The sequence below is a fragment of the Mytilus edulis genome, chromosome 9, assembly GCF_963676685.1.
Source record: "Mytilus edulis chromosome 9, xbMytEdul2.2, whole genome shotgun sequence".
NCBI classification, from domain to species: Eukaryota; Metazoa; Mollusca; class Bivalvia; order Mytilida; family Mytilidae; genus Mytilus; species Mytilus edulis.
In genome coordinates, this window is record NC_092352.1 from 33,433,734 (window position 1) to 33,577,912 (window position 144,179).

The 144,179-nt window shown below is 31.4% G+C and overlaps 8 protein-coding genes and 1 long non-coding RNA gene across 12 annotated transcripts in view; 4 read left to right on the forward strand and 5 right to left on the reverse strand.

Annotated features, from left to right (window-relative positions):
• LOC139488156 (solute carrier family 15 member 4-like) overlaps positions 1-19,209 on the forward strand; it is a 20,030-nt gene extending 821 nt beyond the window's left edge. Inside the window, exons 2-10 of one of the 2 annotated variants that reach the window (XM_071273575.1) lie at positions 2,098-2,196; positions 6,696-6,739; positions 7,574-7,713; positions 8,065-8,234; positions 9,898-10,079; positions 12,077-12,263; positions 14,165-14,353; positions 16,467-16,652; positions 17,969-19,209. In XM_071273575.1, coding sequence (XP_071129676.1) covers positions 2,098-2,196; positions 6,696-6,739; positions 7,574-7,713; positions 8,065-8,234; positions 9,898-10,079; positions 12,077-12,263; positions 14,165-14,353; positions 16,467-16,652; positions 17,969-18,069 — 1,298 coding nt within the window. In that variant the 3' untranslated portion in view covers positions 18,070-19,209. The remainder of the gene's footprint in view (positions 1-2,097; positions 2,197-6,695; positions 6,740-7,573; positions 7,714-8,064; positions 8,235-9,897; positions 10,080-12,076; positions 12,264-14,164; positions 14,354-16,466; positions 16,653-17,968) is intronic. The other variant, XM_071273576.1, reaches the window with a different exon arrangement.
• Positions 19,210-29,184: 9,975 nt separating this feature from the next.
• On the forward strand, positions 29,185-35,794 carry LOC139490298 (uncharacterized). The gene is made up of 3 exons (XR_011656271.1): positions 29,185-29,298; positions 34,040-34,171; positions 35,573-35,794. It is a non-coding gene; the product is annotated as an uncharacterized lncRNA (long non-coding RNA).
• A 3,181-nt stretch (positions 35,795-38,975) lies between these two features.
• Positions 38,976-55,768, reverse strand: LOC139488157 (solute carrier family 15 member 4-like). Of its 3 annotated transcripts, none has more exons than XM_071273579.1 (12): positions 55,672-55,768; positions 53,509-53,611; positions 51,838-52,110; positions 49,655-49,753; positions 48,742-48,827; positions 48,003-48,142; positions 46,956-47,125; positions 45,835-46,001; positions 45,195-45,381; positions 43,888-44,088; positions 42,438-42,581; positions 38,976-40,492 (listed from the first exon to the last, which is right to left on the reverse strand). In XM_071273579.1, the coding sequence occupies exons 2-12, from the start codon at positions 53,513-53,515 to the stop codon at positions 40,245-40,247; spliced, it is 1,722 nt and encodes a 573-aa protein (XP_071129680.1). In that variant the 5' UTR covers positions 53,516-53,611; positions 55,672-55,768; the 3' UTR covers positions 38,976-40,244. The 3 variants fall into 3 exon arrangements, with proteins under 3 accessions (XP_071129680.1, XP_071129679.1, XP_071129678.1); XM_071273578.1 differs by having other exon boundaries at positions 55,527-55,725; XM_071273577.1 differs by lacking the exon at positions 55,672-55,768 and adding an exon at positions 54,893-54,911.
• Positions 55,769-57,681: 1,913 nt separating this feature from the next.
• Positions 57,682-59,620, reverse strand: LOC139488158 (potassium voltage-gated channel protein Shaw-like). The gene is made up of 2 exons (XM_071273580.1): positions 58,979-59,620; positions 57,682-58,659 (listed from the first exon to the last, which is right to left on the reverse strand). Exons 1-2 carry the CDS (start codon positions 59,438-59,440, stop codon positions 57,799-57,801), a joined length of 1,323 nt encoding a protein of 440 aa, XP_071129681.1. The 5' UTR covers positions 59,441-59,620; the 3' UTR covers positions 57,682-57,798.
• A 3,838-nt stretch (positions 59,621-63,458) lies between these two features.
• Positions 63,459-68,915, reverse strand: LOC139488159 (NADH dehydrogenase [ubiquinone] iron-sulfur protein 6, mitochondrial-like). Its single transcript, XM_071273581.1, has 4 exons — positions 68,752-68,915; positions 66,385-66,438; positions 64,632-64,751; positions 63,459-63,687 (listed from the first exon to the last, which is right to left on the reverse strand). Exons 1-4 carry the CDS (start codon positions 68,887-68,889, stop codon positions 63,562-63,564), a joined length of 438 nt encoding a protein of 145 aa, XP_071129682.1. The 5' UTR covers positions 68,890-68,915; the 3' UTR covers positions 63,459-63,561.
• A 743-nt stretch (positions 68,916-69,658) lies between these two features.
• On the forward strand, positions 69,659-70,297 carry LOC139489931 (ATP-dependent DNA helicase RecQ-like). Its single transcript, XM_071276776.1, has one exon. The coding sequence runs from the start codon at positions 69,659-69,661 to the stop codon at positions 70,295-70,297; it is 639 nt and encodes a 212-aa protein (XP_071132877.1).
• A 1,282-nt stretch (positions 70,298-71,579) lies between these two features.
• On the forward strand, positions 71,580-79,887 carry LOC139488160 (recQ-like DNA helicase BLM). Its single transcript, XM_071273582.1, has 4 exons — positions 71,580-71,850; positions 73,034-73,175; positions 77,679-77,793; positions 79,038-79,887. The coding sequence occupies exons 1-4, from the start codon at positions 71,596-71,598 to the stop codon at positions 79,480-79,482; spliced, it is 957 nt and encodes a 318-aa protein (XP_071129683.1). The 5' UTR covers positions 71,580-71,595; the 3' UTR covers positions 79,483-79,887.
• A 527-nt stretch (positions 79,888-80,414) lies between these two features.
• Positions 80,415-89,834, reverse strand: LOC139489932 (uncharacterized). The gene is made up of 5 exons (XM_071276778.1): positions 88,121-89,834; positions 86,673-86,942; positions 84,721-85,552; positions 81,116-81,167; positions 80,415-80,697 (listed from the first exon to the last, which is right to left on the reverse strand). The coding sequence occupies exons 1-5, from the start codon at positions 89,333-89,335 to the stop codon at positions 80,415-80,417; spliced, it is 2,652 nt and encodes an 883-aa protein (XP_071132879.1). The 5' UTR covers positions 89,336-89,834.
• Positions 89,835-97,776: 7,942 nt separating this feature from the next.
• On the reverse strand, positions 97,777-108,734 carry LOC139490299 (uncharacterized). The gene is made up of 8 exons (XM_071277135.1): positions 107,961-108,734; positions 106,700-106,768; positions 105,867-106,045; positions 103,732-103,797; positions 99,980-100,099; positions 99,376-99,463; positions 98,933-99,045; positions 97,777-98,392 (listed from the first exon to the last, which is right to left on the reverse strand). The coding sequence occupies exons 1-8, from the start codon at positions 108,664-108,666 to the stop codon at positions 97,907-97,909; spliced, it is 1,827 nt and encodes a 608-aa protein (XP_071133236.1). The 5' UTR covers positions 108,667-108,734; the 3' UTR covers positions 97,777-97,906.
• Between the last annotated feature and the right edge of the window lie 35,445 nt (positions 108,735-144,179).

Consider the following 144,179-nt stretch of genomic DNA (forward strand, 5'->3'; position numbering starts at 1 on the left):
ACGTTCTCTCACTTAAAAAAAATATTATTAAGTTACTGACAGAACTACTCATTCATATTTGTTAAAATAAATACGAACCTTTTTGTTAAATATATACACAAAAAGAAGAAATTAACTAAATGACTACATGTTTTCTTAAAGAAGATGGTATAGGTGTATGCGAAGAGTATATAAAATTTGAAGATGAGAAAATGCGGTTAAAAGAAAAATGATCTTGCAATAGTCGATGGTGTTTCCTTCTATGAGTTGTTGTTTTTATAGTTTTTTGCGCATGTTTTAAATAATTCTTATTAAAATGATGGCAGTGAGAATTTTTTGTATACCAAATAGTCTAATTTAATACAAAAAAGCCATGAAGAATTTAATCCTGGTTTTGCTACTGCAGAACATACAGAATGATTTTTTTAGAAATCAAATGCTTCCAAGTTATATTTTTTGATTTCTATAGGTATTCACAGTGATCAAATTTGATAAAACAACAATAATAAGACAAACAAAAATCAATTAAATTACTATCTGATAAGCTAACTCAACAAACAGGTTGTGTGTGCAAATACAAATCCCGGTTTTAGCCTTCGCCCTAAATAATTAACGCAAAAAAATACTCATACCAGCGTGATTTTTCAAATTTGTTACATAAACGAAATATTGAAAGGATGGGTTCAGTGTGAACGAAGGCTCCGTGCAGAAGGCCGAACTTTGACCTATAATGGTTTTTATAAGTTTCAACTTGGATAGAGAGTTGTCTCATTAGTACTCATATATCTAATAAAATCATGGAAATAATTTAGAGGTTACTCATGACCGCATTTTGCGAGTAAAAATTCCCAATATATATTATCATCTTCTGTTGACAAAATTTAGACTCGTCTTTCAAAATATTCCTTACTTTGTATACATTTAATGCATCCAAGACATATTTATTAAATGACGTCTCACACACAACGAAGAAATCAACATTATCTTGTTTACTTTGTGTATTAATATCTTTGTATAAATATGATGACATCGCATTAAAGAACAGCCCATCAAAGGCATGCGACCTACCTGAAAACATTCGTTAAACCCGAAAGACTGATATAATAAAACATTTAAATTGAGAAAGGAAATGGGGAATGTGTCAAAGCGACAACAACCCGACCATAGAGCAGACATTAGAATATAATTGGAAATTGTGCATTAATATAATCTGTTTATTGTTTTCATTTTGCAATCTTTCAAACACACATTGCTTTAACAAGTCTTAGTTAAAAAGGTTGAAAACAAGAAAATGATTAAAGCAGTGTAAACGGTTGGCATATTGATGTTGACAAAGAAGTTATAGTAACAGTATTTTCTAACGCCAAATTTCTATAATCAGATACGAAAGGTCTTTCCGAAGGAAAACTAATGCATGCATGTTTTGGAATTATAAACTAATTTCTGTAACTATGTATGTTTATCAGAATAAAACATTCGTATTCGTATTCGACATAACTTAGCGAAATATGTTATAGTTCGAAAGAATTATATATTTGTCTACAAACAAGACAATTTTAACATTTGATACTATTTCTATGTTTCTTAAATTACTAGATTGTTTGTATAATTTCGTTCGACTCATACATTCAAGACTGAAATAAAAGGTACACGTGCCTTGCGACACTTCGAGGTGTTGTTTTATACAGAAGTGAACCTCGTGTACTCTTATAATTATTACGTTGATTTATATCAATTAATGTCAATTATAATAATTCGAATTCGCATGTTTAATATAATATCTTAGCAATCATAGCTTTACATTACTGGTAATCAAAACTAGCCAGTGCTAGATCTATGCAGGAGGTTAAGTTGATGATACGTGTTTAATGTTTCATTTACAAAATGTAGATTGACAATTAAAAACAACCATATTCTATAGTTATAAAAACATGTCTCTAAGAAATCCTCTTTGAAATTAGGGTTAAAAATGTATATATTTTCAATTGCTTTGGAATTTTCTATTCATCTGGAGATGTAGGGCGTTATTCAAATATGATATGATAAGACATCTCTTAAATTGTGTCATGCTGTTATATAGTATTCGTTTTTTGTTGAACATTTTTGTATGTTAAATAGGTTCTGTATTTCTTGTACCTGCATTTGGAGGATATATTGCGGATGTCTATACAGGGAAGTACAAAACAATTCTAGGATCTGGATTCATATATATTTTAGGCAAGTTACTTCAAAACTTTATCATATAACACATATACAATTGTCATATTGATGAAAAGTGCAAAAAAGAAATATTTATATTACATTACAGAAATATACCCTTGTTTCTTGGTATTTTATATTTTATGTGTTTGGTTAGGTCATCAAGTTAAAGCTTGTTGCCAGTGACTATAGTATAATCATATGATTAATCAATATTTGTAATCTATATGTACTTGTGTCTTTATTATATCATTGCTTAGGTTAAGAAGCGCTTTTCGTGTGCTGATAATGAATTTTTGCTCTCTTATGCAACTTGTATGTGTTAATTGATTGAGATTAAGTTTGAAGTGTTTGATTTTTTTTTAATTATTTATTCAGCGATTTGATAAACGATTTTTCATTCGAATTTTCCATGGATTTTGGTATTTTTTTTATTTTACTCTTAAAGGGGAAGATCGGTATCTAATTGAAATAATTCTTCAACATATTCATGTTCCCCTGTCTTGAGTCATACATTAGTGTTAATGATGATGATCGATAATAATAATGAAACACTTATATAATAACATTTACGGTACCAATTTTCCTGCACAAGATGCCCATTTCGGCAATACATGTCTCTTCAGGGATGCTCGTGGCCAAAATATTTGAAATCCAAAGCTTATATAAAAGATGAAGAGCTATAATCCAGAAGGTCTAAAAAGTATAGCTAAATTCGGTAAAGGAATCAGATCTTTGCATGGGGGAGCTTATTTGATCAAGGGACAATTAAAAAAATTGGCATATTTTTTTGGCGCCTCTCATGCGGGGAATAGTTTTGAAGATTGTCTATCAGAAAATTTTGCGAGAAAGAAATAAATACATGTGCAGATTTACAGTTTAATATTTAGATTTTTCGGACTTATTTTTTAGCTCACCTGACCTGAAAGGTCAAGTGAGCTTTTCTCATCACTTGGCGTCCGTCGTCCGTCGTCCTGCGTCCGTCGTCCTGCGTCCGTCGTCCGTCGTCCGTCGTCTGTCGTCCGTCGTCCGTAAACTTTTACAAAAATCTTCTCCTCTGAAACTACTGTGCCAAATTCTACCAAACTTGGCCACAATCATCCTTGGGGTATCTAGTTTAAAAAATGTGTGGCGTGACCCGTCAAACCAACCAAGATGGCCGCCATGGCTAAAAATAGAACATAGGGGTAAAATGCAGTTTTTGGCTAATAACTCAAAAACCAAAGCATTTAGAGCAAATCTGACGTGGGTAAAATGGTTGATCAGGTCAAGATCTATTTGCCTTGAAATTTTCAGACGAATAGGACAACCTGTTGTTGGGTTGCTGCCTGTGAAATGGTTATTTTAAGGAAATTTTGCAGTTTTTGGTTATTATCTTGAATACTATTATAGATAGAGATAAACTGTAAACAGCAATAATGTTCAGCAAAGTAAGACCTACAAATAAGTCAACATGACCAAAATTGTCAGTTGACCCCTTAAGGAGTTATTGCCCTTTATAGTCAATTTTTAACAACTTTTCGTCATTTTTTGTAACTTTTCTAAAAATCTTCTTCTCCAAAACTACTTTGCCAAATTTAACCAAACTTGGCCACAATTATCATTGTGGTTTATAGTTTAAAAAATGTGTCCGATGACCCAGCCTGCCAAACAAAATGGCCGACATGGCTAAAATTAGAACATAGTGGTAAAATGCAGTTTTTGCTTTATATCTTTGAAACTAAGACATTTAGGGCAAATCTTTCAAGATTTAAATGTCCATCAGAATAAGATATATCCCCTCACAAATTTTGAGTTGAATCGGACAACCTGTTGTTGGGTTGCTGCCCTAAAATTGGTGATTTTAAGGAAATTTTGCAGTTTTTGGTTATTATCTTGAATACTATTATAGATAGAGATAAACTGTAAACAGCAATAATGTTCAGCAAAGTAAGATCTACAAATAAGTCAGCATGATCAAAATTGTCAGAGGACCCCTTAAGGAGTTATTGCCCTTTATAGTCAATATTGAACAACTTTTCGTCATTTTTGTAACTTGTATAAAAATCTTTTCTAAAACGACTTGGCCAAATATAACCAAACTTGGCCACAATCAATACTAGGGTATCTATTTTAAAAAAAAGTGTCTAATGACCCCGCCTACCAACGAAGATGGCCGACATCAGTAAACACATTAACAGGTGAGCGACACAGGCTCTTGAGAGCCTCTAGTTTTCATTTGTTGAAAAATGTAGATCATAATGTGAACATTGTTAAATTTGAAAAAAAAAAACTGAAATAAAGACCGACATTGTTCAGAGGGTTAATCCTTTGTGAACTTTTAGACATACTTCATACTCGAAAAAATAAAGACAAACATCAGAAAGCATTTATTTTTAGCTCACCTGGCCCGAAGGGCCAAGTGAGCTTTTCTCATCACTTTGCGTCTGGCGTCCGGCGTCATCCGTCGTCGTCCTGCGTTAACCTTTACAAAAATCTTCTCCTCTGAAACTACTGGGCTAAATTTAACCAACCGTGGCCACAATCATCATTGGAGTATCTTGTTTAAAAAATGTGTCCGGTGACCTGGCCAACCAACCAAGATGGCTGCAATGGCTAAAAATAGAACAAAGGGGTAAATGCAGTTTTTGGCATATAACTCAAAAAGCAAAGCATTTAGAGCAAAATTTGACTGGGTAAAATTGTTTATCAGGTCAAGATCTATCTGCCCTGAAATTTTCAGATGAATCAGATAACCGGTTGTTAGATTCCTGCCCCTGAATTGGTAATTTTAAGGAAATTTTGCTGTTTTTGGTCATTATCTTGAATATTATTATAGATAGAAATGAACTGTAAACAGCAATAATGTTCAGCAAAGTAAGATCTACAAATAAGTTAAATGACCAAAATGGTCAATTGACCTCTTTAGGAGTTATTGCCCTTTATAGTCAATTTTTAACCATTTTTCGTAAATCTTAGTAATCTTGTACAAAAATCTTCTCCTCTGAAACTACTGGGCTAAATTAATTTAAACTTGGCCACAATCATCTTTGGGGTATGTAGTTTGAAAAATGTGTGCGGTGACCCGTCCATCCAACCAAATGGCTGCCATGGCCAAAAATAGAACATAGGGGTAAAATGCAGATTTTGGCTTTTAACTGAAAAACCAAAGCATTTAGAGCAAATCTGACAAGGGGAAAAATTGTTTATCAGGTCAATATCTATCTGCCCTGAAATTTTCAGATGAATCGGATTACCGGTTGTTGGGTTGCTGCCCCTGAATTGGTAATTTTAAGGAAATTTTGCTGTTTTTGGTTATTATCTTGAATATTTTTATAGATAGAGATAAACTGTAAATAGCAATAATGTCCAGCAAAGTAAGATCTACAAATAAGTCAAATGACCAAAATGGTCAGTTGACCTCTTTAGGAGTTATTGCCCTTTATAGTCAATTTTTAACAATTTTCATAAAATTTGTAAATTTTTACTAACATTTTCCACAGAAACTACTGGGCCAAGTTTATTATAGAAAGAGATAATTGTAAGCAGCAAGAATGTTCAGTAAAGTAAGATATACAAACACATCACCATCACCAAAACACAATTTTGTCATGAATCCATCTGCTTCCTTTGTTTAATACTCACATAGACCAAGGTGAGCGACACAGGCTCTTTAGAGCCTCTAGTTTAAATTCGCGTTCCGCTATATAGATGATACTCTTTCACTAAATTATTCATAATTGGGTGGCTATATTTGTTGTTAAACGCAATTTTCGTCTATCCCATTCGACTTGAAGTTTATTATAAGTCTTCCGGATATCTTAACTTGCATCTAGAAATTGAAAATTATCATCGGGTAAAAATATTTTTTTACGACAAAAAAAGGGGATGGCAGCTGTCCTATTGCAAACTGTTCTTTCCTATATAGCAACATTTCAGCAGCGCCTGCATATGATGTATATATTTTTCCACTGCAAGCTATTTTTCAACTAAGAAATCATGTTGTAAAGTTGAACTCGTCCCTTTGAATGTTCATGAACTAACTGACAGTTATGATGGATGACACAAGTTGAGCAGGATATACTTACACTTCCAGAGCGCTTAGGTTTTGATTTGGTTGGTGTTGTCAGTCTTTACTTTTCTTTAAAGTTTTTCATGGATTGCAGTTTATTTTTTTGTCGTTTTTTCGAGTTTTGCCTTGGTATTGTCAGTTTTCTTCCACTATATATATATTAAAATGATTTGTATCATGCTTAATTACCTGTTGCTTTGATGCAAAATATTTATTGATCTTTAATTTTGAAATGAATAATACAAAATTGTTATTTTTACAAATACTACTAAATGATCAATGTAGTGTGACGATTATCTATTAACCAAACTATAAGATAACAAACTACAGCAACCGACTAGTATTTTATAGTTTGTGTAATTGAAAACAAATACGTTCAATTATAAAATATCATTTTTTTTTTGCTTTCCACTTTAATTGTGTTTGAAGAGATGGAAATTATAACACTTAATGTTTGTATTTACAGGTCTTACATTGCTGTATTATTCAGCCATAAATGGAATTTCTCATGTGAGTTACACACTTTATGAGTTTTCATACTTTAAACTTAAGACTCCTTAAAGCTGAAATACATCGAAATTGATTTACATCTTGTTTGATGGACATGTAGACATGAAAAAGAGGTCATGATTTAAATATAGTTAACCTATTACTTAAAATAAATGAGTATTTCACATGTCTTAGATAATTTGTTTTGAAGTAGTCGCTGTAACTTGAATATGAGGTCAAGGACAAAGGCCATATGAAAGACTGCACTTCGTTACATAAAGCATCTGAAAAAAAAGTATGAAGCGATCCGGTTTTCTTATTGTCGCTGCCACCAGATAGTCAATCCTATTTCACAGGGAGACAAAACCATCAAAAAGTACAAAAGCTGCTATTAAAGGACAATATAATGGATAGGCGCATGTATCCACATATTTGTGTGACAGTAGTAAAAAGACATCAATATCCCAAAGACATATCTTAATTCAAAGTGTACATGAACAAACTGACAACACAGAAATTTGGAGCTCGCAACTATACTTGTAAAAACTAACTTATGATACTCTTAATACAGTTCAGTATGATAGATTTGCTTTTTTTAATTTTTACCAATGAAGAAAAAATCAAAATACTAATAGTAGTTAAAAGGCCAAACCCATTTGAAAAAGGAAAGTATTGCGAATTAAACGTCAAAAAAAGTTGTACCAAAATTTACTACGGCAATCTATGCTATCAATGAATGGGATAGATAATCAGTAGTGCTTTAAAATATTTTCATTACCGCTAAGATTCATTAAGTATATATTATATTGTTATCTTGATAGCTCACATGTTGTTTAAAATTTAATTTACTTTCAGAACTTAAGAGAAGCACTCTTTTTCAGCTCACTTGTTTTCATAACGATAGGATCTGGAGGTATCAAATCTAACATTGGGCCATTAGGCGCACAACAAGTAGAATGTTTAGGTACACCTGCGGTACAATCGTTCTTTAACTGGCAAGTTAATCATATGAACAATATTGATATATCTAACGAAAGGAAAATAACATTTCATCAATGCAATTTTGTATATACATGTAATACAAATATACCAGTGAATCATTAAAAAAATATTCTCCTACGCACGTTGTATTGTGCAATAAATTCAGTTCTCGTTACGATGATGTTAAGAAAAACTTAAGGAGAATTATGAAAATGTTATTGCACTGAGATTTTTCTTCCTTATAATTTTTAAAAATAGTAAAAATTCAAACATAAAATGTACATAGTTAAAGCCTTGCATATACGAAGTTAAGCTTCAAAACTATTAATAAAACGTCATTAACAACCCATATCTAATTTATTTAGGTTTTTCTGGTCAATTAACTTTGGTGCAGTAATAGCTCATACAGCAGTAGCATATGTTCAGCAGAAAATAAGATTTGATTACGGTTACCTCATACCATTGGTTGTGATGATAATAGGACAGTTTATATTTTGGATCGGTAGGAATAGGTACATAACGGCTTCGGACGAAGGTATTCTTTTTTTTTAAAACAAATGTTTAATGCATGTGCATTGTAAAATATTGAGACTGTATTATTAAAACTTGGTAATTAAGTAACAGTTGATGGAAGTTGTGGTAAAAACCATCAGTGAAGTATTACCATGAAATCCAGTAAGAGGCTCATCAATTTAAGATCAAATTCTATCATGCCACATTTGTTTTTGTCCCTCCCATAAAATTGTGGGTGTGACTGCTGTTAAACCATAAATATCATCATTATAGGTTAAGTTTTACGGTCACCATAAAGAATGGTTGATCCATAAAATGTGTCAGCGCCTAAGCTAACTGTCGACTTTTTTTTACTGTCACACATTTAAGTATTAAATGTATATAAATATCAAAAAACAATCAAAGTGTGAAGTAAACCTAAGTGTTTCCATTAATTTTTTTTCTGGTTTTCTGTGATATGAGATTTAAGCATTTACTGGAAAGGTGTTGCAGAACATGATCAATATATCTGAGCCTGAAATAAAGAATTGAACAAACTGTTGTTTTTTGTTTTGCTTTGGGTAACATTTATATATTAACTCATTACAGATACTAGAATTAATTGTTATATACTAGAGAAGCGTTTCTTCTACAAAAAGATAGTAACTCTTGAATAGAAAAAGGTTTGAAAGGCAAAATACAGCTACAGTAACCTTTTTGTGGGGTACAATATCCACATTTGTTTTGAAAAATTAAAAGTTTTATAAAGTGATGATTTATACTTATGAACATATCAATGATAATTCTCTATACTGGATACCTTAAAATCATATGAAACCTCAAATTAACATTTTACATTATTTTTAGTTTACTATTTGAAATATTTTGATGATTTATTTCTTTGAGTTAATTTTTATACTTCAAAAATATATTTTGTGCATTAAAAACAATATTGGCTGAGTCTTTGTCTACTTGAGGAACGACACATTTGTTGAGAAGAAATGATACAGAATGTATACTGTATAAGCTTTTCCCTATAACTGCACCATTACCATGTACATCAAGGGGATCTCGGTGGCCGAGTGGTCTAAGTAGCTACTACTGTAATCACTAGCCAGTCAACACTGAGGTTGTGAGTTCAAACCCCGTTCTTGTGGGTGCACTCGCCTCCAATCTTAATTGACTAGGACTGTCGGTTTTCATATCGAAGGTCGGTGGTTTTCTCCGGTCACTCCGGCATCCTCCACCAATAAAAACTGTCCGCCACGAAAAATCTGAATGCAGTGCTTAAAAGTGGCGTTAAAACACAAAAAACAAACAAACCCAACAACAAATAAAAGTAATATCAAGTCAAAATATTCCTTCAATTCAAGCGATCTTCAGATATATTAATTTCATTAATATCATAAGGTTCTTTCTTTCCAACAATCAAGTTGTTGCCCATTTTCAGTTGGACTAATTTGATGGATAGATGTGAAAAATGAGTGATACATAAAAATGACATTTCATCAGAAAAAAAACCACCGGGAATTTGGGATAAAAATGAAATATGTTTAAACGACCAAAAGAAGTGCTTTTCATTACTTGAGCCTGTCCAGCTGAAAGTGTTTGTAAGGATGTTGTCATAAAGAACAACAATGGAAGAATATGGAATCTTTGAAAAATTTCCTAATAAACAAAAACATTCTAATTCTTTTTTCCTATAGGAAGCCCTTTCAGAGAAATATTTGGTATTTGTTGGGCTAGTAGATGCAAAGGCTTTGATCAAGCTGAAAGAAGGAATCATGGGAGAATTTATACCAAAGAGACTGTGAAGCGTGTTAGAGCTTTTTGTAAAATTTTACCAGTGTTTGGACTCGCTATTGTATACTTTGGAACCTATGCACAGGTATCAAAGATATTCATATTTAATCATTTCAGTTTAATAATCAACACAAATGGCCATTCAAAAGAAAATTAAAATCACTGTACCGAGTGAGACATTTCCAAATTGTTCTTATGTTTACAGAGTGTAACCACTGAGGAAGGAAAGCATAATACTAGTATTTGATTTCCTAATTATCGTTTTTATATAAAAAAAAAAGGGATACGTATCAACTTATTTATATGTTTTTTTTTCTTCTTATATTGTTCCATAAAACTAGTGACCCGGGTAAGGGAAAGGAATTCGAGCCCACATTTTGCATGTGCCTGTCTCAAGCCAAGAAAGTGTAAATCATTGGTTTGAATTGTTTTCCCATTGTTATGTCGTGGCTTTTTATAGCTACTATGCGGTATGAGTTTTGTTCATTGTTGAACCAGAACAGGAATCTGCAGATGTTAATTTCTTTGACATTTGGTCTCAAGTGAAGAGTTGTGTCATTTGCAATCACTTCTCATCTTTCCAATAAGGAAGCCATGAATTTTCATGTATACTTATTTTGTGGTCTGTCAGAGGGTGTTTACAGTAAAAATTGTTTGGCACAATCTTTTATTTATGAAATATTTTTTTGTAAAGGTTCGAAATTAAGCTGAGATGATTTCTCAATATGTGTTAATCAGACGGAATGGAAATAAACGCGCTAAACATATTATATATAAAAAAGAAGATGTGGTATGATTACCAATGAGACAACCGTCCACAAGAGACCAAAATGACACAGAAATTAACAACTATAGGTCACCGTACGGCCTTCAACAATGAGCAAAGCCCATACTGCAAAGTCAGCTGTAAGGCCCCGAAATATTTTCTAAAGATGGTACATTATCAGGCGAATGATTAAATGGAGGAGTAAAACAATATGAACCCGAAGTCATATATTATAATTGTAACGTTTGTGGCTGTGGTGTTGTTGTGTTTCCCTTGTGTCGTTTGTTTTCTCTTATATTTAAGTGTGAATACACATTACTGTAAGACGTGTCACGGTACTTTTCTATCCCAAATTCATGTATTTGGTTTTGATGTTATATTTGTTATTCTCATCGGATTTTGTCTAATGCTTAGTCCGTTTCTGTGTGTGTTACATTTTAATGGTGTGTCGTTGTTCTTCTCTCATATTTAATGCGTTTTCCTCAGTTTTGATTTGTTACCCCGATTTTGTTTTTGTCCATTGATTTACGAGTGAACAGCGGTATACTACTTTTGCCTTTATTTACTATAAAAAAGAAGCTGTTTCTGAAAAATACTGAAAAAGACCTTGAGAAGACAGAATGATTCTTCGTCTCATCATGGTTTGTAATTTAATAAAGAGGCATTGAGTTGCATTCTATTGTTACTGTATATCATATTTCTTTTATAGACATAGGAAGATGTGGTGTGAGTGCCAATGCGACAACTCTCCATCCAAATAACAATTTAAAGAAAGTATACCATTATAGGTCAATGTACGGCCTTCAACACGGAGCCTTGGCTCACACCGAACAACAAGCTATAAAGGGCCCCAAAATTACTAGTGTGAAACCATTCAAACGGGAAAACCAACGGTCTAATCTATATAAAATAAAAAAACGAGAAACGAGAAACACGTATAAAGTACATAAACAAACGACAACTACTGTAGATCAGATTCCTGACTTAGGACAGCGGGATTAAACATACATAAATAAAGCCTTTTTTTATTTTAATTGTTTTAAGTTTGTCTATTTAAGGCCTTTAATAGATTATAATGCGGCACGAGTTTTACTCATTGTTTTAACCGTATTTTGACCTATAGTTACGCACTTTAACGTCATTTGGTTGCATTGGTAATCATACATGTACCACATTATTTAATTCTCATATTAATTTTTTTAAATCGCAAAAAAAACTCACATTTTTTGCGCAGTATATCGTAAATACTAAATTTGATCCTGGTATCTGTGATGAGTTTATTAGACATTTTTTTATCAATATCTTAACTATTACAGACACATTCAACGTTTTTTCTACAAAGTGAGAGACTGGATATCAGTAAATTGTCGGATATTGTTCCTGATGCAGCGCTTGGAAGTTTTGACAACATTGCCATTTTAATATTGATACCTTTAATGGAAATATTTATTTATCCTTTTCTGAAAAGAATAAATCAAACACCATCACTTCTACAGAGAATGGGTAATAACTTTATTCCTTTAAATTGAATTTAAAAAAAAGAAACGTATTGTGTTTTGTGGGAGAAAGAAATATAAACATACTAAATTGTCTTTTCTCAGTACTAAGATTGATTTTGAGTTGGCAGTGCTTGAAATTTGAGAATAAATTGCCATTTTAATACTGATACCTTTCATGAAAATATTTATATATCCTTTATTCTTTAGTTTCTATATTGTGGCATGTGTACTATTGTTTGTCTGTTTGTCTTTTTCAGTTTTAACCATGGCGATGTCAGTTTATTTTCGATTTATGAGTTTGACTGTCCCTTTGGTATCTTTCGTCCCTCTTTTGGAAAAGATAAATCGATGACCATCACTTCTACAGTGAATGTGGATATCTATCCCTTTATACCATATTTCAAAGGACAGATCATATGCTTTGATGAAAAAAACATATAAACCTACAATATAATCTTTTTTCAGTGCTAAAATTGGTTTTGCTTTTGATTAAGTAAAACATAACTTAATATGTATTGCTAAACATTTATGAAAATATTATGGTCCTAGATCATATCGATATTATTTAGTTATATTCTGGCATTATACAATGTCATTCTTTTCTCAGGCTGTTTATAATTTCTTTAAATAAATCCGGTGATTCTCAAGTTAAGGAGAACATGATTTGTTTATCAAGAATAATTTAGAACTAATTTTCAGTATCTGTGAGTACTTTTGGATCGATACTGTATGCCTTTTGTCTTTGTGTTAGCTGTTTGTTGTGTTGATTTATACTATTGTTTTTTATGTTGTGCTGGTACATCAAAGGTTAGGGGGGAATTCGGTCGCTCTCAGATATTTTCAAACCCTCTCCTATCGATATGTCCTTGTCCGAAGTCAGGAGCTGTTAATTTAGTGGTTGTCGTTGGCTGCTTTTTAAAACAATATTATATATAAATCAGGTCGTTTTTTTCTTTTCTTTTGCCTTTATTTGATTATATTCTGTTTTGTCGGGGACTTTTAGACTTGAAAAAAATAGTTGTAGTTTTGCTAAATGTTGAACACGTTCAGGGCAACAGGTTCTACCCAATGTTCTTAAGTGGTTGAATTCGCTTCATTTGGACTATCTTTGATATTCATACCACATCTCTTATTGTATATACTTTGAGTATTTTTTTAACAAGTTTTTATAAACAATATCAATCATATATTGTAAGTATATAATTTGATATCTATCAAATTAAAGTTTCATGTATTCTTTCCTAATTTTTTATAGAACGCTTAATGCTAAACAGTAATTATTTGTTCTTCAGTTAACTTTTTTATCTGGCTTTTGTATGTTCCATAAAGATCTGTAGTTTGATAGTTAGTCTTATAATGGGTATTTGACCGTAAAAATGTTTTGCAATAATGAATTTTTATAGAAAAGTACAAATGTGTGACAAATTCCCTATAATTTGCTTCATCCGATGCAATTTCATGTCTTTCAATCTACACTTATTATACCCTCGCTAAAAAAAAAACAACCTCTGTGTCTCAATCCACCCGTCCCATGAATATTCTTCTTCGCATCTTTTTGGGGATATAAGGATATAAGGATTTCTGAAATTTGGTTTCAGGACTTATAGAAGTCAGCTATATCGTTTGCTGCGTTTTCAGATAAATCACTCAACATCTTCCTGTTTACGGAACTGATGTTATACACGAGAACAGATAGTCCACCAGCAGCGGTATCGACCAACTCCTGTAAAAAGTGAAAACAACAATTTATAAATGTTATGCGTTTGAAGCTGTTATAGTATTTGAAATAACAATTGAAGAAACAATTGTTCTTGCTGAAGGTGACCTATTTTCACTCATTTTGATAGAACGAATGCACATTTTTGATGGATTTGTAGGGAACAACCTATTTGAACTACATTTCAGGTCTAGGAATGATATTTGCAGTTTTGTCGGTAGTTGCAGCAGGAGTTCTGGAAATATATAGAAAACACGATATTTCGCTCAATCAAACAATATTTGACAAAGACTACAATGCGTCGTCAATATCTATATTTACTCAAATACCACAGTTTACGTTGATGGGCACAAGTGAAGTATTCACAAGTGTATCAGGTAATAGCTATATTTTGGCATTTATGGATTCAAAGAATTTATCAACAAATTAATTCCTTAAAAATTAATTAGATTCTTATCATTCTTACAAATTTGAGACAAAGATCTAATTTCCCCACTCGTAAACTCTATCACAGTTAAACTGTATATCTGTGTCATTGAACTGGAATGGCGTATAGATATTTTTGGTTAACGCCACACAAACAAAATGTTCCAGGAAATTTGCAATCTGATAAAAATTAAACTACAAAAACAATTCAATTTCATGAGGAAAGCGAAGTGAAAATCAATATGAGTGCATCTTTTTTAACACATACGATGCAAACGACTATGCGCGCACATGTTTTGTTCATTTGTTTCTAACATTCGCTTGCAAAGTTTACATAAACTTTGACCAAACTATGCACTTGCTAAAAATGCGTCTACAGTTTGTCGTTTATCGTTTGTTAGTACAAACGCTACATTTGTTTCTAACTTCAACCTGATTCAACGATGTATTTGTTTCTACTTTTGTCAAAGGTCTGTTTACCAACAACCTCTGCATGCATTATTAAAAGTTCAAACAATGTCAGTAAACATAGATTAAAACGATGTATTTGTTTCTACTTTTGTAGCATTTAGAAAATAACAACAAACGCCACGCAACGTTTACAAAATTTTGTCGCCGCCATCTTGTTTACACTGGTTACAAAAAGTAGCTCCGTCAACTTCGTCTTTCTTAAAATAAATAACTCGAAGACCCACTTTTATTTATAAAATAAAATCTAAAATATTTAAGAAATATATACATGGGGATATATAGTTTCTTAGCTGGTTGCATAAAAAACTTCGCATGCAAGAATCCTGTTAAGTTATATAAAATATGATATTATATATGTAATCATCGACTCTCAGGACCGATAGCACAACCCTGCCATATAGATGTAGAGACAAATTTGTCAAATAATGTTAGTTCTCTTAGAAAAAAGTTTTGTACCCAGGCAGGAATATGACAGTTGTTATCCATTCGTTTGATGTGCTTGAGGTTTTAATTTTGCTATTTGATTGAGGTTTTCCCTTTTGGATTTTCCTCTGAGTTCAGTATTTTTGTGATTTTACTTTTTTCTTTTAAATAACACAGACGTTTAGCTTTTTGTCAAACCTTCGACTTTAGTTAAAAAAAAGCGAAACATAGCGATCCTACATTACATCGGCGTTGTCGTCGGCGTCAGCGGCGTTCATAAATATTAACTCTGTTGTTAAAGTTTTTGAAATTTTAATAACTTTCTAAAACTATCTTGGATTTCTACCAAACTTGAACAGAAGCTTGTTTATGATCATAAGATAGTATACAGAAGTATTTTTTTGTAAAAATAAAATCCATTTTTTCCGTTTTTTGCTTTTAAATGGACTTAGATTTTCTGCGAAACAACACATTCACTCTAAGGTTAATGTTTATGAAATTTTAATAACTTTACTATTTGGGAAACAACACATTCACTCTCAGGTTAATGTTTATAAAATTTTAATAACTTTACTATTTTGGGTTTGTTCCAAACTTGAACAGAAGCTTGTTTATGATCCAAAGCTAGTATCTTGATGGAAATTTTGTTAAAAGTTTGTACCTATGTATCTGTGTTTTACTAATTAATGGACTTAGTATCTCTTCCAGTTAACATTACATACAGTCTGCAGTTAAAGTTAATAACATTTATTAGATTCATAAACTATCCTGGATTTTTACCAAACTTGGACAGAGGCTTCTTACTGTCAAATATAGTATCAAGAGGAATAATATTATTGATTTTTTTCCTAGTTTTAGTTGAACCTGCGATTAACAGCAAACGAAGGCGAGACACTGGGGTCAACGGAACCCTTACAATTTTTTTGATATGCAATGTGCAGACTCAATCTTTTCATATTCTTTCTATAGCATCTAAATGAGATATATACATATAGACACACGAATATTTTATCCAAATGTCTAATCGTTACCATTATAATTTTCCTAATGGTAATAAATGCTTAACAAGTTTAGTAGCGCAGACAAAATAGTCAACTATTTAGGCAGAATTTAAAAAATGTGTTCTGTCGCATTTCATGTACCTACTCTTATGCCCATAATTTATTGTAGGCATGGAATTTACATATTCCGAAGCACCAGACATGATGAAAGGAGTATGCATGGGCTTATATTTAGATACAATAGGAATAGGCGCTTTTTTTGCATTAATGATTATTAAAATAGTGAACGGAATATTTAAAGGTACAGTTTATTGTAATGTGAATTACATAATTTGCGAACCTAAAAGCAGTCATAGTATAATTGCAAAGCAGATTATACGAATTTCTTTCAGAAACAAGTTTACAGATACGCAAAAAAAATGATTTAAAGGATTAACTTTTCCAACACAAATATGTTATTTCCTTTACAAGCAACAAAAGCGAAATTTGAACCTGACCATTCTAGAATGTTCTTCACTTTATAAGCAAATCTGAAATCTTACAAAAAATAAAAATAAAAATATGGCTTTCTTAAACCTTAAAAACCTTGTCATATTCTCTTCCTTGTACGGTTAAAAAGATTTAACAGCACTAATCTTTCTTCGTGTATGATTCTGAAAATAATCCAGTAGTTGTTGATAACTGCAAAATCAATTTACACATTCTGAAGACAATTAACTACAAACATAGAACATAGAAAAGGAGTAATCAAAATTAAGCTGAAATAATTAATGGATAAAAAAAAATAAAAAAAATAAGTGACGTTTTTTTTCTTTTAATCAACCATTTATAGTTGGCTTATTTTTTTTCATTTATTAAACAACATAATGTCTCGTATAATATGATATTAACGCTGGTGCGTCCGACGCGTTTTTTCAGGAAATACCTTCATTAGGAACTCTTAGAAACAAACTTGAAAGCCATGGATGTATTTATATAGAAGGTACTTGATTACTAAAAAAGGACATTCAAAAAAGAATTTCCACCATCTCAGCTCAACTTTGCATATGAGAGTTGGAACATTAGTTTCATAATGATTTAGAATTTTATAAACAAAAAATTAAGAACTGTATGTTATAAATATATAACACCTACTGTTGCTGTTTGATGGTCCGAGTACACAGTTATCGTCCCTTGAATTTCGTTGTCCACAAATATAGTCCCTAGTGTGGACAGTGTGTTACTTGCCAATTTTTTAATACTCTTTCCAATTTTTGTCTTCATATTTTATGCCTAAAACAGCAAGAAGAGGGATAAAATTACACTGTGAAAAAAATTGATTCATGAATTTTAAATTTAAGTAGTGATTTGGTTCAGCTGAAAAAGGTTAAAAATTAGCATTTCGGAAGCTGTCAAAAGATTTCAAAACCCCCTTTACATAGAATTGTTCCTATTTTGAGTTTGAGCCGATAAAGTTTTCTATATTTTTGATAAAATTTGTCCCAAAAGTAGTACAACACACTGTAAAAATATTATTGAGAAAATGCTGGTTGGATTTTTGTTATTTCCATTTATTGTTTAACAGAAATGCACTACGAAATAACTGTGCACTCGGACCTGATGACGTGTTTTATTCATTCAGTCATTAGGCAAAAACGTCTTTATATTGATACTAAAACTCTTTTTAACTAGATTTATGTTCTTATTTATTCCAGATCCGTGGCTTCCAGATGATATCAACAATGGAAAGGCAGAAAACTTATTCTTTCTATTTGCAGTACTTACTTTTTTAAATTTCATACTGTTTATTTTTGTTGCAAAAAGATAGGTCTCACAACGCCGGTAACGACCCGGGCGATTAAAAAAAGAACAAAACAATGAAAGGTCTCACAACGCCGGTAACGACCCGGGCGATTAAAAAATTTACTAAATATCAAGACCTTTACTACAATTAAAGTATAAAACAAAGTATATCCATGTACATTATATGTTAATTAAAAAATAATTTAATGTAATCTATACTTTATTGTAGTTTTAACATGGGTTGGCATTGTATTATTTTTGCCCGAGCGATAGTGGGGGCTAAAATAACACAAATATAATGCCTACCCATGTTAAAACTACAATAAAGTATAGCTTGCATCAATTATTTCGATTCTAATTAGGACAATTAAGGAAGTTTCTATGTCCGATGTGTATAAGCGTAGAGCCATTGTGCATAATCTTCCATGAACCTCTTTTTGTTTGTTTGTAAAGAAGCAAACGAATGGCACTGTGATTTTTCAGCGGGAGGTCGGTTGTCGTATCTAGGTCAAATATGTCAATTTCCAAATGCAACACATTACACAATACACATTAAATGAATTAGTAACAACATGTGCATCATTTAAGAGTTTGGAAGTGTTTTAAGTTAATTAAATACGGGTATATTTAATGCTTGCCAATTTGATAGAATTCATTATTCTGCAGTAGTCAATATACGCATGTGCAAAAAACAAATTGGATATAGATCATTGGTTTATTCTCAAAGCAAAAAAAGCACGTCATATTAAGATAATTATTGTTATATTGTTATATAATTTATGAATAATCCATAAATAGAATGTCAGAAATTTGAGAGTTGGAATATGCACTGGTGAATTTGAAAGATTGAAAATAAATCGTTCTCTATAATCGATTCCGTACACAACATTCAATATGGAATATTGTCTTTGTTTTTCAAGTTGAATATTTATGGGGCCGGGATTATTGTTATTAAATAAATCAAATGTTTTATAGCAGTACAAGATTAAAAAAAGAAGTAATTAATGTTAAAAACTACGATCGTTATCAAATGTCGTTCAATTTAAATGTTGCTGTATTACAGTTTACCATGTGCACATTTTTCAAATTTCACAAAACATGTTAAACATGTTGCATATATCCTGAAGAGATTGTAGTGTTGGATGTAATTTTAATTATGTATGTATATACATGCGCATGAAGGTAACTAGAAAAAAACACACAATGTATATCAGCTGTTCAATATATGAATCCAACAAGGTCTCGTCAACTGTCTGATTTTGCCCCATGGGAATGAAACAAATACGCAGGATACTGATATCTTATTACTCTATTGTGGACATATTTCTTGCAGAGGTACATAAAAACATTAGTGATAACGCGCAAGTGTTTTCATTCATAACTTTAAATGATGATTATTGTGTTCAATTTGTAAAAATAAATTATGTTTTATGAGATTTAACTTATTTGTTAGTTTTCGGATATCAAGTAAAATAGAAAACTTACCGAACGGATTATTTATGATACATACATGCATTGGTTCAAGAATTGGATAAACATTATTTTTCACCAGTCACTCGTTTCATATGACTTTAATCTTTTTTCCCAATTCGTTCTTTTAAAATTATACTTATTTCGACTTATTTGGATTTGAATGTCCTTTTTGTATCTTTGTTTTTTTCTGTTCCATGTGAGTTGTTAAGCGTCCTCTTTGGTGTTTTTTTTAATCCTTCTTTAAACTTTATCTATCGATAAATTGGTTTTCATCACATCTTCACAGAAATCTTCATAACTTCATATGGCAAGCATGTAATACATTCACGTATTCATTTAAAGGAAAGTAAAGTAACAAAAAAGAATAAAATGTTAACTATCTTATTGAAATATACACAATGGGAAAGAATAATTTATAAAATGTATGTGCGTATGTGTTTATAAATATACTGAGTGCCAATGAAAACGCAACACTTTTGTTTTTCAAAAAAATCTTATAATTTTTATTTTATTTATATTTGAACTTTGTATAATTGGTTGAAAATGACTTTTAAGACAATTGTCGACAACTTTACGGTTGAGTGATTTTTGGAACAAATGCGAAGTAAGGGTTATTTTGAACGGACATAAACCGAGTTCACCGCTTTTCAACATACGCAACATTTTCACGATTTTGTCATTTAAAGCTTGGCTAATGTCATGAATTTTCCCGCCCTTATTGTTATGAAACTGCAAAAAACATCTGAGTAAATGCCAGGACTTTCTGACAAACAGCGACATGCAGTTTTGGACATGATCCAATAAAGCCTTTCACAGCATACAATTACGAGAAGACTGAAGTTGTGGCCTCTACAATAACCCAAATCATCCACAAATTCAACCAAAATGGACCATTTAATATTAAGTCCCATCCCGGGGTACAAAAAGCAAGAAACCATCAGCAAGACCGATACATTTGGTCTTTAACATATCCGATATCGACTCTGATGGCTGTCCAAAGGTCAAAAGAGTTCACTGGTGGTCACGGTAGAAACTTTGGAGCAATTTCAGTAAAGCACCATTTGCGCAGAAATTGTTATAGAGCACCACAGTCTTTCCTTAGTGACATCTAAACGGCCATCTGGCGTAAATATCGAATTCTGTAGACCAAACATATTTCATTATGTACCAAAAACCGTCAGTGGTGGTTACATAGACATTTGGCCCCCGCCTTGGCCAAAAGTCATGCTTTTCGCCGGATTTTGGTCCGATCGAGCAAATTTTGCATCAGATTTGACATGGTTTAGACGATGAAAAACACCACCAATATCATAAAGTCAGCTTGAGTTTTCTTTGCGGGACAAGTGGAATAACATTCCTCGGGATCACATTAAACGTCCGGGATGATTAATTCCACGGTGCTGTCGAGATTGCGCTGCACCATGGGGTTGTAACATTTGTTAGGACTATAAGTTGATGATTCGACATTGGATGTTTCGTTCACATATTGCGCCCGAAAGATGACAATGAAACATTTTTGTTTGATATCAATCTATTGTTAAAATTGTTAATTTTCAAGAACAATTTATTTTGAAAGATTATCATTTCTATAATAGATTTTATTTTTGAAAAACCAAGTGTTGCGTTTTCATTGGCACTCAGTTTATATGACAAAACAAAATTTCACCAGCCCTTTTTGTATAAAAAAAAAGGCAATAAGGTAGGATATAATATAAAAATGCAATTAATGTGATTATGAATATTAGCATTATTAAAGTGTAATATGTTCAGCAATTGCTCAAGGGCAAACATTAAATCTTTCAAAAAAAACGACACAAAATCATTTTAAAATTGTTGCTAATGGAAGAATAAAAAGTGAGTATTTTTATGTTTTGTACCTTGGTGTTTTATCCCATCTATACTTCTGCTTCTTCAGATTCATACAATAACAGGGATTTGCCGATTTGACAGTTACCTGTGTAAGATATTCGAATACCATATAAGCGGCAAATTAGGGTTTCAAATTGAATTAAATCATAAAGATACTATAAGATTTTTTAGTATTCGTGACTTCATAATGTGTTGAAGGCTGAATGATTTGGTTCATTTATAACGAACAACAAAGAAAGCCCAAGTCTAGTATCGATGGATATTATAATATCAAAAGTTTTTTCTTCTTTAAACCTTTGCACGGCATAAAGTTAGTTTAAACTTTAGACAATGTATACATTATATGCATTTACTTTCTCCTAGCTGACAGTAAACGAAGTCAATTATGAATTTATACAAACAAAAATAATGTATCATATAAATGTCATTGATTACTGGTGTAAGAGAAAAATTATGCGTTGCTATTGATGGTTTTATCTTATCCTACCAGATGTTGTATTTCAAAAGAGAACTATTGTATATACCACATTCTTTTCAATAAATTAATAAACGTTTGAGTAATGAAATACTACTGTGGATTCATTATTATTCGTTGGATACTACTTTTCATGGATGTCGTGGGTACAGTGGAACCACAAGTTTAAACGAAATACGTATTTTCTAAAGAAATGTATGCAGAATGTGCCAAACATACGAATTGAAATGTCCACTAATACGAAAGTTGATATCAATCTACGGAAATTTGTACCCACGAAAATAAATTAATCTACAGTAATGGTAAAATTTGATACTAAAAAAAACATTAAAAGATAACAACCTCTATCTTGCTCTCGCTATACTACAACATACAACGATTTTATATTAGGTTTATGAGTTTTATAAGGACTTCGGGAAATGTCCTCTGATGATTATTATCGATAAAATTCACAGATAAATGTGTTATCTTAACAAAAATAAAAAAAACAAACAAAAACTGGAACTGTGTCCAGTTGATATTGTCTTAATGTATGATTCATCTAGGAATATTCCTCTTTTGAAAATATTAGCCTTTGTAGATCGAGCTACTAATAGATATAATATCTGTTAATTATGAATCGTTATGAAGTTATGTAGTGTTTAAAAGACTACTGGTAGTCGTCTTTTAGACGTGCATGCATGATGTTAAAATTTAAAAAAAAACCCACGAAGTTCTGACTACTGAGCTAATGAAACCCTCGGGGACTGATATTCTACCAGCAGTACAATCAATTGAATATTTCATAATGGTTGAAATTCCAATACCAGTATCAGAATAATATAATTTGACTTACTCCTAGGTGTCAGTAAACTCAGGCTAATTTAGACTGGTCTTAGATCTTTAGATGCCAGAATAATTGGCTGGTCTGTATATCCAGATCCTATAATTATATACCGGTATTGACATATATACAAAGAAGAAGATGTGGTATGATTGCCAATGAGACAACTCTCCACATGAGACCGAAATTAACAACTATAGGTCACCTTATGGCCTTCAACAATGAGCAAAGCCACTGAATGAGTTTGGATTTGCGTGGTGGATAAAGCACATACTGTAGCAGACGCACCCGGTCTCGTTTTTTGTTGGAGTTCATTTGATTACCTCATGATTATTATTTGTTTACCTTGGTTATGTATTCTTAAGAAATTCATGAGAATTAAATATTATTTGATATACTGTTGCTTTAGTATCGTTACGAAAGCCAAATTAATGTAATTATATATGAAATGGAAGTTAACTATTTGAATTGCACATGAAGAAACATCTGCTGATGTGTTGTAAGAGTTCGTTCGGTCAACGTGTAAATCCTCAGACTGGGCACCAAAAGTAGCCATAATCTTTAGAAGTTGTTGACACAGAAGATCGAGTTACTGTGATTTCTTATATGAACTGTAAAAACGGAACGCAACAAGTTTTTAAGATATCATCACATATGCAATTACTTTACTAAAACAGGATAAAAATGTTCTTGTCATTGTAGAACTAATTACTTTTTTGACCACCAGACAGTAAAATGATTACAAATATCGATTTAGCAGCCAATAAAACTAGTTTTTACAAGTTTTATGTCATCTAACGAAATTTTGAAAATACAAACGTTTTATATCATCTAACAAAATTAAAAAAAATACCTAAGGTTATATCATCTAACAAAATTTTGAAAATTTTGAAAAAAATCGAGTACAAAATATCACATGACTTTGTAGCGTGTTCGTTATATTCAAAACATTTATTTAAGGCTGAAATGCAAAGTAAATTTGCTCTTAGATAACTTCTATTTGCAGTTGTTTTTAAAAAGCACTTATATATATGTAAAACAGATATTCAACAAACAGTTACGAACATGATATTGTTAAGATAGCATGTCTTTGAACAGACTTAAAATGTGGACGGGTTTTAAAGAAGGGTTACGTACGAACGGCGAATAAATTAATTATACTCGATACCACAGGAAATTGTTGGACTGAAATTTAAACATTCAATTTGTTCCATTCTGTTGTTTCTATGCTTTCCTATAGAGACTCTTCTATAGAATAAAGAGTAACAAGTTTTAAAAACTGCTCATGGAAATGTATAGACCAGTCTTTTTCATTCTTAGAAATTAAATGAATTATTTTTGTTTGTTATTCAGGTTCTGTATTTCTTGTCCCTACATTTGGAGGATATATTGCAGATGTTCATTCAGGGAAGTATAAAACAATTCTAGGATCTGGATTTATCTATATTTTAGGCAAGTTTAATGTATCTTAAGCATTTCGTACTAATGAAAAGATAAAAATGTTAAATCTGTACACAATTGAAAATACCTTAGTTTCATAAAATACTTTACTTATACAAAAAAATAAAAAGATGTAGTGAGATTGGCAATGAGGTGATTATAAACCAGAGACTAATTTACGTACTTGTTAACAACTATACAGTTCAAGGCTTCAAAAATGAGCAAATAAAGGCAACAGTAGTATACCGCTGTTCGAAACTCATAAATCAACTGAGAAAAAAATCCGAGTTACAAACTAAAACTGAGGGAACCGCATAAATAATAAGAGGAGAACAACGACACAACAGAAAAACAACATTAACATGTATTGCATATCAAGTTATATAGTTCCCGACCTGACATTAATATAAAAGTCCCCTCACCTTTTATTTTACAAATCACAATGTTGATATCAATAAATTAGCAGCTATCATAAATAACTAATAAAGTAGCAAATCATTTGAAAACAAAAGTTTTAAACAACATCAAAAATGTAAATAAGATTTTTTTTAAACAAAAACGCTGTGGTATTTGTACAGATTGAGATTACCCCTTTTTAAAAAGGTTACCTGTAGTCTCAGGTATAATGTAAGCGTCGGTTTCGAATAGTATTAGAAAATGTCTTATAAGAACCTGATGCATCTATGATCAACATTGCTTGTGGTTTTAAGGTGTATGATATATCAATCTAAAAATCGCAAGATGTGTATACCAGTTGTGAATGACTTTCAAGGATCTGTCAATATTTCAAACAATCCCTAATCAAATAAACACAGTGTGATGAATAACTACAGCAAATGACGAATGTGTATTATACAGTATACTTTTCTTAACGTGTGCCAATAAAAAGAAGAAATTTTAAAATGTAAGGCTTTAAGAGGAGGCAAAGTTATGCCAATTTCATATCTATTTACATCTTGTTTTCAATAAATAAAATTCCTGAAATAAAAACTTTTTTTCAACTAGGTGAAAAATTGGGATTTAAGGGCGAGAAGTTTTGTTGGTTTCATATTCTTGATAATTTTATTCATGTTATCATTGGAAGTATATTGCAAGTCTATATTATATTCTTTTTTAACATAATATGTAAAAGTATTAAAAAGTTAAGACATCGCAACTTCCTACCATCCATATACTATTCATGATTTCAGTCATATTGTGAGTTAAGCACAAAATTTACAGACTAGGAGTATGGACCCCTATTTTTCAAATTTTTTTTTTTATGTTTTATTTATTTTTGTAAATTTTCTGTATGTATATAGCTTATTTTTAATTTTCTAAGTGTGTTCTCAATACGATATTTCAATAACAGTAGTTATTTCACACGGAATATTTCATTTAAAAATTCACGATATGTGAGGTGTTTTTGGTAATATTATGTAAATATCTCGCCGTTACACTAGTAACCATGCCTATATAACACTAATCAGTATTTCTATTAAATCAAGTTACAAAGTTGCAAGGCAATCACCCCTCTCAACAAGAATCCTTAAGGCTAACTATGCCTTGGGGTAGAACAAATAAATGATATGTCATGTCAGTATCATTGTAATTAATGTTTATTTTTTTACTGATTTTTAGGATTTCAAACGAGTGCTTTTTTACAGCTCACTTGTTCTCATAACGATAGGATCCGGAGGTATAAAATCTAACATTGGGCCATTAGGCGCTCAGCAGGTAGAATGTTTGGGGACACTAGCAGTACAGTCTTTTTTTTAGCTGGTAAGTACTAATATTAATATTGAAACTTCATAATATATCTTATTTAGTGATTAAGTTTTGAAAAGAAACCAAAATACTTACGAAAGCGGTTATGAGTAATAAATTTCCCAGTGAATTATGAAATTTCCGTTCTTATAGATATTTAGTTATACAGAATATTATCTTGGCCATAAAGTTTGCACCGATGACATTTTACATTTTATTTTGATTGTTAGCCACATTATTGTAGAAAACATTCAGATAATGTTAATAGTACATTGAATTGTGTGCTAATTCCAGCTTAAAACTAATCAGTATTTGTCTCTAGATTTTCCTTAGCATAAACACTAGGGTATTGTAATTTCCGCAAACTCCTGAATAACCGATTAATGTTAATCGTTGAATCATATTCAGAGAGTCATGATTATTCCATTGCAATGCAATCAACTCTAGAACTTTAAAAGTGTATTGAATAAAACATACGGACAAAGTTTTTAAAAGAAAAATACTATGTATTAAAATATAAAGCTTAAAAGCTATCACTAGAAATTTCTTAAAAACATATTTTCATTTTGATTTAGGTTTTATTGGTTTATTAACTTTGGTGCAGTAATAGCTAATACAGTAGTAGCATACGTTCAACAGAACGTAGGCCATTTTGATTATGGTTACCTTTTAGCAGTGGTAGTTATGATAGTGGGACAGATAATCTTTCGGATTGGTAAAAATAGATATACAACGTCTCAAAAAGAAGGTAAATGCAGTTTTTTCCTATATCCATATTTTTAAAGCATCCCCTTAAAACTTTGATGACAATTTTAAGAAAACAAATGATGGTTATACCCATATATTGGCGCCTAACGTCCAATTGCAAATCACATACTATCGGGAGGATACAAATTATTGTGATATGAATATAGACGCTGCTTTGTAAAAGGTCGAGAAGCGATCTCAATCCGGTCTCTTTTCGGTTCGATGCGATGACCTACAAAAGATACATGAAAGGTCATTAAAAAATTGGAGAATTAAATCGCTTGTATGGGTCACAAAATGCTCAGAATACTTAAAACAAACCACGCTAACACCTCTTATATTGATGTGTTTAGAAAAGTCGATCTTGTAAAATGTCCAGAATAAACATGTGCAGAAATTTTATTTTAGTATTGTTTCGAATGTGAATATAAATTAATGATGTTCCAAATAACATACTGAAGCATACGTTTAATTACTCTTTCCTAGTTGTTTTAAAAGCTAGGTATAAAATATACAAAGAATCTGGCATTAACCATACGTTTCGCTATAAAGATTTTGTCGTGTAACTGAATTATTTGAAGTTTTGAATAAAAATACCGTTATGATCTCAACTAGATTTCAGCATTAATATTAGTTGAAAAGTGAGGAATTTCATTCCGATTTTGAACCTCTTCTTGCATAATGACATTACAATACGTTATTTCAATTGGCTAACAGCAATCTCGCGTCATTCTGAAATCAACCTTCATTCCCAAATGAAATGTAACATTTATGATGAAACGAGCTTCCACAATAAAATTAACAGATACATAAAAGAAAAACTTGATAAAGATCGTGTTTTCATGGTCCTCTAAAAATATCATTATAAGTATTGAATACTTCTTTTGGTAATTCTATAGGGTTGTAAAAGCGTTGACCGTGCGTATATTTTTAGAAAGAATCGCTTCTGCGCTTCATACAAAATGTACTTCGGTTAACGCTATTACACTCCAATAAGTTTACTGATGTCCAAAATCTAGATAATCGATTACACAGAAACAAACATAGCAGTCGTGATAAATTATATTTCTAATATGGTTGAAAATATTAATTGCATCAAGATATTGAAAATAATCGAATTAGGGATTGGCGTTGTTCATTATTTTTTTTGTTTTATTTTTATAGTACAATGTATAGGATGCAATTAAACATAAACAAATCACTATTGAAAGCGGATCTCTTGTAATCCTATACTTAGTTTATTGATTGTTGTCTGGTACTCAGGTTCAATCCACTATTTTCTACATTTGAAAATGCCTGTACCAAGTCAGGAATATGACAGTTGTTGTCCATTCGTTTGATGTATTTTGTCATTTGATTTTGCCATGTGATTAGGGACTTTTCGATTGAATTTTCCTCAGAGTTCAGTATTTTTGTGATTTTACTTTTTTCCAGATTTCTACCCCGAAGCTGTCATCAATAATTTCCATCTATCTTTCACTTTTGTGTTCCTCTTGATCAGCAAGATAATTCTTTACTGACTGTAAATTAACAATGACAGACCTCCACTTTTTAAAATTTTAAGAAAAAACGAAAAAGTTTCTAATAGTATACTTTAATTATAAAAAAGAAGACGTGGCATGATTGCCAATTTTGACAACTCTTCCCACGAGAACAATGACACAGAAATTAATAAGTTTAGGTCACCGTACGGCCTTTAGCAATGAGCAAAGCCCATACCGCATTGTCAGCTATAAAAGGCCTCAAATGTTTTCATCATGTTTTTAATATGTTCACAGATATATTCAACTTTTTTTCTACAAAGTGAAAGACTTGATATCCGTATATTGTCGAAAAAAGTTCCTGTTGCAGTTCTTAGACGTTTTGATAACATCACCATTTTAATATTGATACCTTTAATGGAAATCTTCATATATCCTCTTCTGAAAAGGATAAATCGACCACCATCACTTTTACAGAGAATGGGTAATAAATTTTGTCGTAATCGCATTTAATTTTTCATTATAATTTCAAATTAAGTGTGTAGAATAAAAAAAAATATTTACAACAATACGACCTTCAAGGTAAATCGAAAATTGGAATTTCACAAAAACGCCTGAATGTTTGACCAAAAGGGCTGCAAAACAACTGTCTTGACTATGTACAGGCTTTTTTTTTTAAGTAAATGGATTTAATCAATTAGATCAAGCTTAAACAGGCAGTGTTTGCTGCGATTGATAAACCAAAACTGTAAGTCATTGCAAGGAACTCTCCATACAAACTTTTGAAAGATAGTATTGACATACAATGGATGGAAATCATCACAAAGGGGCAAAAACAAAGCATACCATCTGCCATTTAGGTTAATAATTTATGTTAAATGGAGTTAATCGTTCTTTATGAGGGAATATGACACATTTGTAGCCACTAAAAACATAAATAAATCTAACATTTGCATAAATTTATAGTTGACGAACTATTTCATTTCAGGTTTAGGAATGACATTTGCAGTATTATCGGTAGTAGCAGCAGGTATTATTGAAAGATATCTTTCTGTTCACCAAACAATTTTGAACCCTACCTACACTGCGTCGTCAGTTTCCGTATTTGCTCAAATTCCCCAGTTTACATTGATAGGTGCTAGTGAAGTATTCACAATTGTTTCAGGTAATACATTTGTTTTTTTACGTGAATCGATACAGATCATTGTTTGGTACAACACAACGGATGGAACATAAAAAAATTCTTTTATTACCAAAATCTACTTTTAGAGCAATTTCAAATATTGATTGATTGGCTGATTGGTGTTTGCTTTAGACTGCATGAGCACAAAAAAGCTATATCGCGGCAAGAGCTTATTCAAATATATTTACAATTTACAGTATATTTTTAAATTCAGACAAAAGGTCCTTTAATAAACTATAATTGAAGAATCTTAATCTTCCGTTAACACCGATATATCACAACCACTGATAATAATCGCATACTAATAAATAACAAAATAGAGTAAAGTGCTATACCACACGACAGAGCCGAGGGCTGGTTTAATAAACAACCATTTATTAAATTTATCATATAAAAATTACGATTAAAATCGAAATGTCATCATATATATATTTCAATAAGGACAATGATTTGTACATCAATCAATCTTTTAATGCATGATACAAAATATCAAATAGCATGGATGTACAAATTAACGTGACCTATGGAGTAGACCCTGTTGTGCCGAATGATTTACCCACCAAATCACACAAAAGGCTTAACCTAAACGCCATCTATGGGCAGACAATTCAGAAGAAAACCATTTCATTCTAATTCACATAAATCAACGATAAATCAACCGATTGAAATATATTTGTTTATTTACAAATAAAATTCAACACTATAAAGATAAAAAAATTAAAATCATTTTAAACTTATACAACATTTTCATATTTTATACTGTATCCCTTCCTTCAAGAATGAACCAATATTTGTAATAGGAACGCTATTAAATAAATCATTCATATTATTGACATTGAAATGCTTCCTAAAAATATAAGCAAAGTCAATACCATTAATATGTTTTTCACATATTGAAAGAATTACTGCGGTATGTTCGAAAACGTGTGCATTTAAACTTAGTAATACATACTCCTGGTGGCCCGATGTGATTTCTGCGATTATGAAACTTATTCACATCAAGAAAATATTGTCAACCTTTTTTGATCGACTAGAAAGATCGTTTTCAAGTTGTAAGCCATTGCGTTTTCTATCTTCCTTCTAGAAGGCAGACAACAGAAAAAGTCATGAATAAGCTTTTTTTCAAATATATGGAAATTTCATAGTAACTGTTTACAAAACATTTCTTCTGAAAGCATATAAGTTCGCTCTAAAACTCATTAATGGTACCACTACAAGCGTGTTTTTAACAACGACAAGGATAGCAATGTTGGCATTCTTAAGTAAATGGTGAATATGCGAATGTTAATTTTGGTTCTACTGATTAGCTTTCTTGAACTATTCTGGAACCAGCTTTCGAATTTGATTTTTTTTTATTCAGATCCTTTAGGAGCACCTGATATCATTAACAGTTTTGGTGGTGTTCGTGTTGCTCATTTTTTTTTAACTCTTCCATGTATTGTTTTAATTGAATTGTTTGTCTTTTTATAGACTATTGTTTTTTGCAATTGAGTTGTCGGTTTTTTTTCGAATAGCAAGGTTTAAATGTCACAGCGTTTTATTTTATATTAATTATTGAAGTATTTTTTTGGAAACGGTAAATATTGTTTTAGGACTCGTAAAGGAGCAACAATCAATTTAAGATAACTTGTCTTCGTTTTAAAGAAAAAAGGTACTGCAATGCCATATGGTTGCAATGAGGACGTCTAAGAATTTAGAAATTAGTCCAGCCTGCAGTGATGTAAATGTAGTGAGCTTATCTAAAACCAGCTGAAGACCCCATTGTTATCATTGGCAAAAAATTACCATTGATCAAATGCAAAAAAGTCTTCCAAATCTAGATCGCCCTGTGGTTAGGTTTGATGACAACAGTAGTTAACGTTGCTAATTAATCATAAATCGATTAAGCGAAAACAATTAAGCGAGAACAAATTTGGGTCACAAACCAAAACCAAGGAAAACAATGGAACAACAAAAATACTGAACTGCTTCTTAAAAAACTCCAACATACATTCATGTAGAAACAGACTTTTTGTTAACAACTGCCATACCCCTGACATGGTACAGGACATTTTAAGAAAAATATCGCTTTAATTACGGTTTTGACGTGGTTTTGGTTTTATACATCTCGCCATTTTGTTATTGTGCTATGGTCATTTCTTTGTTTTCTTGTCTCTTATTTTTGCTTATGTGCGGTATCTAAAGAGTGTCTTTATATCATTTTGTTTTTCTTAGTTGATGTATTTGCTTGTTTTTATAGTGAGTAAGACCCTAATAAAATGTTAACTGCTGTACCCTTTTTCGACATTTTTACCTATTATGTCTGTTTGTATTGCTAACACATTGTTGTCAAAATAATGGAATTCTACGCTGTTGTCATTGTAAGTGAGAGGTTTAGCTAGCTATGAAACCAAGTTTAATCCAACCTGTTTTACATGAGGAAATTCCTGTATCAAGTCAGAAATATGACATCATTCTGTTTTCCATTCGTTTGATGTATTTGAGCTTTAATTTAATTTTGCCAATTTATAAATTGAAGTCAGGGATTTTGTAACTTCAAATTTCCCTAAAACTTTATTAACTGTTTTATATTTGTTCTGATTAACCAAATTGTAACATTAGTTGATATATTTTACCCCTATCTAATTTTCCTTGAGGCAGAACAGGTTGTTTATAATATGCTAGTCTGTGGAACACTGTATGCACACTATTTTTATATATAAATCATACACATTAGAACTTATATTAAATATAAAAAGATCCTTTTGTAGTTTAGTGGTTGGTATTTACAATTAACAAGCTATCCTGAAATTTCAAATACACCGTTTTGTATCCTTATTCTTGACAAGTACATTAGTTATGACGGAATTATGTTTTGAATTCACGCCCCATAAACTTCAAATGTAATTCATAAAATCATGTTCTACAATAAGTTTGGTAGTTTCTCATATATATATATCAATGGCGCGCGGAAAAAAAATCTCTCTCCCCCTTTCCCCCCATAAATAATGATAAAACTTCTTTCCTATCGGTATTTTATGCAACAAATGTATTCATATTTATAGTTTGAAACGCGTGAAAAATTTCTCCTTACATTTTTTCTACATTGGATTCTAAAGATATTCAATGTATCGTTTATTATCCCTTTGATAGAGATTTACAAAGTGTAAGTTCTTCATTTCAATTTGGTGAAACTCCGCCATATATTTTAAGTTTTTGGCCTTAATCATATCGTTATGATGTTTACTATAAGGTATTGATTTTCGCTAGTGTATTTTTCAGTTATCCACAATGGTTCTAGACTTTAATTTTTCATTTTATTAATACCGTATTTTGACCTTCAGTTATATTTTGCGTTTTTATGACGTTTGTGTGTATTCACTTTGACAGTCACCTCAGATTTTTTTTATTCAAAGGGTACACTCTTTTTTTTATATTATGGTGAAACAATAAAACAACAAAACAAAATACATTGACTTTAAAATGTAAATGCTAATGAAAGTATGCTTACCAACATATTCTTTTGGTCTGTCCGGCTTAAGAAATCAATTCCAAAATAATAAAATATATTTGGAATATACTGTATATCTTTGCAACCTTTCTTCTCACAATAAAATGGATCAGGGATTTGCTTTAAGTGGTTTTACAACTAGCTAACAGAAATATTGCATGAAAAAAATCGATAATTGGAGATGATGGTGTTACAATAAACAGTTTGCATAATTACATAATGTAGGTATATATATATAGATATTTACCCCAGAACAATGAAAGCAGACATCTGTGTTTTTTGTCCAATACTTGGACCGTAACAGGCGGTTTCTAACTTACAAATTTAGTTAGATATTCAATATAAATAACTTTTTTTTTAAATCAGAAGTAAAGTTTAATTAGCATATTCCGTTTAGTGCAACCACGAAAGTTATAAACAAAACTATTCCTTAATGATCACAACCATGCTCCATCTGTTGCAATTATTTTTATTCGGAACCTTTAACATTTGAAGTACAGGTTGAAAACATTTTGTTTGCTAAATTGTACATTGGCAAGATTTAAAACAATGTTAAATGTAGTCTAAAATACTATATACTTATAAAAATCGAAATATTCAATTATCTGTCGGTGTGCTGTTTGAGCAATATTTGCTTGCTGGTTGTTCGAAGTTTTTCATGTTTCATGACGCGTTTTACTGTGCGTACTGCTATGTGTTTCTTTATTCTACATTGGGTAGAGTTACAGGAGAAGGTTGAGGTCTTACAAAACATTTCATTTATGTGTTTTGGTGTCTAGTGCGACGTCCATTTTCACTGAACTAGTACACATCTTTATTGAGGGGACAGCTGAGAACTACCTCCAGGTGCCTGATTTTCTTGCTTCATTGAAGACCCATTTGTGGACTTCGGCTGTTGTCTGCTCTTTGGTCGGGTTGTTACCTTTTGGCATATACCTCATTTCCAATTTCAATTTTATAAGTTATGTAATATTATAATTTCTATAATTATCATTACATCAATATCATTTTTGATTGATGATAGTTTGAACATCGGTACTACTGTTGTCTTGATTTAGAAGTATTTATGTAAAATATAAGAATCGGTTTAAGAGAATGCAATTCCTTTTTGGTCTGAGAAATAGTTAAAAGCTTGTAGTAATATCTCATTTTAAGGCTTGTAATATTGTTACTTTCCGTCGCATACATGATTTTGAAAATGAATCTTGTAACTTTTTGTTCAATTCAATGCAGGTATGGAATTTACTTTTTCGGAAGCGCCAGATCTTATGAAAGGGCTTTGCATGGGTTTGTATATGGAAACTGCAGGATTAGGGACTTATTTTGCTGTAATGATTATTTCCATCGTGAAAAATGTAACAAAAGGTCAGTATCTTAGTAAATATTTCCTTATAATTATGTGTACTTAAATTTATTTTGTATTATATATTAGGATCCTGAATTTAATTATTTAAATTTTATGAAATACATATGAAAGAAATTGTGTTTTCAAAACTATTCAAAAGAGGTAAATAGAATTAAAAGATATAATTTTTTAGGCACAATTAAGAAATTAATATCAAACAACAAAGGAAATAAACTCAACAGATACAAAGTTTCAAATAAGATTGGAGTCGAGCACACCTGCAATGTGCATGGTGTGACTACACAACCTCAGTGTTGACAATCTATTGATATATTAGTTAGACTCATTCGACCAATCTTCCCCCGAGGCCCATAAGAGTCCAACGGTTTCATATGTCAATGAAGGCAAAACAAGACTACGGCTGACAGGGGAAGAAAACCATCAACCATTCACCTTGAAAAAAGCTTGGATTTATTTTGGCTCACTGGTGATAACAGGGAAACCCTATGCACTACTTATTTCAATATATGATATGATATGTATACTCATATCATACTAAATGAAGTCATAAAAGTACCTGGATTGAAATGTTGTACACAAGATGGACATTTCGTCTACAATTGACTCATCAGTGAAGCTCGAATCTAGAAAATTTATAAACGCCGTATAAAGTTCGAAGTTGAAGAGCACTCAGGATTCATTTTCCGTAAGGTTTTGCCAAATACAGCTTAGGTGATATAGGAAAAGCAAAATGAGAATGTTGAATTTGATGTATGCCTTTTTGTGCTACTTTGTTACATTTGTTGTTTATGTAGTGATATTAAGATGATAACACAACATTGACTGTTGTACCCCTATTTTTGACATTTTTACTCTTTGAGTATGTTTGTTTTGTTCATGCATCGTTGACAATGTAATGGAATTTGATGCGACTGTCATACAAGTGAGAGGTTTAGCTAGCTATAAAACCAGGTTCAATCCACCATTTTCTACATTAGAAAATGCCTGTACCAAGTCAGGAATATGACAGTTGTTATCCATTCGTTTGATGTGCTTGGACTTTTGATTTTGCCTTTTGATTTTTGATTTTCCTTTTTGAATTTTCCTCGGAGTTCAGTATTTTTGTGTTTTTACTTTTTATTCATGGGTGAAAACAATACGTTTATGAAAAGTTTATTCATGATTATGACCATATTAATGATAATTCATATCAACACAAAAGTGCTGACTATTGGACTGGTGAAACCTCGGATAGAAAACTTAGTGATGTTCTCTTCATTAAGCATTACTTTGATAATTCTTGAGTTATAATTGTCTTTCGTTATTCTATTTTGTAAATTTTCAAACTTATATACATGTATTTGTTTATATTAATCATTTACAATAAAAGATATTTTAACAAGTGAACGTGTTTTTTCTAGGTGTGTGGTTTTCTGATGAAATCAACAACAAAAAGACAGAATATTTATTCTTTGTATTTGCCGGGATTATGTATGTTCATTCTATACTGGACAAAGCATTTACCACTCTCGCGATGAGAGTAATGATCAGACTGATGATTAAAGCAGACAACCTTATCTTTTAAAACCTAGAAAACATATCATCCAAATGTTCCATTTAGACGATGGATATATTAAAAACTTGGAAAGAAAAATAATGTAACGTTTAATTCTAATACTCTTTTCACTGATTATAATTTTCTTGTCTATTTTTCATCTTAATTCATTCTGATGTTCTGTCAATGGAATATGCTTATGGTCAATTTCCTCAAAAAGAATGGAATGATGCCAAAGGAGCATTCAAAAATCATCATTCCAATACACATAGACAATACCATGGCTAAATAAAAAAACGACGAAAGGAAAAATAAAACAAGAAAAAGACAACACATAGAAAACTACAGACAATGCAACACAAACCCACTTAAAAAAACCGTTTTGAATTTGAAAACTCTGGAAGGGTAAAAAATTACTGTTCTACACATGCGGCACCCGTCATGTTGTATTAACATGTAAAAATTCCGGTAATAAAAAAAAATCCGGGCTTTGAAATTTTTATGCCAGACTCGCGTGTCGTCTACAAAAGGTTCCTCATTGCGCTCGAAATTATATTTGTTGCAAAGCAAAATTGAAAACGAAGCTTAAAAGCATTAAAAACCGTAGATTCTTAAAACACGTGGCTTATACTGCTTTAGCAATCTATACATGGGGGTAAAGGGAGTGGGGTTGGGAGAGCAGTGACATTGATCCTTTATTTAGTAAAGGAATCAAGAATATCAGGCATATGATATTTACCCCAGACACAAGTTTCGTCTACATACAAATCCCTACTGGTGCTCGAATCTAAACTGTTATATGGCTATATCATAAACGAACTTGAGAGACAGCTGATATTTGATTTTAAGGTAGAATGTCAGGAATGGCGCGAATCGACATCGGCTTAAAGAATTGAAACAATAATTTAACTATTTAACGATGATATATGATATCTTCATTATCAGTCAGTTTCATTGATCTTCATGAATATACCATACATATTTCAGATGAAATGCATGCTGGAGTATCACAATAAAAACTGACTACATATACGCAATTTTCCAATTCATATTTTTTAAAGCAGACCCCGTTATAACTGATGAACATAATTTAGGCAAATATTGACATTAAAACTTTTGGTTTCCAACAAATAATTGAACTAAACAAGGGACAAAACGTGAAAAAAACATAGAAACTCGAAAAAATTACGATGGCAAAAAAGCTAATATGACAAAAGTAAATTACACAAAGAACGGCGAACGAGTTGCACAGTCATGCGAATGAGTTTCAAATTAGTGTGCACGATTTTTCAAACTGATGCGCACGAGATTAAATATTCGACAAACGAAAATATTTATATTTAGCTGACACTTAAGGGGATCTTTGTTTTATAGATATGACTGTGCATAAAAATAGATGGAAATTAGATGAGACAATATCAACTTTTGAAAAGACATAAAACTTATATGCAGGACGAACAGACGGACTTATATTATTAAAACTTGTCAGTGTGGTATTAGAAAGAATCAGATGAAAGGACAGTGAACAATCATAGCCCTATCACAAACAAAAGTGAAGTAGAATAAGTCATGTAAATCCATTGTTGTTATTCAATATACTAGTAGATTATCATTTGTATAATGAAAGATTTGATCGTTTTCGTGGATTTCTTTCAATATCGAATAAGCCGAACAGATGTTTCACGACCAATTTCATGATAATTAAAAAGCGGTACGCGATTTTCCTCTGATATATCGTATGTTCTTAAATAAATAAAATAACTTTAAAAACTATTTCAAACAGATATATTGAAAGATTTTTTAAGAGAAAGTAGTTTATGCATTAAAAATATGAAGCATTCAATCTGAAATTGGGATTAGCTCCTAGTATCTGCCATTTGTAGTTTAGTAAAAACTGTGTACTATTTGAAGTAAGTCTTTTTCCCGGATACTGATCATAATGTTGGACCATTTTCATAATACACAGTTGTATTATTCCTATATTTGTCATTATATTTGATTGAATCAGATTATTACATGTGTCTTTTCAATAAGATTTCCTTTACAATCCATACCAGATCTTTCACGATCCAAGGGCAATACTTGACCTTCGTTACTTCTTCTTTCACGATAATTCTTCTCAAAAATAATGAATTACACTCGTGAATTTGAGTTTACATGCTAAGAAATAGGAAGAATAAAATCTAACTAGAGGCTCTTAAGAGCCTGTGTCGCTCACTTTCGTCTATGTGCATATTAAACAAAGGACACAGATATCGATGGATTCATGACAAAATTGTGTTTTGGTGATGGTGATGTGTTAGTAGATCTTACTTTACTGAACATTCTTGCTTCTTACAATTATCTTAATTTATAATGAACTTGGCCTATTAGTTACAGAGGAAAATATTTCATTAAAATTTACAAAAATTTACAAAATTTACAAAATTATTAAAAATTGACTATAAAGGGCAATAACTCCTTAAGGGGTCAACTGACCTTTTTGGTCATGTTGACTTATTTGTAAATCTTACTTTGCTTAACATTATTGCTGTTTACAGTTTATCACTATCTATAATAATATTCAAGATAATAACCAAACACAGTAAAATTTCCTTAAAATTACAAATTTAGGGGCAGTAACCCAACAACGGGTTGTCCGATTTGTCTTTTGAGTTATAAGCCAAAAACTACATTTTACCCCTATGTTCTATTTTTAGCCATAGCGGCCATCTTGGTTGGTTGACCGGGTCACCGGACACTTTTTTTTTTTAAACTAGATACCCCAATGATCATTGTGGACAAATTTGGTTAAATTTGGCCAGGTAGTTTCAGAGGAGAAGATTTTTGTAAAAGTTAACGACGACGGACGACGGACGCAAAGTGATGGGAAAAGCTCACTTGGCCCTTTGGGCCAGGTGAGCTTAAAATGTGAACAAGCAAGAAAGATGTCTGTAACTAGTCAGGAATATGACAGTTGTTGTCCATTCGTTTGATGTGTTTTATCCTATGACTTAGCCATTTGATTAGGGACTTTCACTTTTGAATCTCCTCGGAGTTGAGTATTTTTGTGATTTTACTTTTTACATACACTGTTTTGCATGTCTAGCATTATTTTCAATTTTTCAATTTTATATTTTATTGACACATTGGATTAAGAGACCACATCAAATGTTCAATACAGTACATAACAATCTTAGTTCACATAGATGTGTTTTTCTTCAACTCCCTGTTTGTAACTTAATTTGGTAAATATTTAAATATAGTTAGTAAAGTAACCAAAATACATATATGTATAAATATAAACAATTTTATTGGAATGTACACAATTTTATGAGGACAATTAACAAACGTATATGTGCGTATGTATTCATAAATATATAACATAAATTTTACCAGTCTTTCTAGAATATAAATGTACAAATTTGATTAAACATGCAACATATTTTATAAAGTAAACTAATATAATTAAGTGAAGTATATTTCCGTTAAGCGAATATATTTTAAGGAACTAGCCACTGCTAATTGGCAAACTCTTGAAATGTACAGACGCAAAATCATTGTACATAATTGCTTAATAAAAGAAGACTATATTCATGTGCTGTACCTTCATTTTTTTTGTGCTTTGTAGAATTACAAATGCTATGGTTAAAAATTACAAGAGCTACTGTTATAGTTATGATATTCCAATAACTCACAATGGGGAGGATAAGTATGTACATAAACAACTGCAAATGATGAAAATAAAATCCGTAATGAGACCTAAATTTGAAAATCGATAGGAAACCTCATTCAACAGAGGATTAAATATCTCCTACCCTGGCATTACCATGTGTAAATTTAAAAGACGGCTTCGCGAATCTTTGTTAAAATACACTGTTCAACAGTCAAAGTGCTGATTCCTCTTAATAATTATGCATGAGTTGATTACATTAACAAAACAAACTTAAATAAAATCCCTCCAGTATTGTGCACTATAATAAGTATTAATGGTGAATAAGGCATTTTATTCCACCAGGCAGATAGTTCTATTTTATTGAGACAGAAGCCCAATATTTGTGATAAATATACAACTATTTTAAGAGAGAATATAAAGATATAGATCTTTTAATGTATTTAAAGAAAAAAAAAGAACATTTGGAGTCATGGGACTAGTTTTCTTGCTACACCACAAAATAGTTAATTTCATAACACTATACTTTATAAATGTTACTTCATTAGATGTGTCCCCCTCTACTGCAACAAAGTTGAAAGAAATTGTATCAATCATGAAATATTTTGTAAAAACAGTCATAAAAATACAATCAAGCAAATATATTCTTTGTTTAGATGAAAAGCCTAACAAAGGAATGACATACTTTTTAAATAAATTTGCATTTAATAAAAGATCTAGACCGATTGTGTTCTGCTATTTCACAATTCAAGATTGCGAAATACACTCGGTCAACCTCAACAACTATATGTTTGGTAATGTGTTTTACTTTTCCCTATAAACAGCAATACATATTCTTTGTTTGTATCACCATATTAAACATATGTTAACAAACTAGTTTCTTTTGTTAAAACTTTGTTGAATAATTTTCATCAGCATATACAAAATTGTCATATCCTGGTGGTGTCTGATTTTCTGGTATTCCTTGTTTTTCTGGAACAATTGCTGCTTCGTAAGTTTCAGCCTGAGTTTTTCTGTATTTATAACATTTTGCGACAAACACAAAAATAACGAAATCAACAAACATCAAAATTCCAAGAAGAAAGAATAAATACTCTGTTTTACCCTCGTTTATTTCATCAGGAAACCATGAATCTGAAAAACAAAGCTCAATCATTTTGATATAATTTCATCTAAAATATAAGATCTTGTCATTAACTTAAACCAAATAACTTTTAAATGTTTTTTATGGTATTATAAAAGCATAAAATCTACATGAATTCCATAATTTCTGAATAGGTGCTCAGCGGGCTGATATGAATAACCTTCCGTAACATTATCGCATGGCATTCCGGTGTTACTCAGCAAATTCTGCAAAATACACCTTTATGGTACGTTTCAGTGAAAACTGAACAAAGTAGGGTACAAAGTAAAATCACAAAAATCCATAAAGTACAAAACATTTATGCCACATGTGGAGCAGGATCAGTTAACCCTTCCGAGCACCTGAGATCACCCCTAGTTTTTGGTGGGGTTCGAGTTGCTTATTTAGTTTTCTATGTTGTGTCATGTGTACTATTGTTTGTCTGTTTATCTTCTTTTAATTGTTAACCATGGTGTTGTCAGTTTATTTTCGATTTACTAGTTCGTCCCTCTTTTATTAGGAAACAGGAAAATGCAAAAAATATGATGCAATAAATGCTTCTTTTTTTAAAAGTTTCCAGCATAATTTAAAAAATCGTTTTGCAAACTATGTGAAAACTTTTAAGGGTGCCTTCGTGGCCAGGTGGTGTCAGAAGTCTTATCACTGTTCCACTGGCTTGCAGTCAACACTAAGTTTGTATTCAAATCCCGCACTAGTTGCGATCCATTTTATCTAACATCAATAATATTAATAATAATATTATTTTTTAATTTGAAGAGGACAATTCAATAGGAACTAGTCAGATTTTCATTGAGGTCTTCAAACAAAAAAACATTTATACAGATAACATGCATACATCAAAATACAATATATTATTCCAACATTTTAAGGTCAACAATAAAGGTTTTCATATTCTAACCATGAAAGAAAAATTATTAGAATTGCATAGTTTTCTATAAATTGACAGTTCATTATCAGTTTTTCTGACGAAGGTCGATGGTTCTCCCCGTCAACCTATACCAGTAAAATATAGTCGCTACGAAATAGCCAATGATGCTGCAAGTGACATTTGAACATAAAAAATCAATAAAATAATCTTGAAACCGGGTTTTAGAATACTAACTGCTCAACTAGTGGTACATTGTGTTACTCATGGCAAGAAAAAGGGCAGTTATAAATCGCATTAGGTTATATCACAATCGAGGAAAAGAGAATGAGACGGTGACTAAGACTAGTCAAAATTAATTTTCGAAGTCGTTGTGATTCACATATTTGTCAAGGTCCAACCAATTTCTGAAAGCATGTTTCACATTTATAACGGAACGGGAAATTAAAGGGTAAAGCTAGGTTATAAGGTTTCAACTACCTCAGGCAAAATTGATCTTACATGGATTGGCTATTTTTTCATAGTTCTTCAAGTTCATGAGCGCTTAACCCTCCGATTATGATGAAGCCGTGGGGCACTAAAAACACGGCATAAGAATGAATTGTCAAAACAGCTGAAGAGGGGTGGGTTCATCAGTTTGGTACTAAGTAAAAACAAAGATCAAATATTAAAAAATAAGCAAAGGTAACAGTAGTATACTGCTGTTCAAAAGGCATTAATCGATTGAGGATAACAAATCAGGGTCACAAATTAAAACCAAGGGAAACACACCAACTATAAGAGGAAAACAACGTAACAACAGAAACACTTAAAAGCAACAAAAATAACTAAACAACAATGGAACACACACAGAAACGAACTAAAGATAACAACTGCCATTTTCTTGACTTGGTTCAGGACATTTTAAGGAAAACTGGTGGGTTGAACCTGGTTTTCTAAGAGTACTAGCAATATTTTTTTATGTAACCTTTTGATAAAAGTGCATGAAGATTCAAATGTTTCTTTTTAGATTAAATACGGTTATTTTTTACTTGTGTTCAACCGTTTAAAATCAATTGTTTCTATTTTACCTGGAGGTTCGGATCCAGTTGCTGCCCTGACAATTTTCAGTATAGCTTCTGATACATAGTTTCCCAATCCTGACATCATTAGAAACAAACCCATACATACACCTTGCATAAAGTCTGGAGCCTGGGAATATGCAAATTCCAGTCCTGCAAGACGAAATCTACATATAAATAAAATTGCATATACACGGAATGTAAAGTCTATAATTTAATATGCAATTACAATGCAAACAAGTATAAAAATATTCAAATAGCTTCACATCTTTAAATGCGTACAAGAGATAGAACTACTTTGGATGATTTGTGTCATTGGGGAAGCTATATCATTAACAAATATCAATATGTATTCACCTCTGAGGAGCCAAAAATTTCTAGAATTAAACTTTTTTTCTTTACCTGATTTTTGGGTTTATAAGACTGTAACAAAATAATTGGTGAAGAAAAAATTATGGTGGTGCACTTCTTTTTTTGCTACGGTCCTTTGAAAATGCCCAATTTTGATGATTTCCCATTTTTCATCGATTTTTACCTATTTTTGGGCTATAATCGTGCAAAAAATCACAGTTCCACAATTAAACTTTTTTTCATACTTTCTATAAAGATGAAGTGGACCAATCTGAATAAATTTTACTTAAAAAAACTATAGGTAGGTGTTAATATAAGAAAGTTTAAAACTTTTATCATATGTTGAGGCTTTTTTGTGTGAAATATACTATGCTGTCAATTTTGTATTTTTGTGATTTTTCTCAATTTTAAGAACAAAATGCATTTTATTTAAGATTTTTTGTTATAAATGATTGAAAAAATACATATATAAGAAATTTGAAAAGACAAACATGATATGGGATGTACATGGTTCTTGTAAAATCATTTTTTGTACCCTTCACCCATTTTCTTAAAATTTTGGCTAAAAATACAGACTTGATTGGTGGTAAAATTTCAAAACTGGATTACTCAAAAACCATTCATTGTAAATACACAATTGTTTCACAGAGTTATGCTTGACTATAATATTTTTAAAATTCATTGATATTTTCCACTTGAATGACATGTTTTGAAAATAATTCAAGAACGAAATTTCAACGAGACTGAACGAGACTGAAAAGTCAGAAGAATACATCCTTAACGCACCTGAATGTAATTTTTAACGAATGATAAATACAATAAATATCTTCTTTTTTTTGGGGGTGGGGGGGGGGGTGACTTAATTAATTTGTAACTATCAAATGAAGTTTCTTAACGACATTTTCGTCAATAATGTATGGAAATAAGCTGAATTTCAAATAATAAAATAACATGTTCTCCCAGACAAAATGACAATCAGTACACCACTGAGGATTGACGTCAAATAAAGCAAAAAGCCAAAAGTATGACAATCATTATGTAGAAAATGGTGGAAATAAAGATTGTACCACATCTGTTTCCCTATTGTATTTTTCTTTTATCTACGAACCTGAAATGCTGGTGAAAACTTCACTTGCTCCAACAAGCGCGAATTCTGGAACTTGAGCGAAGAATGATATAGTAGATGCATTGAAAGTATCGCCTGCTAGATCTTGTGATACTCCACCAGTAGATGCTAAATTCTTTTTACGATAAATCTCTAAAATACCAGCCACAACAACTGATAACGTTGCAAGAATAAATCCAACGCCTAGAAATAATTATAAAAAGCAATATATCACAAGATGAATTCTAAAAGTTATAATTGTCATTTAAAAACGAACTTAAAACGGGCCAAATTCATGGATTTTCATTTCTGTGTCAAAGTAAAATAACTTAGATAAATAGATATTCCAGGTATGAAACTATAAGTTTACGATCAGGTGTCGTTTTTTTCGGAGAGTATAATTATCTTTGATTGAACAGCGTTTAAAAGATGCATCAAGCTGCGAAAAGATAAAGTTTTCAAATGCTCCCACTAACTGTAAATTATAATGGGTACAATGTATAATGTATATTAGTTACCAATCCTCTGACACACACTGACAAAATCACTTGATAAATTTTGATAGAAACAGTTGATAAAGTTTGTGAATTTTTATTGACAGCAAGATTCAGCTGTCTTCACTCCTTAACGATGACCTTGTATGCCTCTTTTTGTTTTATACTGCTTTCTTCACACTAGCAGTTGACGTGTTTAACGGATCATAAAAAAAACGCGTCTTCTGATTTGTATTAACATAAGCAACACAACGGGTGCCGTATGTTGAGCAGGATATGCCTACTCTTCCGGAGCACCTGATATCATCCCCAGTTTTCGGTGGGGTTCGTTATGCTTCGTCTTTAGTTTCAATGCTGTGTCTTGTGTACTATTATTTGTCTGTTTATCTTTTTATTTTTTAGCCAAGACGTTGTCGGTTTGTTTTTCAATCTATGAGTTTGACTCCCTCTGGTATCTTTCGTGACTCTTTTCTTAGTACGTATCAAGTAAAAGCACAAAAATACTGAACTCCGAGGAAAATTCAAATCGAAAGTCCCTAATCAAATGGCAAAATCAAATGCTTAAATACATCAAATGAATTGACAACTGTTATATTCCTGATTTTGTACAGAAATTTTTTTAAGAACAAAATAGTGGGTTAAACCTGGTTTTATAGCTAGCTAAACCTATCACTTGTATGACAGTTGCATAACATTCCACTATCTTGACAACGATGTGTGCACAAAACAAACAGACATAATCAAATAGGTTAACATATATTTGTACTAAATCAAATTAAAAAATACATGATAGTTTTTATTACAATTTATACATACCGATTCTCTGAAGATGTGATGGGCTTCTGTTAATTTTTGCTAAGAATGGATATACTATTCTGTCCATTATTGGTATGAGAATCAAGATTATAATTGTATTAAATATATTAAGAAGAGCTGCAGGCATCTTAGCATCACCAATATAAATATTCATTCGCTCACTCTGTAGGAAAAACGAAGATTGCATCTGAAAGAAACGTCAAAGAAATTAGTTCTGTATCCTTTCAAATACACATCGGGATCGTTTCATAATTCTTTTATTCACTTTTACTTAGAGGTTTAACTCTGCCATAAGTATATTGATAAGTGCCTTTAGTGGTTTAGTCTCAAATCTATAATTTGTATACTGTATACTTTTTTGTTAATATATCTTTTTTAAAAGTATCTTTAAGCATAATCGTCAGGTAAAAGATAACAATAAGAACCACTTACTTCGAAACGCAATATCCCTTAGTCTTAATTATATACATTTAAATTGAGATAATGAAATCGTTATTCGAGTACACTATTCAGACAAATTGATTTTAAAATGTGATATTTCCTACGTCAAGTTAGCTTGATACCTAATATGAATATATCCTATACTGGAGTTACTGGATGATTAATCTGGATTACTCCAGATAATAGAGACAATAATTACCTGAGAGTAAATAGCCCAGTATATGATAATAAGAAGAAAGACCGGTAGAATTCTCAGCACTGCAATCACGCCATCAACCATATCATTACTGTATGGACCTCTAGCTTTGTCAAACCCTCGACATTTTGTAGCCATACATACTCCTACAGAGTCTTGTAATATGCTGCCTGTTAAGAAATCACTTTTACAGAATTCAAAACTTCGTTGCATGTTATGCATATTGTAAAGGAAGTGTAACCTCAAAAGGTCTTTGCAATGTTGATGGAAATTCGTTTTCAAACTATTTATTCCGTTTCAAAATCTCATTTTTTGTTCATTTCACAAAGAAAAATCAGTTGATTTTTTTTAATTTCTTTTCGTTGAACGCATACATTTAGGTAGGGGAACACGTGTCCATTTTTTCTACTTTGAATAATATTACAAAGATATCTTATTGAGTAAAAGCGTCAGGTATTAGCTGGATTCAATCAACATTTTTGACTAATTATTTCATTTACTAATTATGCAATTGTAGTTGTCCATATATAAGTTAGATCACATATGTATATCATGACAATGTCACAATTTCGATTTAGTGGCAATATGTGTTAGTGTTCGTACACATGCATATGTAAATGTTAGCCATGTTATTCATTCTGAAAGTGTTAAATATTTCATGCTTTCCATATATGTAACAGGATTATTTCAGGAAACGAATTATTATTTTTTTCATCAATTTCGTTTATAGCATTAGTATTGTTGCTACATTGAGGTGGTCGAACTTTAAAAAAGAATCTTAAAACTAAATTTCCTTCTTAGTCTGCATTGCGAGCTAGTATGATCATTTAATGAGATCTGTGGCTTAAAGACATTTAAAGTATACAGTACACATAATGCAGTATTTGTAACAGTAAACATTAATAGATAAAAACAGAACTTTGAATCAAATAGTCTTAAACCTGAAGCTGCCCATTTTAATCAAGTATCGAAGTAACAAGTATTAGACGTGTGATTCTAAAAACTTTTATTCCCTTTTAATTCATATGTCCAAATAATTTCCTTCGATTTTATTTTTTCACTTATTTCTAACGGTTTAAATGTTCAAAGACTTCTTGTTGTTTATACACAGTATTTAAACTTACCGCCTGGTTGAGTGATAACATATTGACTTTTGGCAACAACAAACAATATAAGAGCAATAACCATGCTAACTAATGGGATCAGAAAACCAATCTCGAAGCTGATGTTCTGTTGAATATATGCAACACCAGAGTATGCAACCAAAGCACCAGCGTTAATAAACCAGTAAAACCTATATAAAACGTGCATAATAGTTAAACAATTCTGTTAAACACGTTCTTTATGGATGGATTGTAATTGCATGCTAATTCTTAAAGGTTGCATGCTAATTATTAAAGGTGACATGCTAATTTAAAAGGTGGCATGCTAATTCTGAAAGGTGACATGCTAGTTTAAAAGGTGGCATGCTAATTCTGAAAGGTCGCATGCCAATTCTTAAAGGTTACATGCAACTGCAGTAATATATTGATGCTGAAAAAGACGATATAGTTAATTATCAGTATCTTGCAATCAATTATAATGGTCTTTAATCCCTCCTAATATTTTGTCAAGAATTTAGTTAAGTGTACCCAAGTAGAAGAGATATAATGTTTCAAATTTTTTATTTTGCCGAGTTGTTATTTAGATTTATGCTGTAGTGGAATTGCACTGGACATGTCGTCAAAATTTCTAAATATCATCGAATGATTTTCTGGCTAAATATCAGGAATCTAATAAAAAAGGGAACCACTTTTTGCAAAATTTAAAGGTTTCCTTTTCGTATATCGTTCATTTATGCTCATTGAACGCCCATTCATTAAAATATATGAACAAATATGCAATACCAAAACCTTACTAAACTGCGCCAGAAAGTTTGTTTTACAAACTGTCTGCCCAATTTAGGCCTAATTTGCTCGTACTTTGGGTTTTACAGATATTTGATTTAAGATTTGAAGCAATATAATACATCGACAGACTACTATAATTCATAAACTTATCAAAATCAATAAAAAAAAAAAGCGTAAAAAGGCAATGTACGGCTGAGCTAGTACCGAAATTATAATGAAAAAAAAACATGGACGCAATCGAAAAGCAAAGAAATAATACTTGACCAGCGTTTCATCATTTACCAATTAAAAAATGACTGCACTGCTTCGGGTCCCATGTCGTCCACCTGCTGTGCTCCGAACGGTCCAACGTTTGCTTTTATCCCTCCGGTCCCAAGAGCAATAAATACCAAACCAGAAAAAAAGAAATTTTTCCTGGTTTCCTAAATATGATAATCAAAATTATTAATAAATGTTTTGCAACACTGCAATAAATAGGATGTGATTTCGGTAACAATTGACAGATTTTCAAATCAGAAAACGTTCGAAATTTTTTTGTGATTTTTTTAAAATATAAAAATTAAGACAGATAGGCTAATTGATAACAAATTAATTTTTAACAGACTCTTTCATTTTGCTCACTTTTAGTGACGTATTTTTAGAATTACTGATTTACAGATATATGTTGTGATCATAGTTCAGACTTTTTTGCCTCGTTCATTATTTCACCATATGAATTTTATCATCGGAACTTTACTTGTCATAAGTAAAATGACGGTGTCACCAATGATACAGAAACTCGGTACCATTCTAGAGCACGTGAGTTTTCCGCTATTCATTCCGTTGCTTTGTTTTATGTTTAGTTTTAATTCTGTAGTGAGTATTGTACTCTGTTGTTTTCATCTTTTTATTCAACCATAGTGTTGTCTGTCTTATGACTTTTCTGACTTATGGTTTCTAATCGGCTTAATTTTTCTGTTTTCTATTTATATAGGTCTTGTCCAATTTTATTTTAACGAAACGAATCAAATTGACAACATACCACAGTCATGTCATAACTAGCCCCCTCATCATCTTGTCCAAACCATTTACTGTAATCCACTGCTGAAGCTGGTAGCAAAAACAACCCTGAAGCAAAAATATTTTTATTTTCGTCAGTTTTCTTTTTAAAATGTTTAATGCAGAGTAGGATAACTGTTTTAATCGATGTAACATTTTTGTGAGACTAATGAGACAAAATATAGATTGCAAATTGTTTTGTCTCGATAAGTTTCATGTGTCCAAAAAAATTAAAATGATAGAGTTTTTTCCACGGGTGATTTGATGCTTAGTTTCTAATGTTTTCATTTCGTTTGCGACTTGACCTTTGTTTTTTAAGAGTATGATATTGGTATTGTATGGGTTCGATGTAGATATTGTACATGTGCATAGTCAGTAGTATAGATTACCAAAGTTGGGAGTTTCACTGTTATATTGTTGGAGGTTTAGTGCTGCTGAACCAGGTTTCTTTATACATATACCAACCAGGAGCATGATCACGTTCATACTGTTAACCACTTGGTGGTGTTTATTCTTATGTTTTATATATGCTGCGATCTGTACCTAATTTATACTAGTACCGATTTTATTGTTTATAAACGTGGATAGAGATAAATCTGGTTTCTAAGTACTTGTATAGTCAGGAATATGGCTGTTGCGTTATTTGCTATATTTGTTTTATATAGTTTCTCGATATTCATGCTTTAAAATAATCTATGAGTAAAGTATTTTTATGCACCAAGTTAAGTCAAATAAGTGATGTTATAAGTGAACCGAATCAAAATCGTGTTTATATTCGTATTCAGAGTTACTTCAATGCAAGCTTTGGAAATGAGAAAACGCAGCTACACTTAAATGTAAAGGAAACGTTATTTGTAAGAAACTAAGCTGTAAATCTTAGTTCGGTCATTGCTTACCCAACAAGTAAATGAGTCCAGCACCAAGAATAGTATTGTATTTTCCTGCTATGGTGTCTGCTATATATCCTCCAAACACTGGTATGATAAACACCGTTCCTGTAAAACATATCAATGTTCTTATACTTTATTTCCCGTGTTACTCTTCAAAAACTAAATGAAATTGCTAGCACAAACGATATTGAATGAATGAATGAATCTTTATTGCAGAAGCATAGACATGCTATGGCAAAATTAACAACATATATTACATAATATAAAACATGAATAGACAGCAAAGAAAAATAGTATAATACAATGACATGACTCCACCAGACCGCACACGTAAACGCACAGATGAATAAATAGAATTTACCATTGATACGAATTTTCTGCTAACTCCACATTTGAGAAGTTTGTATATCAAAATTCTTCTGTCTACCTTATCAAACGCCCTTCGGAAGTCTTCGAAGCCACAGTATAATTTTAATTTATGCCGAAGAGTATGCGAAATAATTCCATGTAGTGTAAATATAGCGTCAACAGTAGACCGTCCTGGCTGGAATCCAAATCGGTTGTCTATTATATGATTTTCGTCCTGAGACCACGCTAACAAACGGTCAGTTAGAATACTAGTGAACAACTTTGACAGGATGCTTACTATGTTATGGGTCTATAATTAATCGGACTCGTAAGATCACCACTTTTAGGAACAGGAATAACTAAACATTCAGTCCAATTTTCTGGATATACTCCGATAGCAAATATCGAGTTGAACAAAGTTTTTAAAATAGGTGCGAAAAATGAAGGACATGACGAAAACATCTCACCTACAATTTCATCGTTACCTGCACTTTTCCCGGATTTAAGTCTCTTTAGTGCTTTAATAATTTCGTCTTCAGAGATGTCTGTATCTAATAAGTCTATATTTACACCATCAAAATAAGTGTTGCTTAAAAGATCTAACACTGCATCAGATAGCTCGGGTGGGTTCATACCAAGAACATTTTCAAAATATCTAAACATTGCTTCGTTGTCCGCTACACACTTTGATTTGTTTTTCTGTTTTAAGGTTGACCAAAATTTCTTTGGATTCGTTTTTGCAATACTACAAAGTTCCAGACATTTTTCCCTCTTAAAATTGTACTGGGCTTTTCGTTTCTCTTTATTGTAAGAATTTCTAGCAATTACGTATTCACTCCTGTTTGCATCCGTTTGGTGACGTAGAAAAAAGTTTCTTGTGACATGAAATGTTTTTTCGGGCGTTATTGCAATATTCATCGAACCATTCATTATTCGGACGATTTTGACGATCTATGTTTTTATTAATAGAAACTAAGTGTCCAAACACTTTGAAAGCGCTATCATAAATAAGACGAATTATCTTGTATATTATATGGTAAATACCAAGGTTGCTTCAACTTCTACGTCAGCTTCAGACCAAGTTGACCATCGAAGGTTTTGCCTTACTTGTTTAGGCACCTTCGGTCTTTTTAATATAGGTTGTCAAAAGGTAAGAATTTTTGACCTTCTTTACTTTTGGTCATTATAAATGCATAACACGCGTTGTATGCATAGAAATCATATGTGAATAACTCTCCTTCTTGGTAGTCTTGTTTTGTTTATTAATAAGAGTAATTTTACGAGTTGGCGCTATTGTAAAAATTTATAAAGAAAAGAAAATTAAGAAGCGCCGTTAGTATTCAGTTTTGATGTGATAAATTCATTAATGTAGGGATAAACATTATGTAGCTGCTTCGTTTTTATCAATCGCCATCGAAAGCAAACACCAAAACAAAACAAAAGCTTAACAGAAACAACAATAAAATAGGCATGCATTAAAGGTATGCCATTTTCCTCCTTATATTTTTTCAAAAGACGTTTAAACCTATGATATCAAGTGTAAACAATTTACACTTAAATATTTCCATATCTAACTTGTATTCAGAAAGACATTTTTCAGTTGCTAACTTTTACGTGCATGTAAATAAACTATTGATAGACAAGATAACACGTAACATCCTTCTAGACATAATAAGAAAAGAGGGCTTTAACCTAATAAAGGTCAAATGCGTAAATGAAAAGTAAGTTAATTAGTATATCTACTGGTAATGTTTTATTCTAAAAAAAGTATTTTCCTTCTTTCTTCAAAAAGTGATTGAAAAAAAAGAAAAATCCTTAAATTTCATAATGCCCATTCTTACCTGAAAAGATGAGACTGACCGTTGTAGCAGTACTGGTTGGTAGCTCCAATTTGGATGTACAGTACAAAACAAGATTAGCAACACAACTGTAGTAAGTTAGTCTCTCACACAATTCACACATGAGAATGCATACTACCACCAGCAGCTTATTTTTTGTCATTCCTTTTTTCTCAGGAATTTCCTGATGTTCCAACCCGTTCATGTCTGATTTCTCCATACTGTCAACACCAAGTAATGGAGTTTTTTCGTCTGAGGTCTCAGGTGGATGGTTACCTGATAAAAGATATCGTCAGTGTATTGCTACCCGAAGACGAGGTACGTAAGGGTGTCAACAAAACTGATAACAGTTAAAAGTACTAAACTGTCGTCTTATCATCTATAGTAGTTATTTCATTTGATTTGTTACCTTTATCATGAAATTCTTTCTTCTATAAATAATTATCAGTGTCGGCAAGATAAAAAAAAACTCGCACAGTTTTACTATGATGTGTAGACCAATTTTCATATTCAAAGTATGCCTTTAAATTCTGTTTGCATTAAGCTTTCTAGTTACAGTTTATGTTAGCAGCAATTGTTGAAGTGTATTGTTTTACAAATGTAAATTTGCTAAATTTGCATTCTGAACGATGAAGTTTGCCAAACAACGCCTCTACAGAGGTGGCCTGTTTGACTGCGCGGGATGTATAAATACGCAGGTCCATTCTGATTGAATTTTAAGCGATAAAGACCCTCCCCTTTCCCCAAAAAATGTATTGAGGAAAAACACAAATCCATGAATGAAAGTTAAATGATTCAGTTCATGAACATCTGCACCAAGACCAATTTTATTCATATATTGAAAACATAAGAGATGAAGTGTTTGAATTTACAGAAGGACAGTGAAATGGACATCTCTGTACGCATTATGGGTCGATCTGTTATTAATGTTTAATCATACGTATACTCTCAATTTAGGATCAACAGTTAAGGTCACTGTTCTTTTATTTGGCTCTTTGTTGGATGCTCCAAACATAGATAGGGTAGGTTCATGATTAGCATCGATGGTATCAGAAAACCATTAGACAGTACTTTGATAACAGTATATTGTTTTGGGATTTCTGTGTTACCCTTATACGTCTGTATGTTCGTCCATACGTCCCACAATTAGTTCCAGTTCTCTCGCTTTTGCCTCAGCCAAAGGTTGTGAACTTATACACAATACTTATAACAAAAAATACAGATCAAGTGTTCCGAATTGGGATTGCGTCACTTTTACCGATAGTGGGTTATGTTATTTTATTATAATGTTATATGAAAGCAGGGCATCGTTTGTGTACCATGGACACATTGTCCGTGTATTTAAATTCATTATGTTTTCCTATTTGAATGGTTTTACACTTCACTTTGGGGGTCTTTAGTAGCTCGTTGTTTGGTGTGAGTCAAGGCTCCGTGTTGAAGACTGTACTTTGACCTAAGTTATATTGGTTTACTTTTTACAAAGTGTGACTTGGATGGAGAGTTTTCTCATTGGCACTCATACCACATCTTCCTATACCTAGTATATTTTGTTAATCTCACTAAAAGCAATAAAACGATGAACACTAGATACACTATACATTTGTAATGTGAATCAATCGGTATACATATGAATCAATCGATCGGTATACATGTAATACTGTCACACAAACTTACCAGACATCTTGGTTTCTTTTTGATGTTTCTGGAGATGTTTTTAATCAACTGGTTACTATTATGTATTGCATTTATCTTTCCATATCATACTGTATTGAATAAACTAAATAAAAAAAAAACAATGCAAAATTGTCAACTAAAGCAAAACAAATCCTGGCGGATACAAGATAACTGAAATATCGATTGTGACATGTATATATGCTATCCAAGAACATGTTGTTGAGTGGTTCTCGTTTGTTGATGTGGTTCATTAGTGATTCTCGTTTCTCGTTTTTATGCCCCATTTATGGGCATTATGTTTTCTGGTCTGTGCGTCCGTTCGTCCGTTCGTTCGTCCGTCCGTTCGTCTGTTCCGCTTCAGGTTGAAGTTTTTGGCCAAGGTAGTTTTTGATGAAGTTGAAGTCCAATCAACTTGAAACTTAGTACTCATCTTCCATAGTGTACATGTTCCCTATGATATGATATTTCTAATTTTAATGCCAAATAAGAGATTTGTCTCCATTTTCACGGTCAACTGAACATAGAAAATGATAGTGCGGGTGGGGCATCCGTGTACTGGGGACACATTTTTGTTTAAATATAAATTAGACCGTTGGTTTTCCTGTTTGAACGTTTTTTTCACTATCCACTTTGGGGGCCTTTGGAAGCTCGCTGTTTTGTGTGAGTCAAGGCTCCGTGTTGAAGGTTGTACTTTGACCTATATTGGTTTACTTTTTACAAAATGTGACTTAGATGGAGAGTTTTCTCATTGGTACTCATACCACATCTTCTTATATCTAAGAAAACGTAAAAGGATTATTTGTGCTAATAACTGATTCCTTATATTCTAAATGGTTTATATTGCGAAACGTTATTTGCAAGGAAATCATCCCCTGTAACTGTATTTTATTTATAAATTGTGGAAATTTTAAACCACTTGACACTGAATGTAAAACAACCCTCGTTTCTTTGATGGCTGTATCTGTCATGTCTGTCCTCTCAAGTATAATTTTTATCAAGTTTGACAGCCGGGATGTATATAAACAGGTTATATTATGAAGCTGCGGCTAACACCCCCAGATTCAATTAAATAAGTACTCGTCAAGAAGAGATAGACACTTTACCTTGGCTTCTTTTTTTCTGGTCCTTACCTAATCATCCTTTACAAGTTCTGATGAAGTTTTATTTTATCAATATTTGAATTTACATAATTTATATGAAATTGACAGAAAAAAAATACTAAACATTCACTACTCTATCGATTTTTGTATATCTTCATAAATGATCATAAATATAACGTACCAAATGCATATCTACATGAGTACAACTACTTATAATTTTGTAAAGCTTTGCATACTATGTGATGTAAAGACATACATCATTAATCTACAAATTTTATACTTACTTCATTGTAACAAGTTTTGAAGAACATGTTCTAAAAGAGAGATAAATAAAAACCTTTTTGTAATATAGTTAATTTAATTAATTTGAAATTTGTATCTTAATATTTCTTCTAAACTTTGGATATACGTTTTATTATTTTCAAAATCAAATATAAGAATTTTAGTTAAATTGGTGAACATGAACTTGACAGCTAATGCCCCTTTAAATAATGTAGGATTTTTTTCATCGATTACGTCATGGAACATATTAATTGAAACAAAATCGAAGTGCCACAACGTAAGATATGTGTAAGAGACATAGCTTTACAAGAAAGGGCATAATACAATGTAATAGATTCTGAATAGCATATAAAGTAAGATGTTTATTCAATGATAATCTGACCATTGTAGATTCTAAAAATAGTTTTTTTTAATTTGTTTTTTTTATTAATCTAAAACCCTTGTACTGCTATAAATCATTTCAATTTTAAATATAACCGCCATAATTTGACCACTTTCACGTCCAGTGTCTATATTTTACTTTTGTTCAACGGTTAGTTTATTAAAATGATATTTATTTCTTATGCATATTTGTTTAGAAAATTTCATAAAAAAATAAAACAATTGTGAGAACACTTAAATTCGATTATTCTGTACCTTGAATTTTTCATCTTTGTTTTCCTTGACTTCTATACAAACTTAACGTGCAGAATAACGTCTCGAATTAAACATGTTAAATGTTAGTATCCCCTTTTATGTTTTAAATTCGAATCAACAATAATTGTTTATGATTTGACATTACCTTTTTACATTTTTTGCGGGGGTAGATAGTATTGAATAAAGTCTGTATCGTATTAAGTCACAATTATCGACACATGACTTATGAAAACATTGAAGTCACATGACTTCGTAAACAAACTGTTTCCTATCGTACTTTGCACAAAAAGTAAACTGAAAACCAGTAGGAGTTTTAATCTCAGTATATTTGATTATTATTCAATTTCCCAAATTAGAATTACACAGAATTCAATCTATAGTTTGTCAATAAATAAAATAAGTATTTCGGTCTGGTTAAACATATAACAATATATTATATAAAGATTAATATTATAATAATAGGGTTAGGAGTCTAGGGGATCTTATTAATTTCTGTATTCATTGAAAAAAAAATTAAAATCATTTTCTTTTATTATCCTTTGACAACTGAGTTTAATCTCTTTTCTTTATATCTTTTCATTCCATGAATCTTTGTTCTTCATACTTTTGATCCATTTCAAATATTTTTTTGTGTTGGACTGGTCATTTTCTGATATTAGGAGAATTGGAGGAAATATCAGAATTTCTATTTTCCTTCAAGTACGTAGATAGTAGATGTTTTTGTGTTCTGTTAACTTGATTCATTTTGTTCCTTTTAAAATTGTTAAACGATGATGACTGATGTACCCATATTTTGACTATTATATTTATTGTGTCTGTTTATTTAACGCATCAATGTAAAAATATCGGAAATTGATGAGACTGTCATTAAAGTGAGAGGGTTAGCGCTATAGAACCAGGTTTAATCCACCATTTTCTACATTTGAAAATGCCTGTACCAAGTCAGGAATATGACAGTTTTTGTCCATTCGTTTTTGATGCGTTTTGTTATTTGATTTTGCATTGTGATTATGGACTTTCCCAATTGATCTTCCTCTAAGTTCAGTATTTTTGTGATTTTACTTTTTCCACCTTGAAAAAAGGAAAATAAATTCAAGACCGCCCCTTTTCAAAATGTATAAAATTTCACCCCAACACATTTCAATACTTTTATTTAGTAATCCATTACAAAAGAAGTACATTCGTATACCATTTCCTTTCTATTTTTATTTTTCAATGAAAAGGTGCATCAGTATTGGAAATAAAGCTTTCAGTGAGGAAGTTGTTTTCGATTACAAGGGACTTTGTTAAATATGCCTGGCATGGACACATTGACATTTACCAAACCATGATAATTCAATTTCGTTCATTGTTCCTATCCCTTATAAAAGAATTTGTTGAATTTACTTAAACTAAAAAATACTATCCTGGAAGAACACTTTGACCTTTAGTTTTTTTGAAAAGAACTGAGCCGAGCTGAGCGAGGCTAACATAAAAATAAATCCAGACAAAACATATATTTTCCTTTTTAGGGGAAGCGTTGGGTGAGGGTCGCCTGACTTTATATCTCTATGTTATAAAGGAAAATTATTCACGTTTAGCCGTTTACAAAATGCTACATTAGACTCCTAGATATCATAATTCTTAAACCATTGATATAGATATACTCAATCACGAGTTTTGCGATTAATCATGGAAGGAAACAACTACATTGTATTGTTATCATCATCAGTGTTTTATTTCATGGAAAGGACTCCTTCCAAAAATGGCAAGCTATATTGATTTTACTATTAACACAACTGAAAGTTCCTTTGCTATCAATTTCTATTTTGTCTTGTTTATTTTTTAAGCAGAGTGAAACATGGACGCAATTTTAATTAGGTGGTAAACCCAGAATCAAATACATCAGTGGCTCCTGATTTGAGTAAATAAAGGCGCATACAACTGTTTTTAAATAAAAGAGTTACTTACCGGTCACCCTTTTTTGAAATCTCAGTGGAATGACAAATGGTAAACACCAGTGAAAAAGACGTACCATTACAGATGTACATCAACTCTTTAATATCGATGATATCATAAACAACAAAAGATATGAGTCAGATAGATAAAAAAGAAAAAGAAATCAAGAACTATAAACGCGTAAAAGAATGTATTAAAGTAATAAACTGAAAGCAATATAAAATGTCCTGTAAGTTATTTTCATACAGTAACTCATAAATATGTATTGGTGGACAGTGTACAATGTCCTAGGTTAATTTTATATTGAGTTTTCCTGCAAACCAAAGTTATTTTCCTAGAGACGTGATCTTATGTTTGCGCTTTTGTTCACACTGAATTTCTGTTTGAATTTAACAATATCTTTCATTTTGCGATAGTTATCATTGAATTTAGAAGCAACAATTGTAATTGGCATTGCTATTATTAGAAGACCACAAACAGCACATGCACCTCCTATTACTTTTCCAGGTGTTGATTTTGGAACAGTATCACCATATCCAACCGTTGTCATGGTAATAACGGACCACCATAGACCGGAAAACGTTGATGGAAATGCTGTTGGGTCTTCGAACTCCGAAAGAAATATGAAATTTGCAAACACTGTAGCCAAAAGTATGAAGCTGACAAATAATAGCAAAAGCTCTTTTATACTCTGTTTCAAGGTCAGCAGGAGGACACGTAGCTCAAAGTATTGACTATTAACACGCAAGAATCGAAGAATTCTCAACGAAACCATGCTATAGGATAAAATCCAAACCAAAATTATCACATTAGATGCCGTTAAAAAATGGTCATACTTAAGTTCTATACCAAACCTAATCCAGATGGATATATTTAAAATAGCATCTAAAATATTTGACCAACATTTGGCGAATGTCTGTTTTGATGGGCAGGATATGAATCGCACAATGAATTCTATTGTAAAATATCCCATAAAGGCACGATCTAACTGATACCACCAATTTGGCATTCTCGTTGTTATAAATAAAACTTCCTTGGAACTGTTCACGTTGAAAGTTACTTCTCCAATTGCCAATTTTGATTCGTTGATTAGTGTGTCAAGGTCAAAAGCCTTCTCCCGAAACTCATGAACGGTAAACAAAAATGTCATGACAACCGAAAGAAGAACTATTAACAAGTACACTATACTGTAAGCCTGAAATAAGAAATATTTATCAAAACAATGCAAACCAATATTCAATATTGACCAACATTTTAAAAGTTGAGTAATAGTCTTATATATTTCTATTCATCTTCATAATTATTAAAAACGATGATTTTTGTGTGTGTGTTAAATTCACAGCCGTGATAATGGCAGTATTCCGGTATACGGAAGAAGACGTTGTGTAAAGAATGGCAGATTTTTTTTGGTTAACATCTTAAAAGAATTGGACTCTCAGGAAAACTGTCGAATTTATATATGTACGAAAAGAATAATTCCTAGACTCTGAATGTATTATACTGTTTTTAGTTACCTTGGCAGCTCTAGATGAAAACGGTTCATTAAACAGCAACCACACCTGTTGTAGTCCACACTGTGTGTTACTGTTCGTATCGTCCTCTTTCAGATGGTTATTGGTAGTTCCGAATGCAAAGTGTATCTTTCGATACGCCTCTTGTTCATTATCGGAGTTCAGAAACCTGGATCTGCAACATTCAGCTACATGGAGGCATGGAATCCTCCAGAATTCTAGCTCCGCTTGAACAAGGGCACTGCAAACACTAGAGGATAGGTGAACGGTGTCATTTCGATAAAAATCTAGTATTATATTGAAGAGTTCCGGATTTCTATTAAAATAAAAAAATCCTCTTTCCACAAAGTACTCTTCAGATTGAAAGTTGATTAATCCAAGCCGGGTTTCTGGATATTTTTTAAGAATGGACTTTTCTATCAAAAATGACGTACCTCCAATGTTTATTTCTAATAAATTATCCATACTGAATGATAGATGTTATGTGTTTTTTTTTTAATTTCTTTTCGCACTAGCTACCAATGGAAGTAGAAACACCAATTGCTAAGATTTCCCTGTGCACGTATATCTAGAATACCTGCATTTCTGCATAAGTATCAAATACCATTAAAAATAAACATCACTTTAGTTCAACTTGTTTTTTTCCTCCAGCGGGTATTAATTGATACTAGAAATGCAAATGAAACATACTTAAAATCCGATAAAACCACTTAATGACTATCATATTTTGTGACAATATTATTATAAAGCTTTTACTTTGAATGCTCCTGTGTGAAATGTTCATCATAATTTAACAATACATATTGTTTTGATATAATAACTTTTTGAGATGAACGATACAGTTTATTTGCCTAAGGTATTGAAAAAATTCATAAGCAAATAATCGATGTTGAAACAATATAATAAATTGTTACCTTATATAATCGTTTATTCGTGTGTATCAGAATTTGCCCTATTTTCTGAAATATGTCATTAGTCAAACACTAATACGCAAGACCGGATTTTGTAATTTTAAAACTATCTTGAGTAAATAATTTAAGTACTACATATTAAACAAGAATGTGTCCCCAGTACACCGATGCCCCATCCGCACTATCATTTTCTATGTTCAGCGGACCGTGAAAATAGTAGAAAATCTCTAATTTGACATTAAATTTAGAAAGATCATATCATAGGGAACATGTACACTAAGTTTGAAGTTGATTAGACTTCAACTTCATCAAACACTAACTCAACCAAAATCTTCAACCTGAAGCGGGACCGACGGACGAACGAGCGAACGAACGGTACGACCAGAAAACATAATGCCCAAAAATGGGGCATAAAAAAGATATATTTGCTTCGAATAATCTGGAACCATCTGTGGAAAGTCAAAGTCATTCGATATTTACTAGATGTGTCTATGCTTAGTTACTATGACATTGAATTTAAACTGTGCATTTTAAACGGCGATTTATTATCTGGAAACCATTTTCTGCATATTTTTTCTTTTTGTGTGACCTTGACCTTAGTTATTCCACTCATTATACTTCATTATAAATTTAAAGTAAGTTTGCAACCTCAAGGTTTTGAGAATTACTGTTCATGTGGACCCTTTAGTTGAAATTGCTGCATTTTTATCTCAAAATTTACTGTGTACAGACAACCCTGCGCATCTGGAAAAGTTTTAAGACATAGCATGCCCTAGATATATAAATTTCTTATGCATTGTATGTTTTAGCTTATTTAAAACTTTACTGGATTTGAGGTGCACTTTTTTAAAGTCCCATCAGAAAATTAACAAACAGTTGAGTTTTACTTGATATGGACCACAGTTTAAATCACCAATTATTGTCAGGTATCTATTGTCCTTTTATTGTTCAGATCAATCAAGCCAGAGTTCACTTCAATTATTACCTGTGAAGGTCTCAAACCTCCTTCACAATTAAGTTTATTTGTGCATCTTTTGGGGAATAAAATAAGTACACTGTAAAATCCAGTAACGTTTTTAATTTTCTAAAACACAATATATTTCAATTTTATTTATCTATATATAGCTAGGGCATGCTATGCCTTTAATCTTTTCCAGATGAACAAGTTTGTCTGTACTGTAATTTTGAGGTGAACATGCAGCCATTTAAGATCGCAACCTTGACCTTGTACAAAGTAATTTCAAAATAAACTAAGCATTCTATGAGTATTGCATGGCAATACATAGTCCACTACCGGTTAAAAAGTCTTTGTATTGGAACAAAATTCTGCCTTGAACTATAACTTGTCATGGTGTAAAGTATATAACAAATATCAAGTCAATATCTAACAAATATCAAGTCAATATCTTCAAGCATGACCAACAAATGTGTTGAAAACTGTTTATGTAAGTGCATTTTCTAAGTCCAAGTAACACAACTCTGCACAAAATCATCAGACCGGAACAAAATTTGAAATTGAGCCGCAACTTGTCATGATAAAACTACATACAAATTTTCAAATCATTATCTTCATGAAGAACAAAAATGCGGAAAACTGATTATTTGAGTGAATTTTCGAAGTCCAAGGACCATAGCTCTGCACAAAATCATCAAACCGGAACAAAATTCACCCTTGATCTGTAACTAGTCATGATAAAACTATATACCAATTATCAAATCAGTATCTTCAAGAATGACAAACTAGAGGCTCCAAGGAGCATGTGTCGCTCACCTGATATTACAAATGATGCATGAAATAATGCAACTGTTATATTTTTGCTTTAGTTTCAGAGATATAAGTCAACAACTGCATTTTTTTCCTTTGTTCTATTTAAAGCCATGTCTGTCATGTTGGTTGGCAGGCAGGGTCATCAGACACATTTTAAAGCAAGATACCCTAATGCTTAAATTGTAAAATTTGACCCTAAAGGGCAATAACTCCTTAAGTGGTCAATACCATTTTGATTATGTTGACTTATTTGTAGATCTTACTTTACTGAACATTATTGCTGTTTACAATTTATCTCCATCTTTTACTCAAGATAATAACCAAACACTGGTTCAATGTCAACAACCCAACAACAGGTTGTCTGATTTGTCTGAAAATTTCAGAGCAGAAAGAAGAAAGATCGTGACCTGATAATCAATTAAACCCTGTGTCAGATTTGCTTTAAATGCTTTGGTTTCAGAGGTAAAAGCCAAAATCTACATTTTACTCCTATGTTCTATTTTTAGCCATGGTGGCAATCTTGGTTAGTGGGCCAGATCATAGGACACATTTTTTAAACAAGATACCCCAATGATGATTGTGGCCAAGTTTGGTTTAATTTGGCCCAGTAGGTGCAGAGAAGATTTTTGTAAAATTTAACGATGACGTATAACATATGCCAAGTGATGAGAAAAGCTCACTTGGCCCTTTGCGCAAGGTGAGCTAAAAAAATGTGGAACACTGACTATTTCATTGAATTTTTTAAGTCAAAGAACCATAACTGTGCCCAAAATCATCAGACCAGAACAAAAATCTGAACTTGATCAGTATTTAAAATTGTCATGATATAACAATACACCAAATATCAAATCATTATCTTTAAGCATGAAAAAAAGAGTGTTGAAAACTGATTTGCCAGACTTACAGATGGACAGACAAGACGGACAGAGTTCAAACATATAGTCCCCTTTGACTTGACTTGAGGGGACTAATAAGGAAACTTCAGCTCATATGATTAAGATTAATTTCAATCAAATTATGGATTTATAAAACCTTTTTTTCTTCACTAAAATTGGCAAAATTTTAGCAACTATGACCTTGACCTTAGATGTACATGCATGTATGTAGAAACAACAAGATTAATTGCGGTCTTTTCCTTATAATGTGATATGGATGTAAGCAATTAAGTAAGGTGGCAATGTCATGTAACTATAAGGTTCGATGTTATCTGAAAGCCCATTGTTAAGTGTTTTTTTATTTACTTGCTTTTGAAAATAGGGGTCTTTCAATCCTTTCACTTGACCATATATCTATATAAATATATATATTATATAAAGCTGTATGCAATCCAATTTCAATTTCTGAGTTATTCTAAGGAAACCATCTGTCTTTATTCCAGTTTATTTTCAGTATTTATGAAATTTACCTTAGACACATTAGACCTCAAAATAATAAAGAATTACCTCTCTTTACTTTTGACCATGCCATATATTAAATTAAAATGAAATAAAGTTCAATTAAATATTAAGTTTTTGATATTAGATTTATCACCTGAAAATCAGGATGACTGAGGGATTGACAGACAGACAAACACTTTAAAACTAAACAGACATTTGAAATTCTTCTTAAAATGTATGCTGTTTATACATCAATGGTTTGTAAGAACTTGTACTCAAAATATTTCACCTTGATTTGATAAACTGGGAATATTGTTTATATAATGTAATTATATATGCTATAGAAAAGTGGGTCTGTTTTTTTTAAGAGAAAATGTCTATTCTTTAAATTTTGCTTGTGCTTAAATAATGAACAATTTCACTACAAGTAACATTTTTCATATTTTTATTTAAAATGCTTAACTTATTTTTTATGTTAACAGTATGTATAACTATATTATCACTTCACACATCAGTTATTATATATAGTATCTATGTCTTCATGTCTTCTAAATATTCCTCATATGTTATACTGGGACCATGCTGAGCCTCATTATAATATTTCTTTTGGATAAATTTTCTGCCAGAATAACCACATACTCCAACTTCTGGTTTATCCTAAAATATAATATATTTATTATTAATCAAAGCATGTGAATGTCAAAAACAACTAATCAAAATGTTTGTTTCATTCAGGATAAAAGCTGCTAATATACAATGTATTACAGTGGATATATAAGTTTGCAGCTGTTTGCTTAACTTTGCTGGATTTTAGTGTAGACTTGACATAAAGTGTTATTTGTAGATTGCCTGCTCAATTTTGTATTGATGTGTGATTTCAATTGATTTTTACAGTGTTGTTGTGCTGTTACACCACTGGTACAGGTTAGAGCGAGGTTGAACCCTAACCAACAAAAAAAACCCAGCCAAATTCAAGTCACTGTACAAACTTCAACAAAGAACAAAACAAAAATCATATATAAAGCTTCCAAGGTCCCTAACATGACAAAATATCAAACAATGAAAAAACAAAAACAGCCTGATTTATGACAAAACAATTTCCAAATAACAATGTGTCCATACTACACGGATGCCCCATTATCACTACCTTTTTCTATTTTCAGTTAACAGTGGTATAGGGGTCAAAACTCTAATTTGATATTTCTGTTAGAAAGATCATATCATCTATACATGTGTACTAAATTTCAAGTGAAGTTGATCGTACTTCAACTTCATCAAAACCTACCTACTCAAAACTTTAACCTGAAGCAGGACAGTATTGTTTTCTATGTTCAGTGGACCATGGAATTGGAGTCAAAACTTTGAAACTACCTTGACCTTAAACTTTAACCTGAAGCAGGACAAACAGAAGAACTAACAGATACACACTGGAAAACATAATGTCCCTATGAAGGGCATATAAACAGACTTTTTTTTATTCAATAGATATCCTTACACACAGCGCTGTAGCAGCTTTGTGTCATAAAATGGATTACTCTTTTAATTTTGATTCAAACTTTGGTCATATGCTAATTCCTTCTAAACTTATACTTAGTACTTACAATGTTTATATATACTTTAGGATGGCCCAGTGCTCCCTTACTGCTAGACCAAACATTTGAGGCCTCACAGACAACAACAGGATCTTCTGCTATTAGGTCTATGGCAAATCTGGTGTTGACCTGGTAGAAAATAAAGAAAAACCATTTACTCAACAGTACAAAAATGTATATATGTGTACTTTGATAGTTAAATTGAATGATTACTGTTTTCTTAATGTCTAAAGGTCAAGTCATGCAAGTGTCAACCTACACCAATGTTATTGTAATATTGGAAAGGGACAGATAGTTGGTGTTGCAGGGAAAAACCAGATGTTCCGCAGGGCACAGCTTTATACGACCGCAGAGGTCGAACACTGAACAGTTGGGGCAAGTATGGACACAACATTAAAGCTTGATACAGCTCTGAATTTGCTTTGTGATCAAATTTTTGACATAATATAGGTTTCTGACACAAAACAAATGTCAAGATCTTACAAATCTAATAGGCAATACTGTGCAATAAAAGATTTCTTCTTGAAACTTTTCAAAAATTTGAATTGAGAAATTTTGGAGAAAAAAATTGGAACCCCCCCAAACTTTTTGAATCCCCCCTTGGAGCAATTACCCCCAAACTCGATCCCAGCCTTTCCATTGCAGTATATCCTTGTTGTACCATTTCAGAGAGATCCATACACTTAAACACAATTTATTGTCTGGAAACTATGAAAATGCTTGTTTTTAGCCCTTTTTTTACCCCTAATTCCTGCATGAATGGGGCAATAACCCCCAAACTTAATCCCAGCCTTCCTTATATAAATGTGATTTGGAATTTTGTCAGAGAAATTCATACACTTACATACAAATTAGTGTCTAGAAACTACAAAAAATGTTTGTTTTTATACCCCTTTTTGGCCCTTAATTCCCACACTGATGGCACCATAATCCCCAAGATGATTTCAAACCTTCTACATGTACTTGTAGTATTAAACATTGTGGTACAATTTCAGAGCAATTGAAATACTTATACACAAGTTATTAGCGTGAAAGTAGAAAAATGCTTGTTTTAGGCCCTTTTTTGGCCCCTAATTCCTAAACTGTTGGGACCATCATCCACAAAATCAATCCTAACCTTCCTTTTGTGGTATTGAACCTTCTTATTAAATTTCAAAGAGATCCATTCTCGTAAACTAAAGTTATTTTCTGGACACCAAATGTGTCTTCGGACGACGCAGACGATGACATCATACATGTACCATTATACGATCCCAAAATTTTTTTTTGCAGTCGTATAAAAACAATCTAAGAAAACATGTTAAGAGTTATGTGAGTGAACTTAAATGTGTAGGGAGCCAGGTATTCTACTCACACAAGAATTTTTGAACTAGATGTGCAAGTTTTTGCAATGATGATTAGTTAATTATGCCACTCCCACACAGTCAGACAGTGTACGCTGAGACAGAGAAATACAAATGTATGAACTTATTTCTTTACAAAAATGTACATCCCATTTTGACAATAAGACCTAAAGTTTTTACTGCTTAACTCTATGATATGCATGTTCACAAATATACATGAATATATATAAGCAGGGATTCTGCTGAAAAATTAAAAATGGCAGAAAATAGATTGTTTTGGCGACAAAAAGAAAATTGATCCAGGGGAAACCTTGTATAACATTATAAGTATAAAATATTTCTTAAATACAAGCACCAATACTTTTTTATCATGTTTATAGACAAATTATTACTATCATAACTACAAACTACTTCCTTACCAACTTAACTTTGTCTACAAATCTTCCCCTCCTCCAGTCACCTGGTTCCATTTTCTAAAATATTTAAAAATTAAATTTCTATAATTTTACTGATCTACAAACATGACAGATATAATATCAATAATCAAGATAAAAATAGATGAAAAGGTTTTTCTATCTTCCATATACAATCAATCAATCTGGCTTTTGACCATAAAAGTACATTTTGTAGTAAGCAAATTGAAGTTTTATATCCTTCCTTAGGGCTTCCTAATGACTACCCATTTTTTTTTCCATGAAAAATTATGAATATAATTTTTGGATGTCTTTACTGTCATGACCTTACATATAGGTGTTAGATTTTATCCCTACAACTACTGCTTGTATCTTGAATGACTCAATAATTGTCATATAAGCATATTGTATATAATTTGATGTGAAGCAATTGTTTTAAGTATTATACCAAAAATAGAATTACTGACTATACATGTAAATATATATGATACTGCCAATTGGTTTTTTTTTCTGATCACTTTAAGTTTTGGAATTATTTCACACTTGACTATCATGACTATGCAGAAATGTTATCGTTGTGCATTGTCAAAATTTTTCTAGTTTAATAGTTCAATTTTTGTTTGTCTAAAAAGTGATAAAGGGGCCTTAACTTGTAAACCAGCACTTAGTTAACTAATTAGTCATTCACATTTTACCACATGCATATGTAAAACAGTATATGAACTAACTTAAGCTTCCAATCAGGATCTGAAGTTTTCTGTCTTGTATGATGAAACAAATTGATTTTTCAGTTCTTCTTATATCACGATAATCAATTTTTTTTTCAGATTCCAGATAGCTTACAATTGTCTGTATTCCTGTATTCCAGCACATACATTGTATATGTACATAACCATATAGAGACTTATTGTATTTACTGTTTTACAAATGTCATTTTTATTAAAATTAATAATTCGACTTTGCTCCATTGCTAGAAATGGGATCATATTCCTGACAAATGTAGCCACACATCTTGCGTTATTACATTGTATTGGTAAATAGCCAATGGGTACAAGTCAAATGGGCACCTGTACACAAAATGTACTTCAGCACCTATAGAAAAAGTCAAATAGCCATCTGGTCAAATTTCTATCTTGTCATTTCATCATTTGGTTATTCAACTGGAACCTAATACCACTTTTACCATTTTCTTTCCTTTTAATTTAAGAATATTTTTTTTTTTTATTACAATGTATTAACATATTTTTTTTTAAAAACTTAAAAATTTTGGAGGATTTTTGTACATCTGTACATTGTTAAATAGCTCAGCACACATACTTATGCAGTCAGAACTACACGATAAATTTATTCAGTGTTTGCTTTTTGTGCGAAGTCTTTTCTTAATACTCTATTACAATGTACATATTATATATTATGTACTTATATCAATTACAAACAATATTGAACTTGTTGAATAACCATTAAACCAAGGATTTGTATCATGTGTATACATTTGTAGTAAAATAAATATTATACAAATCCTTGGTTAAACTTTGTTGTTTTAATAATAATTAGGTAATTGATCTAGTATATCTTTTATACAAAAAAATAATGAATAAACATTAAACAAAGAAGCCATTATGCAAACTGTTGTGTAAAATCCTCAGAAGGTGAAAACTTATTTTAATATTTTTTTTCTGCATTTCTAATCTACTTCAGTCTTAAAAGATTTAAAATAAATAACATTGGATCCAATCTTGTTTACTAGTAAGGCTATCAGTGCTGTGCAGACATTTTTGTCTTGAAATGTACCTTATCGCTATTTGTCCGCCATTACTGGACATCACAAAAGTTACCGTAAAATTTTGACATCACAATGGAAAATAGTCCGAGACTACTCTGACGTCCAACGGCTGTTTTGCCAGACAAGCTGGGGCCGTGGGACGTCAGAGCTCGTCCCATATCAAAAAGTGGATATTTTCCCACCCAAAATAGATGCGCTGCTTCATCAATTCAGGTGCCGATTGAGGGCCTTGGAATTATATAAATCGGGCATCAATCTGTTCATTTTTCATTTATGTAATTTGCACCTACCTGCCAACCTTTATTTTTCCATATTTTAACAGTTTTCACAGAGACCCATCGATATCATGTTTTAAAAAATTGGGAGAGAAAAAGGAGTCTTCAATAGTTCACTTGTAAAACATGATGTTAATTATGGTTGTCGAAATAACTACCTATGAAGAGTTAACCAAATTTTATGAGGGGGCAAATTTGACTATAGCGAGTGCCGATTTAACCAGTTGCCGAAGTGATTAGAAATTATACCAAAAATTATTGTACGAGTGTGCCTTTATTTTTAGAGAAATTAAATACGTTTGCTATGTGATATACCTCTCCAGTATGTGTTACAGTATCAACATTCTTTCCCTCAAAGTCCTTGCTGCCTACAGATGTTAAGCTAGACCCATATGGACGAGTTATTGCCTGTTTTGGTAAAAATCTGACCAACGTCCTCCCAAGGGCAGCCATACTTGTTTTGAAAAATATTAATTTCCGGACCGTCTTCGTTACGAACAAGTAAAATTTCCGAAACATCAAAGTTTTATATACCGCAAGACTATAAACGGTTACTAGGACTATTATAGTAATAATACTAGTTAGTATAATTGTCCCAGCTATAAATCATCAATGTTTTAGTCAAAAGCGATGCTTGTACAACCGACAATTAAAACAGGTGCGTTGAAGTTTCTAAGGAGACTTTTCTTGGAAACAATTTCAAACTATATATATATACAGTTGTATTATATGGGTCATTTTCAAAAATCGAATTTTCAGTACACCCATGCTAATTTTTTTGTTTCTAATTGAAATTTCAGTTGTAATGGTTTAAATGAAAGCTTGTCGGATTTATGATTTATTGATAATAAACCGTGACGATTACGTCTATTTTGATAAGATTAAAATGTATTTAGTCCGATTTGGGGGTATTTGTATGCGTACAGTATCCGAAAAACACATTTCAAATGATTTTTTTGCCGCTTTTCTGATCGCCTTGATATCTGCAAAAGGGACTTTTTAAGACCGTTAATAATTACTATAATGAACGACAGTGTAGGGAAAAGAAATTTTACGGACATTTAGTGAAAACAATAAGCTGGTTCTCGACTGACTACTACACCTTGTTTATAGACAGCCGGTGATATCCGATGAACTGTTGGTTTTGATTAGTGAAAAAAAACATGTTTCCAATCAGCCAATCAAATTGCGCGTACTATATATTGCACTTCCCGCTGTAAACATGGAAAAATTCAATTTTATGCTACAATCCAAGAAAGTCTTATCGCAAATCAACATCTACAGATTGAAAGAGTATTCTTTTTTTAAACCATCTCAGCTTAAATGTCTGAAAAGTGCTTTAGTTGGAGATACTGTGTGTGTGTTGCCGACTGGATATGGTAAATCGTTGATTTTTGAAGCTTTGCCTTTCTTCAGTAACGGAGTTGTAATTGTAGTGTCGCCCCTGAATTCGATTCTGTATGAACAGTTAGACCGGTATGGAGACTTTGCTATTCATTTTAATGAACTTTTGTATAAGACCAGTGGAGCTAAGATACCTTTGAACGTCAAATATGTGATCGGACATCCAGAACAATTTATTAACAAAGAAGCTTTTCAACTTCTTAAATGTGAATTAAGAGATAGAATCACTCATATTGTGGTTGATGAAGCACATTGTGTGGTACAATGGGGAAATGGTTTCCGTGAACAGTTTTATGAACTAATCAAGCTTCGGTCATTGTTTCCTTCTGCCAAAATTTTGGCATTGACTGCTACAGCAACCAAAGAAATGCAAGCTGAAATAGTGAAAAGGTTAGGAATGAAAGGAGTAGGAAGGAAGCAAGTTAACTCGTACCAACGGAAACTCGTACCATCTTAACTCGTACCAACGTTAAGTCGTACCACTGGGAAGTCGTACCATTAAAAATATATTAAAACATACGATTGTTTTGTGGTGTTTTTTCTTTCTTAAATTAATAGAAAAAAAAGTTGAATTGGGCCATTTAAAAAAAATGAGGATTTTTACTTTTTGTGGTATATTTTTATATTAGTTAAGTTTAAAATTATAACACAGGTGTTATAAAATGCAGGATAGTCAGGGCTAGTGCTTCTTGAATGTTTATTTTTCTATATGTAACAATAGTGCCAATTATTATGTAACAATAGTGCCAGTTATCTTTGAAAACATTATTGTATTAATGTAATACCATGTGAAATCTTAAATGTAGAAGGATGATATATATCGATATAGATGTGAATAAAACATAAGGTGTATGTGTATCTCTTGAGAGTAAAAAATAATATAAAAGTACCCAAATCTATTCAATGTAATCGATTTGGAATGATAATTTGCACAGATAATGAATGAAAAATCTTGTAAATTAAAAAATAGGCACTATTATTAAAAGCTTTCCTTGCTTATTCACAAGGACATATCATATCCTCCATGCTATTCCGATCTGAGTTTTTATTCATACATGTACATACATGTAGTCTGGTGCTGTTCCAAGTAGTCTTCTTTTTTCTGTTTCTTGAGAAGTATTTGTTTTACCTGTTCAGTCACTGTAAAGTGTTACAATTCATATTTAAACGCAACACATAAATAGTGACCAAAAAGGTATGGCTATCACATGAGAGAAGCTAGAAAAAAGTCAAATGTATAAATTTTAAACATTTTTGTGGGACCATGAAAATGTGGTATATAGATAGATATGCATAGATAGACCATAGAACAAATAAGCAAACAAATTCAAAGGAGATGTACATGTAAGATGAATTATGAAAAAAAAGAGCCATGGCCAGGGGCCCTAAACTTGACAGCATTTGGTGTTGAACAGGTAAAATGTTTGCAGTGACAATAAATATAGCCTTTGTTAGAGGTGACCCAGGTCGCCTTTCTCTAAATCAGCTATATTAAACATATTTCTGGGCCAGGTTGAAAAATAAATGAAAATGACTTTAAAAAAAGCTAATAGAAATACACCAAATTTGGGAGACATCTATTTAAATGTTTGAAATAATAAGAAAGTTGACAAGAACTTTAAATAAGTTGGTACGAGTTAGCAGTGGTACGAGTTTACATTGGTACGAGTTTTTTTTAGTGGTACGAGTTGACGTTGGTACGAGTTTACATTGGTACGGGTTAACTATAATTCAGTAGGAACTATTGTTGGAAACATGGATAGACCAAATATTAAGTTGGTGGTTTCAACAAGACCAGCAGGGTGTGGTGGAAAAACTCGTGTTGAGGACTCTTATGACTATATTTACAGTCCATTGTGTGCTGAACTTGGCAATATGAAGGAGTTATTCCCTAAGACAGTGGTGTACACAAAACTCAAGTGGTGTGGATATGGCCAGGAATTATTTATCCGATTGGATCCCGAGCTGAAGGACTATGTAGCTCAGTACCACAGCCCTTGTACTCCACAGGTTTGTGCAATTGTTTATTATAGTATATAGAATATTGTAAGTTTGAATTTACAACATGTACTATGCCAATATAAAACTCTCCACAAGACCAAATGATAAAGAATTTTAAATAACAAATATAGGTCTGAAACTGTATGACCTTTAACAATAAGCAAAGCCCATACTTAAATAGTATTGTGAAGCACTCAAAAAGAGTCCATCTACATTAACACTTCTTATTTGAAGTCAATTATGCATGTCACATTCTGTAACCACATATTATGAAAAACACTGTTAAACCATAACCTTGTGTTGAAAGTCATATGAACAATGTAACTACCAGTGGCGGATCCAGAAATTTTCATAAGTGGGGGCACACTGAGCAGGGGGCCGCTCCATTCAGGCTTCAGTGATTCCCTATATAAGCAACCAATTCCCCCCCCCCCCCCCCTAAATCTGATTCTGACGACTGGTGAAAAATAATGTTTATTCTATTCGTTAACCAATGCATGTACTTAACATAAACCTAAGTCTTCTGTGCACGATTTTCTACATTTCTGTATTTTACACAAACTGATCGTATAATTGTCATTTTGTTTTTTCTCTGTTTATTACGTGTATAACTAGTACACTCAGATAACAGTTTATTTCAATGACAGATGAAAGGTCTGCGAATTGCTTCCTAAAAGCAAGCAAATAAAAAAAGTAAACTTTATCTAACTGTGAACAAATCAAAGAATTTTCTTCAGCAAAAAGTATGTACATCTGTTTTGTAATGATAACTAATCCGTTTAGTTTTAAAAAAACATAATGCAACAGGCTATTATTTGAACTTGGAAGTATTTTTAATTATGGAATTTGAATAATTTCTTCAGCATAACACTATCTATACAAAATACATTGTATGGAAAGTGTTATGATCCACTCAAAACATTATAATAGATTTTTTTACCAAATAAACATGGAATTTATGAAAAAAATTCCAGCACAAGAAATTATGCAAATTCCATAATTAAAAATAATTCCAAGTTCAAATAAAAGCCTGTTATGCATATTTTTTTTTAAATTTGAGGTTTCATATGACTTTAAAGATAACTTTAATCTTTAAAGTCATATGAAACAATGTACATGTATAACTTTTTAAAAATAATCTTAGATATCTGATTTTTTTTTATTGAAATGGAAATATATTTGTATCTTTAAGATGAAATCCAAGGTACTGAGCAGCATGGCACAGATGGACAGCAGTATTCGTTTGTTGTTTGCAACAGAGGCCTACAGCATGGGTACAGATGCACCAGACATTAGACGTGTTATTCATGCTGGGGTACCATCAACAATGGAAAGTATGTTATTGTTAATTTAAATTGTACAATTGTGTGTAGATCTACAATGTATATACTACATATAAAAAAGAAAGTATTATTGCCAATGAGACAACTATCCACAAAAGACCAAAATGACAAAAAACTTTAACAAATATAGTTAACTGTATGGCCTTCAACAATGAGCAAAAGCCCATACCACATAGTCGGCTATAAAAGGCCCATTTTTAAGGCCAAACTAATTAGTTCTTGTGTTTCTTGCATTAAAATAAGGAATAGCACATACATGTGAAACAGTTGAAAATATAATTTATTGTAATTTTTTAACAAAAAACATTAATAACGAATCCATGACAAGTCGCCCCACTGGCAAGTCGACCCACACCTAATCGGCCCACTTTAAAAAAAACCGCCCCAACCTGGATTACCAAATCGCCCCACTTTTTAGCTCACCTGGCCTAAAAGGCCATGTGAGCTTTTCTCATCACTTGGCGTCCGTCGTCGTCGTCGTCGTCGTTAACAATTTTTCAAACATCTTCTCCTCTGAAACTACTGAATGGATTTGAATGAAACTTAGCATGATTGTTCCTTAGAGTATCCTGCACAAAGTGTGTGCTTCGATTTTTGATCCGTCAAAAAACATGGCCGCCGTTACTTAAAATAGAACATAGGGGTCAAATGCAGTTTTTGGCTTATATCTCAAAAACTAAAGCATTTAGAGCAAATCTGACATGGGGTAAAAATGTTCATTAGGTCAAGATCTATCAGCCCTGAAATTTACAGATGAATCAAACAAACCATTGATGGGTTGCTGCCACTTAATTTTAAGGAAATTTTGCAGTTTTTGGTCATTATCTTGAATATTATTATAGATATAGATAAACTGTTAATAGCAAAAATGTTAAGCAAAGTAAGATCTACAAATAAGTCAATTTGACCAAAATTGTCAATTGACCTCTTAAGGAGTTATTGCCCTTTAAAGACTTTTTCACAATTTGTTCATCATGTTGACTTACTTTAAAAAATCTTCTCCTTTGAAACTGCTGTATCAATTTCAGCCAAACTTAGGCTAAATGAGACGTTTTAGAGTTTCAGAGTATCTAGTATAAATTTTATATTTCATTTCCTTGTATGTCAAGAAACATAGCTCCTATGGCTAAAATAGAACATAGGAGAAAATGATTTTTTTTTTTGCTTTTGAAGAAAATAGGACGATTCAAAGAACATTTAAATAAATTGAAAAGCCAAAATAATCATTGATATGAGATTAAACCAAAAAAATTCAGGTGAGCGATTCAGGCTCTTGAGAGCCTCTTGTTAAAAAATCGTCCCACTTGTGAAAAGTGTTAAATCCCGTTAATATTACTCCTGAAAACTCGCCCCACTGAATGGAAAACGATAAAATCTAGATTAACATATTATTAATCAGGATGAATTTAGTAAAGCCAACTCGCCCCACTCATGGAAAAAGATGTTATCCCGTTGTATATAATTTAAATTCCGTGAATATTACTCCTGCCAACACGCCCCACTTATGGAAAACGATAATATCTAGATTAATATATTATTAACCAGGATGAATGTAGTAATGCCAACTCGCCCCACTTATGGAAAAAGATGTTATCCCGTTGTATATAAGTTAAATTCCGTGAATATTACTCCTGCCAACTCGCCCCACTTATGGAAAGTAACACGGCTGGTTAGCTCTCTAAATGTCATTTTTGTTTGATTTCAAACCATAGACAAAACTTACCAATCAATTTGTCAACAACAACAAAACCTGTTTTGACTACTTTTACTAACAAAAACACGACACACGCTTATGGTAAATGAATGAATAGGCATTCTCTTTGATATTTACTTGAAAGAAACATTTGCCTTTCTCTGATTGCTCGTTAGTGTTGAATTGGGGCGATTAAGATTAAGGGCGACTTGCCAGTGGGGCGACTTGTCCTGCTTCCTTAATAACATAGCCATGCCAAATGCATGATAACAGTACATGTTTAACAACATGTAAAAATGTTATACAGGTATTTCCTACTATAAATCACTTTTACATCAAAATTTGAAATTCAATGAAATATCAAATAACAGCAATTCTCGTCTATGACGTACATGTATATATTATTTAACAATGACGAATCAAAAACACCTGACTAACTATTTTTATATATCATGTATACTGGTACATGTACATGGATAAACCTATTTCTTCAGTTAAAGTTATACATGTAGTAAATGGGGTATGTCACAGATAATTGTAAAATTTTGCATACAACTTTGGCTCTTAGAGCTTCAACTCAAAATCGAAAAAAATAATGCATAATTTATCTCATTTCGTTGTATCATTTGAAATGTAACTGGTTGAATTCTTGCAAAATCTTTGACATAGCCCATTTACTACTATTTGAATTCCTTGACCTTAATCAGATAAACATCTTTGTGCATGTTCCTCAGTTTCTTGAACAACAGTGTCAATATCTATATCAAGTTTAAAAGATACTACATGGCTTAATACTTTTATCATATCAATGAGATAATAATGCATCACATGCTTTTATTAAATAAAAAAAATTTGTGGCTTTATAACAGTAAATTAAATCTCATATTTTGACTATCACAGGTACAATTATTCATGAATGCCAATATTATTACAGTAATTATGGTTAAATAATACATTGTAACAGTCAATACACATAATACAATACATAAATACATTGACATGTATTGTACATGTCAAAACGTATCTTCTTCAAAAGAATATTGCAGTGTTTGATTGAGTTAATACATGTATAAATATACAAAGAACTTGTCACAGAAAACAAAAAGATTCGGGTAAAATGTGTATTAAGCTGAGGTCTTTAATATTAATAGTCATTACCTCCCTTGGACTGTTCATGAGTGGAAAGATAATTGATATCACATGGCCATAATTAAGTTTAAAATAGATAACTTTTACTTATACTTCACTTGTTTTTAAGGTTTGTTTGAGTTGAAACATCTTGTTATATTCATTTAAGAATGATATAGATGCACTAATTTTTTAAATGTTCAAATCATATTTCTTATATAAATTTTAATATTTCTTGTCAGATAGCAACGATACAGCTTAGAAAAGAATGGGACCAGAGATAATATAATTACACAAATCAAATATTCATTGTTATACTGCAATCAGCTATTTTACTATACAGATAAAGCTATACGTATAAACGTTAGCTTTATACGTCAATGACCTCAACTCACCTATAAGCCCCGCCTACTTACAACGTCACGTCACAACCATGACAACGTGTAGTAACAATGGTCAAACTTTTATGAATTTAAACCTGTTATGTCTTCAAATTGGTAATTTATATACCGTGTTTATCAAATGCTATTAATTAAATTCATTTTCCCTTTCTAATTCCGTAAATTGTCAATGCTTACCGCCTAGACTACGCTCATAGGGAAATACCCCAAAATGGTACCCCAAGGGGGAAATTCCAAACACTTTTTTTTTTAATAATATTTGTTTCATATTTTTATTATTTTTTTTTATTATTTTATCGATTTCAGTATAAAAACAATATACGTATAGTGTCTTGAAATATGAAATTTATTTGTATTCGGCACGAAACGGGAAAATGCTCGGTAGAACCTCGCATTTTCCCGTTTCTAAGCCTCATACAAATAAATTTCATATTTCAAGACACTATACGTATATTGTCTAACTGTGTAAACTTTTTAAATATTAAGTTTGTGACATTCTGTCATTAAGGGATACTTCTTGTACAACAACTTTTTATTTTTTTTGAAAAAGTAAAAAATGTATACACATATAAGTAAAAAATAATATTTGAGTAATCTCCCCTTAATTTTCTTTAAAATTTACTCAAATAAGTAAATCTTTCTTACAATCCTACAAAAACTCTCAAGTTTATCTTAACCACTATCTTAACATGTGAATTTACATGTAAGACAAGAGACCTATCAAAATGAGCAAGTCCTCAATACTGTTAGCATTAACAAACTACTTCCATTGATCCTACAAAAACAGATACCAACAGTAACAACTTGCAATTGTTAGGTTTAAATGTGTTATATGAATTTATTTACATCTTTTAATTATCAACTTTGTCAGTTGAAACCTTTAAGATTTTTTCTCAGTACTGTTTTTTTTTTATAAAGACCACTACTATCTGTGTATGAAATAAGCCCAGCCTCCCTTCTTATACATTGTACTTCATATAATATCTAATATTTAAATAAGGAATATAAAGGGACTTAACACCACTACTAACTGTTTATGAAATAAGCCCTGTCTCCCTACTAACCTAATATGAAATACACAGTCTACAGACACTTTTACTCAATCATATTCCTAGAAATGTGTAGGTGGTAAGATAAAACTGATTATTGATTTTGTGTGGCATGAATAATTAATACTAAATGTATATGCATATAATATACATTGTATATATATATATATACACACAATTGGGAATTTTACAGCAAAAACACATCTCCATATTTTCATTGCAGCATACATACAGGAAATTGGAAGAGCAGGTCGTGATGGAAACCCAGCAATTGCCAAATTGTTCTTTAACAAAATGGACATTTCTTCAGCTGCTAAGGGTATGACTGATGGCATGCAGTGTTCTCCCCAGGCCCTTAAAGGACCACGGACCCGCGATGTATAATTTTCTGCCGCGGTGGTATCGTTCTTGCCGCGATGTATAATTTTTTTCCGTGGTGCTAAAGTTTTCGGTAAAAAAATCGTATTAAAATCGGTAAAGTTTCAGATGACTTCAACTTTACATCAAAATTGACCAGTTCTAACCAGTTTAATCCAGTATTGACAAGATGATTGTTTACACCACGTGATCGATTTACCTGTTGAGGTTAACCTTGATGATTGGATTTAATCGATGTACATGATTCTTTTGTGTTTTAGTTAATTAAGAGATCATAATTTAAATAACAGACTTGTGAGGGACAAGCAGACATTTGTTAATGAACCCTATTGCGCCAGTCTCAAGTCAAAATAATTTGCCTTTTAGGAATTAATTGTGGAGTTACTTCCCCTGATTTTGCTAATTACAAATAAATGCTCCTCACATATAATTTCTCATTGCAAATAAAAATAAAGTACAAATTGAATGCAAAATTATATTAGAATGTTACATTAAGGATGAAAACATTCTTAGAACATACCAACAAAAATATTTTGCAAATTATTTTTGAGAATCATACCATTATTGATGCACAGACATATTATAATAAATGGGTAATTTATACGATGTGAAAAATATCTGACTGTAACAGGTCTAAAAAGCCTACTGCCACAACTCTAATACATTCCCATGCAGGTCTAAAGCTAGGGATGAACCTTGTGAGTAGAAAACTCTTTTAAAGTACTCTCCATGTCTGTAACAAAGTATTAATCATAAAAACAAATTTGTTGTTGTCTAAAAGAATCAGATCTAAAACTATGGAAAATAGTTTTTAATTTACTGAAGGTTCTGTATCAAAAATCTTGTTCAAAGTTCATTGTTATGGGGAATGTGTAGTGTAACTACAAGTATCGGGACAAAATGGCTTGATCAAAATATAAGAAGTGTCTTTAGCTTAAAGACTAATTGTGCTTTCTTTTATTTATTCTTCAAAGATATTAAAGTATACAAACTGTTTATTAATTTACTTTTTCTACCAATAATTTTCTGACCCTAAGTCCTACAACACAGTTCCACAGTAAACAAAACAAAGGCAAACAGGTAATGACAAAAAGTAACAAGAAAAAAATAAGCGACGCAAAGCAACACAAAATATTGTAAAATTCATTTCGTCACGCGTTACCCTGGTGCTATCCAAAAATCCTGGGGAGAACACTGGCATGAGAAACTATTGCCAAAGTAAAGAATGCCGAAGAGACTACATTTGCACTCACTTCGGATTCAACAATTGTTTTGATAAAGAGAAACATGATTGTTGTGACATATGTGAACTTAAATGTACATGTGATAGTTGTTTTGCTCAACTTACAGAGAACATAGAGGAACATCCAGTATGTGAAACCAAAAAAGTAACAGTTAAAAGGAAAACTGTCACAGAAATAAATCAGTTACTTTGTGAATATTTTGAAGCTGAAAACACTTCAGTGGAAATGCCGTCAGCAAGTTTATATACAGGACTTGATTCTTTGTTAGCTGCCAAAATAGCAAAGAATTACAACATTTATGACAACACTGATGTCATTAAATCAGATTTTCCTTTCATTGCTGAAGAAGTTTCACTTAACATTTCTCTTATTGTAAAAGCTATTGTGGAAAATGAAAAGAAATAGCTATATTTTGCAGCCGTGTATATTGAACTCTTAGAACTTCAGTATTCAGTGATATTGTTGGCTTTTTTCAAATCTACCTCTACCCTTTTTTATGATAGATAATAAAATTATGCCTTCCCAAATCACATACATACTAACTTAGGAATTCTGTTTTTAAATTTTCAATTTGGCTTTATCAAATATGTGTATTAAATTATAGCAGAACATGATATGCAGAACAGGATGCAACCCTCTGGCGCACCTTGAAAAGTCGTAAGGTTGTAAGTCCCTGGCGTAGATGGAATATGCTCGTAAACTTGACCTGCTGCAAATCAGAGTGTGGGGGAGAATGGGGGATTTTATTTTAAATTATGCTGGTTGATAAGTATGTATGTTGTTTGGGTGTTTGGTGATATATCATTAGTATATCAGTTGTGTTTTTTTTTAAATTTTCTCTTTAAACACAAACACTGTTTAAAGGATTAAATATATAGTGTGCTTCTCATTTTTTCCTGTTTCAGTTATTAAGAAAAGTCCATGAAAAAATTGATTGATATCTTATATTATACTTTGCAGTTTAATCAGAATTCCCCAAAACTAAATATATTGGGTCGCAACTACTAAAAGGCATTTTTAGACACTGTGTATGCTGTTATTGCACCCTGCTTGAACGGTGCTTTCAAGTTTATACCTGTATGGACAAAACCATAGCTTCTTAAAAAATAAAGACTGTCAAAGTGGAGCACGGTTTGCACCTGTGTACTATGATCACATTCTTGTTACTTGATGAATTTGTGTTTTAATGGTATAAATGATCATGTCAAGGGCAACTACTTAACCTTAAGCAATAACATATTACTATATACATGTAGTCTTATGAAAGTCAAAACCACAGGAATTGAACATGTATTCTATCTTTAAGACAGAAATTATAGCAATAAAATAAAGTTTACTTATTTTCCAAGTTCAGTAGCAAATTTTATTTTCTGCTGCATGATCCAGTTTCTAAATAGGTTCATGTCAAGCTGATTTTCCATTTTTCTTGAAATACCTGGGAAAGTGTCATGTTGGCGCCCTGGGTCAGTTTCAAAAGGTCGTAACTGTCGAAGATCGCTGATCATGTCTAGTTCATCATGAATTGAGCTCAAGTCAGAATGCCTTTTACTCCTGATGACAACATTGGAAACCCTATCAAACTGTTCGGAAATATCAGATATTGCTGAAATTGCACTTGTCCTTTTGGATATGAAATCATCTGTTTTGTTGGAAAACATGTGTTTTAAATGTTTTTTTACACATTTGACAATATATTCCATTTGAAGGTCACAAGGTATGTGACTGTCTGTTTTCCCTTTTGTATTTACAAAGAGTGCATAAAATTCCTCTGATGCTTCTTGTTCTGACAAAATACAATACTGGTGTACAAGCAACCTCATTATTTCATATGCATATTTTGACATCCAATTGTTGGCTTTAAAATGCAGCATGGTCACTTTTAAAAGACGCAAACCTCGTTCTCTATCTGGTGTTTTACATAGGCTTAACAGCGCTTTAAAATGAACTCCTAGTTCAAGAACTAGATGTCCATAGGATTGGACTTTGTCCTCCTTTGGTGGTGTTTTCTTTTTTTTTATAACAAAGGATTTGAAGTTACCGTTTGCCAATTTCACCGTTTGCCAATTTCAGACGTAGAACTTCGCCATCTTCTGTAAAACAAGAATTTTTATGTATGAAAAAAGAATGCAAGTCACATATTAAAACAAATCGGTATAATATGCATAAACTATCGAGGTTAAAGGGTAAAGAGCCTGTAGTTCAGTGGTTGTTAGTTAATGTCTTTTATATTTGGTGCTTATCTGCTTATGTTATGAAATTTCCACATATCACATGTACATAGTACTTGACCACATTTATACAGTCCAGTGACTACATGAAAAGAAGAAGAAAGATATTTTGTAATGTTAATTTCTCCATATTATAAGTAATAAGATGACCATATTTTCATGGATCAGTGAACAAGGTTAAGTTTCTTTGGTTAAGTCCATATCTCAGATGCTACATGTAATAGAAATAAAGGGCTACTATATATATTTGGTGTATAGAATGTTTTTAAGGTGTAAATGTCCAAAGTTGAGTTTTGGTATTTTTTTTCCCTACCGCTTGTAATACAATGTATTATTAATATTTCCCTAGAATTGTTTTACAATGTACATGTCAGTCTGATTCTGGTTTTATTTGACCCTGACCTCATTTCCATTGTTCATTGCTAAATGTAAAGTTTTTGTGTTTGTTCAGTCATAAACAATTATAAGCATTACATGTAAGTCAACTAAATTTGGTGTATGGAATGATTGTACAGTGTACATGTACATGTACAATGTATTTCTGGTTTGGTTTACCAGACCTTGACATAATTTTCTTGGATCATGTTAAGATAAGTTGAAGCTTGCAATCAAGGTTTTTATTCAGGACTATCAACATAAAGTCAATTGTTAGTTAAGTAGATGAGACATTTTATGATTAGGTTCAGACTGAAAAAGACTTTTATACGACTGCAAAAATTAAACAAGTTTTGGTCGTACATGTATATTGGTATCACATTGTCAGCGTCGTCCAAAGACAGATGATTCCCAGATAACAACTTTAATTTAGTATAAATAAATAGAAATTAATAAAATTTTAGGTTTATTACCACTAAAAGAAGGTTGGGATGGATTTTAGAGGTTATGGTCCCAGCTGTTCATGATTTTTATTATACGACCGCAAATTTTGAAAAAATTTTCGTCGTATATTGCTATCACGTTGGCGTCTGCGTCGTCGTCGTCCGGCGTCCGAATACTTTTAGTTTTCGCACTCTAACTTTAGTAAAAGTGAATAGAAATCTATGAAATTTTATCATAAGGTTTATGACCATAAAAGGAAGGTTGGTATTGATTTTGGGAGTTTTGGTCCCAACATTTTAGGAATAAGGGGCCAAAAAGGGCCCAAATAAGCATTTTCTTGGTTTTCGCACCATAACTTTAGTTTAAGTTAATAGAAATCTATGAAATTTTGACACAAGGTTTATGACCACAAAAGAAAGATTGGGATTGATTTTGGGAGTTTTGGTTTCAATAGTTTAGGAATAAGGGGCCAATAAAGGGCCCAAATAAGCATTTTTCTTGGTTTTTGCACAATAACCTTAGGTTATGTAAATGGAAATCTATGAAATTTAAACACAATGTTTATGACCACAAAAGGAAGGTTGGTATTTATTTTGGGAGTTTAGGACCCAACAGATTAGGAATTAGGGGCCAAAAAGGGACCCAAATAAGCATTTTTCTTGGTTTTCGCACTATAATGTTAGTATAAGTAAATACAAATCTATGAAATTTAAACACAAGGCTTATGACCATAAAAGGAAGTTTGGTAATGATTTTGGGAGTTTTGGTCCCAACAGTTTAGGAAAAAGGGGCCCAAAGGGTCCAAAATTAAACTTTGTTTGATTTCATCAAAATTGAATAATTGGGGTTCTTTGATATGCCGAATCTAACTGTATATGTAGATTCTCAACTTTTGGTCCAGTTTTCAAATTGGTCTACATTAAGGTCCAAAGGGTCGAAAATTAAACTTAGTTTGATTTTGACAAAAAATGAATCGGTTGGGTTCTTTGATATGTTGAATCTAAAAATGTACTTAGATTCTTGATTATTGAAGTTTTTTTGGTCCAGTTTTCAAATTGGTCTACATTAAGGTCCAAAGGGTCCAAAATTAAACTTTGTTTGATTTCATCAAAAATTGAATCCTTGGGGTTCTTTGATATGCCAAATCTAACTGTGTATGTAGATTCTTCATTTTTGGTCCTGTTTTAAAATATCAAATTCTACATTAAAGTCCAAAGGGTCCAAAATTAAACTAAGTTTGATTTTAACAAAAATTGAATTCTTGGGCCTCTTTGATATGCTGAATCTAAACATGTACTTAGATTTTTGATTATGGGCCCAGCTTTCAAGTTGGTCCAAATCAGGATCTAAAATTATTATATTAAGTATTGTGCAATAGCAAGTCTTTTCAATTGCACAGTATTGTGCAATGGCAAGAAATATCTAATTGCACAATATTGTGAAATAGCAATTTTTTTTTTAATTAGAGTTATCTTTCTTTGTCCAGAATAGTAAGCAAGAAATATCCTATTTGTGCAATAGCAAGAATTTTTTTTAATTGGAGTTATCTTTCTTTGTCCAGAATCAACTTAAATCTTTGTTATATACAATATACAATGTATATACACTTTTTACTACCAACTGATAAATTTAAATAATCTTTACCATTCAGTGATAACAAGCAGTTTTTTTACATCTTAATATTTTATGATGTATTTAAATGAGTAGTTATTGTTGCAAACTCCATTAGAAATTTGAATTGATATCAGTTTTGAAAAAGGGAAACGGGGATGTGAAAAAAAAGGGGGGGGTTAAATTTTTCTCATTTCAGATTTCATAAATAAAAAGAAAATTTCTTCAAACATTTTTTTGAGAGGATTAATATTCAACAGCATAGTGATTTGCTCAAAGGCAAAAAAAACCTTTTAAGTTCATTAGACCACATTCATTCTGTGTCAGAAACCTATGCTGTGTCAACTATTTAATTTTAGATTTAAAAAGTTTGAAGAAGAAATCTTTAATTGATTTGTAAAATCTTGGCATTTGTTTTGTGTAAAAAAAAACCATGTAATGTCAAAAATTTGATCACAATCCAAATTCAGAGCTGTATCATGCTTGAATGTTTTGTCCATACTTGCCCCAACTGTTCAGGTTTCGACCTCTGCGGTCGTATAAAGCTGCGCCCTGCGGAGCACCTGTTTTTTTTTATTTTTGTTGTTGGGGATTGTTTGGAAAAGGGGGTGTGGGGGAGAACTTTTTTTTGATGGAGTGGGAGAGTGTCAATTCCCAACAGCAAAGTGAATTGCACAAAGTATTTTTAAACTGTTCATATTCTTTTTTCATTATTTTTCAAATTTAAAATTTTTGAAAAGTTTCAATAAGAAATCTTCAATTGCACAATATTGCTCATTAATTTGGTAAAATTTTTGACCACATTTAAATATTTTGGTGTCAGTAACCTATATTATGGCAAAAAATTTATCACAATCCAAATTCAGGTAGTATCAAGCTTGACTATTGTGTCCAAATTTGCCTTAAATGTTCAGGGTTCATCCACTGCGGTAGTATTAGGCTACACTCAGTGAAGCATTTTATTATTTAATATTGTTAGACCTACCATGAACTTCTTCCTCAGAGTAAGACCTGCAATTATCACTTTCATTGCACCATACCATTTTATCAACTAGATCACCAAATATTGATAAAATCCATTCCTTCTTCTCATTATCATTTGTAAACTGACTAGGTGGTTCATGTCTATTTATTGTTGGGGCAGAAGTAGGGTTTTCCATTTCAAAGAAAGTCATAACAGCTTCTGTTATGTATGCATCTGTGAATGATATTATGAAGTCTTTGTCAGCATCATAATGTTCATTTACATTGACATTCACAGTGGTTCTTAGTAAACGATTTGCCTCACATTTCATAGTGCCCATTTCATTTACACTTTGATCTTTGAAAAGTTGTTTCATGATCAATTTAACATAGTTCATGCAGAGATGAAATAATTCGAATGTAATCGGAGACAAGTGATCAAAACGTTCCTCTGCTGTTATACCACCAGCTCTTAAGCATTTGCTCCCAGAAAATCTTTCTCTTGTCAACTGATCACCACCTATCAAAACTTTAACTGTGTCATTATAGTCTATGTTAGCTTTACCAAAGCTCTCCCTTAAAAATGACTCATAAAAATCTAAAATTTTAACAACCTCATCATATTTTTGTTCATTATAATGAAGAACAGGTAATGGAATGACCTTGTTTTTTGTTTTCAATTCCTCAGTCAAGGTTCCATGAAAAAAGTTTTCAAATGGCTTACAAAATTCCTTGAAGAATGGTATGTGTTTAGAAGCCACTTTTAAAATGTGGACACTATAGTCTTCTCTTAGTAGATGCCAATCATTTCTGGATGGTAAGAAAGTTTCCACTGATGCATATCTGTAGTCCAGCTGAAATAAATTGATAATCCAAAATGAAGGTAAAAATATGGTAACACTTTTATTTTTATTGTCAGTCTTATAATTATACTAGTATTGACCATGCCTGTGGTAAATACCAGAAAATAATGGTCAATTGAAATTTTTGATAGGTCATTAGAGCAAATTTCCTAATGCATGTAGAGCAAGACTTTGGTTAACTTGCTTGCTTTGTTTGTATATTGTACAGTTGTCGTTAGAATAATGTCCAATACAATTTAAATATAATTTATATAGGTTCAACTATGCCTTTATATATAGTTTGGATATATGTTAATCTTAAACACAAAGCATATGTAAACGTTTATACAAACAAAGCAAACAAGTCAACCAAAGTTTTATACTACAAGCATTAGGAAATTAGCTATACGATACAAACCACTACCTGTTCAATAACTGTCAGTAATGAAATAATGAAAGTGTTCCAGTCTTATTTTATGCATAAATTTATATTTTTATTTTAAATTTTAAATTAAGAATTGAAATTGGGAGTGTGTCAAAGAGACAATAACCCAACCAAAGAGTAGACCAAAGGCCACCAATGGGTTTTCAATGTAGGGAGAAACTCCCTCACCCAAAGGCTTGCTTCAGCTGGTCCCCAAACAAAAATGTATACTAGTTCAGTGATAATGGATGCAAACTGAACTCTGAAATGTACACAAGAAACTCAAATTAAAAATCATATAAGACTATATATAACAAAAAGAAGATTGCAAATTTATCAGAAGGAGATATCAGGAATTTATATTGACTTTTACTAAGTCAATACGTTATAGGACCTGTTATATGATACTGACACTCGTCAAAAGTCCATAATTGATAAATAATATTCAAGTGCAAGATAAAAACTGTTTCGTCCCTGCCAAGGGAACTCATCAGGTGGCTTTTAAATGGCTACCACGACAGTTATTTAATTTTAATTTACTTTCTTTTTTTTTCTCTTTTTTTTTTATACAAATATCTAAATATTTGTATATCCATATTTTCATAGTGTTACTAAAGCTGAAGAGCAACATTTATGGTAAATTTTTCTTACAGCATAAACACTTTAAAATATGTTGAAAAACTCAATTAAAGGTAATTTGTAACATACTTGAGGTTTAATACTGGAAAGCAAATCAAATGATGTGTTCTGAATGATGCATGCAGATCCAAATGCATGATGCATATGTGCATGGTTGTCTTTTCTTTCATCGTGCACATTTGTCATCCAGTTAATATTATCCCCTACAAGTCTAATTCTTTTTCCTGATTTTAAGGCATCTATGACTGCAGAATTAAAGTGACCTCCATACTTGTCTAATATGGTAAGGCTATGTCCATAACTCATGCATGCCCCAATTGAATGTAGACGATCAAATACCTGTAAAAATTGAAATTTCAATAATTTTAGTCTCTTTAAGAAAGTGTTTGATGAATAAATTGCTTAAAAGTAACTCTTCAATTCACAAGATGTATGCTTATACAACTAGGTCCATTGTCATTTTTCGGATAGTCTCATTGGGAAATGTACCTTTTCTTAATATTTTAACATCAAGAATTGGTATAGTTAGACAATAAGGTTGATAGTAAACCTGAAGTTGCGTCACTGTAATTACATGTGTGTGTTTGATTACATTTAAAGATGCTAAGAATCATATGTGGCTTTATTATGGAAGTTGGTTGTTGTCTATCATATTTTTTTTCAACATAAATCATGCTATAATGGTATTCTTAAAGTTATTTAGATTCTTTTGCAATTGTTATTTGGTTTTTATGTCTATGCCTTATGGTATGAATTTGCTCATAGTTGTAGACTGAATTGAAGGGTGACTTATGGATGCTTATATCCACATTTGTATGGTGAATAGTATGTTTGATTGGTTATCATACCACTATTATTTTAGTAATCAATGATTCATTAAATGGGGGGAAAAATAGGTAGTGATTTTTTTATCTTTTTTTTTTATATTGAATGGGAGATAACTCTTATACAAATTTGAGTAAAATAAGAATTTGTAAAGTTAAAAATACTACGAGTTTCTCCAATTTAATGAACAGCAAAGATAAATTTGTTCTTGTTGGCTTAGCCAAGTTCTGTAAAATTGTAATGTCAATTTACAAATGATATTTACCTTCCCATTTATTCATGCATTTGTAAATATGTTTGTTCATGCATTATATCTTATTTGTTATATTGTTGTACTATCATGCCTCATGAGAGGCCTTTAGTGAAATGAAATGTTTCATTTTTCATGTTTCAAGAAAACAAATTAGTTGATTTAAAACTCAAAGCAGGTACATTTAACCCAAATTTGATTTGATTTGTCATATGCTTTTTGGGGAATAAAGTTATATTTTCCCTATTGTAATTTTATTATAATTTTATATATATTTTATTTTAAGTCTAAATTTATGGACTAAGTAATTAAGTAATTGTGTTGGAATTTGTATCATAACTTATTTAGAAATTTGAAATAAAAATCGCAGTAAATTCATAGTAACCCCCCCCCTTGCCACCCCCTTTAGGGCCTTAGTGTATATATATTAACTTTAATTTACCTTTTGATCACACAAGTTGTCAAACAATATTGTATTAATCATGTGCTGAACCTTGCTCAATTCTTGGTTGCGACTCTGTGCAAGCAAAGAGTAAATAAACCCTATCCTCGGGACCATTGATGTAATTCGATCAGACTTTGTTTTTTCTGTCAAGTTATCTGGTAGCATAAAACTCAATATTGTGCGACATAAAACTGGGAATTCATCACAAAGTTCTTCTACAATTTGACTCCAATTAAAATTTATCATATCCTCAAATGATTTCCCATTCAATACACTAAGTTTGCCTCTTTTTCTGTTTTTTAAAATATCATGCTGGTTGGATAATATTTTCATCAGTTCATCAGTTATAAGATGTTTGAAGGAATCATACTTTAAAAGAGTTTGAATAAGTGCAGATCTGGATCCCAGCGGCAGAACTGACACGATTTCAGCTAATTCTACTGGTGATAAATTATCATATTGTTGTTGTTTGACTATTATTTTTTTCAAACTTTTCACTGCTAATGTCTCTTCTTCTTTGGGTAAAGTTTCTTTTGTAGTCTTAATTTTTGATCTCTTCCTGGGTGTACTAACAGCACTATAGATGTGATCATGACATTCAACATTTATAGGTGTATCCTTAAATAATTCTTTACTACATGTAACTGTACTATTTGATTTGTTTTTCCTATTAAGAGTAAGACTATTTGTTTCAATTTCAATTTCAGGTGTAGACAGTGATATCCCAGAATCGTTAAGTGTATCATGATGCTTGGGTCTGATTGGCGTGCATGTAATATTTGATATGTCCCCGAGCTGTTTTCTCACAGTGTTACAATTTTGTGGTGTTGAAATATTACTGGAAGTTGACATGTGTGTTGATTTCGGTGATGAAGGTGTAGGATTTTCAACATTTTCTCCATTGTTACTAAGTTTTTTGGCAGGGTTTGTATTTTCATCTGTAAGACAACGTTTGGGTGATATCAAATGAAAATTTTGATAACATTTAAATTTGAATTCTCTGACACTATTGTCAAGACTTGACAACTTTCGCTCACATGGTCTGCATATGGCACCGTCAACCACATCAATTTCTCCATATTTTAATAAAAGTTGAGCAATTCTTTTCTTTTGTCCATGACTTGAGTCTATCAATCTCCATTCAATTTTTTTCTCTTTTTGTATTTTACAAACCACGCATATGTTCAGGTTTGTTTTTCGTGGTGACGGCATTTATTGAAGACAAAGTACGATTATGATATTTCATGACATAAGAGTTATACATAGTATGCATCAGTAATTTCTACTGTTTCAGTGTCAGTTCATTATTTTTCTGTGATCTGAATTTCTTTATTAGCAATACTAGCAGTATTTATCTAAAAAATCGTGTCGTCTGTTTGTTTACATTTTCTCCATTACTAAATGTTGCGTGTATATATATTAAAGTTGATTTATAAGGTTTACATGTAATAATGTCTTCTGCTTCTATCTTTACAATGTATATTACTGATTTTTTCTTCTTGTCTGATTCTAAATTTCTTACAATTCTTGTTAATTCTTAAAAAATACTATCGTCTGTTGTTTACATTTTCGTTAATATTCCGGATGTTGTACAGTGACGTTGCTATGTAACATAGTAACGTGAAATCTCGTTAAAATCTCCAGGGCAAAATTTTGCCCTAAAATCGGGCCGTACCGGTTGTTTAAGTGAAGCGTAATACAAGCGGATTCCAGTTTATGAAAACAATAGAGGGTTCTTTTTTTCATGTCTATGCTGGTCAGTACCAACCATTTTGATTAATTACACCAACAGTATACTTGTATAAAAAAAGTGCAATAACGTGTTGGAAACCAAATTCACAACAGAAAACCATAATCACTTCACCAAAGGGAGCAGTTATTTCACAACAGCATTCAAAAATGAAGAAATTTATCTATCCTGTTATAGATAAGATTTATAAGATAAGATAACTTTATTAGCACTAACACATTGACAATAAATGGTTATGGCAACAAATTAAAGACTAACTACAATAACATATATACAATGAAGGAGTGACAGTGGATAATTATGAGAGAAATATATAAAAAATAAATGAGAAGCATATACATTATTACAGAAATCAAGTACCTTTTAATAATGAGTTTCTCACCAACAAGCATTCATTCAAATAGTTGACAACAATTTTTAATATTGTTTGGGAATTACTATTTAGAATTGATAGAAGCAAGTTATATGATAAGGAAGGAAATTTGTTGTTCAATAGAACATTATTTAATTTTTTAATAAGGTTATCTCTCACATATTTATAGGAGGAACATTTTAAAAGAAAGTGAAGTTCATCTTCAATGTCTCCATTGTTGCAGCAAAGACATACCCTACTCTGCTTTGGTATTTTTAGATATCGCCCTCTTTCAATAGATAAAGTATGAGCACTTAACCTCAATTTACATAATGTTGATCTATCACTTTTGGATTTGCATTGATCAACATACGAGGGTCTTTTATTTGGTTTATAAAGTATATTAAAAAAGTTCAATTTTTTATTTTGATTGATGTCAGTCTCTTGCTTTTGGAAGGCTATATCATTGATTCTCTCTTGAATGGGTTTTAAATACATCTTAATATCAATAGGATTTAGATAAATAAAATGAAATCCAAGTCTTGAAATGAGATTTTTCATATTTATTATCCAAGAGTTATTTTTTTTCAGTTGCTTTATATATTTTTAGGGCAAGTGAATTATTTGATTCAAGTATATGAAGCCAATATTTTATTGCTGAAAATTCTATTCTGGTATATAAAGGCAATCTATTTAGCTCGGCTAAACATGCAGCATTTGATGCTTTACAATGTATTCCTAGAATTTCGTTAATAAATTTATACTGCAAGTATTCAAAGGGATCTGAATCCCTGTGTTGTTTGCCTATTCCCCATACTTCACTACCGTATAGAGCAATAGGCACAACTAGGGAGTCAAATAATTTTTCTAATAGCTTGCATTGGTTATTTAGTCCAATTGTTTTTTTTATTTTAAAAAGTGCTTTTCTACCCTTTTCAACAAGCAATGAGCTGCACAGATTTAGATTTCCTGTGTGCTGCAGTGTCATGCCAAGGTAGCAGTATGATTTGACAGTTTCCAGGAATTCGTTATTACATTTAAAAAAATTATTATGGGTTTTTCCATTTGAGTTAAATATAATGACTTTTGATTTGTTTATGTTGACTTCTAGTTTCCAGCATTTACAAAACTCACTAAGAACATTTAAAGCTGTTTGTAGTCCCTTTTCAGAATTTGATAATAAAATTATATCATCTGCAAATAAAAGGGAATTTATTGTTGTATCTCCAATTACAATGGGATCTGTATTAGCATCTTGGAGACTTTTTACCAAATTATTTATGTACTGATTAAATAATAAAGGACTGAGAACATCTCCCTGTTTAACGCCACGGTTGGAGATAAATTCTTCACTGAGACCATTTTGGAATTTAATTCTACATGTAGTATCGTCATACATAGAATGAATTATATTAAAAAGTTTACAGGGTAATTTAAGTTCTAAAAGGATATAAAATAATCCATTTCTCCAAACTGTGTCAAAGGCCTTTCTGAGATCAACAAAGGCAGCAAACACCTTCTGTTTCTTATTTTTCTTTTGTTCTATAATACATTTCAAGGTGAATATGTGATCTGAGGTACGGGATCCAATTTGGTTTTCACTAATAATGTTGTGTTCATTCATGAATTTTGTAATTCTCATATATATAATTTTATTGAATAATTTTCCAAGATTGGAGGTTATAGAAATACCTCTGTAATTTGAAGGGTCTAGCTTATTGCCCTTTTTGTGTATTAATGAAATAAAACTTTCATTCCATACCTTAGGAAATGTTCCTTCTTTGAAGATTAGGTTAAATAATTTAGTTAAAGGGTCAACTAGTACAGGTATACCATATTTAATCATTTCATTTGAAATCAAGTCCTTTGCACTGGATTTGCCATTTTTTAAGGTTTTAGAGGCTTTGATTATTTCATCTGATGTTATTGGTTGGTTATAGGACATATTTATATTATTGTTTTTTAGTGCATTTATTAGCTCATCTAATTTTTTAAGGATAGTTTTGTGAAATTTATTGTCCTTTGGTTGAGCTTCACAAGAATTTAAATTTTTGAAGAAGTTATAGAATGTTTGCTCGTCCAGTTTTTCGGTAGTATTATTTTCTGATGCTCGTTTCAATTTATTAAGTAAGTCCCAGAAGGATTTAGGGTCACTTTTGATATTATTGGACAGATCAGATCTATCCTGTTACTATGGTTGCTATGGTTACAGTAACAGGATTTGAATGTAAGTTTTGATCCACGACCGGAAAAGTTTCGCAGTGTTATTGGATACAATGACTATTTTAGAAATATTTGTTTGAACCATACAAACATTGGTTCATTTCCTATATCACACCTTTTTCAACCAGTTAAATCCGTATGCTATTGCAGTAGATCATGATTATTTCAAGCTTTCACCTGAGGATCACTGGCTAAAAGACAACAAATTATTTCAAACAGATGAAGACATAACTTCAATAGTAAATCAATCCAAGAGCAAACAATGGCTTTATGAGAGATGCAAGCGTTTGACATCTTCAAATTTTGGCAGAATATGTAAGGCAACAGACAGGACAGACTTTCACAATCTTGCTTTATCATATACAAGGAGTTCTGCATTGTATACAGCAGCTATCAAGCATGGTAGACAGTATGAACCAGTAGCAATAGAGAAATATGAATCGATTACGAAGCTAGAAACTGTTAAATGTGGATTATTTGTGTCAACAATGCATCTTTTTCTTGCTGCTTCTCCAGATGGATTAACAGAAAACAATACATTGTTAGAAATCCTATATCAGAAGTGCATGGATCATTTATTTCAATATTTTCTTCTGTAAATAATATTTCAGATTTTGTTTTGTTTCTTTTAAAAAGTCGATCACTTCTGTCTGGGGTGTTTGAGGATAATTTTCTTTTCTAACAAAATACAGTTGGAACTGATCCTTTTTTAACTGTTTTCTGCTAACAACTGTGCCTACAAGAATAAAAAAATAATTAACTATTAATATTAAAAAGATGACCTGATAATTTTTTTTATCTGTTTATCATACACTATTTTTATTAATCCAGCTTACTTAACAGATAAAACAAACACATTAGAAATCATCACAGCCGGGTATGACATGTGAAAGTATACATTACCTTACATTGATAATTAACAAATTATGCTACATGTAATTACAAATAAATCTTTGTATCATGAGTTAACAAAATAAAAAAAAGAAAATATTCTATTTACATTTCTATTGCAACAAATGCTCCCATCTTAATTATTCTTCCCTTTATGAGATTAAATTAATAAGAATTAAAAGAAAAATATCATGAGCGTATTTTAGACTTTTTTAAATGAATTTTTGAAGTATTACATTTTTGGAATTTAATTTCAATATACACTTACCAAAACTTGTAATTGATGTATTATAGTCACTTTGCAAAAAATGATCATGGCAAACAACACTGCTTTTGCTTGGTGTCCATTCTTTATGTTTTTTCTCATAAGAGTTTCTTTTGATTGCATTTAACCATTTCTTTTTTAATTCCCCATCTTTTGGGAAATGATGCCCACCTCTGTTAGAACATCAAGGTACACAACAACAAGTAAATGGCATTTCAATTAACAAAACTTAATACTATTTATATGTACAGAAATATGAACACTGTAATTTTATATAGGATATATAGATAAGAGATGCTGTGTGTGTTGGACCTGAACTACAACACTGCCACCTGGGTTATCATTAAAGGGGAATAATTGACCAATGTCCCTCATTGTATCTGTACAGAAACGTCGTTAAATTTTTTTATCTTAACATATAGTTGCAAAACGAATGGACGAAAGGAAATATTTCGTTGTTTGAACTCATCTTAAAGTTATAACGTCTTATTCATCCAAATTAAGCATTTTGCAGGTACAATACTGATATCGGTATAACAGGATCATAGACAAAAAGGTAACAGGATAGACTTTTATATAGTGATATCATAAACGTACGATCCTGTTACCAATGAAAGAAGGAGAAAAGTAAACTTTTATAACTGATGAGGAATTTACTTGATGTTGGATTTATTTGAAAGAGAGAAATTAATGCACTCATGCACACATTGTGTACAACAAGAGCAGCATTGTGTAGTACTGTATACAAAATAATTAATTGCTCAATAAATATTACAAATAAAAAATAAGTTAAACGGAAACATTTTATCACTACGGGTGAAAAAGGTTTTCAGTATCTGTGAAATAAGTTTAGGATAGTACAAGCGTAGAATACTGAAAATTTTCCAGATAGATTATAATTAGAGTTAATGCACTTCGCATTAATGTTATATATGGTTCAGCACATGTATAATTAACCCAAAGAAACTTTAGCCTGGTAAACTTGTTGTCTCCTTGTGAAAAATAAAACATATTAAAATAATTTCCTGCTAAAGTCTTTTATTTTTTATAAAGTTAAAACCTTCATGCTTCTCACTAGACAACCTTTCTGTCCTGTCAGGTTTAATTCTTATATACGTGGATGAAAAATATAAGTCCCAAAAACATTTTAACATGACAGCAATTGCTTTTGGTACCTTACACTACAGGGAGATAACTCTGAAAAGTCAGCTAAACGTTTTAATTACGTTGTGCTGTAAATGGAATATTAAGCTTCTCAATGATCAAAATTGGTGTTTGTCAAACTGCTATAACCAGTGTAATTTTTCTGACAAAACATATGGTTCAAAACTTTTGAAATTTTTATATTTTTGTTAAAGGGTCAAAGTAAATACTTTGTCAAAATTTTATGAAAATTAAACGAGACAAGTTAATGTTAGTGAAAGTGTTGGGTACCACCTTAAGGCTTTGATTTTTTTTTACAGAAGAGTGTCCACCATGCACTTGCACTGCACTATAAAAAATAGTAGAATAGAATGATCATATACAAATAGATGAAAATTATATATACATGCAACCATAATAATAAAATAATATAAAACAACAAACCAGTGTATTCTCGGGGACTATTATAAGTATAATAGTCCAATGTATACTGATTTCTTGCACTACAATATAATAGTCATTACGGTGAGGTTGAATTTCATGTCATTTATTCATCATCCAAGCACGAACTTGTACCAGAAAAACATATCTCTGTAAATTAACCCTAGTTTCATGTATAGAGATTTGATCTGTTTCTGTGACCTGCTTTTGACCATGCACAAGAACCTGCGGTCATCCGATGTTCAGTACTTCAGTACTTTGATTTTTTTATGGAATGTTGAGATGGGGTTCAACCTGTGCTTCCTATAACCTATGTGAGATAAAACATGATGTACAATAGACCTGTCTATCGGTTTTGTAATTGGTGGTACAAGTGACAGCCTTAAAATTTCTTCAATTTACCAACAATGTTTTATACCTTTTCGGGATATAATCTAAAAACACGTTCTCTGAATTTTCTTTTGATTCAGTTTTCCTAAAACTTAGATGATCGATATGTTTTATAAAAAATATTATACTCGGCAACGTTTACGGGAAATATCCAGTTAACGCTAAATTTGAACTGGTGAAATTGTACGCACTGGATTACAATACATCGTACTTGGTTGAATTATTTCTGAAAATAAATATCTTACACAGGAATAAGTGTATAGGGACAGTTTACCCGAATAAAACCCAGTGATGTCCCATCTTATAAGTCACAACCATGCCATCCCTCTACAGTGAAACTTCTCTAAGATGTTTATCATGAATAGAATTGTTATTATTATAATTTATTTTATGCTTCGTACAGATCTAATGAATGAAAAGATATAAGAAGATGTGGTTTGAGTGCCAATGAGTCAAATCTCCATGCAAGTCACAACTTGTTAGAATAAACCATTATATGTCAAAGTACGACCTTCAACAACATGAACACGTAGCCTTGGCTCATACCAAAACCCTTTTCCAAATGAGTTTTACAGTTTTTTTTTTATTGTACTGTTAAATAAATTCTATTTGCGATCTGAATAATCAAAATTTATCAGTGGTCTTGAAGGAGATATAAACGTTCAAGTTATAATAATATATTGTTTCGGTTCAATCATTGCGTCTGGTGTATTTCTGGTTTTAACATCAATTCGCGACTGGCGTATTTTTGGTATTTTAACACAAATTTGAATATGGTGTATTTCTGGTATTAACAACAATTCGCGGCTGGTGTATTTTTGGTATTAACATCAATTCGATTCTGGTGTATTTCTGTTATTAACCCCAATTCGAGGCTGGTGTATTTTTGGTATTGTAACAGCAATTCGTGTGTGTGTGTGTTTTTTGGTTTAAGCATCGATTTGCTTATACCTTGAAACAAGACTTGATGTTCAGTAGATTTTATAAAATCTGTTCTGTGTATTGCAAATGATCGACGTGTCTATATATAATTTTGTTTAATACTACAAATACAGCCACCAGCTTTTTGAATGCTTCTTTTGTAAATTTATTGAGTTGTAAACTCGTTGATCGAAATACATTTTGTATAAAGCGCGAGAATTCCGCGCTCCATTTCTAAAAAAGTGCGCATGGTCAACGCTTTCACAACTCTATAAAACTACCAAAAGAAGCAATGAAACACAAATGTGATGCATTTATCTACTAGACTAAGTATTATAATACCAAATTAGCCTGTTTTTTTTATGAGTTTCTATAGTACCTGAATTATACAGTTCTGAAGTGCTTTTTGTAAAGTGATTACATTTGACGTTCTCTGATGTACCATTTGCTATTCCACTTACCGAAAATATAATAGAAGATAATGTTTTAACAAAAATACCGAAACTCCAAAATAACATCAAAAGGGTGAGTCCATAAAAACTAAAGAACTAAGAACTAAGAAAACCAAACGTTAGACTTTGTCGATCTTTGTCAATCACAGGGGTGAATGGAAAAAAACCCTGTCATGTTCCTTGCTTAGTTCAGGCATTTTCCCACGAAAATGATGAGTTAAACCTGGTTTTATAGCTAGCTAAATCTCCGACTTGTGGAGAAGTGAAATATATAAAAAGCAAGTGCCCTTCAAAAATAAAAAAAAAACATCATCAGATCCGAGTACACAGTTATTTCGTAGTGCATTTCTTGTAGACAATAAATGAAAATAATATACCAAAATTATAGTAAACTTCACCGGCTCTAACTCAAAATAAGGACAATTTTGTGTTAAGGGGTCTTGAAATCTTTTGACAGCTTCCGAAGTGCTAATTTTTAACCTTTTTCAGGTGGATCAAATCACTTCTTTACTTTAAAATTCATGACCTATTTTTTCATAGTGTCAATTCATCCTCCTACTTGCTATTTGAGGCATAACACATGAAGAACCGATCTAGTTTAAATCGATCTAAATGTCCTAGTGTGAAGGGGGTATACTTTGCTATCTAGATGTCTTTTAGTAACTGTTATTCTTGTCGTTGTGTTGCTGTCTGATTGACTTAGTTCCCCGTCTCCTGGTATTCTAGGAATAGAATGCTAAAGAAAATTTTCAGCTCGTTTTCTTTTTTATTCATTGAAAGTTCAAAATGAAGAAAGAAAATTAAAAACATCAGGAAATCATTGGATTGTTCTGTATAAACTTCAATGACTAAAAATCAATGAATAATTCTACAAAATATAAAATAAAAGTAATAATAAAAAAACTTTTTGAAATATTTACGCCTTGAAACAAATTTTAGTTTTCATGCGTCACCGTTATTTCATAACATTTTTCGTAGGTGTTTTCCTTTTTTTGCCGTAGATCATACGATATGTTTTTTCAGGGAGCACAAAATTCACCTTTCTAGGGGACACAGGAGACCGGGATGCAGTTTGTATTGGATCAGGTGACTTCAGACTTAACTTGGTAGGCTCTTCTGGAACAAACAGTTGAATTGGATGAGAACACGTGGTTACTTCATTTGTTGATGTAGCTACCATGAATTCCTCAATATCTTCTATATCATCAGTTTTGGTAAGTTCTTTGTCACATTCTATTTTATGCTTCTTATTACGATGGCGTACAATGAAAATAAAGCCAATGGTAAAACCGAGAATGATAACTCCGCTGATTATCTGTAGGACAGCTATGACAGTTCGGTTGGCTCTGTATGGATTTGATTTTAAAGGTTTATGGGGCAGAGATACAGACACTGTTAAGACCGCCACTCGACTTCGTTTCGCAGAAGACTCCTCAGTAGCCTGGAATAAAATAGTGTAAGTGTTCTGATAACAATTGTAATTATGAAAGGAGCTGAATAGTTCATTGTTTATTTAAATGCTTGAAGTATTTAAATAAACAATGAACTATTCGACTATATTGATCGTCTTTTTGTGCCTTTCGTATTCATTTATCATTCCTAATTTTTCTCCTAAATGTTGACATTCCATTTGGTTAAAGCATGGAAGTATTATATTGACAATATAATACTTCCATGGTTAAAGGGATGATTGTTTATTATTTCCTTGATGGAGTCCTTTTTGGTTAACCTTCATTTGAAGTTAAATCTCAAAGAAACCTGACCAATTGAAATCCTTGTGATTTGTTCATATGAATAAAACAAGCGTATATTACGGTTTTGAAGTGAAACCAAAGAAACAGCTATCGAGAACAATAATGCATTCTATTTTGCATATGGTATAAATTTCCTGTAGGAGACAGAACTGAAAGTTAAGTGAAGTAAAGCGCGTTTTCATGTTGTGTTATTTGTGTAAATTAAGACTTCTAACATGTAAATGTACCTGTACAATTATAATGAAATCATGAGGATCGGCAATGGTGATGTTGGAGGTTTTGTTTACGGTACCAGTAGAGTAATCTATGATGAAATAACGTTGGTAATCCACAGGATCGCCTGAAATTAAAGTTTAAAAAAAGCTTCAATTGACAATTATACTTCAAATTTGTTCCTTATTAATATAACCTATTTATTCTATAGAATGTTATTAAAATATACTTTGAATTGAAGTAATTTGTATTATTCTAAACATTTATATTCTTTAATAAGGCAGTTAAAAAGTTAAAATGGTCGGAAATTTTAACGATTGTAATAACTCAATTTCATGCTTACTTCAATAATTTTTTTATTTGAATCGAATTCAAAGTGGTTAATGTAATACTATAGTAATAGGTTTCTTACATGGACGAGGGAAGTTCATTTAAATAACCATTGTATAAGACATACCGTGAAGGAAGGCATATGTCACTTTGTTTGTTTTCACTAGGTCACCATCTATTGCATGGATTGCTCCTGGAGATAAGTATAGGGACCCCTGAAATAGTGAAACTGTTATTGCACAACATGTTTAGTATATCTTTTGAACATCTATTACAGTTATAAATTACATTTAGATACATTTTTTGACTGTTTTTTTACTTTGAGCAAATCTTTGTTTTGCGAACTGTTTCTCGTACTAGTATAATATGTGATAACACAAAATACCTACCAAAACAAAAATACACCTGTATTACTCATAAAATTTAGAATTAAAGATATAAAAGAAACTTATAACTTTAATTTGTAATGATTTTAAACTTATGTTAGAACTTGAAAATTCATGATATACCTACATTCATAGAACGCACTTAAACACGAGAAATATATGGTTCAGTAATTTCAGACATGCAACAGGGATTTTTCTTAAAATCATTTGAAAAGGGGACACACTCTTACCACTTATACTCAGTTATATATAGTATAGTAATTGTTATACCTACAACCTAGGGCGCAAGTTCCATATCAGGAAAGTCGCCTCCCAAAACATCAATATAATAATAATAATACCTACAACAAATTGTTCGCCAGCGCCTGCTGTGTAAACCGGAAGTGCACATCGTGAAACGTCTGTTTTCTCAAATACCGGCCCATTATCATCAATGTCTTCCACAGTTACGTTGACTTTCTTGATCTAAAACATAAACGACTACAGAAATACCAAAAGATAAATAATAATTCCATTTGTGTAAACCGTGATTTGTATGCGTGTTATCGTTCTTCGACAACATATATTTGCTTAGGGTTCATCTGAATGAATCGATGAATATGGCCATATTTACACTACAAAATTTAAATCCGAGTACAGACATACCTGTGCACCTAGTTAAGATTTTTAAAAGTCACCAGGAACTTCTTAATAAAATTCTAAATGAATTTGAATGTTTCAGAAAATTATAAACTTTTTTGGATTTTGAGATTCCGGTTTTTAGCTCACTTGGCCCTTTGCTGTTGACAGCATGGCCGACATGGTTTGAATAGAAATGATAGTTTTGTCTACTATCGTAAAAACCACATCATGGAGAACATCTGAATGGGACAAAAATGTCCAGATTGCTGAATCTACCTACTGACCATTTACATCAAAACTGCCAGACAACTTCTTAAATGCCTTAAATTGCAAATTTCATTTTTTTCATTTTTTTTTATTAGGTAGAAACTATAAAAGATACAAACAAACTGTTTATAGGAAAATATGACCAATCAGACAAGATCTACAAATGAGGCGAACGGCCGAAATCCCAAGCCGATTATTTATTGCTGCTTAATGACGATTTACCGTTTTTTTTATGTAGGGCTTTTATCTCGAAAACTATAAAAGATAGACAGAAACATTAAAAAGGCAAGAAAATACAAGATCTAAAAATTAGATAATAAATGCAAAAAGGACAATTGAATCCATGTAAGAGTAATGACCCTTAAATATCACGTTTTACATTTTTTTTGCATTTTTTTCAAAAACTATATAAAGAAGGTGGAGAGAAACCGTAATCCTGATCAGCAATACAAGATAAACGAAATATTTTTTTTTTATCAATAATTATATTCTAGTCTACATTGCTAAAGCTACACATAAACCTAGGCGAGAGACACACAACAGGTTCTTTAGAACCTTAATTTACTATTCCAACTGAAGGTGTCATTTAAAAATATGTTTGAAAATATTCTAGATGTTTCCGTATGACAAATATTTGTGAGTCAAAAGATGGATAATAGATTGACAATTGATGAATATTAATTAGATATCTCCACAACAATTAATATTTGAAACTTGTTTGTTTGTATATATTGCAATCCCTGCAGGAAAAAAATGCCTTCACAATTTGTGTTTTTCTGGTTCCTGTCCGGCCTTAAAATGTTTTAAGGTGATAAGATTTTTTGTTGTGTAAACACGGTAATACACCTACATTGTTTCTGATGTACCTTAAATGGAATATTATAGAAATAAACAGAAATTCTTTTCACGGGCATTTTTTTTTTTGCAAACCTCATGTTATATCATTTGTTAGTTAAATACTTGTAGACAAGAATTAACTCATTTTTATATTGGGATTTTGTTTTCTTGTGTTAATGTCTGACTTTTAATTTGACTTCATGTTTTATCCAGATCATCTATAGAAATATTTTTTTCTCATTCGAACTGAATAGCCTGGTTATGTCATTAGAAATTGATATGACATCGCCATGTACTTTAAGGATTTTTAAGAATGGAGACGTTGGTTAGTTGTATGTTAATAATACTGTTGCTGAATGATATTTACGGCTTTTACAACACCGATGGCGTTCTGTCTCTTAATGTTTAGTAGATACTTTTACATCTATATTGAATTTAAGCACTCCAAACCCAAACCGTAGATGTTACTATCATAATCTGAAAGTAGAAAGTCCGTCTGTACTATGAAGCAGAAACCAGACAACAACAATGTAAACTCCAAACAATTAATGTATGGTCATACAGACTTTACAAAGTATGCTATATACGAAACGCGCGTATAGCGCAGATACAGAATTTCAATCCTGGTATCTTTAATAAGTTTATTTATTATACATGGAATATTGACAGTTTACATCTGTTGAAGAGCCTCAAGTTCCCTTTTGTGGGTATCTATTTACACAGACGTCGGAACAGTGAAAATCGGATGGGAAGTAGTTTATTCTTGAGTTATATGGAATATATCTTCTTTTCAAGTTGGTTATGCTATCCTCTACTTTTTTACATGTATACATTCAAGAGTGCATGCTCGAAATAATTTATATTCTATAAATTGGACACAAATTGCATTGAAATTAAAAACGATAAAAAAAACCCATTTTACCACCAAGAATATAATGCTTCTCAATTTTTAAAAGTGGTTAATTGTCCTCTGGTTGCTGTCTATAAGAAATATAACAGTTTCGTATTCTTCTATCACAAAGCTGAGATGGTAAAGGTTTATACTTCTATAACAAAGCAGAGATGGTAAAGCTTTATACTTTCTAAAACTAAACCAGTACGGGAAGTTTTGACACTTAGATGTCTTAACCTGTGGTAACGCTGAAATGAACTTATGCATGACAAATGAAGGAAACAGTAGTATACTGCTGTTAAAATCAGTAAATAGTCATTCAGTGTTGACGAGACTTTGTGAGGAATAGTTAAAATCTATCTATATAACTCAGGAAGAGACCGATTTTATTTAGCCGCATTTCCTCAAAAACCATACAATGTTGGAAACATTTGTAAAATGACGAATAAGAGAGTGTTTTGTTCTTCCTAAATTTGTCTTTGAAACAATAATTTTTCCACAAAAAACGCCAATTTTTGAGAAAATAACCCGATTTGAAGACCGTCATCTGTCCGTGTCATATACATTTTCGTGGATGCTCAGTCGACGTACTGTCCGCGAAATTTAAAAAAAACTCTTTGGTTCAACACTTTCCGTGAGTTTGTGAGCATCTTCTAGTATTAGTAGTTTATTGACATGAATATCAATTATATTGTCATTTTTAGATTTCTTTTCTCTGCAAAAGTATGATTTTTACGAAACACCAATGAACTTCTTATCCCTGGAATATATAACCTTAGCCGCATTTGGCACAACATCGTTGAATTATGGGTCGTCAATGCTCATCAACTTTGTACTATTTTGATCTGAACGTTACAGATGAGTCTTATAAAGACAAAACGCGCATGTGGCGTATTATATCATAAGCCTGGTACCTTTGATAACTTAAGGCTTTAGTATATTGCATACAATTGTTCAAATCTAGTAAGAAGATAAATCAAAGTAACAAAAAGAATAATTTTTATATGGAATCACTTGAACTTCGAAGGGAGTGATACAGATTACGTAATATCTCCTGAAAACCACTCGCCAAGTTAATCCACATTCAGTCAAAATGTCAAAATCAGGATTATGATATCATCGGTATATCTACAGATAAGACGACTATACCCTGCCGTATCTTAAGACCGAAGACTGTAAGTGAGTTCATGAACAGAAATGAATTATTTTGTATCGAAATTGAAACCGTAAAAATTATGTAATCACGTTTTCAGTTGTTCTTCCTCATTACTCTGTATGAACAGTGTTTGTGTAAGGAACACATCCTGTTAAACCTCGTAATTATATATATCTAAGAAAAAGTATATTTTATATGTCAAAGTGGTGAAATAAATTATTCAAACATGCAATTAACTTCTAACATTTCCTTGTATACAAAATAAATAATAAAACACACATAAATCACACAGTAACACAGTGTTATAACATTTTGTAGGCTTACCATCACAGGAATATTTCCAGCACTTCTACATGTGATTTTCATTTCAATGTAATTAACAACAGTTTTCTGGAAAATAAGTATGATTTAATAATTTTTGACATTTTGCAAGTGAGAGTGAACCTGACAGTCCTATAATTAGAGACAGTTAACTGATTGGAGGTACTGCTTATCTATAGGTACACATTGTAACTAAAATTTGTGACATCAGTTATTCAAATATCTTCATGTTCATTGTTGAATACCGTATCATGACCTTAGTTGTTTACATCCTTCTTCTTAGTCTTCGGTGGATAACCGTTGTTGGCAATCATACCACATCAACTCTTTTTATTTAGATTGTTCTGCACTGTAAAATCAGTTTAGATTGATAAATTAATAAATGATTGTTCTTATTTTCATTACATAACATTTAATTAAGGAATGACTGTAATATTTTTTCTGTCTATGAAGAAATAACATTAAAAATTTGGTGCACACTGAATAACACGCGTAGTGGGTTATTTAACAGTGTGCACCAAATTTTTTATGTTATTTCGAATAGACAGAAAAAATATTACAGTCATTTCTTATAATTTAATTTTAAATTCCATTTTAAACCGTAGAAAACCATGAAAAAACGTTGATGACGTCACGGCCACATGTATTGACTAAATTATGTCTATGGGCTCATAACAAAATAACGTCAGCCAATCAGAAGACGCGTTACATCCAAAATTAATATTTACAAATAAAGTCTCATTTTTGTATCAAAGATATTTGATCGATAAGTTAAAATGGATTCATTCTTATATTTAAACAACATTTAAATTCAATAATGAATTTCTCATTTAAATCCTACAGATTTTTTTTGATGAAGTTTGATCAAAAGTTGAGCGAAAAGGTTTAAACTTTGTACATATAATAAAACATATTTGATATTTATATACCGAATATGATAAATATATTGCTTTATTTAAATTTTCGTCAAGTTGCTTCGGAGTCATTTGAATCAAGATTTAAAAGTACATGTAACAATTAAAAAAAAATGCGAAAAAGGCATCACCAGGCTGGTAACTTTTCAATTCTTTTTTATGTGTAGTTATTTGTAGACTTTTTATTTTGGTTAATTTAATTTTGACCATCCTTTTAAAAGTTTTCCTACAAACTATAAATGTCCATTTGGCACCTTCTGTCTCTTTTAAGATTAAAGAAGGTCAAATTTAAAGACTATTTCATAATGATTATTATTGTCACTTTGGCACCTACTACCAAAGGAGTAGGTCCGGTAAGGGCCGATTTCGGCCCCAATTTTCAAGTTCATCTAACGAAAGATTTTAGACACTTTCCAAACGCTTAAATGTCTACTTCAATTGATTCTATTAGTTTATGTGAAAGATTTTAACTTATTAAGTCATTAAAAACGCTCCGATTCAAGCTTGAATATGAAAAATATATCAAATATGCCAAAAAATGTCACTTTTCAGATGGTTTTTGTCAAAAATGAAAGTGGCCGCATCCGTGTTCATCCTCAACCTTTATATATATTATGTATTATCATCAAATACAACTTACATTTCAATATTATGAATGAACACGAATGCGGCCACTTTCATTTAAGACGGAAACCGTCTAAAATTTAACTAAAATGCTACAATTGTGAAGATTTCAGTAATTTAGCATGACTTAATGATGCTAGTACCCGATATATGTGCATTGTATTGTCAAAAACAGCTCATATTCATGTAGCAGAAGCATTCTACTTTTCAATAAATATCTAAACGATTACATTTTCTAAAACTGCTATATTTTGGGGCCAAAAATGGGTCTTACTGAACCTACTCCTTTTGTAAATAGAAAAATGACAAAAGAACATTTCACATTAAGTATGATCATTGTAGTTGGAAAATAACTTGATGTCTCCCTGTCAAAGTAAGAAAACCTCATGCCTTGTGGTTTAATGCAATGAACTGAACTTTTCTCATACCAGTTTACAGCAGTGCAATCAGTAATTTGTTTGCCTGAACTTGAATGACGGTCTGAGGCGTATTTTTTTAAAACTTGTATTATGAGGATTTTGTAATTTATCAACAATCATTCTTACTCTAAAACAATTGTACTTTTAAGAAGAAAAAAAGTAAAAATATAATATCGTATACCGTATCTAGATATATTTGTTCTATATCAACCGCACTTTGCAGAATGATGTCTGTACTATGATTGTTAAGAAGATTAAGTCTGAAATGTTTCTGTAGAACTGACACGATATTGGCAGGAAATACGATATCTAAACTTATGTTAATTGATGTACCATGTATCAATTTCATCATGACTTTGTCTGTAAAACAAAGATAAGTCATGAAGTTCTTTTTTATTTGCATATAATTTTTTTCGAAAAAAATATATAAATGTTAAAAATAATAAATAAGTATCATTATTTTCTTTTGCAGAAAAAGGCCAGCTGTACCTTAGATCACCTCAGTGTTTGATGGGGTTCTTGTTGTTCAGTTCTATGTTGTATTTTGTGTAATTTTGTTGGATTTGTTGTCATTTCCTTTTTTTACTATGGCGTTGTCAGTTAATTTTTGACTTGTGAGTTTGAATGTACCTGTAGTATCGTTTGTCTCTCTTGTAGAGAGTTGTCCGATGAAGACCATAGATTTCTATTTGCAATTTGAAATCTTTCAAGACAAGTTTTTCTTGTCCTCACCCTCTTTTTGTATAACTTAGATTTAAAAACTGTTTGTGGTCAAATACAAGCATTACAATAGCTTCATAAAACATTTGGTTATATGCCACTATACATTCTTGGATATTTATACATGTCAATCCATCTAGTCATAGGATATACTCTTTCACATTGTTATTGCAGATGCATAAAAGTGAGACAAGTCTGATTTGTGCATCGCATTGTTGGTCCTTATTTGAAGCTGAACATCTTTAAGTATGGTTATTGATACAGATATAAAATTCATATTTCGTTTTAGACTACCTTTATCGTGTTCTGTAATGTTCAGAAAAGCTGGAATCTGCTGTAAAACATTGCCGCAGTCTGGATATTCTTTAAAAAAAAAGATTGATAATATTTGTCAACATAAGTCCTAAAAATGATTTCATATCAGAGGGTTCCGTCTAATTGGTAATTTAACAGTAAAGAAGCACCTTAAAGTAAATATTATGTCTTCACTACAAAGCCAGACGTTATTGCTTTATTTATCTGATTTGATTGTATTCATGATATATTTTCTCTATGTTTTACTTTTTTTCAAACTCATATCAATAAAATTAAGGATTGACAAATTTTCTTTGGAATACAACTGTTCCAAGTCAGGAATATCAATGAATATGACAGTTGTTTATCATTTGTTGTTTGATACAGTTTAACGTTTGATTTTTGTCAGGATATATTGACTCCCCGTTTTTGGATTCACCCTTAAGTTTTGATAATTTTCTTTAATTTGTTCTTTGATTATTCCTAGTTCTTCTATTTTTCAGTTCTAAATATATGTCTTAAGTTGTTTTTTATTCACGTTGCTTAGGCTACTCATATTTATTGTATTCCAAAATAGATAATAATTTATATATTCAGCAAATCAAGACGGGACTTCAGAGTTACTCTGGTACTACCTTCTTATTAGTCGGTGTAAAACAACTCACCAAATATACTGACGCTTATAAATTGTAAACCAGACTCGTCAGTAGCGGTAAAAAAAATGGAAGTCCAAATCAGGTTATAAAATGAAATCGACCAAAAGACATGTTAAAAAGGAGAGAAGATATGAATACAATCCCATAATTAAAGGCAACAGTAGTATACAGCTATTCTAAAGTCATACATCCATTAATAGAAAACGAATCAGGGTTACAAACTTAAACTGAGGAACTCATTGGAACAACAGAAACACTGTAGTGCAACAAAAACAAACGCAAAATACATAGACAAGGACTATTTGATAACAACTGCCATATTACTGACTTGGTACAGTTTATTTGAGGAACAAAAGGTGGTTTGAAACTGAATGCCATAAATCATTTGCTTCATAAATGCAAATTTCCCATCGACTTGTCAGCCTCTGATGTGAGTTCGTACATTCTTTTTTAACCTCTATACTAAAGAACAAAATTCGACATACATTAATATTTATGAATACCTATAGACTACATAATCTTTTTTACAATAAACATTATGCGTAGAAAATTACAAATACAACTGATGTTTCCCTCATTAAATCATTACTATATTTTATACTCACGATTAGTTACCACAGATGTCCTATGTGGCGGTCGTCGAAGAGGTGTGTTATAACTTGGCATACTTGGAGTAATATAAGACAGAGTGCTTGTCTTAATATGCGCAGACGCCGAGGTTGCGAATCTAGAAGATGTCTTTATCGCTAGCTTAGTCGCATGTATTGTTGATAAACCTGATAATGTCTGTTTGTCCGATGATGTCGATTGTTTGCTATTTATATACTTTGTTTGTTGACTTGGCGTCGCATAATATCGGGAGCTGGTTGAAGTGTGGATCCTTAGTGATGGTACATGTGTCCTTGTATTCTTTGTTGATTGAACCTGAGAATCCGAACGGCCATTATCTGTATGCATTATAATTGTTGAACGTATTATTTCTGTATTTTTATTTGAACTGTTTTCATTCAGAATTTTGTTGCTGTTTATTATTAAATATTGAGTTGACGCAACGTTGTCGATTTGCACTGAAGAACTTGAAATCGTAGAATGCATCGATGATAAAATCGGCGAAAATATCGTTCCAGTCACAGAGTTATTATCGATTTCTTTTATGGTTTTAGTTATATTGTTTGATGATAATTCATAAGTATGAACATTTTGATGAAAACTTGTTGATGTTTGTACATGCCATTGCGACTTGCTTGACCCTCTTGTATTTTTATTTGTTTTATTTACAGCGGAACTGGCAGTTATGTTATAAGTAGACATAGGAGTAGGCTTGTTGATTGAAAGTAAACTTATTCCTGTAGTTGAAGTCAAACTCTCTGAAAAGGTTACTCTGCCATGTGAACATAGTCCTTTGTGAAATACAAAGATAATGATGACACATGAATACACAAAATTAATCATATCCACAAATAACACATGCTGGTTTTGGAGTATATATTATAGGTACTGACGTTGTTCAGCGTTTTAATTAGGCGTTATAGTGTTTTTATTTGTAAACTGTTTAAGTCATTTTTTTGTAATATAGTTGTGGCGAGACTCGTGTATTTATACATCCCGCCATAGTGTTATTGTGCTATGGTACTTTTTTTAAATTCTTGTCTTTCATTTTTGCTTATGTACTTTGTCCATATATTTTCTATATGCAATTTTGTTTTTCTTTGTTGAAAGAGGTGTTTTTATTATAGTGATTAAGATTATAACACAAAATTGACTGCTGAACCCAATTTTGACGATTTCACCAATCATATATGTCTGTTTGTTTTGCTCACATATTTTTATAAAAAATTTTTATATGCGTCTGTCATACAAGTGAGAGGTTTAGCTAGCTATAAACCAAGATTTAATACACCATTTTCTACACGAGTAAATGCCTGTATCAAGTCAAGAATATGATGTTGTTTTCCATTCCTTTTACGTGTTTGGGCTTTTGATTTTGACAGTTGATAAAAGACTTCATGTTTTGAATTTCCTAAGAGATTGGAATTTCTTGCTATTTCCCTTTATTCATTTGAACAAGTTCCTCGACACTGAAAATTAATTTTATTCAATAAGCCAAAACTCATTGTTCACTTTCCAAAACCGGCATGCATAAGAGTATTCTTCTTATTAAAAAGGTTTTGCATTTATTGTCAACTCAAACTGCTGTCAAAACAAATCTCGCATTTATGTAACTATCTATTTTACAAGAAGTAAAAATCGAACATAAATGAATAATGATTGTGAAAACTTACCAATATACAACACATGTAAAAGTATACGATAAACGTCCATCATGAAGAAAATCAGTTGAATGGTTAATTTTAACGGATATATTACATTTCTCATTAAATTATCCCCAAATTGACCCCTTTTTTCAAAATACTAAATATTGACTGATTAAATTAATTACAGTAGTATCAATGAAAGTAAAGTTTTCTTTTCATTCAATGGTAATATATAAGCTATTTAAAAATTATCACAAAATGGTGTAGATTAGCAGTATAATCTATCACAACCAAATCTAGACATTCGATTTACTTACAAAGATAGTATTGACATAACTATTTGTTTAAACTTTGAATAACACAAACTGGATGGGACTGAATTTTATTGAATAATTAAAAATAACATAATATAATCATGAAGTGATAAATAAACTAAAAAGAAGAAAATATAAAAAGAAATATTATTTTCAAAACTCGAATACTGACAATCGAGTAGATTTAGATTTTGAAATACTGCATTGCGATTACAAACGTGTTATGTTACTTTAAACAGTAACGTAACGAAAAGTGAAATTGGAAAGCAATAAAAGATTTCAAAAGGGGAAAAGCGTAGTGTATGATATAGCCTTTTAAAAGTGGATATATTATACCAACAATCCATTTTATGTTGCAATTGAATCTCGATGTTTTTAATATTTTTTTTTTATTCTGCAGCCATTCCTGATGATTGGACCTTGGATATTATTTTACCCTTCACTCTATAAAAAAGTGAACACCCCCTAAATCCTCACTCATATAGGGGAATAACACTTGTGACTTTTAAGGGAACATTACTTACTGCAGTATTAAATGGTAGACTTTAATTTTTTTTTGATTTTTGATTTTTTTTAAAATGATTCCTAAAGCATAAGTAGGGCGCATGAAAGGCTATTCAACTCTTGATAAGATAGTTAGACTTGCTCATAGAAGAAATGCTTGTAAAAAAGCTCTATTGTACGTTTATCGATTTTTAGAGCTATTGTTCGACATTGTTTGGAGGTTGAGGTTATGACAAAATTGGTTTACAAGTTCTTAAAAATCAGTACATATAATGTTTAGGTGTACAGTGAAAATGGTATATAATCCTTCGATTTACGATTAAGGTCAAAATTATTATTGTGCATTACTTTAAGGACATTTGTACGTACTATTGTATAACCCCCATAGTTCGAGAAATTTTGTATCAAAATTAATCAATTTTATAAAATCCATTTTAAAACACAGTTTTGGTAATGTATAAATATACTAAGCTGCTCATATCTATCTAAGTTGTTAGATGGTACAAAATTTGAAAACATAAATGTATTTTATGTAATGATAATTGTATCGGTAATCAGTTTCTTTAATTCTCTTTGTGTCATAATGACTATATTAAAAAAGTATAATCCAAACTTATATATACCAAATTATATTATACACTATATTATAGACCCTAAAGCAGATGAGATGGAAGTGTCTGCTGTCCTCATGCTATCTAACATTCCAGAATAATTAGGCAATTTTCGTCCAAAAAAGTTGAATTCTGTGATTTTATATATAAACGACTAACATAACTCAGTAAGCGTTTTAAAATCTCAGTACTAATGTATCTTACATGTTAAATACACAGCTCCTTATATTACCAGTAATTTACACGTGTTATCGAAGTGTATACTCGAGTACATATGGTAATTTCAAATGTACTTTTACATTACAAATTGACTGGTTGCGTTTTCTTTTTATTCTATCTTGTTTACCATTGTAATGTTTTTGTTTGTCTCCTGTTAAAGCGAAACTGTGTCATGAGTGTTAAATCAAAGTATAAGTTTAAAGTATATAACTTCCGTAGCGACCAGCATATGGAATTCTAAGAAAAACGGTAGCATCTATTTTTCCATAGTCGACAATACTAAAATTTTCTGAATTTGACTCTCTTTATGATAAAAAATGCAACAGTAGTATATCAATTATCTGGTAATTTTTATAAATGTCCCATTACAAAACTTTGAAATTTTCAAAAAACTAAGGACTTTCTTATCCCAGGAATAGATTACCTTAGCTGTACTTTTGGGAATTTCGGGTCCTCAATGTTCAACTTTGTACTTGTTTGTCTTATAACTATTTTGATCTGAGCGTCACTGATGAGTCTTATGTAGACGAAACGCGCGTCTGGCGTATTAAATTATAACCCTGTTAACCTTTGATAACTATATACCGCTGTTATAAAATCATAAATCGATTGAGACAAAATAATTCGGGTTACAAACTAAAACTGAGGTAAACACATCAACTATTAGAGGAAAACAACGAAATAACCGAAACACTGGAGTGGACAGAAAACCAAAACGACAATGCAACACAGACAGAAACGAACTACAAGATAACAACTGCCATTTTCCTGACTTGGTACTGCATTTGGTTCACAAAAGGCCAACATAAAGTCAGGAAAATGTAATTCTACGTTTTTCATTCTTCATGAAGTATGCATATACGAAAAGAAAAATTCATCTCCGTTTCGTACATCAAAATATACATTTTATACTTCATGTACGTGCTTTGAAAATTAGAAATAATCAATCATTTCAATACAATATATATCCAGAAGTTAAGAATATTTTATCATATTTGTTTCAATTTTCGTATAAAAAATATTAAACAGTGGAAAAATCAAAATAAACGATAAAAGAACTAAGGTTCTATGAACAATTTTTATTACAACTTTCCAAAAATATATGTTTGAAATAAAAAAAATGGTCTTTGATTATAAAAATATATTGGAATTTGTATAACAAGAAATACTGGTTGTGTAGGATTCTTATAGGTCTGGTGTTCTCTTTAGGTCATTATTTGTTCATTATCAAAATTTCATTTGAATCCGTCTCAATTTTAATGTGACTTTCATTTGATTATTAGAAGATATTTGTCTAAGTTTATAGATTTATTCCTTCTGAACAGTTAAACAAATGCATTAGTTCGCTTTGAGTGATTTTTAAAAACATTTTCATAATTTGACAATGAAATACTTTTTATTCCCAGACTCGATTTATTAACTAAATAGTTTTTTCCTTGAGAAATGTCTATCGGAATCTTGATATGATTCCTTATTGATGGAAGACAAAATTTAATTATCCCATACAGCTTTCTAAAAGAAAATCTAAAAGCAGGTTTGAAATTAAGATCGATTGACTCTAATTCCCCCTTTCAATTTTAACATGATTCGTTTAATGTTTAAACTACCATATCCTGGAGACATAACTGGGTCTGTAAGTGACAAGAAGAAGTCAATTTCTGTACCATATCGTCAAATACCCTTCCACTTAAAGAGTATGTACCATCGCAGAGAAAAGTCAATCAATTGGATGTTCAACAAAAACAAATTATATACAAAGAAAACTTGATTTACTATACACAATAAATTGGTTCGAGCTGAAATTTTTAAAAGGAATTCTCGATAGATGTTTCTTTGCTGAAAGAAGTTATTACATACATAAAGGTAAATGAAATTTACAATCGATTAAGTTAAAGGAAATAATCAAATCACGTGATAGTGTTGAAGGCGACACTTCTGAAGGAATGTTTCAATTTCTTTAAAGCATGTTTACAATATACCAGACACTAGCCACTTAAGATGGAATTGCTTGTTACCAGAAATGACAGAAAACGTCCATAGCGAATAAAAATAGTTTGATGTACAAAATCGTCTATCATTAACACTAATGATAAAGAAATGAAATATCTTAATTTGAACACGCTCTGGGAATTATTCAGCGTTATGTATTCAGAAAAGACTATGAATCTTTTTCATTGAAATATATATCAAGGTTTTTTCTTTGTAAACGTCATAAATCGACAAAACATTTTTGTCTATTTTTATAATATCTAAGTTACATTTGTTGTTGACAAGTATATCAACAACCACGTAGTTTTATTTTGGTACTGAAGAGCTTTAGTATATTTGGTATATATTTTTTTCAATATTTTAGGTTTTTGTAGAAAATACCGCGGTCTTTCTGTTTTTATAAAATTTTATATTGTACAAGGTCATTTTGTATTTAGAATTATCTTACCTCCTATACATTTCCAGGAATATGATTGGTTAAAAGCGTCTGCGTGCAAACCGTGTATATTTGATATTAGGTTAGTAGGAAGGCGGGGCTTATCTCATACACGGTTAGTAGTGGAGTTACGTCCCTTTATATTCCTTATTAGGTAAGAAGGGGGCGGGGCTTATTTCATACACGGTTAGTAATGGTGTAATGTCCCTTTATAAAAAACAAAACGGTACTGAGAAAAAATCTTAAAAGTTCGAACAGACGAAGCAATTGATGATTAAGATTGAAACAAATTCATAAAATACATTTAAACCTTACAAGTCGTTATTGTTGGCATCTGTTTTTGTAGGATCAATGGAAGTATTTTCTTAGTGCTAACAGTATTGAAGACTTGCTCATTTTGAGAATCACTAGTCTTACTTTCACACGTTAAGATAGTCGGTAAGATAAATTCGTTACATAGTGTGCTAGTGATGTAATACGGTATATATGGGGTCAGTAAATTCCATATGGGGATTCGAGCTTCGTTCTCACCCCATATGGAATTTACTGACCCCATATATACCGTATTAGGTCACTAGCACACTATGTAACTAATGATATTGCGGTCGATGTTAGATTGAGACATCATGATTTCTATAGTGGTAACTAGACTATTTTGATTGCTATGAAAAATTTATAGAATGGTATTGCCTTCTAGTTTTATTTCATTTCTCTCATTGAATATCAATATCGGCTATAAACTGTCACTTTTTGACTGATTTTATATTTTCAACTGAGATATCATTGAAATTCATTATTCGATTAAGGAATTGTACATGCATTGAACATGACACTCACTATAGTACTGTATAATATGGCGCGTCCGAGATGCTCTTTTCGAACTACTTTCTAAGTAGTAACATTCCAGCATTACCTGCATACGGAGTATATATCTCCCAATTGATACGATATTCCTGTGCTTGCATTTCCTATCACGATTTTCTTGACAGAGGGTTGGGGCTAACAAGGAAACTATTAAACCAAGAGTTCCAAATGATGAAGTTGAAATCATCCCTTCGTAAATTTTACGGACGCCATCACGAGTTGATGGACCATTATGATATAACTGTTTCACAAATGATATCGAATATATTCCTGACGTCGTAGCTACAATCCCCTTCCCTTTCATGAATGTGACCTACCGAATAAGACTATTTACCGGATTTGTAATAACATAAGCAACACGACGGGTGCCACGTGTGGAGCAGGATCTGCTTACCCCTTCTGGAGCACCTGAGATCACCCCAAGTTTTTGGTGGGGTTCGTGTTGCTTATTCTTTAGTTTTCTATGTTGTGGCATGTGTTCTATTGTTTGTTTGTTTGTCTTCTTTCATTTTTAGCCAGGCGTTGTCAGTTTATTTTCATTTTATGATTTATGACTGTCCCTCTAATATCTTTCGTCCCTCTTTCACCAGGAAGGTTTGATACTCTAAACAAAGAAAGGCGTTTAGCAATCGCTGTATACAAAATACTTGAAGAGCTTTGTTGCCAAAACGGTATATACAGAACATAATCTTTGGTCAACTTTCCTCTAAAGGAGTTGTAAATTTATAAATTTATCAACAGGAAATAGTTTATTCTAAATCATGTCAGTGGCGAATCACTGTAAACTGGGTGGAGGACACTAGCTTAGCGATTCCAAAAATAGCGTGAAACAGTTTACTATGAGAACTAGCCAGTTAAAAGTTAGGAAACTTATTACTGTTTGTCGTATCTTCGTTTCTAGAGCCATTATCCTAACGACACAAATAACAAAAATACAGCCAGAGGTCGGTCAACAAAGTTCATTAATTGAAAAATTTATAGTTGAAACATATCTTTTTATTCAAGATGACAAATGGATCAGACGCAAGTTTTACAACTTCTTCTCCAAAACTGACATGTATCTATGCAATATGTAAAGATCTGACTCGTCCCGTGTCTAATGGAAATGTGAATATTTTGAATAGAAATTTTAAGACGGGTGCCACGTGTGGAGCAAGATCTGCTTACCCTTCCGGAGCACCTGAGATAACCCTTGGTTTTTTTGTGGGGTTCGTGTTGTCTTTTCTTTAGTTTTCTATGTTGTGTCATGTGTACTATTGTTTGTCTGTTTGTCTTTTTCGTTTTTAGCCATGGCGTTGTCAGTTTTGTTTTCGATTTATGAGTTTGACTGTCCCTCTGTTATCTTTCATCCCTCTTTCAAAAGTCTTTTGTATCAAATTTCTAATGTTTCTCCACTTGCAGGTCTGTTCAGAATTTGACTAATTGCACAGCTATTTTAAACAACAGGCGCGAGCAACAATATCGGGCTTGTTTCTCTTTGACATTTAAACGTTCTGAACATGCATGAAATATTTGCCACTGGATATTCAGTAGCCGACAACAACAAAAACATTCGCATTTGATCCTTATCTTTCTTTAATCAATCGTGATTTAAATTCACTATTTTTTTAATTGAAGAGAAAACTGGAACTGAACCAAACATTAAAAATTTATGATAAAAGAGATGATTTTTCATTTCCTATTGTTAATTATCCATTTTTAGATGGTGACGTTCCCTTGTCACCATCTTATGGTGTTTATATATCTCAACTTGTACGATTCGCTCGTGTATGTAACAATGTATTAGATTTTAGCGAGAGAAATTTATGTATTACTGAAAAATTATTACACCAGAGTTTTCGATATCACAAACTGGTCAAAACATTTACTAAATTTTATCACCGGTATAAGGAAATAATTCGTAAATATAACTCAACATGCAGACATCTTATACGTTCAGGTATTTCACATCCAAAATTTTATGGAAATATTCTTTATAAAGCACAAAAATGTCAGTATTCTCCTCAGAAACTAACAAAACCTTTAAATAGACTTATTAAAAGGGGATATAGTTACGATACTGTTGTCAGGTCATTAAAGATTGCATATTTTGGCTTTAACATTGATTCACTGATAGGGTCTTTGCATCGGAACTAAACACATTTATTTCTAAAAAAACAGTTGTTGGCATGACACGGGTTATGTTCTTCTCATATAATTTATGATAGTATGATACTAAACCCCTAACGGGAGGGATTGTACCTGATATTCATATGATGAAGACATAATCTTTCAATCAGTTTAATTGAGGTCTGGAGCTGGCATGTCAGTTAACTGCTAGTAGTCTGTTGTTATTTATGTATTATTGTCATTTTATTTATTTTCTTTTGTTACATCTTTTGACATCAGACTCGGACTTCTCTTGAACTGAATTTTAATGTGCGTATTGTTATTGTTTTACTTTTCTACATTGGCTAGAGGTATAGGGGGGGGGAGGGTTGAGATCTCATAAACATGTTTAACCCCGCCGCAATTTTGCGCCTGTCCCAAGTCAGGAGCCTCTGGCCTTTGTTAGTCTTGTATGATTTTAAATTTTAGTTTCTTGTGTATAATTCGGAGTTTAGTATGACGTCCATTATCACTGTACTATTATGCATATTTTAGGGGCCAGCTGAAGGACACCTACGGGTGCGGGAATTCTCGCTACATTGAAGACCCATTGGTTGCCTTCGGCTGTTGTTTGCTCTATGGTCGGGTAGTTGTCGCTTTGACATATTCACCATTTCCTTTCTCAATTTTATTAATATGTTTTTTTTTATATTACAGTTCTGTTTGTTTTCTTTACAGTATTGTTTTGTTCTGATTTATGGTTCCACATACAATACTCTAGAGCTTTTGTTGGTTTTGTGGAGAACATTTAATGTACTTTATCAATTCCTGTGGTTATATTTTTATATAAGGTGTCATAAAAGGTACTCATACTACATATTTATGTGAAGAAAAATTACTTTGGACTTTGCTGTTCATGACATTTTCATTTTTTTTCCAGACACTACCATTTAATTTGCTATTTCTACATCTGAAAAATAAATAACTGCCACTGTCCCCTAGGAAACTGAGAAAATGATAATGCCAATCATCCTACATATATATTTAAGTCTACGACATGTTAAACTTTTATGATTATTGGTCTTAGTGAAAAATTAGGATTGTAGATCAAATTGAATATATATATGATCTAAATATAGATTTTATGCGTATTTGATTTTAATTAAGTTACGTCTTTTGTTACATGTTTCATTTGTTAAAGCCATTTTTCGTGACTTGAAGAGGTTGAGCGAAAGTTTGGTTGTTTTAAGAACAATGTGTGGGTATTACAAAACTGAGTTAAGTTACAGAAAAAATGAATTTTAATTAAAGAATTCCGTTGCAAAGCAAAAGGTTTGCCAATTTCAAACTGCAAAAGTATTTATTTGTATTAACAACAATGATAAATGCACAATGGGTCTGAACAGCAGCTACTTCGTCTATCATATAAACCACTACTTACAAATAAAATGAAACGACATTTATGAGTTTTCTTCTAATAGTGGATGTGTTTACCTCTGTTTTAGTTTGTAACCAAGATTTGTTTTCTCTCAAACGATTCATGAATTTGAAAATCGGCATACTACTGTTCCTTTATTTATTTACCAAAATGCAAACAAATGTATCAGTGAAATCACAAAAGAACCCTTTAGATTCTTCTATCGAGAAAAAAAACCCGCAATCAATTTGTTTAGATTAATTTATTTTCAACGAACTCTTTGTTTATCCAAAAATAAATATTGTCTTTCCTTAATGAATAATATACAACAAGTCGCATCGGAGTTTTACTGTAGCGTACTTTTCGCTGAACAAGAAAAATTATAATCAAGGGGAAAGCCCCGGCTGCGATATGTTATTAGGTTTTGAGTACATGTGTGTGCATATAATTGCACAACTTTTTGGAATTTTGGGTTCTGAATGGTCTTCAAATTTGTTTTTGTTTTGGCTTTCTAACTGTTTTGATCTGCTATATTTTAATTATTCTCACCCAATTTCGTTAAGATAATGAAACTATTGATAACTGTTATATGAGCGGGAGGTTAGTGAGGGATACATCCTACTTTGTAAAGGATCACACTGATTCAAACAAAATATTCTCTGAGACTGACATTATCAAGATGCTTGATGTTTTGATTGACAACATATTTGTTACGTTTGGAGGACAAGTTTTTCAACAGACTGTCTGTATTCCAATGGGAACCAATTGTGCCCTCTTCTTGCCGACTTGTTTCTTTATTATCATAAGGCTGAATTCATACAGAAACTTCTTCGGATGAAAAATAAGAAGTTAGCAATATCCTTTAACTTCACTTTCCGCTATATAGATGATGTTCTCTCACTAAATATTTCAAAATTTGGTGACTATGTTGGACGCATCTATCCAATCGAACTAGAGATAAAGCATACAACAGATACAGTTAAGTCTGCCTCATATCTTGGCTTAAATCTAGAATTGTCGGTTCAAAACAAAGCTTTACGACAAAAGAGATGATTTCAGCTTCCAAATTGTGAACTTTTCATTTCTACGTAGCAACATTACAGCAGCCCTTGCATACCATATTACCGCGCTTGTATTTCATATCATGATTTACTTGATAGAGGATTGCTGCTCACAAGGAAGCTATTAAACCAAGAGTTCCAAATGGTAAAGTTTAAATCATCCCCTTCTTTATTTTTACGGACGCCATTATAAGTTGGTTGACCTTTATGGAATAACCGATTCACAGGTGATATCGGATAAGTTTCTTGCGTCGTAACAACAATCCTCTACCCTTTTCATGAATGTGACCACCCGAATTAGAATATTTACCGTTCTTTAAATAACATGAGCATCACGATGGGTGTCACATGTGGAGCAGATTCTGCTAACCCTTCCGGAGCACCTGAGATCAGCCCAAGTTTTTGGCGAGTTCGTGTTGCTCAGTCTTTAGTTTTCTTTGTTGTTTCTTATGTACTATTATTTGTCTGTTTGTCTTTTTTATCATTTTTAGCCATGGCGTTGTCAATTTATTTTCGATTTATGAGTTTGAATGTTCATCTGGTATCTTTCACCCCTCTTTTAAAGATAAACAATATGTGATATAAGTGCCAATGAGATAACTCTCAGGGTTTTAATAGCTATAAAACCGGTACTAAGTCGGGAATATGGCAGTTGGTTTTCAGTATTTCTGTTGATTGAAAGCGGTTCGAAGTTTCAAAGAAGGTAAATTATTGATTTAGACATCTGATGAATAAATTTGATACTTGGATGCGTGCTATTATAAAGGGTTATGAAATTATCTCGATCATTGTAAGTTTGAATCCATGTTATCACTCAAATTCTTGTCGATACCTTAACAAGATCCGTTAGGTTTTTTTCAAAATGGAGTTGTCCCCCAAAGTTAGTTAATGTGTTCCTACTATAAAAGATGTATGTCGAGTTAATCTTTTATAGAGTCTTGCAGAACCACAGCGTTTACCATAAAATCAAACATTGGTTAAATATTTAAAAAAAGAAAATGAGTCAACCCCGAAATCGCGTAACGAGAAGGTGGTACAAACACAAGATCATTAGCAAAAAACCATTGTAAGGGCATATGATATGCTTTTGTGCAGATTTTAATAAAAGCTCTACAAACTGCAGTTTGTTAGGATTTGCCTTCTTTGAAAACCAATGTATCAACTTGAAACTACTGTCTACTCTCATCCATTGAAATATTATGTATATATCAATAGATATAAAGCAATGTTTGATCGTCGCTTAGTTAAGAATTGTTTTTTATGATGACTTTTCAACGAACTCCACAGAAGATCGACCTTTGTAAACATTTGAACCCAATCACTGTTAAAACGTCAAATTATGATACGTTGTTTTCTGCTAAATAAATTTGTTAATATTTAAGATTTGTTTGTACAACAATTTCTTTCCAGTTTCAATAAAAGTAAATGATGCCTTGTTTTTTGTATTTATATTAATTTTATTTGATCAAAACGACAAATAGGATCAGAAAAAAGTTCCCCCAACTAATGAACTTTTCTCATATAGTATAAATCATTAATATGATCACGACATAATATATCAAATTGATCTTGTACTTAAAAAAGTAAAAAATCCTAACATAAATTGATAAATCATAAGGATAAATCTGTTATACGGTTTTCGAAGCAAAAGAGATGAAGAAATGAAGGCATATAAATGAGATTCAGTGGAAGTTTGATGTGCAGGAATCGTTTGCTTAAGTAGTTACGAAATAAGAATTTGCTTAGACCTAGCCATTACATACCTAAAGCTAGCATAACAATTAGTATAATTTCTTCATAACTTATGTGACCACCTCCTGAAGAAATAAGGGAAAAATTTATTCTATGTAACTAGTGTTCTATTCTATGTTAAATAATAAATTTATTCCTATGTTGAAAAGTAGGAAAATGATTATAAAGTAATGAGTGAAGGTCTACGAAAATATTTTCGTTCTCCGCCATTTGCAACGTTATAAAAGGAATTGTAGATCTCGATGATATGGGCATATGGCTAAAGTTTTTTTTTATGTAAATTAGTAATCTAACAATTCAAAGCATAATATGGATAGCTTTGCATAACTTTGATAAATTGCAACGATGTTGTCACGCAAGATAATTCTCTTATTATAACTATGAGTGCTGGTTGACAATAAAAAATGTCTTTATTTCGGAAAGCAGATGATGAAAATGTTTATCTAAAAAGTCCATTAATTGATCATGTACAGCTCTTTTTCATAAATTTTGGTGTGACAAGATAAACATTTACCGGTCTATAGTTTACTTTGTCAAAAAAATTATTCTATTGAACGATGGAAATATCTAAGCAGCTGGAAGATTATAAGGAAAATTAACTTAAACTAATGTTTTAAAAGGATTTGGTAATACTGGTAGTACTAGCTCTAAGATTTTGATGCCTTAGCATCATACCATGTTTATTTTTCTTATGAGAGTTATCAAATTAAAGCTTTTATTTGTGAACTCAGGAATACATTTTTACAGGTTTAGGATTGTGGTTTTTCAATTTTTCTAATTTATGTGTTTAACCAAAGACTGAACAACTCACAAATATTTTACATTTCTGTTTCATTAAAGATATGCATTTCGCTCTTGATCAGAAGCTTTATTGAATTAAAAGTTATGCATTGTTTTGGTTAATTGTTTTTAGAATTAGAAGAATATCCATGCATAATACAATGCAGTTAATTTTGAACAACCGGCAGTTTTTTTTTAAATTTTTATTAATATGTGATACTAGATTTATCTCTTTTTCAGTACTTCTCAATTTGCACCTCTTTTATTTAAAAAAAACCCAACTGTGATACATTCACTTATTGTTTTGGTTTGACATTTTTTTTCAATAAAAATAATTTTGATAGCACCATTGCTGAATGAAGAAATACACACTAGAACATAAGAACACCAACGTATAAGAACAACGGAATCTATTTCCCTACTGATAACTATAACAGGGAACCATCATACATTTTGATACATGTATACGAAACAGAATAACGCACATTTCATAATATTGATAATAAATAAATGTACATGATATCATATACTATGTATGATATTTCAATACTTTCTAAGTGTGTGTAACAATATCACTAGCACTACTTCAGAAGCTGGTAACCATATACTGTGAACGGTTCTTTTAAACAGAAGTCCTGTTTTACATATAACTTAATGAGAAAACATCGGAAATTTATTTGAACTGATGTTTTAGTTAAGTGATATATTTTTATCACTGAAATATTCTAATACTCGGAAAAATCTGTTTTTACGAATATCATACTTTGGTGAATAATTTATTCATAACAGTTCAATTATGTTTTTCACTTTGCCTCCCCAACAAGTTGCATTACGCATTTCTTGAAAACTTATTTAATTTGCAAGTTTTGTAAATACATGTAGGCATTACATAAAGAAAAGCAAGTCTAACGAATAAATCAATTGCATACTGATGTTTATTACATATCAAAGGCTTAGAAATCCTTTTATATTTTCTTATTTTACGTTAAACAAAGAGAATTAACGCACTGATGTGTCATTATTTGAAAAGAAATACATGACTTAAAATGTTGCAAGAGATGTTTGCTGACAATGGTGCGTTGATGGTACCGCTTTGATCGTTTCTGTTAAAATTATTAACTCTATAGAATCGGCACTATTTAGAGCGTAAGGTAATTTTTGTTTTATTATAACACAATGCTGACTGCTATATCTCTATTTTTGACATTTGTACCTGTTGTATCTGTTTGTTTTTTCCACACGCCCTTATCATACACGTGAGATATTTAGGTTTAACCCTCCATTTTCTTCATAAAAAATGCCTGTACCAAGTCAAGAATATGAAAGTTGTTATCCATTCGTTTGATGTGTTTGTGCTTTTGTCATTTGATAAGGGACTTTCCTTTTTGAATTTTCCTTGGAGGTAAGTATTTTTGTGATTTTACTTTTTGCCTGTTTTCTGCCAGAACTTACATTCCATTGTCGTCGTCCATTCGTCTTCTTCTTTAAAACTATAGTACAAAATGTTACAAAACTTGACTTGAATATTTTTTAAGACCTTTTGTTAGAGAGATTATCTAGTAATTTCATCCAACTAAAAAAACACTTGCAGATCCAATATTAAACAACACATTATCTTTGTCAAGAGCTATCTAATTTAAAGATACTGGAATCATAGCAGCTCTAAGATTATATGAAAAATTAATTCTGAATCGAATGATAACCTAAGGTTTCAAAAAGATATGGTATTAGTAGTTGTGTAAACTTTATGATTTAAAACATAATATAAGATATTCGTCTTTTTTTTTTTTTATCTCTCATATAATAGCTAAGCTTTCTACATACATCTTAACTAAGGACTACTTATTTAGAACTAAATCAATTATCATAAATATAATTACAAAAATTTAAATAAAAAAAACACCAAACTCCAAGGAAAATTAAAAACGGAAATTCTTTTCTCAAATAGCAAAAATCAAAAGCTCAAATTAGTAAACGAATGGAAAACAACTTATATTCCTGACTTTGCACAGTCATTTACTTATGTAAAAGTGGTAGATTATATCTAGTTTTACAGCTAGCTAAACCTGTGGAGCAGGATCTGCTTACTCCTCCGGAGCACCTGCGATCACCCCCAGTTTTTGGTGGAGTTCATATTGCTTAGTCTTTAGTTTTCTATGTTTTGTCTTCTGTACTATTAATTGGCTATTTGACTTTTATTTTTAGCCATGGTGTTGTCAGTTAATTTTCAATCTATGAGTTTGACTATCCCTCTGGTATCTTTCGTCCCTCTTTTGTATAACTTTTACAGGTAATTCCATTATATTGATACCAATATGTGAGCTAAACAAAAACGTAAGTATTTTACTTGCGTGTTTAACTAAATACTTAGCAACACGAACATTTTCTACATTTCTTCAGGATACAAAGCAGTTAAATGTAGACATGCGGTATTTCTATTTATATATATTTAAAAAAACCTCTGTTTTGTACGTAATTAAGCACCTTTTTTGTTTTGAAAAAAATCTATGATGAATTCTTTTCTTATTTCATTTTAACTTATTTTCCATTAAAATAGTTGTTTAATGAAGCAACACACTTTAGAATGTACGAATACAAGCGTGTACAACAATAAAATCTAAATCTCAACTGATAATTTGATCAGGGAACTATCATAAATTGTGCTACATATACATACACTATTATTCCTTTTTTTAGAATGTATGATTTTGATTTGTATAGTATATATATTTACTACATGCAATCTGTAACTGTTTTATATTTTTTAAGTATGGTACGTGTACATTGAACTATTATGTCTATACGATTGTGTTAAATTTTATGTTGTATGTTTGCTTTTTTTCTCTTATATAATTTTTTGTACTGGTATTGTATATGAGGGTCTCATGAAAGATTAGTAATTATAACTAACTACTCTCTTTAAATAAAGAATGTATTATTATTATTATTATTATTATTATTATTATTATTATTATTATTATTATTATTATTATTATTATTATTATTATTATTATTATTATTATTATTATTATTATTATTATTATTAGTGAACAAGAAACACATTAAAATTAAAAAGTCTACGAAGGTTTTATAATAAACATATATGTGATATCGAATAATTTGAATAATACTAGTATTTCAATAAAATCTACTTGTGTTGGAACTATGTTACTGGCACTACTTCAGAAGCTGGTAACCAAATACTGTTAACGGATAAGGGGAAGACCGATTATTTTGCATACTAGTAACTAATTTCTCGTTTTATTTATTAGTCAATGAAACAGATTGGTCTTTTAGAGGAATATGAAGTGAACTGAAATTTCTGGTAAATAATCGTATTATATTTTGGTGATACATTCTAATATTCGAAAAAATCTTTTATGACGAAGATCATATTTTGCTTTAACTTGAAACTTTCTTTTATACAAGTCCAATTGAATTCTACCTTGGAGTTCCCAACAAATGGCATCAGGCATATCTGATAAATCATTTGCGAAATCGTGATTAGTCACACATCAAAGGCTTAGAAATCCTTTTCATATTTCTGATTTTCTGGTTAACAAAGAGAATAAACACACTGATGTGCCATTATTTAAAAAGAAATGAATGACATAAATTGTTGCAAGATATGTTTGCTGACAATTGGGCGTTAATGGTACAGCTTTGATCGTTTCTGTTAAACCTATACATATTCAATGGGCTCGGGGAACTTTAGAGCTTTGGATTTTCATTTACCAATATGTCGGTTTTCTGCCGTCACCTGAGTCTATAATCGTTGTCCAATCGTCTTCTACTCAGAAACTGTTGGACAAAATGTTCACAATCTTTACTTGCATGTTCTTTAATGAATCTTGTTTTAAAATGATAAGAAATTTATCCTAATGAAAACACTTACAGCTCCAAGGTTACACACTACTGTTTTCTTTGTCAAGAAGTTATTTTGTTCAACGATATAACTAAGCAGCTTTGAGATTATATGAGAAAATAATTTCAAATCGATTGGTTAACTAAGGTTTTGATATGGTATTAGCAGTTGTGCAATTTTATGATTTTTAATGACTGAGCATTATAACAGGTTCATCTTTCTTATATGTATTATGATAGTCAAGCTTTTATGTGTTAACATAAGAACACTCCTTCAACGGGTTTAGAATTTAATCAAGTATCTTCAATGTTTGTTTCTATAATTTTTATTTACTTGGGTTTGTTTTACTTTTTTATGACAAGTAGTTTTGTTTGTATTTAGTCGCATTTATACAAAACAATAAATTGGCATTTCTTTAGTTCAACTTGTCCTTTTATGCATTCCTTTGATTAAATGACTTTTGGATTTTTGAATTAAAACAATTTAATGGTCCAATACAAGGCAGTTAGTTCTGAACTCCTGATTAAAGTTCTGAATGTATCATCGTGGAAAAGTCTAGAAACTTTCGGAAAGACTAAACATGGATGAACAATTCATTGTTTGGAGTTTCTAGATGATTGTAAGATCAAAATGACTATTTAAGAAAGATATTTTTTCACTGCTATGCATAGTTATCGAACAACTATTGATAATGACGATTTAGAGCTTGCGGAATTTCCAATCAGTTAGGTAATTGGACTAATTTTTTTCATCACTTTACGTCAATGGCTGCGTTCGTCCGTATTGTACTCTGAAACTGTTAAACAAAAAATTACCAAACTTTACCTCAATGTTCCTTTTGGGAAAGTGTTTAAATATTGTATCCTGGAATTTTATCTACTAATACATATGGCTACTGTTATGACTTATTGACATAAGGGCAAAAAGCGGTTGTTAAAATAAAGTACTAGCAATTGAATTGATCAGTTAGACCGGTTAAGATTATCAGCAGGCCAGAGTCTATCAACTTTACAAGTCTTGCATTTGTCATGCATACTTTTAACTTTTTGTCAATTGTAGTCCTGAAACGTGTACAAAGTAAAAAAAAAACCCGAACCTTTGTTTACAACTAAAACAGCAAAACTGCCAGAAAAATATACTTATCTTTTAAAAACAAAAAAACAAAAATATAAAAAAACACAGCATCTCAGTAGAATAGAATAAATGCTATGTCAGTTCATTCTGTTTGTAGTTTTAGAGTAGTATTATTGTTCTGTGATTCCAGTTTGACTGTTCTCAGATTTTATAAGATTACGCAGGGATGATACAACAGTTCACGAAAACATTAAATGTAACATGGCATTGATAATCTCCTAACAAATGGGTTTGTATTCATGTGTTATAAGCCGTTAAATCGTTCCTGCTAAAATCTGATGGTGTCATAATAGTAAAAATAGGACTATGAATGCGACAAGTCAAACATATACGAAGTGATTTGAGATATATCAACCGGTAAATATATACCCACCATGCAGATGATGATAGAAGTCGTTACATAGAAATAGAAAAATCTGCAATGTAAAAATTGTACTACCTCTTTTTCATAAAGTTTTGTGGTTTCCTTTATCTCAATTGTAATGTGGTAGATGCTATAAACATTGTCACAATCCTTTGCAGTATATAATGAGACAACATCAACTTCATAGCAGAACGTTATGTTAAAAGGAAATGAACCAAGAATGAAGTTCGTCTTGTATGAACAAAGGAGTATTTCGATGAGAAGGGGTGCATAGTAATCGCTAATAGGAATTTTAACTGTCTGCTGAAAATCATGATTACAATTTTAATAAATTTGTTTTAAATAAAGAAAAAGATATAGTACATTGTTAATATAAAAAAATGAGAAAATGCGGTATGATTGTCAATGAGACATCTCTACAACAGACACAAAATAACGTAGAAGTTGTACACTATAGGTCATTATACAACCTTTAACGATGAAAGAAACCCCGAAATGATTATGATGTAATATAATTCAAACGGGAAACTCACGGGCTGATTTATGTCAGTTTAAGAGATTGATAATTTTAGATTCTTTTATCAAATTCTAACGAAAGGATATAATTTGTCCATGGAGAATTTTTTTTTATATCGACATTTAGCCTCACTGATGAATCGTATGCAGAAAAAACGCGCGTATGGCGTATCAAATTAAAATTCTGGTACCTTCGATAACTAATTAAGCTAGAAAGAAAGTCTTTTTGAAGTTAAAGAGAAAGGATATAAATATGTTGTTCCTTTTAAATAACGTCCATGGATTAGAATCAAAATGCACTTCACTTAATGAGCTGATTATATTTGAGGATTGGACGACAGTTATATTAACAGTATTACCATCAAATGGAAATGACGTATGTCATATATCTATTAGGTTGGTAAGATTTAAATAAAATATCATCCTCTATTCTTTCCTTATAATTTTGCTGTAAGAATTTGTCATCTTAGGGCGCTTAGAGAAATCTTAGATAAATAGATTATAATAGGCATCTATTGATTATTTCTCAGGTCGCGATGAGGGAGTGTCAACTATTAGATTTTCACAGAATTAAAACTAATTAAAACGGAGTATGATGTATGATAGTTACGTAGATTATCATGCACCTATAGATTTTCATAGCTTTTGTAGTATTCAAAAGCATAATGATTGCTTTAAGATACAATTTCTTGGCTTTTCATTTTTGAAATAAAATTTTTGAAATCAATAGCATGATCGGATCATAGTGGAAGTCTCTTGTGGATTTATGACGAAAACTGTAAATGCAATTTATCCCTATTTGTTCACAAGAGCTATTTACAGTTTTGAATACTCCTCATTACGTTTAAGGAAGTAATTTTTATCATTGTACAAGATGTTTCTAGTTTGGAACCCTGTTTAGCTTTGAATACTTACTTTAAATTCCTTCGACATTTCTTTCTAATGTCACAATTATCTGAAAAAACATATTTGAATTAGAGTATTTTTACTATTCTATTATTTGTTTACATCACTTTTACCAAAGCGGAAGAGTAACTTTAATATAATCATTAAAACTCAAAAGCTATTTGTGTAATAAAGTAATTACACTATGTTAGATTAAAGTGTTTTACATGGAAAAGTCACTTATTTGATCCTCTATCCTACAGTGTGTTGGATCGTCTTATTGATGCCAAACTATCTAATGTTGAGTGGTGATTGCTCACAAAATGCTTAATTCCCAACAAATAATGTCCCTAGCGAAGAGTCTTTCAGTCCTATGTGTTTTTCATTTAATGTGATCTAAGACTGTTCAAAATTTCATATTTTGTTTATTTTGGTCTATTTGAGCTTTCATTATGGCATGATTCTTAACTGACGGTTGAAACTGATATATAGATATGCAGACAGGTTTGCTTCTGTCTGGTTTGTCTCATTGGTACAAAAAGCGAGAGACTAAAACAAAGATACACTTGTGTCATCGTCATTAATCTTTGGCTACAGACATTTCAAAACTGGTTTAACATCAAATTACTTATGTCTGTACAAAAAGTTAAAAATAGCAAAAATACCGAACCAAAAATTCCCAAAAAGTTAGTAATCAAACGGCAAACTAAAGCTTATGCACACCAAACGAATGGATAACTGTGATATTCCGGACTTATTACAGGCGTTTTCTTATGTTTCTTAGTCAATAGAGGATCAAACCTTGTGTTATGCTATCTAGACCATATGTAATCCATTATTATTTTTATTTATTTCTACGTATGGTATGGTATTGACACAGCAATCCACCAGAGATCAAATGATGAGAATGTAAACAACTTTATACGGCCTTCAACAGTAACTAAAACCGATAACGTATAGTAAGCTATAAAAGGTCATTGCAAATTTAAAACAATCCAAAAGAGAAAACCAACGAATGAATTTTCAGTGAAAACAATAAAAAAAACATATATGTCAGACAACAACCAACGAAAGCCACTTTGTTATATGTAGACTCCTGACTTGTGTTAAACTATTACAGAATGGGACGGAGAAAAATATGTTTGTGAACACTCCACTCTCCAATATGCTTAGGTTAAACAACACAGCATAACAAAGTGCAAAGATCAGATCGTCAACTGACAAACATTTAAAAGACACATTGTAATAATATAAGAGTACATGCATTTTATTTCATGGACAATATGATACATAACAGATCGTGAATTAGCCACACATTTTAGCTGCAATAACATTCTGTATTTATAAACATTACTTAAAAAGCGAAACAGAGAAATTACAACCACAAGGGAAATCACATAACAGTAATCTAATAAAAAAAAGAAGAAAAAAACCCTACAACGAACATTCATGATTGAGCTTCTTTGAAGGCCAGTTTTGGTCACATTATCGTTTCCGATGAACAACAATGTGCTTTGGACGCATTGAACGTATTGTGGGATTGTGTTTATTTTATATGCACGAGCCTAACAATTTACGTGTTGAATTCAGGTGCTTTGGAATTGAAAATTTTCACAGCTCTAGGATGAATATTTACCACCCAAGAAGAAAAGAAAACAAACTTTTTGAAGGACATTCTTTCAAACTGAAGTTCGCTTTGAAAAAAAATACCAACTATTTAGGTTTCCGATGAACACCCTATGAATACTAGTAGTACATACTTGTTTAATAGGAATGGAAATTCAGGACAATTCATATTATAAAACTCTCATACTTATTGTTAAGTCGAACTTTTATGCATTTGCTAAAGATCATTTAAAACAATAACTATGATGTACCATTAAAAGAGTCCATTAAAGTCATTTCAACACATTTTAAAGAGAGACACGTGCTTGTAATTCAATTGGTATTGTCAAGTTGACAGTTAGATGTTAAAATAGATTAAAACCAAATGAGTTTGTGCTTAAAGATACGTATATGTTTAATTTGTTCTTTCTAATCCCTTAAAGATTTTATTTCGTGACAGAAAAATTTAGTTAACTCTTAGAATTGACATTACTAAAAGTAAACCTACAAAATTTCTGACACTTATCGTAACCTGTCAATATTTGTATGTGTTATGCCTTTTAACCCTTGTACCTTTGATGATCCTTTTTTTAAACAAGCATTATTTAAAATACGATAGCAAACATATTTAGTGTAACTAAAAAAGGCTTAATATGCTTTGTACGCTAGTTATAACTGTTTTGAGATGATGAATGGAGTTTACGTTAATTGCATGTAGCCGAATTATCATAAATCATTTAAATGCAGTAAAGATCCGTTTCAATTCCATTTAAAAGAAAAAAATTAATAACACTAGGTAGATTGATTTTGCCTTTTTATGTTTTTGATTCGAGCGTCATTGGTGATCTTAGTATCTTTGATGAGTTTAGTACAACCACTGGTCGAAGCCAATGTTGGTTGTGGTTTACCATTTCAATGTATCACCAGTCTAATATTACGCACTGTGTGATTACATGCAATGTTTTTGATATGGTCTTATACATCTCATACATTAACTGTTTACAAAACTGAATTGTTTAAAATAATAAAGAGTGTATAACTTAGGAATAATAACGCTTTACTGTATTTGGCAAAACCGTTCGGAAATTGTTTCCTCAATGTTCTTCAACATCGTACATGATTTGTCCTTGTACCTCTTTCATTCAGGCCTCACTGGTTAGTCTCATGTTGACAAATATTGTCTTGTGTACAAAACAAAACATGAGCTTGGTACCTTTGATGATTTTTTTACCATTTCTTTTGTGATTTTGATTTTTGAAAATAAACAAGACTGTTTGAGTTATGTTAACGAAAAGGATACATTTTTTTTAATGAATCTAAAATAAAAAAAAACAACAATAGTTATCTTTGTTTTTAGAATTGGATATTTCAGTTTAAAACAAAATATGACGACGATGGGGATGATTTCCCCCTACTGGTACTTTATTAAGTTTGACGTCGATGTTCCTTATGACGTCTTTTCGCAGTATGTTATTTTGTCTAATTGTTTGTTTTGACCGTGTCTTTGTTAACAATATTTTAGATTTAAATGAACACAATCTGTATATAACTGGTAGATTATTGATTCAGGAATTGTGTTACAACATACAACTTAACACTTTAAATAAATTCTTCCATAAATACAAAGATCAGTTTGGGAAAGGAGTAGGTTCAGTAAGACCCCTTTTTGGCCCCAAAATACAGCAGTTTTACAAAATTGTTAAAATGTAAACCTTTAGTTATTTATTGGACAGTAGAATGCTTCTGCCACATAAATATGGGCTGTTTTTGACAATACAATGCACATATATCCGGTACTAGCACCATTCAGTCATGCTAAATTACTGAAATACTCATAATTCTAGCATTTTAATTAAATTTTAGACGGTTTTCGTGTAAAACGAAAGTGGCCGCATTCGTGTTCATCCTTAATATTGAAATGTAAGTTGTATTTCATGATAATACATCACATATATAAAGGCTGAGGATGAACACGGATGCGGCCACTTTCATTTTTACCAAAACCCATCTGAAAAGTGACATTTTTCGGCATATAAGGTAGATTTTTCATATTTGAGCTTGAATCGGATCGTTTTTAATGACAAAATCTGTTAAAATCTTTCACATAAACTAATTAATTCAAATAAAATAGACACTTAAGTGTTTAAAAAGTGGTCAAAATCTTTCGTCAGACCTACTCCTTTACTTAACCTTGAGAAATCGCATTGCTTAAAACTGAAAACAAGACGCGTTTCTTGATTTACCAGGACGTTCAAAACGAATATTGAAAAGCTAGGACGTACACGAACCCACACAGTTGAAGAGCTATATAACCAAAAAAGGACCTTAAGAAATGGTCAAATCCATCTAAGGGAAATTTACCTTAGGGAGTTGAAACCTTAGTTACAAATAATTTCAAAATTTACAATGTACAATTTGAGAAAGCTTTTGATTTAAATCTTAAAAAAACTAGGCTTCAGATACCTTCGGGGACCGATATCCATCAGTTCGGTGAAAGCCAAGGATTGGTGTTGTAAGCCTACTTCGACCGATACATTTGAAATGGGGAATTTATAAATTCTGATGAGAGGTGGTCATCTCGATAAATAGTTTATGAAAACATCAAAACGAACAGAAGTTCTACGAAATTTTAAAGTTTATTTTTCAGAAGTTTCGTATGGAAATAAAGGCAACAGTAGTATACCGCTGTTCGAAACTCATAAAAATCGAAATGACTATCTCGACGGCTGTATCAAATAAACTTGAGATAATTTAGCCACAGGCGAACATAAAGGAATTTCAGTGTTCGCTTAACAACTACTATATCAAACCGACACCTCGTTTAAATTACTTTACAAGACAAACCCTTTTACCATTTACATATAAACTGCAAGGCAAGATGGAAACATGTTGTTAAGTTGTAACTTATATTAGGCAGAATCTGCTTATCATTCCGGAGCACCTAAGATCATTCCCAATTTTAGGTGCGGTTTGTGTTGCTGAGTCTGTAGTTTTCTATGTTGTGTTTGTGTACTTTTGTTTATTTATCGGTTTTTCTCTTTTTCATTTTTTAGTCATGGTGTGCGCTGTCTGTTTATTTTCGACATACGAGTTTGAATGTTTGAATGGTATCTTTCGCTCCTCTTTTGGAACTATGTGACCGAAAAACAGTTGAAAAGTAATACATATTGTAAAATAAGTTATATTTGATTTCATATGATGATTTATTTTGTTGTAAGCTGATAAAATGAAAAAATGGCGTTAGAAAAATCTGTTATTTTGGATTATTCTTTTGTAAATAATTATTATCAAATAAGTGTATTAATTAAACATGTATTGCAGTTGATAAATTTCATCATGTTTTGGACTGCGCCTAATCACTTATCGTAATCTGTGTCTTGTCAAAATTGTAACCTATATTGTTTCTCAGAAACTTTAACACGTAAAGTACTTTACTATCTGCACAACAGTTAATTTGAAATGTCGAGTGAGTACTAACATGCTTAATTAAATTGCAGTATGACTTTAATCACGAGAATTATACTGCAGGGGAAATTATAAAGAAATTTAGAACAAGTCTGGATTAAATTGACGTACTGACGTCATTTAACAACACAAGTCACAGCATGATATGTTTTAGTAAGTCAAGGCAAAATTAATCGTACGGAATACAAACAAAAGTACATTTAGACGTTACTGTCCGCTGTCACCGTTATCACCACAGAAATTATCAAATGGCCAAAAAACAGGTTGCTACCTATATTACTTTAAAAAAACAACTGACAGGTGATTGATAGAAACTGTAATTATTACAAAGTCTTGTTTTACAAAACTAGTATGCTATATATCAAGAGTGACGCATGTTCATTCATATGAATCTTACAATGACAATAATTTTTCGTCGACTTCATCTTTGCAAATCAGTTGGTTTTCAATTTCCAAAAATATAAATTCGACTATGATACATTTATTAAATCATCAATATTATTATATTATGTTCGCCTGAGACAAAACGAGCATACAAATGGAATTTGAAATTTGGTAATTTTAATCATTTAGGATTGATTGATAAATTCTTGGAATTAAGCAGACAATAGCTGCGGCCGAAAATTAAAACGCAACAAATAAAGCTGAGGATTCGAAGAATAGAAATGAATAGATATTTATGATATACTTTTATGCCTGAATCTAAAAATATGTAAAAATTTTGCAGTTGTATTCTTTAGACATTTGAAAACCATAACAAATTTGACTTATAACTTTATTCTATCGAGGTATTACTGAAATGAGAAGTATCGAGTTTATATGTTAGAAACGTTAAGGTTAAACAAATAATCTGGGCGGGTCAATTTTTTTATAGTGTACTGTTCCTGCCATTTTCAAAACAAAAAATACGAGTTCAGGGGGACGTAAACCCAGAAACCAACGACAGAAAAAATAATAAAATTTGAAAAGAAAACCACAGAGAACACAACGTAGTCTTTAACTTTAGACATATGTCTTTACGATATTTGAAGCTCTTTTTTTTTTAAATATTTGTTTGTTTTTATAGTGATTGTGATTATAACAAAATGCAGACCGCTGTACCATTGTTTTTGATTTTTTTTTGCTATTTCACGTCTGTTTGTTTTGTTCATACATCTTTGCTAATATAATCAAATTCTTTTCGACTGTCATGCAGGTGTGAGGTTTGCCTAGCTGTAAAACTAGGTTTGGTCCCCCATTATACGTGCCAGAATGCCTGTGCCAAGTTCAGGAATATGATAGTTGATATCTATTTGTTTGATGTGAATGATCATTTGATTATGTTCATTTGATTTGGGACCTTGAATTTTCCTCGGAGTACGGTATTTTTATAATTTTACTTTATGTCACTAGTCTATAAAGGACCTTCTAATAACGTCTTAATCTTTTATATAACGAAACACATTAAGATATGATATATTTCAACTAATAAAGAGTTTCCTGACTTTGGACAAGCACAATTGTGTGATAAAAGGAGGGGTATATATTGTTTTCACATATCAACTTTCTCCCTTTTCACCGTTTGAAAGTTTAGAAACATGTTTTTGGTTACACACTCTATACATGATACCTCAGAATCCCTAAGTTAAGGTCTTGAGTGTAACATAAAGAAATGAAATTAGTGTAAGATACATATTTTGAAGTCTCAGTTATTTTTCAATGTCAACACGGGTCAATATTAAGCTGATATTATAGTGTAAAAACTTATGTTTTATGCAAGATAGGATCGTTAGTTGAAAGTTAGAACTTTTTTTTATTGTTTATTGTGCATTCGGGTTGTATTCTGATTGATTTATAGCCAGCAAAACTTAACGAACTTATTAATTTCAATTATCCTTGTCGTCAGTAAAGTTACCTTCGTAAAAGATTTCTTAACCAATCAAATACAGTAACATTCACATGATAACACCAGTTCTGAATGAGTCCATGATAAAAACGCATCACTGATGACATGTTCGAAGTTTAAGGACATTGTAAGCAAAAACTTCAGAAATTATAATACGAATAACGCCATCCATACCTGGGTTAGAATACCTTAGTGCTTCCAATAATGCAATATTCTATAAGCAGAAAATGGACAAAAATATCCATATCAAGGATTTTGTATGTGAACACAAATTGCTACACCTGGGCGGAAATTTCAAGCATCTAAAGGTGAACATCTCTTAATTTATGTAAGAATTTTATTTATTTTAGCTGTTCCAATAAATGCAAATCTTTATTTTTTTGTCGACTATGTTTTGGTCTCAAAGGTCTTATATGCATCCATGACCATTTTTTCTGTCTTTACAAAATGCAAAGTTTCTTTTTTTATATTAACAGTTTGGTTGATTTTTAACTTGATAAACACAATTTCAATATAAAAAGCTTTTTTCTTTGAGGAGTATATCGATGGCAGAAAATACAGTATGCATTAATTTGATTTACTACTACTGGTGATTTACGACAAATTACAGGAGGTATTGGACATTAGCAGAAAAGCTTTACTCAAAATAACATTTTTTCATAAGATCATGGTAAACCAAAGAGATGAAGTAAGGATTAAAATATATTTCGTGTTTTCTAGTCATATTCATTTAAATATTGAAAAAAAAGTATTTGGCAAACGGCTACCATTGAGCAATATCTAGTCCCTTTTTTACGTCACAGTGTTGTTTTTATATCTGTGACCAGATAATGCAGACCGATACTTGTTTTATTGTTCCCTAATGAAAAATTCGCACTCCCCCTACATTCATTTTGAATATTTTTGTTCTGCCTTCAAAGTTGACAAATTGAATTCATGACACATGAAAGGTCAACTCATTTTACGTTCAAATCACTTTTAAATACAATATCTTTAGCTACAGGTTGCATTGAGTTCATCAGGTTTCATTCATAATTGGCCACACATGCTAAATATAATATTTGCAATGAATTAATGGAGCTTTGATAATTAAAAGAGTGAAACTGAAAGAAAACATAATTCATTTTATTATTCGATTATTTAAGGCTTAATTTCATAAAATTAAATTGGATGGATCAATTTTCAAATAATTCTTTCAAAAATTAGATTCAAAAAGATTGTGACAAGAATAAGAATGTCATTTCATTTTTAATATTACTAAGAAAATTGTACAATTTATGTAATTCACATTTGGTCAAAGTACGATTTGTTCTCTCTGTATGATAAGCTTCCTTATTGAATAAACAGAAAGACAGGTAATGATAACAATTGCAGAATTATAATTGCTTTATAGATCCGGTTCCCCCTGAAGCATCAGTTTGAATTTGGAAAACAATTGAACAGATTGAATTCAGAGGAAAATATATCTGAGTGTTCTTGTCATTTTAAGGGATATAATTCATAGCCTGTTCAATCGAGTCTTTGGGGTTGGTTCACAGATAAAGAAATGTGCGGCAAAATGACCTAAAGCATATAATGATACAAATACTATGTGTAGAGAATCAGTAAATAGTCTATTTAATTCGTAGTCCCATTTCAACACTTCCGACGCAACACTTTATGGTGGATTGAACCCGGTTTTACAGCTAGCTAAACCTCTCACTTGTATGAACGTCGCATCACATTCCATTATATTGACAATGATGCGTGAACAACACAAACAGACACAATAGGCAAAATGTCACAATTAGGGGAACAGCAGTCAACTTAGTGTTATAATCTTAATCACAATAAAAACAAACAAAGAAGCACAAAAAGGCGTATAAAAAATGTAACAACCTCATTCATTACTTTTTTTATTTTTGTATTTTATTCATGTATGTTAAATTCACCCGTAAACTATATACATTTTTACCCGTAGAATGCGACCACTTAGTCGGCTCAAAAAAACGAAAATAATCCTGTCAAACAAAAACCTACGTTCAAAAACATAGAAAGTATTAATTCACCTATATTTGTAGGTGAGAAATGTGTTTGCGCCAAAAGTGTATTCCTTTGCGCAACATCTTATTTGCGCCAATGCTACGTTTGCGGCACTAGTTTTTAAAATATAAAGTATCATTTGATCCAAAAACCAAGTTATACCTTTGCGCCAATAAAAAACGTCAACTACCCACCTTTATTTATCGCTAAACTTTTGTGGGTTTGTCTAAAGTATATGCTAATAATTTCCATTTCTCTCTCCGATACACTACTCGTCTGTATAAGCTTGTTGCTCTGTAGTCTTTTGTTGCTCATTTCAATCGTGTTTCTCCTTTTAATCTATGAAAGCTTGATGGAATTTATTACAGCCTATTATTATATATGACTTCCAGCAAAGACTTTCGAAACTGATATTTTTATTTCCCTTTAGTGAACTCTTGTCATAAATGAGTCTTGTGTAGACGAAACGCGCGTCTTGCGTACTAAATTATAATCCTGGTACTTTTGATAACTATTTACACCACTGGGTCGATGCCACTGCTAGTGGACGTTTCGTCCCCGAGGGTATCACCAGCCCAGTAGTCAGCACTTCGGTGTTGACATGAATATCAATTATGTGATCATTGTTATAAATTTCCTGAAACAAAACTTTGAATTTTTCGAAAAACTAAGGATTTTCTTGTCCCAGGAATAGATTACCTTAGCCGTATTTGGCACAACTTTTTGGAATTTTGGATCCTCTATGCTCTTCAACTTTGTATTGTTTGGCCTTATAACTATTTTGATATGAGCGTCACTGATGAGTCTTGTGTAGACAAAACGCGCGTCTGGCGTACTAAATTATAATCCTGGTACTTTTGATAACTATATAGTCATAATTCATGATCACCGTTTTGTCTACCGACATTCTTTCAGTTAGTGCAAATCGATAAACCATTTATTCATGTTCTATGCTGTTGTTTACTCGATAACTATTTTTAAGACATAAAAGTCAAACTCGTTTTAATGTACCTCCATTCATTTACCATTGTAAAGTATGATAGATATTTGTTTAAGAAATTTGCGCAAATGATTTTCGTATGTTGGTGCAATTGATACCATGAAAAAACATTTGGCGCTAATGATTTATCTTTATAAAATTACAATTGGCGGAAAAGGACTCCTGGGATTTTTTTTTTACAGTTCACACATATTTACTATAATTTTGAAAAGGTTTAATCGACCATTTTATTCATAATAAAATACATATACTAAGTCAGGAATATGTCAGTTGTTATCAATAAATGTGTTTCAACTTTTGATTTTGCCATTTGATTTTCTAAGGAGTTCGGTCTTTTTGTTATTCTACTTTTTGAATATGTGACTTTAAGGGAAAACGGTGCTATTTATTCTGCCATAGGCCACAATATTAACATTTTCTAAATTTACCACTTTTTAAGATAAAAACCTGGATAAAACAGTTATATGTTGTGTTAGTACTTTATTATTCTGTTTTAAAAATTAAAGCCAAATAGTATCATGACCAAGTTCTAACGGAGCTTGTTTATGTTATCCATGCCCACCGTCTTTTTGCACCAAATTTATGAAGTTTTGGATGTCTTTTCGAATAATTCACTAGAAAATATTTCAATAGGTTTCAAAATTTATGTTGTAAACATACACGCTGCAGTTATTCATAGATAAATAAAAAATATATTGTACCCTTCCATCCAATCACAGCGCTCCTAATTTGACTTCCTTCACCTGCCTTGGGTACACAAAAGGCCAACCTAATGCTAAAGAAATTTTATACTACCGTTTTCCCTTAACACCAATGCCACAGCCAACAAGCGATACTTTAAGAAATCTAGTTGTCAACATACCGTATTCAAAATAGAAACTCCAAAAGCCCTCAAGAGTAAAAAGTGCTTGCCACAAGAACATTATTCAAAGACCGTAGCATTTTTCACTGTGATCGATTCATCATATTTCTATGCTTAATTCGTGTTTTTTTCTTTCACATTTTCAATACTATATAGGTGTTACAGCTAGAGCAGGCAGATTAGTTAGCTGCGTTTCAATAGTATGATTTATGCAAATATATTTTCTTAAAATAATTTCGATTCTTTTTTAATGACAATGGTGTTATTGGTAATAACTCTAGTATTTACGTCTTTTAATCCTAAAACTGTCATTTTGAATCAACAATTCCATTAAAAAGTGCATGAATATTCTAGTTTAGGAATGATTAGTTGGCATTGCAAGAAATTTAAAGTTCTCTATGTATTTTCTTCACCATTTAATTGGAATAAAACATTAAATAAATTGCCTTCAGTCTACACATGTATTTGAAACATCCTATTCGGTTATTTCCTGTCTGGTAATACCAATTTTGGCACCTTTTTGCTTACTTTAAACTAAGAAAATTCCTCAAGATTATTTCCATGACTTTTCCCAAAGAGCAACCAAAATCAATGTTTAACAAAAGCCGGCAAAATATATATCTTTTTTAAATGGTATATAGTGTATAACTACAATCTGAAATTATGTATTTCAATGCATATACAAGAAAGATGTGTGAATAATATACAATTATGAATATCAATGCACACACTAGATAATTTAAAACATTTAGCCTAGTGCATGTCCTGTCATTAATTACCGTAATCAAACATATAGTCACTGCTGATAATGTAACTTATTCTTAAGGTTTATAATTTTTTTAATATATTCTTTATCGGTACAGACTTAAAAATTAAAACCAACATACATTTGTATTGTTATACAGACTGAGTTATGAACACATGTTGTCCTACAAATCTGTAGATACATTCTTATATTTTAAAATCATCTTCACAAGTGTTTTCTTTTGGTATTTCGTGCTGATCTGCAACTGTTATTTACAGTTAGGTCTGATGTCTATATTCCATTAACCTAGAATAGGGGAAGGTTGAACACCCATATGCATATTTAAACTCGTTACATTCGTTCTATACATGTGCCAAATTGGGAACCATTAAATCCGTTGTTAATGTCGTTTTTTCGTTTGAGATATTTCACATTTGTTATCCTACAGCCTTTTATTGCTTACTAATCGGCAAAGGCTTGTTTTTACTTGAAGGCCATTCGGTGACATATATGCGTTTCCATCGTCGTATGTTGGTCTCCAGTGTATAGATGTATCGTTGGTAATAAAACAATTTGTTCTTTTTTGATAATAGTTTGAAACACGGAGCATATAATATATCGTAAAAGGTTTACGTACAATCCATTCTTACGTCTGAGTCCGTTTTATCGGATTAGGTAGTTTTCAAACTATATAATTGTATAACCACAGAATCGTATTAATCAACCAAACTTAATATTACTTCCTTATGGTTTTGACCATTATTCCCCATAAAAATCTGTTTACGTCGATGTCTTTTTATTTTGTAAAGTAATGGAGGTTTATTTCCTTCGACAACAACTATCAGATAAACAGAACCTCAAGCACCCATCACTATATCAATTAAATTCGTTCTTTTGTTCATTTGTTTTATTTAATGTTATATTTACTTCAAGATATATCTTTCAATTTGTTTGAAGTGCTGAATTTTGAGTATCTAATTTAAACAGAGAGTGAACATTATTGCATTTTCATTTTAAAATCATGTTTAATGGTACAGTGATAAAGAATCTGTCTCCAATTTTAATTATTTCCCTTCTGGTCTTGGCAGCAATAACATTCAATTTATCGTTATTGCGTTATATTGTTGTGAAAGGACAACAGTTTAACCAATTTTGCTATGCTGTTAATAATGTTAACTGTTTTTATGTTTTTCGTTTCCATATAGGCATGTTTAAAGTCTACAACCTTACTAAAATAATCCAATTCATGACATTATTCTATAATGAAATAATTTTCAAATAAAAACAACTTAATTCTTCGTCATTTTTATATATTCGCTCTGTCTGTCCTTGTCTTTTCGTCCGTTTTACGTATACCGCATTAATCCCTTACGTAATATAAAACATATGATGATAATTGTTTTTAAATAAAGTTAAATCTGAAACGATTGACACTAGGATTTCCGTAATATTCTGACGGGAATTGCATATTATCATTTTCAACATAATTCACACAGACTAGTTATGGCATTTAATATTACAAAGGAATCCTTTTTTAATTTTGATTTATGTCTGCATGCAACAAATGCTCAATTTAAAATGCCAGTTGGTCATCTTGTGTGCTCCTATAATCGTTTAGGAATTGGTAATTAATATTGTGGTAACGCTTATTTATATAATACCATTTCTTTAGTGTGGTTGTGTGAAAAACTCTTTAGAGGTAAAAACATTATCGGTACAATCATACTACAGTAGATATCATCCCGACAATTAATATACGCCCAATCGTTGGTGCACTGTTGTTTGTTTTGGCTAAATGTATGCAACAGTCTTATCAAACAGAAATTGTCATACTTTGATGACATGATCGTTATATAAATATAAAGGTAATTGTGTTAGTTAAGTTTGAATTGATACACATTTACTTGTCAAGTAATGTAAAATATTTGATCTTTATCTGGTTCTTGTCTAGTTGCAACAATCAGTTGAAAGGACCCACTTATTATCATTTATTACTGAGAATATTTCTAAAAGTAAGGCGTTGGAGCCCAACGTATGACAGATACGCTCAAGTATTATCTTGATTGATTTGGATTCCAAATTTTCCTGCCGGAAGTCGATGGTAATAAATACAATTTAAAACGGATTCTTGCAAGTAATTTATCCGACTATAAATAAAAAATAATTGAAATTCCCATCGCTGACCAATAAAAAATCACTATTATATAATCCTTTGAAAAATAGATGTTACGCTTTCATTTTGAACACAATACAAAGAAGTAATCAAGAATTAAATAATTCAGACACTTGTTGAATGATATATTGACATTTCAAAGTATTTGTATTAACGTTTCATGTCATGTAAGATTTTGAAACTCGTTCCGTTCTGAAACAAAAGGACAAACAATCTTAAATGTCAGTTTAAATAGCGAAATGCTCATCACTCTTATTGCTAACACGAACAATCCAGTTAGGAATTCAACAGTGATCAAGCCCCTTTTTCGTTTTGTAGGTTGATATAGTCATAAGGACTTCCCCTTTTTGAATTATCTTTTGATTTTGGGAGCATTTTTTCTCTCCCAATTTTGTACGTTGCTGATATACTTTATCATATCGTAAATAATGTCATTCAAAACTAACAATAAATTGTTAGTTCTTAAACGTTAGTAAAACTAAAAGTTACAAAAGTACGCCAGTAGCTATATTTGTAGATTTTCATATGAAGGCTGTTTAAAGAACGAAACAAATCATGGACGATTGGAAAGTAAAGATCAAATAAAGGAAAAAAACCAGAACCACAAAAAAATGCTGATTTTCGAGGAAAATTCAAAACGTAAAGGTTGTAATCAAATAACAAAATCAAAACCTCAAACACATCAACCGAATGAATAACAACCTAATACCCTTTTTCTGATAAGATATTTATTCATAAAAAAAAAAGTCAATGTTCAAACATAGAATACTGTGCGATTTGAAACGTTAATTTATCAGACATTGGCAAAACAACCCGTTTTTATTCTTCTGTTTTAGGCATAAAAATCAGTCTCCCTACGGAGACATTTTAAAAACTTGCTCATTCGTATTCATACTTGGGGAAATCAACAAAAAAAGACCAAAATGCATGGACATGCATGTTTTCACCTTTGAACAACTGAAATAATTATTGTAGTATTTGGGTTTTCTGAAAACGATTCGGTGAGATTATATACCATATTCGACAGAAAACAATCATTTCAATGGTGATCTTTTTAGTATTAAACACTTTATTTTGCAATCCAAACTTTTCTAATTGAGATAAATTAATATATCCTCCAGAACTAGAAATTTAAACTACAGACAAGGCTTCCTTTTTTTTTATATAAAGACTTATACCACAAATTTGACATAAGCGGTCGTCTTAGTACCAGAATCTATAACAAACGAGAATAATCAGGACCTTCTTTATCAATATTCCTTATCAACTTAACAAATATTACATGATGACATTAAACTACATATTCTTGATACTGACGTTGCTTGTCATCTTTATTACGTGTTATTGTGTTGATTACTTTTAACCTTTACTGATTACTAGTAGTTTTGTTTTGGTAAAAAGCTATTGGCGTAGCTCAATATGCATACCTCCAGTCATTTTGTTATTATGCTTTGGTGTATTTTGTATTATTGTCTTTGCATTTTGCTTATGAACTTTGTCTATAGAGTTTATATATGCCATTTTGTTTTTCTATGTTGAAATAGTTATTTGTTTTTAAAGTGATTACAATTGAAACATAATATTGACGGCTGTATCCAAATTTTGATAGTTTTACCAATTATATCCGCTTAATTTTTTTTCTCCCACATTTTTGTCAATATAATAGAATTCTATGCGACGGTCACTCAAGTGAGGTATTTAGCTAACTATGAAACAAGGTGTAATCTTCCAATTTTCTACATAAGGAATTTAATGTACCAAGTAAGGAATATGACAGTTGTTATCCAATCTTTTGATGCGTTCGAGCTTTTGATTTTGCTATTTAATAAAGGATTTCCGTTTTGAATTTTCCTTGGAGCTCGATATTTTTGATATTTTTGCTTTTTACTACTTACTTATTTGAAATTCAAATGAAAATAACTGTCAAAATCTGATTAAAAAATGTGATATGTAGAAAAACAATGAAAATGCTTACATATATAGTAATAAAGAAAAGAAACACACAACTTTAGA

Coding starts and splice junctions, on each gene's coding strand:
- LOC139488159 (XM_071273581.1), bottom strand. CDS start 68,889: ATGGCTGCCCTTGGGAGGACGTTGGTCAGATTTTTACCAAAACAGGCA. Junction 66,439..68,751: donor CTGTAACACATACTGGAGAG/GTATATCACATA, acceptor TAAATATTTTAG/AAAATGGAACCAGGTGACTG. Junction 64,752..66,384: donor TTGTAGACAAAGTTAAGTTG/GTAAGGAAGTAG, acceptor ATTTTCTACCAG/GTCAACACCAGATTTGCCAT.
- LOC139488158 (XM_071273580.1), bottom strand. CDS start 59,440: ATGGATAATTTATTAGAAATAAACATTGGAGGTACGTCATTTTTGATA. Junction 58,660..58,978: donor TTTCATCTAGAGCTGCCAAG/GTAACTAAAAAC, acceptor TTCTTATTTCAG/GCTTACAGTATAGTGTACTT.
- LOC139489931 (XM_071276776.1), top strand. CDS start 69,659: ATGGAAAAATTCAATTTTATGCTACAATCCAAGAAAGTCTTATCGCAA.
- LOC139488157 (XM_071273579.1), bottom strand. Junction 42,582..43,887: donor AGTTTTCACCAGCATTTCAG/GTTCGTAGATAA, acceptor TTCGTCTTGCAG/GACTGGAATTTGCATATTCC. Junction 40,493..42,437: donor AACTGGATCCGAACCTCCAG/GTAAAATAGAAA, acceptor TTTGTTTTTCAG/ATTCATGGTTTCCTGATGAA.
- LOC139490299 (XM_071277135.1), bottom strand. CDS start 108,666: ATGTCTACTTATAACATAACTGCCAGTTCCGCTGTAAATAAAACAAAT. Junction 106,769..107,960: donor GACATCTGTGGTAACTAATC/GTGAGTATAAAA, acceptor TTTTTTTTAAAG/AATATCCAGACTGCGGCAAT. Junction 99,464..99,979: donor GCGCTGGCGAACAATTTGTT/GTAGGTATTATT, acceptor TCACTATTTCAG/GGGTCCCTATACTTATCTCC.
- LOC139488160 (XM_071273582.1), top strand. CDS start 71,596: ATGGATAGACCAAATATTAAGTTGGTGGTTTCAACAAGACCAGCAGGG. Junction 71,851..73,033: donor ACAGCCCTTGTACTCCACAG/GTTTGTGCAATT, acceptor TGTATCTTTAAG/ATGAAATCCAAGGTACTGAG. Junction 73,176..77,678: donor GGTACCATCAACAATGGAAA/GTATGTTATTGT, acceptor TTTTCATTGCAG/CATACATACAGGAAATTGGA.
- LOC139489932 (XM_071276778.1), bottom strand. CDS start 89,335: ATGCCGTCACCACGAAAAACAAACCTGAACATATGCGTGGTTTGTAAA. Junction 85,553..86,672: donor TTTCCAGTATTAAACCTCAA/GTATGTTACAAA, acceptor AATTTATTTCAG/CTGGACTACAGATATGCATC. Junction 80,698..81,115: donor AACGGTGAAATTGGCAAACG/GTAACTTCAAAT, acceptor CATATCCAAAAG/GACAAGTGCAATTTCAGCAA.